Source organism: Salmo salar, chromosome ssa06 (genome assembly GCF_905237065.1).
Source record: "Salmo salar chromosome ssa06, Ssal_v3.1, whole genome shotgun sequence".
Classification (NCBI taxonomy): Eukaryota; Metazoa; Chordata; class Actinopteri; order Salmoniformes; family Salmonidae; genus Salmo; species Salmo salar.
Window position 1 is genome coordinate 12,575,107 of NC_059447.1, and position 144,179 is coordinate 12,719,285.

Consider the following 144,179-nt stretch of genomic DNA (forward strand, 5'->3'; position numbering starts at 1 on the left):
AGTATTTCACCATAGCATGTCACAGACGAATAAGAGAATGAACAACGACTCTTAGACCCCTTTATAAGTGTCTGAGTAGTTTAGATTCAAAACCTGAGTTGTTGACCAATTGTATTACTGTAAATTTAGCCTCCAATAAGATATCAGACCTACATGATGTAACCTCTGCTTCTCAGAGGTGTCACAATAGGGGTTGGCAAGACCAACACAGAGAATGCGGAATTCTTCAGACAACATGGCACATTTTTGCATACAGTTGATAGGAAGAGTCACTTCGGGGGCTGCCTTACAGAACTAAATACAAAACTTTTGACAACTTTAATACACTATAAGTGAATTTGTCCAAAATAAAATCTCCCTTTAAATGGGAGAAGTACATACATAAAGTGATTTAATTTCTAAATGGTAAAACAGATATGTTTAAATACCATCAAATAAAAGGTGACATTCTTAAGTCTCACCTAATATGAAACATTCTACCTGAAATCCAAAATGCTGAAGCATAGTGGCAAATTGCAAACTGTAAGCTTCACTGTCCAAACACATATGGTGTAGACTGTGTGCCTAGTAAACACATGTGGATCTGGTGAACAGTTACCACTTGTTGACCAACTACAGGAATACTGACCTCAGAGTCTCCAGTTTACAGTGGGGATTCCTCAGTCCAGCAGAGAGAAGATCCAGTCCTGAATCCTTCAGGTCATTGTTACTCAGATCCAGCTCTCTCAGGTGTGAGGGGTTTGATTTCAGAGCTGAGACCAGGGAAGCACAGCCTTCCTCTGTGACTCCACAGCCTGACAGCCTGCAAAGAGTAAAATAATTTTAAAATCACTCTGCTACTCTTTGGTGTTGAAAATAGAGTGGAAAATCAAATCAAATTGTGTTTGTCACATGCGCTGAATAGAACAGGTGTAGAGCTTACTGTGAAATGCTTACTTAGAAGCCCTTATTCAACCATGCAGTTTTAAGAAAATTAAGAGTTAAGAAAATAGTAAAACATAAAAGATCAACAACAAAATAACAATGGCGAGGCTATGTACAGGGGGTATCGGTACCGAGTCAATGTGCAGGGCTACAGGTTAGTTGAGGTAATATGTAACTGTAGGTAGGGGTTAAGTGACTATGCATAGACAATAAACAGCAGCAGCGTAAAGAAAAATGTAAATATTCCGGGCGGCCATTTGATTAGCTGTTCAGCGGTCCTATGGCTTTGGGGTAGAAGCTGTTAAGAAGCCTTAAGAAGACTTGACGCTCCAGTACCGCTTGCCATGCAGTAGCAAAGAGAACAGTCTATGAATTTTAAGGGCCATCTTCTGACATCACCTGGTATAGAGGCCCTGGATGGCAGGACGCTTGGCCCTAGTGATGTACTGGGCCGTTTGCACTACCCTCTGTAGCACCTTGCGGTCGGAGGCTGAGCAGTTCACATACCAGTGGTTGATGCAACCAGTCATGATGTTCTTGATGGTGCAGCTGTAGAACTGTTTGAGGATCTGAGGACCCATGCCAAATCTTTTCAGTCTCCTGATGGGGAATAGGCGTTGTTGTGCCCTCTTCACAACTTTCTTGGTGTGTTTGGACCATGACAGTTTGTTGGTGATGTGGACACCAAGGAACTTGAAGCTCTCAGCCTGCTCCACTACAGCCCTGTCGATGAGAATGGGGGTGTGCTCAGTCATCCTTTTCCTGTAGTCCACGATCATCTCCTTTGTCTTGATCATGTTGAGGGAGAGGTTGTTGTCCTAGCACCACACTACCAGGTCTCTGACCTCCTCCCTATAAGCTGTCTTATTGTTGTTGGTGATCAGGCCTGCCCCCGTTGTGTTGTTAGGAAACTTAATGATGGTGTTGGAGTCGTGCTTGGCCACGCAGTCGATTGGTGAACAGGGAGTACAGGAGGGGACTAAGCACGCACCCCTGAGGGGACCCCGTGTTGAGGATCAGCGTGGCAGATGTGTTGTTGCCTAGCCTTACCACCTGGGGCGTCCCGTCAGGAAGTAAAGGATCCAGTTGCAGAGGGAGGTGTTTCATCCCAGGGTTCTTAGCTTAGTGATCAGCTTTGAGGGCAGTATATTTTTTCAAATGTTCAGATACATCCTGAAACATGCCATATACAGTATATTCATGAATCATTATTAGAAATGTCAAATGTAAGGTCAAATATTTGAGTAGACTGACCAGACCAATTTAAAAAGCAGTATCAATCAAAAGACAGACAGTGAGGTATCAAATTTAGATTGTATTAAGTATACAGTCCACACCATATCTATTTTGACAGTGAAGATAACATTTTTAAATTTGGCTCTATACTCCAGCATTTGGGATTTGAGTTCAAATGTTTCATATGAGGTGACAGTTGTCACGGGTGTCGTAGGGTGTGGACCAAAACGCAGCGGGAAAATGTATACTCATCTTCTTTTTATTGAGTGAAGAAGGAAAACACATACAACGTATACAAAAAAAAATACGAACTTGACAGTCTCGTCAGGCATAACGCAAAACAAGAAACAATCTCCCACAAAAACCCATGAAAAACAAACTCCTAATTATAGGACCCTCCATCAGAGGCAACAATAACCAGCTGCCTCCAATTGAAGGTCCAACCCCAATTAACTAAACATAGAAATACAAAAGACTAGATAGAACATAGAAATATACTCACATAGAACAATGACTAACAAACCCCGGACTAATAAATCAAATACCCCTCTACCTAAACACATACACAAAACACACCCTGAACCACATAAAACAAACGCCCCCTGCCACGTCCTGACCAAACTACAATAACAAAATAACCCCTATACTGGTCAGGACGTGACAACAGTACATAATGTCACCTTTTATTAAAGGGTATGTATCACGCTCTGACCTAGGAGAGCTGTGTTTTCTCTGTTTAGTTATGTCAGGGTGTGATAGGTGGGTGGGCATTCTATGTTTTTGTTTTCTATGTTTTGGCCAGGTATGGTCGCCAATCAGAGGCAGCTGTCTATCGTTGTCTCTGATTGGAAGCCATACTTAGGCAGCTTGTTTTTCCTGTGTTGGTGTGGGTAGTTGGTTTCCGTTTTGTTAGTATACCTGACGGAACTGTTGGCTGTCGTTTTGTTTAAGTGTTTTCATTAAAGTAAAGGATGAGTATGTTTCACCGCTTAGAAATGAAAGCACTTTATGTATCTAGTCCCCCCATTTGAAGAAGTCATAAGTATTTAGACAAATTCACTTATAGTGTATTAAAGTAGTTAAAAGTTTAGTATTTGGTCCCATATTTCTTACATGCAATGACTACATCAAGCTTGTGACTCAAACTCATTGGTTACATTTGCAGTTTGTTTGGGTTGTGATGGTGACTGGAGTAATTTTAATTCCTAAGTGGGTAGATAACATGTTTCTAAAAACTACTAAACTAATCCTGATGATGCCATGATTAAGAAAAAGCAGGAAGGATTCATGAATAATATTAATAATAATAATTGAGGAAGTTACAGAGGCTCCAACAAAACATGCTATGCTCTTACCGCTACCAATAACAGGGGAGGATAGCATTTTTTCCTGAGCTTTGCACCTCATAACTTTGTCATTCATCCATGATTATTCATAATCATGGTAGTATCCACATTAATGTAGAAGTGTTCAAAAACATCTTCTATTCTTACTGACAATACAAGTGAAGTGACTCCAAAATGACAGGACAGTACTTATTATTCAGTTTCTATTGGGAAAAACATATTCCAAAACACAACCAAATCAAACGGCAGATGCTTTCAATAAGTGTGTAGAGTCACATGCTTGATGTAATCACTGCAGGGAAGGAATATGAGACCAAAAATGAGACCAAAAACGAAAGTTATGACTTCAATATACTATAAGTGAATTAATCCAAATCATTAGGAATTATTCAAATGGGAGAACTAGATACATAAAGTGCTTTAATTTCTAAACAGTAAAACAGGTATGTATGAACACTGAAATAAAAGGTGACGTTCTCCACTGTCGCATAATAAGAAACATTCTATCTCAAATCCAAAATGCTGGACGATACCGCAACATTTAAAACTGTAAGTTTCACTGTCCAAACACATATGGTGTGGACTATGTGTGCCTAGAAAACACATGTGAATCTGGTGAACAGTTATCACTTGTTGACCAACTACAGGAATACTGACCTCAGAGTCTCCAGTTTACAGTGTGGATTCCCCAGTCCAGCAGAGAGCAGCTTCACTCCTGAATCCTTCAGGTCATTGTTACTCAGATCCAGCTCTCTCAGGTGTGAGGGGTTTGACTTCAGAGCTGAGGCCAGAGAAGCACAGCCTTTCTCTTTGACTCCACAGCCTGACAGCCTAACAAAGGGATTTCACAAACACACAGTTAATTTAACACCAGTAGTGTAGAAGGACAATGGTGGATGCTTTTGGTTTATTCTTTAAAACAAGATATAGATTCATCTTCCATCTCCTACAATTGTATGGTCAAATTGTTATACTAATGTGAACATTGATGTATTGATTCAATATGATTTTCAATAATACATATTGTTCTCTAAACTGAAAAATCTTCCTGATAATTAGTACTTAAATGTCATTTTATGGACTCACAGAGCAGCTCTGGAGGCTTTGACCACTGGCAGCAGCCTCCGAAGACCTTCCTCTGATCTGGAGTATTTCTTCAGGTCAAACACATCCAGCTCCTTTTCTGAAGTTAGCAACACAAAGACCAGAGCTGACTATTGTGCAGGTGACAGTTTTCCTCGAGAAAGACTTCCTGAGCTCAGGTAGCTTTGAATCTCCTCCACTAGAGAATTGTCATTCAGTTCATTCAGACAGTGGAACAGATTGATGCACATCTCTGGAGAGGGATTCTCCCTGATCTTCTCCTTGATATACTTGACTGTTTCTTCATGGCTCTGTGAGCTGCTTCTTGTCTCTGTCAGTAGACCTCGTAAGTGCTTCTGATTGGACTCCAGTGTGAGGCCCAGAAGGAAGCGGAGGAAAAGGTCCAGGTTTCCCCTGTCACTTTGTAAGGCTTTATCCACAGCACTCTTGTAGAAAGCAACTTCAAGCTGGTCTCTGAATAGCGTAGAAAAGTCACTGCTCGTTGATTGCAGTTTGACCATTAGATCCTCATTGTTGTTGATGAATGAGAGGAGCACATATACAGCAGCCAGAAACTCCTGAATGCTCAGATGCACGAAGCAGTACACCTTGTCCTGGTACAGCCCACATTCCTCTTTAAAGAGCTGTGTGCACAATCCTGAGTACACTGAGGCTTCATTGACATCGATGCCAGCCTCTTTCAGGTCTTCTTCATAGAAAATCAGATTGCCCTTGACAAGCTGTTGAAAAGCCAGTTTTCCCAGTGACAGAATGCTCTCTTTATTCAAATGTGGACCTGTCTCTTCTTTCCCAAGATACTTTTCATTCTTCTGTCTGGTATAAAACACCACAAGGTGTGTGTACATCTCAGTCAGAGTCTCTTCTCTCTTATGTTTCAGCATGTGTTCAAGGACTATTGCAGAAATCCAACAGAAGACTGGAATGTGGCACATGATGTGGAGGCTCCTTGATGTCTTTATGTGTGAGATGATTCTACTGGCCAAGTCATCATCACTGAATCTCTTCCTGAAGTACTCCTCCTTCTGTGGGTCATTGAACCCTCGTACATCTGTCACCTGGTCAACACACCCTGAAGGGATCTTATTGGCTGCTGTAGGTCGGGTAGTTATCCAGAGGAGAGCAGAGGGAAGCAGATTTCCCTTGATGAGATTTGTCAGCAGAACATCCACTGAGGTTGACTTTGTGACGTCACAAATTATTTTGTTCTTCTTGAAGTCTAGGGGCAGTCGGCACTCATCCAGACCATCAAAGATGAACAGAACTTTGTACTTGTCGTAGTTGGAGATTCTTGATTCTTTGGTTTCCATTGAGAAGTGATTGAGAAGTTCAATTAAAGTGTGGTTTTCCCCGTTCATCAAATTCAGCTCCCGAAAAGGGAATGAAAATACAAATTGGACATCCTGATTTGCTTTTCCTTCAGCCCAGTCCAGAATGAACTTCTGCACAGAAACTGTTTTTCCAATGCCAGCGACTCCCTTTGTCAGCACAGTTCTGATAGGTTTGTCTTGTCCAGTTAAGGGTTTGAAGATGTCGTTACATTTGATTGCAGTCTCTGGTCTTGCTTGTTTCCTGGTTGTTGTCTCAATCTGTCTCAGCTCATGTTCATTATTGACCTCTCCTTTTCCACCCTCTGTGATGTAGAGCTCTGTGTAGATCTTATTGAGAAGTGTTGGGTTTCCTTGTTTAGCGATCCTCTCAAATACACATTGAAACTTCTTTAGATGAGATTTGAGGTCACGTTGGCAAATCATAGCAAACTCATCTGAAAGAAGAAAAAACACAGAGGAAATTAATATTACGTCTGTTTTAATGCTTACAGTGCTGTAGGAATGTGTTATAAAGTTGTACTTAGTAATAATACATTTTCTTAACTGCCTATATAATGTGTAAATGTTCTCATAATGCATTACACACTGGTGTGACTTTTTATTGTCACGGTTGTTTGAAGGAGTGGACCAAGATGCAGCGTTTGTGTAGTTCCACATATTATTTAATCAGTGAAACTTAATGCAATACAATAATAAACTTGAATTTTACAAAAAAAAGCAACAAACCGTGAGGCAGAGAGAAAATAAACACTACTCATAAATGAATAACCCACAAACCCCAAGTAAGAAACACCCCTACTTAAATATGACCTCTAATTAGAGGCAACGAGGACCAGCTGCCTCCAATTAGAGATCAACCACAAAAAACCCAACATAGAAATAGAAAACCTAGAACTTAAACATAGAAATAGAAAACATAGAAAACACACAAGAAAACTGTCACGCCCTGACCTACTCTACAATAGAAAATGACATCTTACAAGGGTCAGGACGTGACAATTATTATTATTATTATTATTATTATTGATGGTATCATTAATATTTTGTCTCTCTCTCTCCTCTCTGTCTCTCCTCTGTCTCTCCTCTGTCTCTCCTCTTCTCTCTGTCTAAATTCATCAACACAACACATTCCATTGCAACTTGATGAGTCCACTAGGTGTTGTGCTAAGGATGCTACAATATCATTGAGTTACACAGCTACTTTAGCTACAGCTTTTATATCTTTGTTTTAAAACAACCTTCAACATGAGGCAGACAGTTCTTACTTTTCTCCAGTGTGTCAGCAAGCTCCTTCTGGTTCATTTTCCTCAGGACATGCAGTGCGATCTTCAGAGCCCCCTCTCTGGCACTGCTCTCCTGCTTCTCATCCTCAGCATCCACCACTTCCTTATCCTGCTTCTGACTCTCAAAACCTTCTGGGAGTTCTGAACCAAGAATCCTCTTGAACATCTTCAACTCATTCTTCACAAATGTCATAATATTCTCTTCAAGCAACTGAAATAAATAAAGTAAATAAGTTAAGCAAGAGAAGAAATGCTTTCTCATTAACACATTAATGAATGATTGACAGATCAACTTTACTTGATGTAAACAAAAGTAAATGTACAGAACAGGACCACATACACTGAATATGGAGGCCAGGTCTGTTTGATGACTCTGGGAAGACTGACCACTGAGAATCTCTGAGTCTGATCTCTCCTGTTGGTTTCTGTGGACAAAACATGAGATTATCCAGGGAGTGCACACACACACACACACACACACACACACACACACACACACACACACACACACACACACACACACACACACACACACACACACACACACACACACACACACACAGAGAGAGAATGTTGTGTTTGTTTAACAAGTATTAGCCTGAATATTATGAAAATATTCAGGCTAAAAAGAACAAAACTAATTGGAAAATTAGTTAGGAGAAATGACTAGAGACAGTGTTATTTAACTCACTGACCATGACCCAAGAGTTATTCTTACCTTCGTTCAGTAGAAAAGTCTCCCTGTCTAAAATATATAGGAGGTTCCATAGACCGGTCACTCTTCATAGACACACAGCTGGGTACAGGAGAGGCTGGTCCCTCATGTTTGATTGGGCTTCAACACAACAGAGACAAACATTACATCTCTCTGAGCTCAGATGGTGAAACATAAGAGGAGTTTCATTCCAAAACGCTATATATCCAATTTCAGAAATGTTGGTAAATTAGCTTTCATTGTTTAAAGAAATGATAAAAAATGTGTTTTTTCCCTATCTAATCATGGCATGGGGTTTAAAACAAATACATGTCTATCACTTGATGGTTTCATTTTAGAGAGACAAATAATCATGTTTTTTTTGCTAAATATTTGCCTCAATCTCAGAGAAATAAGTAGTACTGCTATGTTTAACACAGTCAAATGTATCAAATAACTAAATGTTTAATAAAGAACTGTACAAATGATTAATTAGTTATATATATATATTAAATATATATATATTATAATTCAATAAAGAAATATAAGATCTCTATGTAAATATTTACAATTTACATTTCAGTCATTTAGCAGATGCTCTTAACCAAGGCCCAGTTTCGCAAAGGTTTTCAGAGTTAATTCCCCAAACCATCAATATTAACGTTGCACTTGAACACGTCTATAATCTAACGCTTGCCTCAGACCAATCAGAACAGCTAAGTGAGTCGTTAGATACTTTTTTTGCCCTCCTGTTCCAATTTATACACAGAAGATCTCTACTAAACATAAAATCACATGGGTTATCTGTCTCTCTGTGACCATTGATAACTTTAGAACAAAGTTGACTACAAATACAAAGTTGCCAATGTCTTTGCCTATGATGCAAACAAGTGACGTAGAAAAATATTATTCAAATTAAAACAGAGATGACCGCATTAATGCATTAAAATATAAACAGTAGGCTAGGCCTATTTCAACCATATTGAAATACATTTCATGTTCTATCAATTGAGTTCTATTTTGCTACTTGTAGACTATGGTCTGTAATTTCTCTCAATATATTTCATGATGTGTAGCCTAACACGTACACAATGATGTGCCAAGTCCGTGATTGAATGCATTTTTATGGGGTACGCATTAAAATAAGCCGCCTCAATGTTTGCAGCCGTAAGTGGTAATATCTCTCTAGGAGTTGATCCGTTGTCAGTTTTGTGTAATAATCATAATGTTAAGGAAAGATTTGAATGTAGAAAGCTGATTTGAGAGCAGCGATCCCTTTCTTTCGATCCAATCAATTTCGACACATACTCCTAGGACGCACATAGCGACCGTTCTCTCTGCGTGGTGCATGTGTACGTAGGAACCACATGTTACATATTACATTTAAATGATCGAAACAGCCATAGAAGGAATTATGGGTTTGCGCTTTGAACATAGTGTGTCAGATTATTGTTATGTTGTGTTTTCATGCTTTTTGCCACCTGAACAGTCCACATGGGGTAGAGATGCATCCCCCTTCTATAGTCATATGTTAAGTCAAGTATACCTATATATAGAACCTGTCACATTCTGACCTGAAAAGGTGTGATTTGTTAGTGTTTAGTTTGGTCAGGACGTGGCAGGGGGTATTTGTTTTATGTGGTTCAAGGGTGGTTGTGTGTATGTGTCCATGTAGAGAGGGGTATTTGATTTATTAGCCCAGGGTTTTGGTTATTGTTCTATGTTAGTTTTATTTATTTTATTTATTTTATTTTATTTATTTTATTTTATTTATTATTGTTCTATGTTCTGTCTAGTCATTTGTATTTCTATGTTTAGTTAATTGGTGTTGAGGCCTTCAGTTGGAGGCAGCTATCTATCGTTGCCTCTGATTGAAGGTCCTATAATTAGGGGTGTGTTTGTATTGTGGTTTGTGGGTAGTTGTATTCTGTTTTGTGCTTGTCACATGACAGAACTGTTAGTGTCATTTCTGTTAATTGTATATGTGTTTATTTTGTTTCTCCTTCTTATATATTAAAAAGAGAAGATGAGTATACACTTCCCTGTTGCGTCTTGGTCCTCCACACACGACAATCGTTACAGAACCAGGTGCTATTTACATATGTGGGGATCTTAACAGTCGAATTGGGAACTTAGATGACTATATAAATAATATTGATGATATTCCATCGCATTTTGATTTGGATGATTGTATTAATCATCATGGGGAAACCCTATTAGAATTCTTTCAGGGATTCTAAAATGTATATTACTAATGGAAGGATATGCCCCTTAAGTGATAACTTTACATCCATATCTGGCAAAGGAAAAGCTGTAGTGGACTATATAGTTACCCTCCACAACTGTCTAGAAACGTGTTTGGAATGTAAGCTGTTACCCCGTAACCAGATGGTTGAAGAATGCCGATGTTTTGACTTAATTGGAGAAAAAAGTAGACTTCCTGATCATTCTCTTTTATGATATTCCCTGTTGGTCACAAACTTTCTCAACCAGGTATTACTGTGCATCATTCGGGGCTAAAGATACCCCGTATAGGCCTAAATGTAAGAACATAAATATTCCAAATGACTTTCTATTTTCTGAAATGGCATGTAGAGCTCTGGTGGAACTCATCGAAACTCTGCAAAGATACAACATTAGATTTTTTTTGTAACTTTTATTTACAGAGGCAAGTCAGTTAAGAACAAATTCTTATTTACAATGACAGCCTACCTACAGGGTCAGACATAGCAGTACGGCGCCCCTAGAGCAAATTAGGGTTAAGTTCCTTGCTCAAGGACGCCTCAACAGGTTTTTTCACCTTGTCGGTTCAGGTATTCGAACTACCAACCTTTACGGTTACTGGCCTAATGCTCTAACAGCTAAGCTACCTGCCGTCTCTAAATGTATATGTGTGATATGAAACATTTTGTGATATCATATATTCTGAAATGGGGAACAACGATGCAAATAAAGAATACACCCCGAAGTCCAGGAAAGTTTACAAGCCGAACACGCCTTATAGGAATGATGAGTTAGGGGGTCTATGGTCAGTAATGATAGGAATACAAGATAACATTTTAGGAAGGAATTTAAGAAACAACAGCATATGTTTGATAAAAGACTGTGCCTATTCAAATGGTGATATCAGAGAGGGCACTTACTACACCTTAAGGAGATACAGACAAGAAATCCTGAACAGTTTTGAAGCCAAATAAACAAGTTAGGACCAAAACGGCATAATAAAATTCCAATGGAAGTCAGGGAAGAGCAGGTGGGCTGAACTCTGATATTACACAGGCTCTTAAGGAGTGGGAGAAGGGGTTTGCTAGTTTGTTCTCACGTAACGAAAATGTGGCATATTTTGAAGAATAACTTTTATAACGATATATGTTTCCTGAGAACTAAACTGGAAAATACAGTATTAGAAGACTCTTATAAAGTTGAAGTCGGAGGTTTACATACACCTTAGCCAAATACATTTAAACTCAGTTTTTCACAATTCCTGACATTTAATCCTCGTAAAAAATCCCTGTCTTAGGTCAGTTAGGATCACCACTTTATTTTAAGAATGTGAAATGTCAGAATAATAGTAGAGAGAATGATTTCTTTCATCACATTCCCAGTGGGTCAGAAGTTTACATACACTCAATTAGTATTTGTTAGCATTGCCTTTAAATTACTTAACTTGGGTCAAACGTTTCGGGTAGCCTTTCACAACAAGCTTCCCACAATAAGTTGGGTGAATTTTTGCCAATTCCTCCCGACAGAGCTGGTGTAACTGAGTCAGGTTTGTAGGCCTCCTAGATCGCACCCGCTTTTTCAGTTCTGCCCACAAACGTTCTATTGGATTGACATCAGGGCTTTGTGATGGCCACTCCAATACCTTGACTTTGCCACTTTGCCACTCCAATACCTTAAGCCATTTTGCCACAACTTTGGAAGTATGCTTGGGGTCATTGTCCATTTGGAAGACCCATTTGCGACCAAGCTTTAACTTCCTGACTGATGTCATGAGATGTTGCTTCAATATATCCAGATCATTTTCCTCCCTCATAATGCCATCTATTTTGTGAAGTGCACCAGTCCCTCCTGCAGCAAAGCACCCCCACAACATGATGCTGCCACCCCCGTGCTTCACGGTTGGGATGGTGTTCTTCAGCTTGCAAGCCTCCCCCTTTTTCCTCCAAACATAACGATGGTCATTATGGCCAAACAGTTCTATTTTTGTTTCATCAGACCAGAGGACATTTCTCCAAAAAGTACAATCTTTGTCCCCATGTGCAGTTGCAAACCGTAGTCTATGGGAGCCGTAGGAAGTGTCACGTTACAGCTAAGATCCTGAGTCTTCAATAAACAGAGACAAGAACAACAACACCTTGTCAGAGAGGCCACTTCCTGGTGAGAATCTTCTCAGGTTTTTGCCTGCCATATGAGTTCTGTTATACTCACAGACACCATTCAAACAGTTTTAGAAACTTTAGGGTGTTTTCTATCCAAAGCCAATAATTATCTGCATATTCTAGTTTCTGGGCAGTAGTAATAACCAGATTAAATCGGGTACGTTTTTTATCCGGCCGTGTAAATACTGCCCCCTACCCCCAACAGGTTAACACAGTATCCAAAGAGGGGCCAGAAGTATAAAGAATGGTATCGACTGCATAGAGGTGGATCAGAGAATCACCAGCAGCAACAGCGACATCATTGATGAATACAGAGAAAAGAGTCGGCCCGAGAATTGAACCCTGTGGCACCTCCATACAGACTGCCAGAGGTCCGGACAACAGGCCTTCCGATTTGAGACACTGAACTCTATCTGAGAAGTAGTTTGTGAACCAGGCGAGGCAGTCATTTGGAAAACCAAGGCTGCTGAGTCTGCCGATAAGAATGTGGTAATTGACAGAGTCCAAAGCCTTGGCCAGGTCGATGAATACAGCTGCACAGTATTGTCACTTATGGATGGAGGTTATGATATCGTTTAGTACCTTGAGCGTGGCTGAGGTGCACCCATGACCAGCTCGGAAACCAGATTGCATAGCGGAGAAGGTACGGTGGGATTCGAAATGGTCGGTGATCTGTTTGTTAACTTGGCTTTCGAAGACCTTAGAAAGGCAGGGTAGGATAGATATAGGGCTGTAGCAGTTTGGGTCTAGAGTGTCTGACCGCGGCAGCTTTCCAATCTTTGGGGATTTCAGACGATACAAAAGAGAGGTTGAAGAGAGGTTGAACACTGCACTGAGGCTAGGAAACACTGTCACCACTGATAAATCCACAACAATTGAGAATTTCAATAAGCATTTTTCTACAGCTGGCCATGCTTTCCACCTGGCCACCCCTACCCTGGTCAACAGCCCTGCACCCCCCACAGCAACTTGCCCAAGCCTCCCCATTTCTCCTTCACCTAAATCCATACAGCTGATGTTCTGAAAGAGCTGCAACATCTAGACCCCTACAAATCAGCAGGACTAGACAATCTGGACCCTCTCTTTGTAAAATTATCGCAACAATTTCAGATGATAATTGTTGCAACAATTTCGGGTGATAATTTTACAAAGACAAATTCTCAATTGTCGTGGATTTAGCAGTAGTCACAGTGTTTCCTAGCCTCAGTGCAGTGGGCAGCTGGGAGGAGGTGTTCTTATTCTCCATGGACTTTACAGTGTCCCAGAACCTTTTGGAGTTTGTGCTGCAGGATGCAAATTTCTGTTTGAAAAAGCTATCCTTTGCTTTCCTAACTGCCTGTGTATACTGGTTCCTAACTTCCCCTGAAAAGTTGCATATTGCGGGGACTATTCGATTCTAATTCAGTACGCCACAGGATGTTTTTGTGCTGGTCAAGGGCAGTCAGGTCTGGAGTGAACCACGGGCTATATCTGTTCCTGGTTCTACATTTTTTGAATGGGGCATGCTTATTTAAGATTGTGAGGAAATCACTTTAAAGAATAACCAGGCATCCGCTACTGACGGGATGAGGTCAATATCATTCCAGGATACCTGGGCCAGGTCGATTAGAAAGGCCTGCTCGCTGAAGTGTTTTAGGGAGCGTTTGACAGTGATGAGGGGTGGTCGTTTGACCACAGACCCACCTTATTTACAGTATTCAGACCCTTTGCTATGAGACTCGAAATTGACATCCTGTTTCCATTGATCATCCTTGAGATGTTTCTTCAACTTGATTGGAGTCCACCGGTGGTAAATTCAATTTATTGGACATGATTTGGAAAGGCACACACCTGTCTATATAAGATTCCACAGTTGACAGTGCAAGTCAGAGCAAAAATCAAGCCATGAGGTCCAGACTACCTCTGTGGAGATGCAGCACTCCCCCAATCAGGCCTTTACGGTAGAGTGGCCAGATGGAAGCCACTCCTCAGTAAAAGGCACATGACAGCCTGCTTGGAGTTTGCCAAAAGGCACCTAAAGGACTCTCAGACCATGAGAAACAAGATGATCTGCTCTGACGAAACCAATATTGAACTCTTTGGCCTGAATGCCAAGCGCACATCTGGAGGAAACCTGGCACCATCCCTACGGTGAAGCAAAAATGTCTAGAAATCAGTTTTTACTATGTCATTATGGGGTATTGTGTGTATATTGATAAGGGGGAAAAAACTATTAAATCAATTTTAGAATAACTTAGCAACATGTGGAAAAAGTTAAGAGGTCTGAATACTTTCCGAATGCACTATATCAAACTAACTCGACTATTAAATATAACAGTTCTATGATAGTTCTATAATAGTTCTATGCCCGTCTTTCCTTCAAATCAATACATTTATCTGACTTGTAATGTTGCATATAAATGTGTGCCACAGTTTCAACCACCATATTCTAACTGCATAGGCTATGAACTTACTTTTAATTTCATATGATGAAATCACATAACTTCTGATGATCACTGGTGCTGCCACCTGTTTTCTTGCAGATGAAGTAGCCTGTCATATGTAATTCATTCAACCAGCCTGAACAACAGTGCATAAAATATGTCAAATGGTTAAACAAGAATGGTCAAAAGAGAATCCTGTCCTTCTGATATAGCCATGTACTTTAAAGGTATTCCTTTCCAGTGCTGTGGCCCTCACCAACAGACCATCTGGTCCATAGAGACTAAAATACTATACACTCTAAGCTGCACACCACATCAAGCCATCTCTGATCTGTACACTAAATAACGGCACTATACTGCATTTGCACTCTGTTCATCTCTCTTAGATATATTTATACTGATACTGTAAATGTGTACATCCTGTGGCGGATGAAACAGAATTAGTTGGGTAATATAGATAATTAAGATGTTTTATTTGCATAATATGCTTATGTGAGATAATTGTCATTAGAATGTATCCCTTTGGACTCTGGTGTTTTTCAGTTGCACTTTTCCCTCAGCTGGGGCTCAGTCACTTGGGGCCCAGAGAGGGGAGAGGTCAGGCTTGTCTTTTACATGTCCCTGGTGCTATGCAGAATATCAGAAAGGGAAGAGGACAGAATGGAACATTGTCTACATATGTGTGTGTGTTTTACTGAGGTGTCACGTCCTGACCAGCAGAAGGAGTAATTGTATTAGTTTTGGTCAGGACGTGGCAGAGGGTTTGTGTTTTGTATGTATTTCTACGTTCTGTCTAGTTTAGTTTTTCCTATGTTTAGGTTTGGGTGTTGGACTCTAGCCTTGAGGTGCGTGTCTCCAGGCTGGCACGTCCAGTACCAGCCCCACGCATCAGGCTTCTAGTGCGTCAGCCCAGCCTCGCAAGTCTGGAGCCGCCAGCCAGTCTGGAGCCACCAGAGCCGCCAGCCAGTCTGGAGCCGCCAGCCAGTCTGGGGTGCGTGTCTCCAGGCTGGCACGTCCAGTACCAGCCCCACACATCAGGCTTCTAGTGCGTCAGCCCAGCCTCGCCAGTCTGGAGCCGCCAGAGCCGCCAGCCAGGCGGGAGCCGCCAGAGCCGCCAGCCAGGCGAGCGCAGCAAGAGTTGCCCGCCAGCCGGGCACAGCAGGAATCGCCCGCCAGCCGGGCGCAGTCAGGGTCGCCCACCAGTCCTCCGATGCGGCCAGGGGCGCCACCTAAGTGGGCGACGCCGAGGGTGGAGCGGGGTCCACGTCCCGCACCTGAGCCGCCTCCGATATAGGTGGGTTGGGGAGGGGGGGTGTAGCACAGTGCCGTCGTTGACGGCAGCCACCCTCCCTTCCCTCCCTTTAGTTTAGGGGGATATTTTTGTTGTTTGGGGGTTTTTGTCTTATCTTTTAGGTGCTTTCGGGGTCTGCACCTTTAGGGGGGGTACTGTCACGTCCTGACCAGCAGAGGGAGTAATTGTATTAGTTTTGGTCAGGACGTGGCAGAGGGTTTGTGTTTTGTATGCATTTCTACGTTCTGTCTAGTTTAGTTTTTCTATGTTTAGGTTTGGGTGTTGGACTCTCAATTGGAGGCAGGTGTTTCTAGTTGCCTCTGATTGAGAGTCCTATATATAGGTGTGTGTTTGGTTTGGGTTTTTGTGGGTAGTTTTATTTGCGCTGCTGTTTGTTTAGCCTGCAAATCTGTTAGCTGTCGTTCTGTTTCTTGTTTTTTCCCGTTACTCACTTTAAATAATAATATTAAAGTAAGAGTATTCAGGTACCCGCTGCGCCTTGGTCTCATCTCTTCGACAGCCGTTACATGAGGATGGGCCTCTATGAGATAGCACTGACAGAGGAGATTTACGATGTCTTTTGATAATAACGCCTAAAGAGCATTCCAGAGGACATGAGCTAATGGTTCTGTTCTATACCGTACCAGGGAGGGACGGTTCCAGTTTGGAGTAGGAGGACCAGACACTAGTCTATACAATGAAAACTGTTGACACAGCAGTTGCTGTCTGCTATGTTTTATAGATATCTTTCATACAAAACGTAACCTTGTGACCCATTCTATGTATCTGTGGTTCGTCATGTACATTGAGAGGGGTGTATCTAGGCTATAAAAGATCTTTGTACTTTTGTGTAATCACTTTTCAATGGTTCATTAGAGATAGCGCATCATTGAAAGTCAAAGTGCTTTTGCAAAAGCTCTTAATGATTAAAGATGTAGTTTAAGTATAACTCTGACTGGTGTGTGAAGTTTGTAACTCTCCCCATTTGGTAATGCAGAGATTAGCCACCACAATCCACTGTATATCAACTGTATACCCACTGTACTGTATATGTGTACATACACTGTATATCAACTCTATACCCACTGTACTGTATATTTGTATATCCACTGTATATCAACTGTATACTGTATATGTGTATATCCACTGCTCATTCTCTTATAGCTCTATGCTCACTCTCCCTAGTTGTGTATAATGTTGTACCTAAACTTTGTGTAAACTCCTCTGTCTGTATTCTGTCTCTAAATGTTTACTGTCACTAGCAGCACCATATCACCATGTAAAGTTATGTGTACAGATGTAGAATCTTAATTTGCCAAATTATTGAGATATGTTCCGTCCTACTGAGAGAGCAACTTCCTGATGACTAGCGCTCTGTATATTCTTATGGATGTGGCCTGAGCTGGAATGTGAAGCTAACTGAAGCTGGCTAGCTTTAGAAAACCAGTACATCTAGCTTGCATCATAGTTTCCATATCAGGCAGAGATCAACAGCCGAGTCGTAGGCTACTACCTGGGTCGTATTCATTAGTTTACACCACAGCCAACAGTTTTAAAATGTTAAATAAACAGTTTACTCCAAACGCTGTACAACGTGACCTAAATAGTCTCCGTTGCCAAACGTTTGCTATGGTGGACACTAATGAACACACACTACCTAATGAACACACACTACCTGAACACACACTACCAAGTTGTTGTTAGTCAACTATATACAGTAAAAAAACATTCCAATATCATCAACTATATGAATACACAACAATATCATCAACTGTATGAATACACATAACAATATCATCAACAATATGAATATACATAACAATATCATCAACTATATGAATACACATTTTATTTATTTATTTTATTTCACCTTTATTTAACCAGGTAGGCAAGTTGAGAACAAGTTCTCATTTACAATTGCGACCTGGCCAAGATAAAGCAAAGCAGTTCGACAACATACAAAAACACAGAGTTACACATGGAGTAAAACAACATACAATCAATGATGCAGTAGAAAAAAAATAATAATAATAAAAAAAAAAAAATACAAAAAAAAAATAAATAAGACTATATACAATGTGAGCAAATGATGTGAGATAAGGGAGGTAATGGCAAAAAAATGCCATGGTGGCAAAGTAAATAAAGTATAGCAAGAAAAACACTGGAATGGTAGATTTGTAGTTTGAAGAAAGTTCAGAGATAAAATATAAATAATATGGTGCAAAGGAGCAAAATAAATAAAATAAATAAATACTGTAGGGGAAGAGGTAGTAGTTTGGGCTAAATATAGATGGGCTATGTACAGGTGCAGTGATCTGTGAGCTGCTCTGACAGCTGGTGCTTAAAGCTAGTGAGGGAGATAAGTGTTTCCAGTTTCAGAGATTTTTGTAGTTCGTTCCAGTCATTGGCAGCAGAGAACTGGAAGGAGAGACGACCAAAGGAGGAGTTGGCTTTAGGGGTGACCAGAGAGATATACCTGCTGGAGCGCGTGCTACAGGTGGGTGCTGCTATGGTGACCAGTGAGCGGAGATAAGGGGGGACTTTACCTAGCAGGGTCTTGTAGATGACCTGGAGCCAATGTGTTTGGCGACGATTATGAAGCGAAGGCCAGCCAACGAGAGCGTACAGGTCGCAGTGGTGGGTAGTATATGGGGCTTTGGTGACAAAACGGATGGCACTGTGATAGACTGCATCCAGCTTGTTGAGTAGGGTATTGGAAGCTATTTTGTAAATGACATCGCCGAAGTCGAGGATTGGTAGGATGGTCAGTTTTACGAGGGTATGTTTGGCAGCATGAGTGAAGGATGCTTTGTTGTGAAATAGGAAGCCAATTCGAGATTTCACTTTGGATTGGAGATGATTGATGTGAGTCTGGAAGGAGAGTTTACAGTCTAACCAGACACCTAGGTATTTGTAGTTGTCCACAAATTCTAAGTTAGAACCGTCCAGAGAAGTGATGCTGGACAGGCGGGCAGGTGCAGGCAGCGATCGGTTGAAGAGCATGCATTTAGTTTTACTTGTGTTTAGGAGCAGTTGGAGACCACGGAAGGAGAGTTGAATGGCATTGAAGCTCGTCTGGAGGGTTGTTAACACAGTGTCCAAAGAAGGGCCAGAAGTGTACAGAATGGTGTCGTCTGCGTAGAGGTGGATCAGAGATTCACCAGCAGCAAGAGCGACATCATTTATGTATACAGAGAAAAGAGTTGGCCCAAGAATTGAACCCTGTGGTACCCCCATAGAGACTGCCAGAGGTCCAGACAGTAGGCCCTCCGATTTGACACACTGAACTCTGTCAGAGAAGTAGTTGGTGAACCAGGCGACGCAATCGTTTGAGAAACCAAGGCTACTGAGTCTGCCGATGAGGATGTGGTGATTAACAGAGTCAAAAGCTTTGGCCAGGTCAATGAATACGGCAGCACAGTATTGTTTCTTATCGATGGCGGTTACGATGTCGTTTAGGACCTTGAGCGTGGCTGAGGTGCACCCATGACCAGCTCTGAAACCAGATTGCATAGCGGAGAGGGTGCGGTGGGATTCGAAATGGTCGGTAATCTGTTTGTTGACTTGGCTTTCGAAGACCTTAGAAAGGCAGGGTAGGATGGATATAGGTCTGTAGCAATTTGGGTCAAGAGTGTCACCTCCTTTGAAGAGGGGGATGACAGCAGCTGCTTTCCAATCTATGGGAATCTCAGACGACACGAAAGAGAGGTTGAACAGGCTAGTAATAGGGGTTGCAATAATTTCGGCAGATAATTTTAGAAAGAAAGGGTCCAGATTGTCAAGCCCAGCTCATTTGTAGGGGTCCAGATTTTGCAGCTCTTTCAGAACATCAGCTGAATGGATTTGGGAGAAGGAGAAATGGGGAGGCTTGGGCGAGTAGCTGTGGGGGGTGCAGTGCTGTTGAATGCAGTAGGGGTAGTTAGGTGGAAAGCATGGCCAGCCGTAGAAAAATGCTTATTGAAATTCTCAATTATAGTGGGCTTATCGGTGGTGACAGAGTTTCCTATCCTCAGTGCAGTGGGCAGTTGGGAGGAGGTGTTCTTATTCTCCATGGACTTTACAATGTCCCAGAACTTTTTAGAGTTGGAGTTGCACGAAGCGAATTTCTATTTGAAAAAGCTAGCCTTGGCGTTTCTAACTGCCTGTGTGTATTGGTTTCTAACTTCCCTAAAAAGTTGCATATCGCGGGGGCAGTTCGATGCTAATGCAGAACGCCACAGGATATTTTTGTGTTGGTTAAGGGCAGTCAGGTCTGGGGAGAACCAAGGGCTATATCTGTTCCTGGTTCTAAATTTCTTGAAAGGGGCATGCTTATTTAAGATGGAGAGGAAGGCATTTAAAAAAAATAACCAGGCATCCTCTACTGACGGATTGAGGTCAATATCCTTCCAGGATACCAGGGCCAGGTCGATTAGAAAGGCTTGCTCGTTGAAATGTTTCAGGGAGCGTTTGACAGTGATGAGTGGAGGTCGTTTGACCGCTGACCCATTACGGGTGCAGGCAATGAGGCAGTGATCGCTGAGATCTTGGTTGAAAACAGCAGAGGTGTATTTAGAGGGCACGTTGGTTAGGATGATATCTATGAGGGTGCCAGTGTTTGCGGCTTTGGGGTTGTACCTGGTGGGTTCATTAATAATTTGTGTGAGATTGAGGGCATCAAGCTTGGATTGGACATAACAATATCATCAACTATATGAATACACAAAACACTATGATCTACTTTATGAATACACATAACAATATCATCAACAATATAAATACGCATAACAACTGTTGTCTTACCTTTTATCTCTCTCAACAGAAGCAATCGTTAAGCTCTTCTCGAGCCAGGTTGCAGTCTCTCCCCAGGGGTTGCAGATCCTCACTCCCCATGGGGGTAGCAACTCCGCCTCTCCCCAGAGGTAGCAGCTCCTCTCTCCTCAGGGCTAGCAGCTCCTCTCTCCCCAGGAGTAGCAGCTCCACTCTCCCCACGGGGGTAGCAGCTCCTCTCTCCCCATGGGGGTAGCAGCTCCTCTCTCCCCATGGGGGTAGCAGCTCCTCTCTCCCCAGAGGTAGCAGCTCCTCTCTCCTCAGGGCTAGCAGCTCCTCTCTCCCCAGGGCTAGCAGCTCCTCTCTCCCCAGGAGTAGCAGCTCCTCTCTCCTCAGGGCTAGCAGCTCCTCTCTCTCCAGGAGTAGCAGCTCCTCTCTCCGCAGGGCTAGCAGCTCCTCTCTCCCCAGGAGTAGCAGCTCCTCTCTCCTCAGGGCTAGCAGCTCCTCTCTCCCCAGGAGTAGCAGCTCCTCTCTCCCCAGGAGTAGCAGCTCCTCTCTCCCCAGGAGTATCAGCTCCTCTCTCCTCAGGGGTAGCAGCTCCTCTCTCCCCAGCAGTTGCAGTAGCAGTAATGGTAGTTGGTGGGGACGGTTGTAGCGGTGGCTGGAGTAAGGCCTGTCCCCGGCATTTCTAGGATTTGAAGACATTGGGGGCTTAGCCCGAAGCCAGTACGGGGGTCTGGGGCATTCCCTCCAACAATTTTAACAGCTAAATGCATACATTTGGTGGACTTTGAGAAGAACATTTAGAGATTAAGAATTTATTCTTAACTGACTTGCCTAGTTAAATACAAAAAAATATAAAAAATGTGAACATTGAGAGATTAGATCTTTTTCATGTAACTTGCACCTTCCCAGCTGCCACAGCAGACACTGCCAGTACTCAATTCTAGTTGCTAATGTGGGTCTCTCTACTCTAGAACACCATTTACTCTGGAACACCCTCTAATCTGGAACAGCCTCTACTCTGGAACACCCTCTACTCTGGAACACTCTCTACTCTGGAACACATACATCTACAATGTATTGCCAAAAACCACTCAACAATTTCAAACATAGACTCTGACCTGTCCAATGAGCCAAACTGATTAAAGAATCCCACAGTACCCAAACACCTCTCTCTCTCACACACACACACACACACACACACACACACACACACACACACACACACACACACACACACACACACACACACACACACACACACACACACACACACACACACACACACACACACAGTGCAGTAATTTGAATTCATAGACCAACTTTAAGTGATACAGTCTACTGTTTGATCTCCCCTCCTCTGCCTCTCTCCATCACTTTCTCTGTGCCGTCTGTTGCTGTCTCTTGTCTGCCCTCTTCTGAAGCTGTCTCTTGTCTGCCCTCTTCTGAAGCTGTCTCGTCTGCCCTCTTCTGAAGCTGTCTCGTCTGCCCTCTTCTGAAGTTGTCTCTCGTCTGCCCTCTTCTGAAGCTGTCTCGTCTGCCCTCTTCTGAAGCTGCCTCTCGTCTGCCCTCTTCTGAAGCTGCCTCTCGTCTGCTCTCTTCTGAAGCTGCCTCTCGTCTGCCCTCTTCTGAAGCTGCCTCTCGTCTGCCCTCTTCTGAAGCTGCCTCTCGTCTGCCCTCTTCTGAAGCTGCCTCTCGTCTGCCCTCTTCTGAAGCTGCCTCTCGTCTGCCCTCTTCTGAAGCTGTCTCTCGTCTGCCCTCTTCTGAAGCTGTCTCTCGTCTGCCCTCTTCTGAAGCTGTCTCTCGTCTGCCCTCTTCTGAAGCTGTCTCTCGTCTGCCCTCTTCTGAAGCTGTCTCTCGTCTGCCCTCTTCTGAAGCTGTCTCTCGTCTGCCCTCTTCTGAAGCTGCCTCTCGTCTGCCCTCTTCTGTCTCTGTGTCTTGTCTGGTGTCTCTCTTTAGTTTTGCAATCACAATTTGGAGCTATTGGAATTTTAACACATTGTCCCGTGTACATTGTGTAATTTACCAATGGTCCCTAACTAGCCCCATAGGGATATCCAAAGTCAACCCAAATTTACCACAGGCATTACAGTTGCGTGCAGCTGCATTCTGAATTGATTATGTATTGTGTGCTGCCAGCTGTGGGCATTTGCACATCCTTCATTTACGTTGTGATGCAGTCACAACCAAAAGTCTCACAAAACTCAAGTTTTTGACGAGACTGACTTTCTGACCAAAATTATCCTATTTACACTTTGGAGTCAATTTTGATGGTAGCATAAATGTTTCTGACTCATATCAATGCCACATAGGCTGTTTTCTAAATGAGAAGGTGCAGTTGCTCTTTAAAGTTATTGTTTACTGACATGACCTGGGCAACTCAACAGTAAATAAAAATGTAAGTGTCCACATAACAGAGCAACACAACTCCAAACTTGACAGATAAAAAGCTACACAGTCCCCAGGGTATATGAATATAAAGATACATGACAGATCAGAAGCTACATAGCCCCCAGGGTATATGAATATGAAGAGACATGACAGATCAGAAGCTACATAGCCACCAGGGTATATGAAATTAAAGAGACATGACAGATAAGAAGCTACATAGCCCTTAGGGTATATGAATATAAAGAGACATGACAGATAAGAAGCTACATAGCCCCCAGGGTATATGAATATAAAGAGACATGACAGATAAGAAGCTACATAGCCACCAGGGTATATGAATATAAAGAGACATGAGACAAAACAATTGACTTTTAGAATGGAATAAGTTATAAGACCTCTATGATTAATTTCATTTTGTCAGTTCTACCAGCTAATGTGAGATTTATAGATTACATTGAGGACACATAATTTAAGGGTCTATGTATTTTCAATGTCTTGTTCACCTACAATCTACTATTTAACTGGACTAACTGAAATGGCATTCTTCTGACATGTTTTAAAATAGTCTCAGACTAGATTGAAAAAGTCTGATTTCCAGAAGGACGATTAGAGTCTAGATCTAAGTGAAGTCTTAAAATTAACCTAGTCAGAAGTAGGTTTAAGTTCATATTAATGGATGTTAGCCCCAAGGTTGACCTTGGCAATGGAGGTAAATGGGTTATCCGACTGTATCAGGATAGTCCACAAAGTCTGCAATGCTATATGTGAACTGAAACACATTTACTTCAAGTTCCCTGATGCTGCTGCTGCCCAAGCCAACTACAAGGTAGAGTTCTATGAATATGGGAACTTCCCTGGAGTCATTGGCTGTATAGATGGATGTCATATTCCCAGTAAGTGTCCCTCTACAGCAGAGTACAGGAATCATAAAAACTGGTTCTCAATAAATGTACCGTAATTTCCGGACTATTGAGCGCACCTGAATATAAGAATATGAACCCACTGAATTTTAAAAATATATATATTTTGAACATAAATAAGCGGCACATGTCTATAAGCCGCAGGTGCCTACCGGTACATTGAAACAAATTAACTTTACACAGGCTTTAACGAAACACAGCTTGTAACAAAAATAAATAGGCTTTAACGAAACACGGCTTGTAACAAAAATAAATAGGCTTTAACGAAACACGGCTTGTAACAAAAAATAAAAAATTAGCAGTAAACAGTAGCCTTCCAAGAAAGTCATTTGTCACTATCTTCCTCCTCCTGTGCAAGGGAACAGTGAATTTGCGGAAGTTTGAAACGTTTTCCTCGTAGTCGGGAGGGAGCTGCTGACACAGACTCGTCTGTACCCTGATAGACAGGCCTTTACGTCTCATAAATCTGAGACACCACGATGGTCCACCTCTACAATCCTCAAACATCATTGCGGTGGCGATTGTTTTGGCTTTCAGTCGGATCTGCACAGTTGAAACACCTCGGCCGTCTGCTCTCTGTGTGTTGACCCAGTCTTCGAGCTCATTTTCTAGTTCAGGCCATCTGCTTTTCTTCCCTCTGAAAGCTTTAGTTGTCTTTTTGCACTGAGTCAATTCCTCACGCTGCTGTTTCCAACGTCTTATCATCGACTCATTAAGACCAAACTCCCGTGCAGCAGCTCTATTTCCTTTTCCAACAGCCAGATCAATCGCCTTCAACTTGAAAGCTGCATCATATGCATTTCTCCGTGTCTTTGCCATGATGAGGGTGACAAAATGACTACCGTAATCAGAATGATGGGAAGTTTGAGAGCGCTCGATTTAATCTAAACAGTAAACAAAAAAGTTGTTTGGCCTTAACCCGTTCGGCAATTTCATTGGTCTAATGAAAGCTTCATGCCGCCAAAAAACTGTTTTTTTGTAGAAAAAAAAATTGAAAGTGGGAAAAATCCATATATTAGCCGCGTCATTGTTTAAGCCGCGAGGTTCAAAGCGTGGGAAAAAAGTTGCGGCTTATAGTCCGGAAATTATGGTACACTCACAATTTGCAGTTCTCCAACATTGTTGCACGTTTGAAAGGTGCAATTCATGACTCAAGGATTTTCCAGTACTCCTCTTTGTATGCGCAGCTTGAACGAGGACAACATAGTGGAATCATACTTGGTGACAGTGGCTATGCACAGACTAACTTCTTGTACACCCCATATCTTCATGCAAAAGGACCTGAGCAACAATGGTACAACCAAGTTCATATCCACACCAGAGGTGTAGTGGAGCGCATGTTTGATGTATGGAAGAGTTGTTTCCAGTGTCTCAGAAACACATTGTGCTTTCAACCAAAAATATGCAGCATTGTCATAATTGTAACAGCAGTGCTTCACAATGACCTCAAACAGCATGGCTGATCCACAATGACCTCAACGAGCATGGCTGATCAACAATGACCTCAAACAGCATGGCTGATCCACAATTACCTCAAACAGCATGGCTGCCCAGATCAATGACCTCAAACAGCATGTCTTCCCAGATCTATGACCTCAAACAGCATGGCTGCCCAGATCTATGACCTCAAACAGCATGGCTGCCCAGATCTATGACCTCAAACAGCATGGCTGCCCAGATCCTCACATTAAAGATGAGGTTGACCCCCATGTTCTCATGGTTGAGGCAGACAATGACAGAAATGGACAAGCCTGCAGAGATGCTTTTGCTATGCAACACTTCTCACAACAAAGATATCTCAAATGATTGAAGCAAACAATAGCCATGGATTGGTAACAAAAAGCTTTTTAATTCCCAAATGGAAATATTGGGACCCAGAACTGGTGCTGGTTTGAGAAGAACATTGGTACTGCTGCTGCTTCATGTTTCCCTCCTCCTCCTTCATAGACAACTCAACATGAAGAACATTGGTACTGCTGCTGCTTCATGTTTCCCTCCTCCTCCTTCATAGACAACTCAACATGAAGAACATTGGTACTGCTGCTGCTTCATGTTTCCCTCCTCCTCCTTCATAGACAACTCAACATGAAGAACATTGGTACTGCTGCTGCTTCATGTTTCCCTCCTCCTCCTTCATAGACAACTCAACATGAAGAACATTGGTACTGCTGCTGCTTCATGTTTCCCTCCTCCTCCTTCATAGACAACTCAACATGAAGAACATTGGTACTGCTGCTGCTTCATGTTTCCCTCCTCCTCCTTCATAGACAACTCAACATGAAGAACATTGGTACTGCTGCTGCTTCATGTTTCCCTCCTCCTCCTTCATAGACAACTCAACATGAAGAACATTGGTACTGCTGCTGCTTCATGTTTCCCTCCTCCTCCTTCATAGACAACTCAACATGAAGAACATTGGTACTGCTGCTGCTTCATGTTTCCCTCCTCCTCCTTCATAGACAACTCAACATGAAGAACATTGGTACTGCTGCTGCTTCATGTTTCCCTCCTCCTCCTTCATAGACAACTCAACATGAAGAACATTGGTACTGCTGCTGCTTCATGTTTCTCCCCTCCTCCTTCATAGACAACTCAACATGAAGGATTCACATCTTCATATCATGCTATTCTTTTAAATACATTAGTTTGTGCTCATGAAATTCCATGGCCAGTTTGTCCTGCATGATCAGCCTCTTTGTCTTTGTCCTCCGGCCGGGTTAGTGACACAATCTTCCCTCCTGGCTGCTGCAGATGTAGCGGGCTGACCTTGATCCTGTCTTGTCCCCTCCAACCTACGGTGATCATCTGCCTCTTGAAAAGGATTACACTGCTGCATTAGAGAACGTTATTTAGTATTATTTCTTCCAGAGTTGTTGCCCATTGATAGCCAGCTACCCCTGGAAGCTATCCCCGACGATGACCATTTGGACAGTTCAGATGGGGGACTGTTCCAATCCTTAATTTGGTAGGACACATTCATTCAACATGTGCCATCCTCGGACTGCAGGGAATGTATAATAATAATGTAATGAACTCAACTGTTGAAGAAATAATGCAGAACTGTCCAAGTGGACATCGTCGGGGGATACCTTCCAGGGGTAGCTAAGCATGGTATGGGGTTGTTCAATGACAGACATTTACTTGTTTAAAATCTATCACTTGATGGTTTCATTTCAGAGAGACATATAATCATGTTTTTGCTAAATGCTATATATCTGCCTCACTCTCAGAGAAATATGTAGTACTGATAAGTTTTACACATTCAAATGTAACACAACTGCATTTTTAATAAAGAACTGTTTAAATAATATATTTGTGACATCAATTAACAATAAATAATAATCTATACAGTAATTTGAGATCTGTGTGAAAAATATTTTCATTTGACATTTTAGATATTTAGTAGATGGTCTTATCCAGGGTCCAGCGTGTCAATAGTATCTTAAGAGAACGTTCATCGTTAGAACCTTCGTAGGAGCATTGTTAAATCTCTAGATGTTTCCCAAAACCATTGTTATTATTGTTACACTTGAAAACACTCGCAATCTAATGCCTGCCTCAGACTATTCCAGTCCCCTTGCTTAGGGTTTCCGGGGTCCTCCTGGGGATACTTTTTGAGAAGCTCAGTTCTGGTGACAAAACAGCCCAAAATAATGATGCTGACCACATCTAAAATACAATTTCCACCTCCCGAAATGAGCCCAATAAGATATTGGTAAAATTACAATAAAATTATTTTAACATATTGTACCATATGACCACTGATCTGACCCATGACCCCTAAAATACCGATACTGTCTTTGTATGCCTTTAAACAACTATAGGGGTAATGCAAAAGCAAGTGCAGTATTTAAAATCTAAATGTGTTGATCAAACTTTCTTGTTGTTTTTCTGTTAGATGGAAATAGTTTGAGTTCTAACTACATTGCAACTGTATATACTGATGTTATGTAGTTTTGTTTTCATGTTTTGAATGTTGTATTGTAGTTACCCTCAAGCTTTATTTATCCATAAGGTAAGAACTAATTCAACACGGAGAATGTTTATACTTCAGATATATTTTGACGTTGTATTCCTATCAACGCTGTCATTTTCTTTATATTAGCTAACTTTTACATATTTTATTTGCTATATTTCTTACCATTATCTGGGTATTTGCATTTCAATGCGATTGAAATCATACTCCTAATACCTCTTCAAGGACTACATTTGAACATTGTTTTCTTTTAGGGGTGTGAACTGGTATGGTATGGTCAGATTACCTAGTGGTTAGAGCATTGGACCAGTAACTGAAAGGTCGCTGGTTTGAATACCTGAGCTGTCAAGGTGAAAATTTGTTGATGTGCCCTTAAGCAAGACACTTAACTCTAATGTGCTCAGGGGTGTCATACTACTATAGCTGACCCTGTAAAACAACACATTTCACTGCACCTATCCGGTGTCTGTGACAATACATTTTATTATTTTCATAATTTTTTATTGCAACGGTTCATTTAGCAATGCTGGTTAAAAATATTGTTGACATTCATCCAAGGACACCTTGACTTGCATTACACTCTCACTGCAAAAAAAATATTCTCATGAAATCATAGAACTTATAGTTAGAGAAAGGATTCCTGTAACCACGGCCTGCTACGAGCAGGAAACAAGTTATGGACAAACCAGAAATTTGATATATCTGTTTGACAGTAACCCTGAAGGATGAATGTGTGAACTATCCTGTCATCTTTTTGGCTAACCACATTGGAACATTCTAGTCTTTAAGGACATGAACTGGCAGAACAGGTTTAAGCAAAGTATGGAGTCATTGTTTTCAGGAAGGTGTACCCATGGCGGAAGGAGGGACAGGAGGCAGACTAAGGGCAAGGTCATCCACCTGAAATATATATATATCTACTGACTCCCTGTTGTATCTGCTGACTCCCTGTTGTATCTGCTGACTCCCTGTTGTATCTGCTGACTCCCTGTTGTATCTGCTGACTCCTGACTCCCTGTTATATCTACTGACTCTCTGTTGTATCTACTGACTCCCTGTTGTATCTACTGACTACCTCTCTCTACCTCTCTCTACTGACTCCCTGTTATATCTGCTGACTACTGACTCCCTGTTGTATCTGCTGACTCCCTGTTGTATCTACTGACTCCCTGTTGTATCTACTGACTCCATGTCATATCTGCTGACTCCCTGTTATATCTGCTGACTACTGACTCCCTGTTGTATCTACTGACTCCCTGTTGTATCTGCTGACTACTGACTCCCTGTTGTATCTACTGACCCCCTGTTGTATCTGCTGACTACTGACTCCCTGTTGTATCTACTGACCCCCTGTTGTATCTGCTGACTCCCTGTTGTATCTGCTGACTCCCTGTTGTATCTACTGACTACCTCTCTCTACCTCTCTCTACTGACTACCTCTCTCTACCTCTCTCTACGGACTCCCTGTTATATCTGCTGACTACTGATTCCCTGTTGTATCTGCTGACTCCCTGTTGTATCTACTAACTCCCTGTAGTATCTACTGACTACTGACTCCCTGTTATATCTACTGACTCCCTGTTGTATCTACTGACTCCCTGTTGTATCTACTGACTCCCTCTCTCTACTGACTCCCTCTCTCTACTGACTACCTCTCTCTACTAACTGCCTGCTGTATCTACTGACTCCCTGTTATATCTGCTGACTACTGACTCCCTGTTGTATCTACTGACTACTGACTCCCTGTTGTATCTACTGACTCCCTGTTGTATCCACTGACTCCCTGTTGTATCTGCTGACTCCCTGTTGTATCCGCTGACTCCCTGTTGTATCCGCTGACTCCCTGTTGTATCTGCTGACTCCCTGTTATATCTGCTGACTACTGACTCCCTGTTGTATCTACTGACTACTGACTCCCTGTTGTATCTACTGACTCCCTGTTGTATCTGCTGACTCCCTGTTGAATCCGCTGACTCCCTGTTGAATCCGCTGACTCCCTGTTGAATCCGCTGACTCCCTGTTGTATCCGCTGACTCCCTGTTGTATCCGCTGACTCCCTGTTGTATCTGCTGACTACTGACTCCCTGTTATATCTGCTGACTACTGACTCCCTGTTATATCTACTGACTACTGACTCCCTGTTGTATCTACTGACTCCCTGTTGTATCTACTGACTACCTCTCTCTACTGACTACCTCTCTCTACTGACTACCTCTCTCTACTGACTGCCTGCTGTATCTACTGACTCCCTGTTATATCTGCTGACTACTGACTCCCTGTTGTATCTACTGACTCCCTGTTGAATCTACTGACTCCCTGTTGAATCTACTGACTCCCTGTTGAATCTACTGACTCCCTGTTGAATCTACTGATTCCCTGTTATATCTGCTGACTACTGACTCCCGGTTATATCTGCTGACTACTGACTCCCTGTTGTATCTACTGACTCCCTGTTGTATCTACTGACTACCTCTACTGACTGTTGTATCCGGCGGCGGCCTGCAGCCCGGAACCTCCGGCGGCGGCCTGCAGCCCGGAACCTCCGGCAATGATCTACAGTCCGGTTCCTCCGATGACGATCCACGGTCTGGTGGCACTGAAGCAGAGGGATCAGCGGACGGTTACGCCGCGAACCGGAGCCGCCTCCTCTTTGGGAGGATCTGTGTACTGCACCAGTGGGGGGGGGGGGTACTGTCACGTCCTGACCATAGAAAGATGTTCTTTTCTATGGTAGAGTAGGTCAGGGCGTGACACGTTTTTTTTTCCTCTCTGTTTTCTATGTTTAGGTTCTAGTTTTGTATTTCTATGTTGGGGTTTTGTTCGGGATGATCTCCAATTAGAGGCAGCTGGTCCTCGTTGTCTCTAATTGGAGATCATACTTAAGTAGGGGTTTTTCCACCTGGGTTTTGTGAGTGATTCTTTTTTTGTTGTGTCTGTGTTCATCTCTGCGTCACGGTTTGTTGTTTTTTCTTTCAGTGTATTTATGTATTGCATAGTTTCACAGTATAAATAAAATGTGGAACGACACACACGCTGCACTTTGGTCCTCTCATTCCTATGACAGCCGTGACAGCTATCTAGAACCTAAAAGGGTTCTTTGGCTGTCCCGATAGGAGAACCCTTTGAAGAAACATTTTGGTTTTCAGACTGAACCCTTTTGAGTTTGACGTTGAACCCTTTGCACAGAGTGTTCTACATGGAACCCAAAAAGGGTTCTACCTGGAACCAAAAAGGGCTCCCATATGGGGACAGCCGAAGAACCATTTTGGAAACCTTTTTTCTAAGAGTGTAGTGACATCCTCGACTTTTATCAGAAGAGAGACGTTACCAAGAAACGTGTGTGTATGCAGGTGTGCATGTTACTGTGTGAGTGTGTGGGGGGGAGTTTATATATGGAGTGTGTGACTATTTGAAAAGTTTATAGTTTATTCGCCGTTAGTCAGCACCTTCACACAAAATATTTTTTCTGGGTGTGCGCCAGCTCATGTTTTATATTCTACTAACATCATATCAAACATAAAACATTTAGAACTGCTCTTTTTTATTATACTGAACTAAAATATAAACGCAACAATTTCTAAGATTTTACTGAGTTACAGTTCGTATGAGGAAATCAGTCAACTGAAGTGACTTCATTAGGCCCTAATCTATGGATTTCACATGACTGGGAATACAGATATCCCTCTGTTGGTCACAGATATCTTAATTAAAAAGTAGGAGCGTGGATCAGAAAACCAGTCAGTATCTGGTGTGACCACCATTTGCCTCATGCAGCACGACACATCTCTTTTTGCATAGTGTTGATCAGGCTGTTGATTGTGGCCTGTGGAATAGTGTCCCCGCCTCTTCAATGGCTGTGCAAAGTTGCTGGATATTGGTGAGAATTGGAACTCGCTGTCGTACACACCTACATAGAGCATCCCAAACATGCTGGTGAGTACTCAGGCCGTGGAATAACTTCCAGGAATTGTGTACAGATCCTTGCGACATGGGGCCGTGCAATATCATGCTGAAACATGAGGTGATGGTGGCGGATGAATGGTATGACAATGGGATCTCATCACAGTATCTCTGTGCATTCAAATTGCCATTGATAAAATGCACTTGTTTTCATTGTGCGTAGCTTATGCCTGCCCATACTATAGCCTCACCACTACCATGGGACACTGTTCACAACGTTGACTTCAGCAAACCCCTCGCCCATATGATGCCGTACATGTGGTCTGCGGTTTTTAGGCCGGTTGGACGTACTGCCAAATTCTCTAAAACAACATTCAAGGTGACTTAGAAAAATTAATATTCAACAGCTCTGTTGGACATTTCTGCAGTCAGCATGCCCATTGCAAGCTCCCTCAACTTTTCTGGCATTGTGTTATGTGACAAAAGGCCACTAAAATGTGCAGTTTTAATGTCCCCAGCACAAGGTGTACCTTTGTAATATCATGCTGTTTAATCAGCTTCTTGAAATGTCACACCTGCCAAGTGGATGGACTATCTTGGCAAAGGAGAAATGCTCACTAACAGGAATATAAAACTTATACATTTTTTTTGTGTGTACAGTATGGAACATTTCTGGGATCTTTTATTTCAGCTCATGAAACATGGGACCAACACTTTACATGTTGTCTTCATATTTTTGATCAGTGTATTTACAGAAATAAACTGGCCCAAACTGGTGGGTGTCCAGTGTGTGTGAGTCAAGTGTGTGTGTGTCCAGTGTGAGTGTGAGTGTCCTGTGTGGACATGTTTAACTATTATTGTGGGGACCAGGATTCCTCATAAGAATAGTAAATAAACAAACAATGTGACCAACTGGGGACATTTTGTTAGTCCCCACGAGGTCAAATGCTATTTCTAGGGGGTTTCGGGTTAAGGTTATAATTACATTAAGGGTTAGGAGCTAAGCTTAGTTTTAGGGTTAGGTTTTTGGGTTAAGGTTAGGGTATGAGTACGGGTTAGGTTTTTGGGTTAAGTTTTTTTCCTTTATTTAAATAGGCAAGTCAGTTAAGAACAAATTCTTATTTTCAATGACGGCCTAGGAACAGTGGGTTAACTGCCTTGTTCAGGGGCAGAACGACAGATTTTGTACCTTGTCAGCTCGGGGATTTGAACCAACACTCTAACCACTAGGCTACGCTGCCGCGTAATATATATAAATAATTGAGTTAATAAAGCAGCAAACAAACATGGTCTCTTTTTAGTTTTCTTGAGTGAGGCAGCTCCAAAATGCAGGTGTTTCAGCCTAGCTCACTGCTTTGGTGGGCAGGCCAGCAGAAAATAGGAGCATTGTGCTTTGATTGGCTCAGTGGTCTGTCACTCTTGGGGTCATTGCGTAATCGCCTATTTTAAGTCTTTAGTAAGGTGGACATCCGACATTTCAGCCCTTTGGGTCCAGCCATAGAGTTATATTACAAGTGCACGTTCAAGAAGGCTCAAGGTAATTGGCCAAAGAAATTATGTCAAATCATGTTATATGTATAGCAGCTTTGATTGGACTGATCATGTCAACATCTTACTTTCACAATCTTAGCTAGCAGTCATCATGAACCAAGTCTACTGGCTAATCCTTGCCATATGAAGAAAAATAATGGAGAAGATATAGATGAAATGTATCGGTGCTCATCGGAAATTGGACAAATATTACACAACAAGTTGGAGATCTCAAATTCAATAATGAGTGGTTTGTAAGGAATCAGTGACAGTGGCTAACTGCAAGCATAGCAACTGGGAAGTCGGGAATAAACAGCTCAAACTGGGAAAATACATTTTCAACGGTCTTTCAACTCGAATTGTAAATCTGGCATCTTTCTCTTTGATGACAAAATTTGCCCACGAAGGACCGCCGCGCCGTTCCAGCACATCACAACAACGTGAGTCAAGAAATGTCTTATGCTGCTGTAACCGGTGAGAAACTGCTAGCTAGTTAGCAGTGCGAGCCGGTAGCATTTCAATCTATGATGTCACTCGCTCTAAGACCTTGACGTAGTTATTTCCCTTGCTCTGCAAGAGCCACGGCTTTTGTAGAGCGACAGTTAACTTCTTTGGGATAGGGGGCAGTATTTTCACGGTCGGATGAAAAAACGTACCCAATTTAACCTCTATGGGCTAGGCGGGACGAATTCGTCCCACCTACGTAACAGCCACTTGAAGCCTGTGGCGCGATTTTCAAAACCTTAAAAATCCTATTACTTCAATTTCTCAAACATATGACTATTTTACAGCTATTTAAAGACAAGACTCTCGTTAATCTAACCACACTGTCCGATTTCAAAAAGGCTTTACAACGAAAGCAAAACATTAGATTATGTCAGCAGAGTACCAAGCCAGAAATAATCAGACACCCATTTTTCAAGCTAGCATATAATGTCACAAAAACCCAGAAGACAGCTAAATGCAGTACTAACCTTTGATGATCTTCATCAGATGACAACCCTAGGACATTATGTTATACAATACATGCATGTTTTGTTCAATCAAGTTCATATATCAAAAACCAGCTTTTTACATTAGCATGTGACGTTCAGAACTAGCATACCCCCCGCAAACTTCCGGAGGAATTCGCTAACATTTTACTAAATTAATCACGATAAACGTTCACAAAAAGCATAACAATTATTTTAAGAATTATAGATACAGACCTCCTCTATGCACTCGATATGTCCGATTTTAAAATAGCTTTTTGGTGAAAGCACATTTTGCAATATTCTAAGTACATAGCCCAGGCATCACGGGCTAGCTATTTAGACACCCGGCAAGTTTAGCACTCACCATAATCATATTTACTATTATAAAAGTTTGATTACCTTTTGTTGTCTTCATCAGAATGCACTCCCAGGACTGCTACTTCAATAACAAATGTTGGTTTGGTCCAAAATAATCCATCGTTATATCCGAATAGCGGCGTTTTGTTCGTGCGTCCCAGACACTATCTGAAATGGTAAATCAGGGTCGCGCGCATGGCGCAATTCGTGACAAAAAAAATCTAAATATTCCATTACCGTACTTCGAAGCATGTCAACCGCTGTTTAAAATCCATTTTTATGCCATTTTTCTCGTAAAAAAGCGATAATATTCCGACCGGGAATGTCCATTTAGCTAAACTGAGGAAAATAAACAAAGCTTTCGGTCGACGCGGGCACGCGCCTGAGTCTCACAGTACTGTAACCAGCCACTACCCAAACGCGCTACTTTGTTTCAGCCAGAGCCTGCAAAGCCACGATTCAGCTTTTTGCCGCCTTCTGAGACCCTATGGCAGCCGTAGGAAGTGTCACGGGACAGCTAAGATCCTCACTCTTCAATAAACAGAGACAAGAAGAACGACACCTTGTCAGACAGGCCACTTCCTGCCTGAAACCTTGTCAGGTTTTTGCCTGCCAAATGAGTTCTGTTATACTCACAGACACCATTCAAACAGTTTTAGAAACTTTAGGGTGTTTTCTATCCATATGTAATAAGTATATGCATATTCTAGTTACTGGGTAGGAGTGGTAACCAGATTAAATCGGGTACGTTTTTTATCCAGCCGTGTCAATACTGCCCCCTATCCTAAACAGGTTAAACTGGTTACTACTCTTGCCCAGAAACGAGAATATGCATATTATTAGTAGAGTTGGATAGAAAACACTCTGAAGTTTCTAAAACTGTTTGAATGGTGTCTGTGAGTACAACATAACTCATATGGCAGGCAAAAACCTGAGAAAATTCCAAGCAGGAAGTGGCCTGTCTGAATTTGTAGTTCTTCTTTTGGTTCTCTATCGAAACTACAGTATCTGTGGGGTTACGTTGCACTTTCTAAGGCTTCCATTGGCTCTCTAAAGCCTTCAGAAAGCGGATTGAGGTGTCTCCTGTCTCTGGGCAGAGTATAGTAGCTCAGTTTCTCAGTTGTCTGCCTTGTGACAAAGAGATTGGATATGCGCTTTCACACGACCACGCTGTTTTTTATTTTCCTCTTTGAATAAACACACTATTGTCCGGTTGGAATATTATCGCTATTTTACGAGAAAAATACCATAAAAATGTATTATAAACAGCGTTTGACATGCTTCTAAGTACGGTAATGGAACATTTTTTTTTTTTGTCTCGAAATGCGCTCGCGCGTTACCCTTTGGATAGTGACCTGAATGCATGAACAAAACAGAGGTATTTGGACATAACTATGGATTATTTGGAACAAAAACAACATTTCTTGTGGAAGTAGCAGTCCTGGGAGTGCATTCTGATGAAGATCAGCAAAGGTAATGCCATTTTTCTAATACTAATTCTGAGTTTAGTGTGTCCCGAATTTGGTGGGTGTCAAAATAGCTAGCCCTGATGGCTGAGCTATATACACTCAGAATATTGCAAAATGTGCTTTCGCCAAAAAGCTATTTTAAAATCTGACATAGCGATTCCATAAAGGAGTACTGCATCTATAATTCTTAAAATAATTGTTATGTATTTTGTCAACGTTTATGATGAGTAATTTAGTAAATTCACCAGAAGTTTGCGGTGGGTATGCTAGTTCTGAACATCACATGCTAATGTAAAAAGCTGGTTTTTGATATAAATATGAACTTGATTGAACAAAACATGCATGTATTGTATAACATAATGTCCTAGGAGTGTCATCTGATGAAGATCAAAGGTTAGTGCTTCATTTAGCTGTGTTTTGGGTTTTTGTGACATATGCTTGCTTGGAAAATGGCTGTGTGATTATTTGTGGCTATGTACTCTCCTAACAATCAAATGTTTTGCTTTCGCTGTAAAGCCTTTTTGAAATTGGACAATGTGGTTAGATTAACAAGAGTCTTATCTTTAAAATGGTGTAAAATAGTCATATGTTTGAAAAATTTAAATTATTGCATTTGAGGTTTTTGTATTTCGCACCACGCTCTTCCATTGGATATTGGCGAGGCGTTCCGCTAGTTAACAATGCTTCGAGGGTGACATGTGCAGAGGGTCCCTGGCTCGAGCCCAGCTATGGGCTAGGAGAGGGACTGAAGCAAAACTGTTACTGCTTCATAAATTATGCAGGATGCTAGAGAGATATGTGTACTGTAGCTAAGAAAGTAATACTAAGTGCATGTTGTGTAGTAAGCTGTTAGTTGCCCATGTGCCTCACCCTAATAATTTGGTCTACATTCAACTCTTAATTTCACCTACTGTTCTAATTTGTTGGTGCACATGTAGCCTATAACCTGTTTTAGAGACACAGGAGTACATTGTAACAGGAGTACATTAGGAGTACATTGTAAGAACGTCCCATGTTCTGAATTCTGTAGCATGTACATTTCAAAAGTGCTGAACAAATAGTTAAATTGACTACGTCTATTGTCACTCGCTCGTTAAGGTCTTAATCAAAATGACTGATTGCCTCTTATCCGCTTGTCGTCCCTTTATGCCACAGTTTGTATATCTCAATTATCATTAGAAACCACATTTGTTTAAGCAAGTCAGCCATGTTTTTTTTAAAGGAGGTAAATGTGGCTGAATGAACTGCTTCGCTGCCAGACAAGGCTCTGCTGAAAGCCAGGTGTAGCAGTGGTAAGATGTTAGAACTGCTGTTGGGACTCTGCTGTTGGGACAGCTTTATATAGGCCCTAACAGTTTGTAGGCACCGTTATAGTGAAATTAATGTATTGTTTAGTGTAGTGTAGTGTTGTGGCTTTGCTGGCATGTATCTAAAACATATTTTTTTGTTTGCCCCACCAAGATTTACATGCTAAAATTGCCATTGCAAGTAAGTCATGATGGTGGTCTAGATTTTGACTTAAAGTAATTCAAGTTAAGACTTATTCTTAGTCATATTCTTCACAGCAGTCAACACTCACATTTTCTAAGCCCAGGTTCCATTGTGTACTCTCCATGTTCAACACTGTACCGGTAAGCAGAAGAACAGAGTCATTAAGTGATACAGGTTCACACACCTTTGTCCAAGTGGTGGTAAGAATGTTTGTTTTAACTAGCCTGATAACTCAAACATGTTTGATATGAACATTGACAAACCTTCTACATACTTGAGTTTCTCCAGTCTGCAGTGTGGATCCTCCAGTCCAGCAGAGAGCAGTCTGACTCCTGAGTCTCCTGGGTGATTGTAGCTCAGTTCCAATTCTGTCAGGTGTGAGAGGTTTGACCTCAGAAATGAGACCAGAGAAGCACAGCCTTCCTCTGTGACTAGACAGCCTAGCAGTGTGATTTAAAAATAATTTTAAAATCACACTGCTATTCTCTGGTGATGAAAATGTCAGCAGTATATTTTTTCAAAATGTTCAAATACAGTGTCATGAAACCTGCCATTTAAATTAATAAATGGATGTATCATTATTAGAAAACTACAAATCAAAGTATTGCTTGTAGAGAGAAAAATATAAAGAACAACCATTTGACCAGACCATTTAAAAAAAAAAAAAAAAGTGAGACAGAAAGCACTTTATGTATCTAGATCCCCCATTTGAAGAAGTCTTAGGTATTCTGACCAATTCACTTATAGTGTATTAAAGTAGTCAGACATTTAGTATATGGTCCTTAGCTTGTTGGTTGCATTTGCAGTTTGTTTTGGGTTATGTTTTGCCCAATAGTAACTGAATGGAGAATGATGACTAGGTTAATCTTCTAAGTGAGCAGATAACATGTTTCTAAAAATTACTAAATTAACCCTGATGATGCTATTGTAGTGGAATTTTACTGTAGCTGTGTTCGAATACTTATACTAACCGCACAAACCGTACTATTTGTGACGAGAATTGAGTATATAGTATGCTTATTGGTCATTGTATGGATATAGTTAGTATGCCAAAAGTTCCCAGATGTCGTACTAAATTCGCCAAAATACGAAGTATACACGCAGTGGACACCATCTGTGCTTTAGGGCCTATAATGCAATTCTTCAGAGAATGGGCGTGGCTTCACAACATTTTCAGATTTGAAGAAAATGGCGGAAAATATGCAGCCGAAGTCCGACGAGAGCACATACCAATTCATTGCTTTAAACTTCTTCGGGAGCGGTGTCCCTTCCACTGGACGGTTGAGCTAACGCGATTAGCATGAGGTTGTAAGTAACAAGAACATTTCCCAGGACATAGACATATCTGATATTGGCAGAAAGCTTAAATTCTTGTTAATCTAACTGCACTGTCCATTTTACAGTAGATATTATAGTGAAAGAATACCATGCTATTGTTTGAAGAGAGTGCACAATTATGAACATGAAGTTATTAATAAACAAATTAGGCACATTTGAGCAGTCTTGATACAACAGTTTGAACAGAAATGCAATGGTTCATTGCATCAGTGTAAAACTTTGCACATACACTGATTCCATCTAGTGGTCAAAATCAAAATTTCACCTGGGCTGGAATAATACATTATGGACTTTCTCTTTTTTTCTTTGTATTATCTTTTACCAGATCTATTGTGTTATATTCTACTATATTCTTTCACATTTCCATAAAATGCAAAGTGCTTCCATTCAAATGATACCAAGAATATGCATATCCTTGCTTCAGGGCCTGAGCTACAGGCAGTTAGAGTTGGGTATGTCATTTTAGGCAAAAATTTAAAAAAGGGGCTAATCCTTTACTAATTATGACAAATGTTAAGAAAATGTTGAAATGAATTAATAGTATACACTCATTAAGCATGTAGTACACAATATGTTAGTGTGGGTATTCGAACATAGTTTGTGTCTCTTTCTGCTTTATAAGTGAATTTGTCCAAATTATTATGAATTTTTCAAATGAGAGAAGTAGATAGATAAAGTCCTTTCATTTCTAAACAGTAAAACAGGTATGTATGAGCACTGAAATAAAAGGTGACATTCTGTACTGTCGCCTAATATGAAACATTCTATCTCAAATCCAAAATTCTGGAGTATAGCGCCAAATCTCAAACTGTAAGCTTCAATGTCCAAACACATACGGTGTGGACTACAGTATGTGTGCCTGGTAAATGTGGATCTGGTCAACAGTTATCACTTGTTGACCAAGTACAGGAATACTGACTTCAGAGTCTCCAGTTTACAGTGGGGATTCCCCAGTCCAGCAGAGAGAAGCTTCACTCCTGAATCCCTCAGGTCATTGTTACTCAGATCCAGCTCTCAGGTGTGAGGGGTTTGACTTCAGAGCTGAGGCCAGAGAAGGACAGCCTTTCTCTGTGACTCCACAGCCTGACAGAGATCACCAGGACTTCACAAACACTCTTAATTTAACACCAGTAGTGTAGAAGGACAATGGTAGATGCATTTGGTTTATTCTCTAAAACAACGTATAGATTACGTCTCCTAGAATTTTATGGTCATATTGTCATACTAATGTGAACATCAATGCATTGATTCATTATGTTTTTCAATAATACATATTTTTGCCATAACTGAATATTTATTCCTGATATTAGTACTTAAATGTAATGTATGTACTCACAGAGCAGCTGTGGGGGCTTTGACTACTGGCAGCAGTCTCAGAAAACCCTCCTCTGAACTGGAGTATTTCTTCAGGTCAAACACATCCAGCTCCTTTTCTGAAGTCAGCAACTCAAAGACCAGAGCTGACCACTGTTCAGGTGACAGTTCGACTTCAGAGAGACTTCCTGAGCTCAGGAAGTTTTGGATCTCCTCCACTAGAGAATGGTCATTCAGTTAATTCAGACAGTGGAACAGATTGATGCATCTCTCTGGAGAGGGATTCTCCCTGATCTTCTCCTTGATGTACTAGACGGGTTCTTTGTGGCTCTGTAAACTGCTTCTTGTCTTTGTCAGTATACCTAAGTGCTTCTGATTGGACTCCAGTGAGAGGCCCAGAAGGAAGGAAAAGGTCCAGGGTTACCGTCTCACTTTGTAAGGCTTTATCCACAGCACTCTTGTAGAAAGTAACTTCAGGCTTGTTTCTGAAAAGAACAAATAAGTTGCTAGCAGCCAGAAACTCCTGAACACTCAGATGAACGAAGCAGTACACCTTGTCCTGGTACAGCACACATTCCTTTTTAAAGATCTGTGTCCACAATCCTGAGTACACAGAGGCTTCATTGACATCAATGCCAGCCTCTTTCAAGTCTTCTTCATAGAAAATCAGATTGCCCTTGACAAGCTGTTGAAAAGCCAATTTCCACAGTGACAGAATGCTCTCTTTATTCCAGTGTGGACCTGTCTCTTCTTTCCCAAGATACTTTTCATTATTCTGTTTGGTATGAAAACCACAAAGTGTGTGTACATCTCAGACAGAGTCTTGGGCATCTCTTCTCTCTTATGTTTCAGCATGTGTTCAAGGACTATTGCAGAAATCCAACAGAAGACTGAAATGTGGCACATGATGTGGAGGCTCCTTGATGTCTTTATGTGTGAGATGATTCTGCTGGCCAGGTCCTGATCACTAAATCTCTTCCTGAAGTACTCCTCCTGTGGGTCATTGAACCCTCGTACCTCTGTCACCTGGTCAACACACACTGAAGGGATCTTATTGGCTGCTGCAGGTTGGGAAGTTATCCAGAGGAGAGCAGAGGGAAGCAGATTTCCCTTGATGAGATTTGTCAGCAGAACATCCACTGAGGTTGACGCTGTGACGTCACAACAGATCTTGTTCTTCTGGAAGTCTAGGGGCAGTCAACACTCATCCAGACCATCAAAGATGAACAGAACGTTGTACTTGTCGTAGTTGGAGATCCTTGATTCTTTGGTTTCCATCGAGAAGTGATTGAGAAGTTCAATCAAAGTGCGTTTTTCCCCTTTCAAATTCAGCTCCCGAAAAGGGAATGAAAATACAAATTGGACATCCTGATTTGCATTTCCTTCAGCCCAGTCCAGAATGAACTTCTGCACAGAGACTGTTTTTCCAATGCCAGCGACTCCCTTTGTCAGCACAGTTCTGATAAGTTTGTCTTGTCCAGTTAAGGGTTTGAAGATGTCGTTACATTTGATTGCAGTCGCTGGTCTTGCTTGTTTCCTGGTTGTTGTCTCAATCTGTCTCAGCTCATGTTCATTATTGACCTCTCCTTTTCCACCCTCTGTGATGTAGAGCTCTGTGTCGATCTTATTGAGAAGTGTTGGGTTTCCTTGTTTAGCGATCCCCTCAAATACATATTGAAACTTCTTTAGATTAGATTTGAGTTCACGTTGGCAAATCACAGCAAGCTCATCTGAATGAAGAAATAACAGAGGTTATTGATATTATGTCTGTTTTAATGCCTACAGCATTGTAGGACTGTTATAAAGTTGTACTGACTGTATAAATGTGTCCATGTTTTCATACATTGGCTTGCGAAAGTATTCACCCCCCTTGGCATTTTTCCTACTTTGTTGCCTTACAACCTGGAATAAAAATTTATTTTTGGGGGGTTTGTATCATTTGATTTACACAACATGCCTACCACTTTGAATATGCGAAAACAAGAAATAAAAACAAAAAAAACTTAAAACTTGAACATGCATAACTATTCAACCCCCCCCAAAAGTCAATACTTTGTAGAGACACCTTTTGCAGCAATTACAGCTCCAAGTCTCTTGGGGTATGTCTCTATTGACTTGGCACATCTAGACAATGGGATTTTTGCCCATTCTTCAAAGCAAAACGGCTACAGCTCCCTCAAGTTGGATGAGTTCTGCTGGCGTACACCAATCTTGAAGTCATACCACAGATTCCCAATTGGATTGAGGTCTGGGTTTTGACTAGGCCATTCCAAGACATTTAACTGTTTCCCCTTAAACCACTCCAGTGTTGCTTTAGCAGTATGCTTAGGGTCATTGTCCTGCTGGAAGGTGAACCTCCATCCCAGTCTCAAATCTCTGGAAGACTGAAACAGGTTTCCCTCAATCATTTCCCTGTATTTACCACCATCCATCATTCCTTGAACTCTGACCAGTTTCCCAGTCCCTGCCGATGAAAAACATCCCCACAGCATGATGCTGCCACCACCATGCTTCACCGTGGGGATGGTGTTCTCAGGGTGATGAGAGGATTGTGGCAGACATAGCTTTTTCCTCAATGGCCAAAAAGCCCAATTTTAGTCTCATCTGACCTGAGTACCTTCCACCATATGTTTGGGGAGTCTCTCACATGCTTTTTGGCGAACACCAAACATGTTTGCCTATTTTCTTCTTCAAGCAATGGCTCTTTTCTGACCACACTTCCGTAAAGCCCAGCTCTGTGGAGTGTACGGCTTAAAGTGGTCCTATAGACAGAGACTCCAATCTCCACTGTGGAGCTTTGCAGCTCCTTCAGGGTTCTTTCGTCTCCTTGTTGCCTCTCTGATTAATGCCCTACTTGCCTGGTCCGTGAGTTTTGGTGGGCAGCCCTATCTTGGCAGGTTTGTTGTGCCATATTCTTTCCATTTTTTAATAATGGATTTAATGGTGCCTCGTGGGATGTTCAAAGTTTCTGATATTTTTTTATAACCCAAACTTGAACGGTACTTCTCCACAGGTTTTTCCCTGACCTGTTTGGAGATCTCCTTGGTCTTCATGGTGCCGCTTGCTTGGTGGATGGAAAGAACAGATGTATATATACTGAGAACTTTAACTAATTATGTGACTTCTGAAGTGAATTGGTTGCACCAGATCTTATTTAGGGGTTTCATAGCAAAGGGGGTGAATACATATGCATGCACCACTTTACCGTTTTTTATTTTTTTGAATTTTTTAAATAAAGTTATTTGTCATTTCACATCACCAATTTGGACTATTTTGAGTATGTCCACTACATGAAATTGTGACGTTCGTTGTTAGGAGGAGACCAAGGCGCAGCGTGAGTTGGGTTCATCATATTTATTGATAAATGAGAACCAGCAAAAACCAATACAACGAATGAAAAGCTAGGCGTGCAAACACATGCAACACAAAGACAGGATCCCAGAACTGAAGGTGGGAAAAAGGTCTGCCTAAGTATGATTCCCAATCAGAGACAATGATAGACAGCTGCCTCTGATTGGAAACCATACTAGGCCAAGCAAAGAAAAAAACAACATAGACATACAACACATAGAATGCCCACCACATGTCACACCCTGACCTAACCAAACAGAGAAAACGGCTCTCAGGTCAGGGCGTGACAGAAATCCAAATAAAAATCCATTTAAATTACAGGTTGTAATGCAACAAAATAGGAAAAACGCCAAGGGGGTGAATACTTTTGCAAGGCACTGTAATGCATTACACACTAGTGTGACAGATTATATTATTATTTGTATTAGTGATGGTATTACTAATGTTGTTTATCCCTTTCTCTCCGTCTAAATTAATCAACACAACACATCCCTTCTGTTACTTGACAAGGTTACTAGGTGTTGTGTTAAGGCTACAATATCATTGAGTTACACAGCTACTTTAGCTGTACTTTAGCTACTGCTTTTAAGTGTTTGTTATAAAACAGCATTCAACATGAGGCAGACAGCTCTTACTTTTATCCAGTGTGTCAGCAAGCTCCTTCTGGTTCATTTTTCTCAGGACGTGCATTGGGATCTTCAGAGCCCCCTCTTTGGCACTCCTCTCCTGCATCCACTTCTTCCTTAACCTGCTTCTGACTCTCAAAGCCTTGTGGGAGTTCTGGACTGAGAGTCTTCTTGAACCTCTTCAGCTCATTCTTCACAAATGTCATGATATTCTCTTCAAGCAACTGAAACAGATAAAGTAAATAAGTTAAGCAAGAGAATAAATGCTTTCTCATTAATGAATGATTGACAGATCAACTTTACTGGAGGTAAACAAAAATACATACACTGAATATGGAGGCCAGGTCTGTTTGATAACTCTGGGAAGACTGACCACTGAGAATTTCTGACTCTGATCTCTCCTGTTGGTTTCTGTGGACAAAACACCCAAGGGGAGCACACACACACACAGGGGAGGGAATGTTTTGTTTATTTAATTGTTATTGAAACATACAATCTACTTGCAGTGAAGCCACTCAACATTTACAATACAGTTATCTAACAGACTCCCATCCAGAGCGACCCACAGAAGCAACCAGGGTCAACGCCCTGCCCAAGGGCACGTCGACAGATCTCCCACAAGGTCAAAATGGGGACCCAAACCAGTGACCAACAAAATGAACAAAAGAACCAAAATAGAAAGACAAATGAAAACAAAAAACATCCAGGACAACAAAAATCACAACAGCAAGGCCAACTGAATACATCTGAGTGCATGTGTGGCACTATTTACATGTGTGCATGTGTGTGAATGTGTACATTTGATTGTGAGTGTGTGTTTATGCATGTGTACACGTGTACAAACAACTGCGCAGCGTCAACCTCAGGGAAAGAGGCATTAGATGTAACAATGTTGCCCCTCAGTGACATTCAAACGTTTATTTAATATTGTTTTAGGACTATGAAAATGGAAAAAAGGATTAGCCTATGGATTATGAAAACAACAAAATGGGAAAATGGGAGGAGAAATAACTAGAGACAGTGTTGTTTAACTCACTGACCATGAGCCATGAGTTCTTCTTACCTTTGTTCAGTAGAAAGGTCTATAGGAGTAAGTTCCATAGACCGGTCACTCTTCATGGACACACAGCTGGGTACAGGGGAGGCTGGTCTCTCCTGCTTGATTGGACTTCAAAACAGAGAAAAACCTTCAATCGCACATCTACTCTGAGTTCAGAAGGGGAAACTTAAGAACAGTTTCATTCCAAAACTCTATATTTCAGTTGTTTATAAATGTAGGTAAATTAGATTTTATTGTTTAAATAAATTATATCACTACAAGGCTTCTAAATGGTGTAATTTCCACTTAAAAATGTCAGACTTGATTTGCCCTAATGAAAATGTATCAACCCCTACAAAAGAATGTCCCTTAATTATAATCCACATTTCCTGTTGCTGCAGGATTATTTCCCTGCTGTGAGAAACTGGGTCAAATTAAGATGGCATCTGTAAATGCAGTCATCTTATGATAGCTAAATGAGACCATATATCACTATCACGGCTGTTCAAGTGATCGGACCAAAATGCAGCGTGTTCGTAGTTCCACATATTTATTTATTCCGTGAAACTAAATGCAATACACTAAATACTTGAAACACAAAAAAACAAACCGTGACGCAGAGAGGAAAACACTATTCAAAAGATTAATCACCCACAAAAACAGGTGGGACAAACATCAACTTAAATATGACCTCCAATTAGAGGTAACGAGGATCAGCTGCCTCCAATTGGAGATCAACCCAAACATAGAAATAGACAAACTAGAACTAAACATAGAAATAGACAACATAGAAAAACCACCCAAAACACCCCCTGTCACACCCTGACCACTCTACTACAGAAAATGACCTTTTACAAGGGTCAGGACGTGACAGTACCCCCCCCAAAGGTGCAGACCCCGACTGCACACAAACAAAACACAAAGGGAGGGTGACAAAAGTCTATGGCGGCTCATGTGCTACACCCAGAACCCTCCTCTTCCTCTGATCCTCCAGCAACGGAGGTGGCTCCGGCTCAGGGCGTAACCCCCATGCTGCCCGCAGATCCCTCTGCTTCTGTAACACCGACCTGTGGATCATTATCAGAGGAATCGGACTGTAGATCATTACCGGAAGCTCTGTGCTGCGGAGCGTCGCTGGAGGCTCCGCACTGAGGAGCGTCGCTGGAGGCTCCGGACTGAGGAGCGTCATTTGAGGCTCCGTACTGGTGAGTGTCACTGGAGGCTCTGGACTGGTGAGTGTCGCTTGAGGTTCCTTACTGAGGAGCGTCGCTGGAGGCTCCGGACTGGGGATGCGCACTGGAGGCCTGATGCGTGGGGCTGGCATAGGAGGCACGAGACTAGTAACACGCACCTCAGGGCGAGTGCGGGGAGCAGGAACATGACACCCCGGACTGGGCAGGCGCACTGGAGGCTGAGTACGTGGGGCAGGCACAGGATATACTGGGCCGTGGAGGCGCACTGGAGATCTCGAGTGTAGAGCTGGCACAACCCGTTCTGGCTGGATGCTCAACCTAGCTCGACTAATGCAGGGCACGGGCACAGATCGCACCGGCCTGTGAGTGCGCCCTGACGACAGTGCGCATCACCGCATAACACGGTGCTTGACCCGTCACTCGCTCCCCACGGTAAGCACGGGGAGTTGGCTCAGGTCTCTACCCTGACTCTGCCAAACTTCCTGTGTGCACCCCCAAACATTTTTTGGGGGGGATGCCTCTCGTGCTTCCTTCGTTGGGCTAGCTCCTTGTAATGTCGCCGTTCCTCCCTCGCTGTCTCCACCTGCTTCCATGGCAGGGTCTTGTCCCCTGCCATTACCTCCACCCATGTCCAGGACGTCCTCCATTCTCTCCTTTCCCTGGCCAAGGATCCCTGCTCCTCCTGGGCATGCTGCTTGGTCCTTTTTTGGTGGGTGATTCTGTCATGGCTGTTCAAAGGATCGGACCAAAATGCAGCGTGTTCGTAGTTCCACATATTGATTTATTCTGTGAAACTAAATGCAATACACTAAATACTTGAAACACAAAAAAACAACAAAGCGTGACGCAGAGAGGAAAACACACTACTCAAAAGATTAATCACCGACAAAAACAGGTGGGACAAACATCAACTTAAATATGTCCTCCAATTAGAGGTAACGAGGATCAGCTGCCTCCAATTGGAGATCAACCCAAACAACCCCAACAGAAATAGACAAACTAGAACTAAACATAGAAATAGACAACATAGAAAAACCTCCCAAAACACCCCCTGACCACTCTACTATAGAAAATTACCTCTTACAAGGGTCAGGACGTGACAATCACAGTCAAATATAGAGGATAGAACATTCCATTACAGCTAAACAATGCATATATAGCGTTTTGCAGGGGGAAAAAAACACATTTTCATACACATCTAAAATCTAGGACAGTTATATCAAATGTAATAAACAATCATTTCTGATGAAAAAACAGAAACATGAAACTTGTTTTATATATTGTTTTGGAATATAAATTTTTAATATAAATGATTAATTAAACAATATTGAAATCATACCTCTCAGCTTTGGTTTCATGTCCCACAGAGATACTCATTTCAGAAGCAGGCCCCCTCTGTAACGGTTGTCGTCGGGAATAGAGGACCAAAACGCAGCAGGAATGTGGATGCTCACCTTGTTATTTATTTTAACTAAAGCGAACACCAAAATAACAAAACCGTCTTGTCAGGCTCACACATGCAAAACAAGAAACAATCTCGCACAAACACTTAACCAAACACATACCCATATATAGGACTCTCAATCAGAGACAACGAGAAACACCTGCCTCCAATTGAGAGTCCAACCCCAATAAACTAGACAAAGAAATACAAAAGACTAGAGACCACATAGAAATACAAACCTAGAACATAACCCCAAAAACCCGGAAATAATAAATCAAACACCCTACTACATAAAACACCACCCCGAACCACATAAACAGAATACCCTCTGCCACGTCCTGACCAAACTACAATAACAAATAACCCTTATACTGGTCAGGACGTGCCACCCTCTCCTCTCTCTCTCCAGAGAGACTCATTTTTCGAGCACTGACCTCGAAACAGATATCCAGCATGTTGGCTGTGGTTAACACAGTGACAACTAACTCTTGAATGTCACTTGTTCTCATTTATTTATTATCTCTTAGAAATAAAACATTTACTAACAGACACATCCAAACAGTGAGGTGATTTAATGCAATTACTTTTTCTAGCCCAAAGACTCAAACCCACAAGGTATGAAAACTAGCCCAAAAAACTAGCCTGATAGGCCTACATCTTATCAGGCCAGATGTAAACTGAACAATTTAGCAGCTTGCTTAGTTCAAATTGACAGATGAATTTATTTAACATGAAAAGCAAGACAATTTTCAGGTAAGAAGTGCTTCTGTTTCCCAGTAGCCTGCTGGAATAGGCTACTGAGAAGGGGGTCGTAATTTCAATAACTAAATCAAATATTAATAATATAGATATGAACTGAATAGGCCTATGCTTGTCAACAACAGCCAGGGTTTTATTACCTGTAGCCTAATATGACTGACTGTTACCTTCAATCTAATGCATTCTTATATCTGATCAGCTTTTGCGATAGAACTGTGACCATGGTCACACTTCATAACTTCCAATTGAATTAACTAAACATTAATAATTGTATAATAACACAAGCCTACAAGAACAATAAATTGAAGTTATAGGCTATTTATTACATCCATTTGCCAGCTCCAGGTAGGCTAGACAAGTGGCACAAAATGATTTTCAATGACTCCATCATTTCAACATGTTTAACATGTTTATAATATAAAGTGGTTGGCTACAGTAGCCTACGTAGGCATAGAAATTAATAGGCTATTTAATGGCCAACAGACGTATCACTCTCCACATTTAATGTCAGTTTCAGAGTGTAGTTTTTCTCATAACAGCAGCACATGTGGGAGTTTCATAACTTTAATTTCAAATTTCCACTCCCGACACCCAAGAACTGAGCATGCATTAAAACCTTCACATGATATGGTTTTTCCATATGGAAAGTCATAACGCCAGCGTCCCACCTAGCCCATAGAGGTTTTAAACCACCTATGAGCGAATTTATCTAATACGCTCTAGAGCGCCTAAAGTAGTTTTCCTGTGCTTGGTGGCCTTATTTCTTGATGCGCATCACTTCTAAAGCGTTAATGTTTAATGGAAAAAGGGTTGTAAAATAGGTGTCTCCTTAATGACAATCTAAATAGCCTACCTTGTAACATGTAATGCTAGGCCTACTGATTAGTTTCCACTTTGAAAACTGCTGTCTGTCAGCATCTCAGCTCAAGTAGCAGTTCTACTAACCAGTAATTACTCATATCTCAGTCCTTTAGAATATATTACTGTTCAGAAATACTTAGAACTACTCATTTTATTTTTTAATTCTCTCCATATAGTGTTTTCTCCTCTGTCATCTCAAAATGGATCCTGTACAAAAGAACAACTTTACTTTCTGTTTCACTCAGCCTTCTCTCCACCATGATAATAAAGTGGTTTAATAGTGTCTTCCACTAGATGGCAGAAACACCTGCTGTAATTAGACTTCACGGCAGTAAGTGTTAGGATTCTTGGTCCTGGTGACTCCTGGGAAGTGTCTCAGAGGAGGAGTGCCCCACCTATTGTCCCTGTATGAATATTAGTTGGCATCTAATTGAACAGCGTACTGCTTTATAGATCCCAGCCTGACAAACAATTGTTTGGGCCTTACTTTGAGCACTTGCACTGGGCCTCCATTGAGACTCCATTTGTCAAGCAGTACAGAGAAACGCCCTCTAGATGACAGAGGGCTGCTCTTGGATCTATCCTATCAGTTTAGTGACCTTGTTCCATCAATTTGTCCATACTACTTCACAAATGATTTGAGGTCTAGACCAGCAATGTCTCATTGGGCTCAACAAAGCCGAGAGTGAGGTTCTAAAAAGAGGACTGACTTTCATACAAACTCCTAAACAGGATGACTGAGGGGAGCTCCAGACGGGATCTACACGTCTATCATAGAAGATTGAAGTTATAAGATAATTTAGAATATGAAACAGATTTTCCTCATATACTATTTTCAAACCCCTCACATTGGGAACCTCAGTTGGCATCAGTGTCAGAAACTATACAGACTATTTGTAGGGATGTGGCTTCCTTTTCACAATTCAGAACCAGACCTGTTGTCACGATCCTCTTCGTCAGAAGATATGTTGAAATCGCTGTCGGAAAAAGTGGACCAATATGCAGCGGATTGCGTGCTCATCATAATTTATTATAGTATGAACACCACGAACAAAACAAGAAAACAATGATCGACAGGAACAGTATAGCAGGCTACACACGTATAGCAGTGCTAAAACAACTACCCACAAACAACAAGACCAAAACACACCCTAATATATATAGGACTCCCAATCAAAGGCAACTAGAAAACACCTGCCTTTAATTGAGAGTCCATACCCCAATTAACTAACATAGAAACAGAACAGATAGAAACCCCATAGAAACACAAACATAGAAAAGAAACCCAAAACCCCGGAATACATAAACTAACTACCCTCTGCCACGTCCTGACCAAACTACAATAACAAATAATCCTCTATACTGGTCAGGACGTGACACCTGTACATCACTTCTACCTTACAAATCAACTAAATCAAGCTCTAAAAACACTGAACAGCAATCAGAATATAGTGATTAAACCAGAATATTGTTGTAATGGATAAAGTGCAATATATTCTTGAAGCAAATAAAACGTAGGATAATGTTAAACACTATGTTCCATTGCCCCATCTATATCGATATCTACATATTTTTGGGACAGATTCTCCAAGGCAGTTTTACTTACTGTCTAAAATACATATCTCCTGAGACATGGGGGGTTCCCTCCAAGAGTTCCTTTCGGCTGATCAATAGTATAGTGGTTGTGTCTCAGAATCTTACTGTGTTGGTAAATATACTGCTCAAAAAAATAAAGGGAACACTTAAACAACACATCCTAGATCTGAATGAAAGAAATAATCTTATTAAATACTTTTTTCTTTACATAGTTGAATGTGCTGACAACAAAATCACACAAAAATAATCAATGGAAATCCAATTTATCAACCCATGGAGGTCTGGATTTGGAGTCACTCAAAATTAAAGTGGAAAATTAAAGTGGAAAACCACACTACAGGCTGATCCAACTTTGATGTAATGTCCTTATTAAAACAAGTCAAAATAAGGCTCAGTAGTGTGTGGCCTACACGTGCCTGTATGACCTCCCTACAATGCCTGGGCATGCTCCTGATGAGGTGGTGGATGGTCTCCTGAGGGATGTCCTCCCAGACCTGGACTAAAGCATCCGCCAACTCCTGGACAGTCTGTGGTGCAACGTGGCGTTGGTGGATGGAGCGAGACATGATGTTCCAGATGTGCTCAATTGGATTCAGGTCTGGGGAACGGGCGGGCCAGTCCATAGCATCAATGCCTTCCTCTTGCAGGAACTGCTGACACACTCCAGCCACATGAGGTCTAGCATTGTCTTGCATTAGGAGGAACCCAGGGCCAACCGCACCAGCATATGGTCTCACAAGGGGTCTGAGGATCTCATCTCGGTACCTAATGGTAGTCAGGCTACCTCTGGCGAGCACATGGAGGGCTGTGTGGCCCCCCAAAGAAATGCCACCCCACACCATGACTGACCCACCGCCAAACCGGTCATGCTGGAGGATGTTGCAGGCAGCAGAACGTTCTCCACGGCGTCTCCAGACTCTGTCACGTCTGTCACGTGCTTAGTGTGAACCTGCTTTCATCTGTGAAGAGCACAGGGCGCCAGTGGCGAATTTGCCAATCTTGGTGTTGTCTGGCAAATGCCAACGTCCTGCACGGTGTTGGGCTGTAAGCACAACCTCCACCTGTGGACGTCGTGCCCTCATACCACCCTCATGGAGTCTGTTTCTGACCGTTTGAGCAGACACATGCACATTTGTGGCCTGCTGTCAAATAGGTTAGTATTGTGGCCTAACAACAATGTTGTTGATCCATCCTCTGTTTTCTCCTATCACAGCCGTTAAACTCTGTAACTGTTTTAAAGATGCAACTGAAATCCCTGAGCAGTTTCCTTCCTCTCCGGCAACTGAGTTAGGAAGGACGCCTGTATCTTTGTATTGACTGGGTGTATTGATACACCATCCAAAGTGTAATTAGTAACTTCACCATGCTCAAAGGGATATTCTACAGTATGTCTGTTTTTTACAAATATTTTTACCCATCTGCCAATAGGTGCCCTTTGTGAAGCATTGGAAAACTTACCTGGTCTTTATGGTTGAATCTGTTTAAAATTCACTGCTCGACTGAGGGACCTTACAGATAATTGTATGTGTGGGGTACAGAGATGAGGTAGTCATTCAAAAATCATTAATTCATCCATGTTAAACACTTGCACACAGAGTCCATGCAACTTATGTGACTTGTTAAGCAATTTATTTGTTTTACTCCTGTGCTTATTTAGGCTTGCCATAACAAAGGGGTTGAATACTAATTGACTCAAGACATTTCTGATGTTCGTTTTTAATCATTTCACTTTAACATTATTATTGGAAGACTCGCGAGGTTGCGTCTCTGGGTTCAGAAAGTCTGTGGGTATATGATTTCCTGATATGAAATTGAAAGTCAATTCGTAGCCTAACGCAGTTACAAAATGGCTGTTGAAACTGTGGCGCACCTTTCTCGGCAACATTAGATGTCTGATAAATGTATTGAAAGACAAGCAGACTCTGGTAAGTATAGAGGCTACCTAAAAACTAGTATAAAGTTAGTTCGTCGTCAGACATTCAATAGTCAAGAGTAGGTTTGAGCTATGATCACTTATCATCACGTGTGTAGTGCTGGTGGAGCGCGAGGGAGCTATTTTCTTCAAATTTGAGAATACACGAAAAAGAAAATCGTATCAATTCGAATTGAATGATATTTAATTACCACAAAATTCCATGAAAAACGATAGAATGACAAACCAAATAAATATGTTGCAGCATAGATGGTTGTTTCTTCCTTGTCTTCTCTCTGGCGTTGGCGAGAATGATAAAGAACTGTAGGCTACGTGTGTGCACTGCAGAGGCCCAGGCCCTTTTGGAGGCTTGACAACTTTGGCCAATTGCAGTAAAAAAAAAAAAAAAAAATCACTGTGTCTGCCTTGATGTTTATAAAACTCCACCGTCCCCCTCTTGTGCAGTGGAACCCAGACCGATATGTGACCACTTGGTTATAGTGACGCTGTTGGGCCGAGGACACCCATACCAGGGTGGCCATCGCAAAGCCCAAGAGCCTGACCCTCTAGAAGATGTAGTAGCCCTTCTTGGGATATTTAGCCTAAATTGGCTATTGTATGTCAGCGTGGGAAATTGGAAATGTGAATTAGGCCAAGTTGGAGGTAATAATGCATTTAGGTTATAGTTTATTGAAATGCGTGAATGCACCACAAGAAAAGCTTGATTGTTATGGCTGTTTTAAAATGAATTTCCTGCAATTCTACGTAATGACTTATGTTCACTACTTGGTCAATTGATTTAATGATTTAAATCTATGCAAATAAATTATATGAATAGATAGTTAACTTATGTGTTTTATTTTATTTTGCAATAAGGAATATTGTAAACATGTGTTCAAGCTAATCAAATCAAAGTTTATTTAGCGCAGTCCTTTTAGATCCACGGATGGCGCTCCAATCGTTTAAAATAACACTCATCAAGATCTATTGCCTATGCCTAATAGTCCTACTCATGACTTATTATTATTAATATTACAAATAGAAGATCATCACTACTCACAATGGTGCTCGTTATTCAAGTTAGATCAAAGCTGAATCAATGTCTTGCAAGATCACATAGCGATTCATTTGTATTTTACGTAACATAACCGACTATAATAATATCATTGTAGGTCTATAACGTGGCGGATACAACTCGGATACCTAATTTCTAATAAGATTGTAGGGTGGTTAGCTGAAGCTGAATAATACTCTCATGCGCCAAAACTCAACAGAGCCACTAGCCAGGATATATGCTTTGATTGAAACAAAATACAAAGACTTATACTTTGTAAACACAATCTGCTTTAATTATTTCACGAAACAGTCATTCAAGAAGATCTAAATGGGTAGGCTATTCTGTTGTAACTGAGATCAATCAAATAATTGTCATGCAGATGCAATTTCACCAGTAAAATGTGAAGAATTATCATTCATGATTGACAGTGATGATGGCCTGTTTTGAAATGAGTCATGCCTAACTTGGTGTTTGAGGGTATTACAAATATTAAACTTTTTTTTACATTCTCTTGCGGGCATAGGCAGACGTTGCAATTGTAGGATGCATTTTATGCATATTCTGTAACAGCACTCTCCAATCCTTTTCCTGGAGCGCTACGCAACTGTAGGTTTTCATTACAACTCAAAACTAGCGCACCTGATTTAAATGATTCGTTTATAAGATTAATCAGGTTAGTTACATTTGGGGTTGGAGCAGTGGCGGTTTTAGCTTGTATGGCTCCCTGGGCGAACCCGCCCCCCGCCAACAAACAAAAAAAAGAACAATTCTGCACTAACTGTAATTTTTCTTCAGACATTTGGAACAACACAAATAAATAATCATAACATTTGAAGCTATTTAAATATAAAAATATATACAAAAATGAGTCTCATAAATATCAAAAGAAGTAACAAAGACAAATAAAACTAAATTGCACAAATCCTATATCACACAAATAGAATAACACACTTAGAAAAAAGAGAACCTGATTATTACACTATTGCACTTCAAACAAGACACACACAAACTAAATTGCACAACTAATTGCATTAGTACTGTACAAAGTTAGAGTTGTGCTATTTGATAGATTCCCCCGCTCCCCCTACCTCGGGCTTCCATTGGGGAGACCTGAGGTCAACATACCCCCACCCCCCTTCCCCATCTCGCACTTCTGAGTGGGAGACCTTCCCAGGCAGTAGCCTGCCTAGCTCACAAACTAGAATCAGGGAGCCCACTCCGACAAGGTTAATTGACCCACAGTCCCACACGGTGACATGATATAATTGATGTGATGTGCAAGTGAGCGAAAGAAAACCGATCGCGCAAATGTCACCATTCCGAATATTTATTATTATTTTATATATATATATATATATATTTGGTGCGAGGGCCCTGTGCCGCCCCCATCAAGATACCGCCCTGGGCGGGTGCCCATGTCGCCTGCACCTAAATCCGCCACTGGGTTGGAGTGAAACCCTACAGCGTAGCGCTCCAGGAACAGGTTTGGAGAGCCCTGTAATGATACGCTATTCAATAGGCTACATCTGTCCTGACAAACTTTGATTGAGGAAATGATAACGTCATTTACATATTTGTTGCGCTCCCTCACCTAAAAATAAATACTGCTTATCATACATACCGACCTGATGGCCTCCGTTGGAAATGTTTTGAAAAATATCAGGCCTAGGCGACATTCTCTGTCCTACTACTGTTATGCCTATAACATTATGTGAACTGATCTGAACAGGTTGGTCATCGATGATATGTAGCTATAACCAGGGTATAGACCTCCATCTGCATTTAACTAACAAACCGCTATTATACATTATAACCTAGCCTACTTTACATGATATAAAATCTCTTACTTGTTACAAAAAACTTTCTGAATGTATCAATGATTTCCCCTCAGATCAATCATGCCCATTTTAGCCCTTCTGTCTACATTCTCAGATACTTTTAGAAAAGAACCAATTGAAAGACAATAAATAAGCCTACTTTTAATTAATTAAAATAAGTGTGAGACATGGCCTTGTGTTTCAGCACTGTCTATAACTACCTTAACAAACAGTGACTTGTTATTATTATTATTGTTATTGACAGTTACCATGGAGAAGAGATGTCACAACTTCATGTGATTGCATTAAATCACCAGACTGTTTGGATGTGTCTGTTAGTAAATGTTTTATTTCTCAAAGATATAATTAATGAAAGAGAACAATTGAAATTCAAGAATTGTTGTCACTGTGTTAACCACAACGAACATGTTGGATCTCTGTTTAGGGGTCAGTGCTCTAAAATGAGTCTCTCTGGGGAGAGAGAGGAGGTGGGCCCTGCCTCTAAAATGAGTCTCTCTGGGGGACATGACACCAAAGCTAAGAGGTGAGATGACAATGTATTCATTATTAATTGTTTATTTCCAAAACGCTATATCCACATTTTTTCACATTTGTTTTTCCATCAGAAATGATTGCTTATATATAACTTTAATATTACTGTTTTCAGATTTTTTGTTAATAGATTTGAAATATGTATATATATATATATGTATTTGTTTTCTAAATGCTATATATCCATGTATATTTGACTGTGATAGTGCATTCGGAAAATATTCAGACCCCTTGACTTTTTTCAAATTTTGTTACGTTACAGCCTTATTCTAAAATTGATTAAATATTTTTTGTTCCTCATAAATCCACACACAATACCCCACAATGACAAAGAAAAACAGGTTTTTAGAAATTTTAGCAAATGTAAATTATATATAAAAAAGAAATATAATTTACTTAAGTATTCAGACCCTTTACTCAGTACTTTCTTGAAGCACCTTTGGCAGCGATTACAGCCTCGAGTCTACTTGGGTATGATGCTAAAAGCTTGGCACACCTGTATTTGGGGAGTTTCTCCAATATTTCTCTGCAGATCCTTTCAAGCTCTGTCAGGTTGGAGGGGGAGTGTCGCTGCACAGCTATTTTCAGGTCTCTACAGAGATATTCGATCTGGTTCAAGTCCGGGCTCTGGCTGGGCCTCTCAAGGACATTCAGAGACTTGTCCCGAAGCCACTCCTGCGTTGTCTTGGCTGTGACCTTAGGGTTGTTGTCCTGTTGGAAGGTGAACCTTCGCCCCAGTTTAAGGTCCTGAGCGCTCTGGAGCAGGTTTTTGTCAAGGATTTCTCTGTACTTTGCTCCGTTCATCTTTCCCTTGATCCTGACTAGTCTCCCAGTCCCTGCTGCTGAAAAACATGCTGTCACCACCATGCTTCCCCGTAGGGATGGTGCCAGGTTTTCTCCAAATATACGCTTGGCATTCAGGCCAAAGAGTTCAATCTTGGTTTCTCAGGGTCTGACAGTCCTTTAGGTGCATTTTGGAAAACTCCATGTGGTCTGTCGTGTGCCTTTTACTGAGGAGTGACTTCCGTCTGGCCACTACCATACAGGCCCGATTGGTGGAGTGCTGCAGAGATGGTTGTCCTGCTGGAAGGTTCTCCCATTTAAGAGTGATGGAGGCCACTGTGTTCTTGGTGACCTTGAGTGCTGCAGACATTTTTTGGTACCCTTCCCCAGATCTGTGCCTCGGCACAATCCTGTCTGAGCTCTATGGACAATTCCTTCGACCTCATGGCTTGGTTTTTGCTCTGAAATGCACTGTCAGCTGTGGGACCTTATATAGACAGGTGTGTGCCTTTCCAAATCATGTCCAATCCATTGAATCTACCACAGGTGGTCTCCAATCAAGCTGTAGAAACAGTTAATAAGAAGGGGCTAGAAGCATCTTATATGGTGAACTACCAAGTGGCTAGAACAGGCAAGCCCATACTATTGTGGAGGACTTAATTCTTCCTGCTGCTATGGCTATGGCTGGGACAATGCTGGGGAAAAAGGCCAAAAAAACTATACAGACAATGCCTTCATCAAACAACACCTTTCCACAACGCACCAGTGACATGGCAGGAGATGTTTTGAAACAATTACTGCTTCGCATATAAGCCAGTATATTCTATGCGTTACAGCTGGATGAGTCAACAGACGTGGCACAGCTCCTGGTATTTGTCCGTTACGTTTAAAGGGGCTCAAATAAGGAAGACATCCTCTCTGCAACCCACTGGAAACCAGGACAACATGAGAGGATATTTTTTAAGTACTGGACAGCTTTGTGACATCAAATGGACTTTGGTGGTCAAGATGTGTTGGTATCTGTACTAATGGCGCAAAAGCCATGACAGGGAGACATAGTGGAGTGGTAACGCGCGTGCAAGCAGTTGCTCCCGACGCCACTTTGGTACACTGCAGCATCCACCGAGAGGCTCTTGCTGCCAATGGAATGTTTGACAGCTTCAAAGACATTTTGGAAACTACAGTAAAAATGGTTAACTTTGTTAAAGCAAGGCCCCTGAACTCTCGTGTGTTTTCTGCATTATGCAATAATATAGGCTGCGACCATGTAATGCTTTTACAACATACAGAAGTGCACTGGTTATCAAGGGGCAAAGTATTGACACGTTTTTTTTAATTGAGAGACGAGCTTAAAGTTTTCTTTACTGACCATACTTTTCACTTGTCTGACCACTTGCATGATGACGAGTTTCTCACACGACTGGCCTATCTGGGTGATGTTTTTTCTCACCTGAATGATCTGAATCTAGGAGTACAGGGACTCTCCACAACTATATTCAATGTGTGGGACCAAATTGAGGCTATGATTAAGAAGTTGGAGCTCTTTTCTGTCTGCATTAACAAGGACAACAAACAGGTCTTTCCATCATTGAATGATTTTTTGTGTGTGCAAATGAACTCAAGCTTACGGACAATGTCAAATGTGATATAGCGAAGCACCTGAGTGAGTTGGGTGCGCAATTGCACAGGACTTTCCCGAAACATACAACACAAACAACTGGATTCCTTATCCCTTTCATGCCCTGCCTCCAGTCCACTTACCGATATCTGAACAAGAGAGCCTCATCGAAATTGCAACAAGCGGTTTTGTGAAAATGTCATTTAAACAGAAGCCACTGCCATATTTCTGGATTGGGCTGAGCTCAGAGTATCCTGCCTTGGCAAATCAAGCTGTTAAGACACTGATGACCTTTGCAACCACGTACCTATGTGAGAGTGGATTCTCGGCCCTCACTAACATGAAAACTAAATACAGGCACAGACTGTGTGGGAAAAGGTTTTGAGACTGAGACTCTCTCCAATACAACCCAACATTGTGGAGTTATGTGCATCCTTTCAAGCACACCCTTCTTATTAACCTGTAGGGAGTTATTCACAATTTCTGATGAACAAATAAGGTTTTATATGTAAGATGGCTAAATAAAGAGCAAAATGATTGATTATTATTATTTGTGCCCTGGTCCTATAAGAGCTCTTTGTCACTTCCCACGAGCCAGGTTATGACAAAAACTCACACTCATTCTTATGTTTAATAAATGTATTTTATAGTGTGTGTGTCGCATGATGGCTTACAATGATGGCAAAAAACAACATTTGAGAGTGTGCTGACCCTGGTGCTAGAGGGGGAACGCAGCTGGAGGTTGAATGTTTGAAGGGGTACGGGACAATAAAAAGTTTGGGACCACAGCTCTAGGGCAACGGTGTCTAGATGGAATTTGTATTTGTGGTATTGGATTTCCCCCAAGGGCATAAGAGGGTAAGTGGAGGAGGGTGTGTCTTTAATGAGTTTGAAAATCAGCCAGTTCCCAGTTGTTCTGTTTGTATTGTGATTGTGACGTCATGTTGTAAAAACGTTCACAGCGTGAAAATATTCACAGTCAATAATTGCACGCACGTCTGTGTGGTGGCTGAGCTCATGGAGATGTTTCTCTCACACCCCATCGCCCTTGATTTAGCTAGCTAACTAGCATAATTAGAAGTAAACTGGTCGAGATGGCTTGTTTGTACAGCTAACTAACCAACATATATATATATATATATATATATATATATATATATATATATATATATATATGCACTGTCAATCGAAAACATAGCGCCCATGTCTTTGCAGTAGCAAAAAATAAATAAAAACATTACAAATAAAAATAATTAAAATGAAAAGAATAATAATGTATAATAATAAAAAAAGAAAATCTCTCATATCAACTCTCAACACTTTGAACCGCAAGTCCAACTATTTATATACTTATCTCACGCCTCAACAAGCTTTTGATTGGTCAGAGTCAATACTCCTAGCCACCATTAATTGGCAGCTGTGTGAAAGAAATGCGCGTGCCCACAAAACACTTTCGAGGTCGAGGGAGGGTGTAAGAGAAACATCCGCATGAGCTCAGCCATCCACATAAAGAGATACGCATGAAATGATTGAACTGGGAACAATTTCAGCTGGGAGAGATTTTACTGCATTACATCTCAATCAGAAGAATTGGGAACTATTTCACGCTGGGATGATTTTTACATGACACCCTGCACAAATGGGACAGTTCGTTTTGCACGGCCCACCAATGGAATTCAGTGGTGGAAACAGTACCATACTTGAGTAAAAGTAAAGATACCTTAATAGAAAATTACTCAAGTAAATGTGAAAGTCATCCAGTAAAATACTACTTGAGTAAAGGTATTTGGTTTGAAATATATTTAAGTATCAAAAGAAAAGTAAAAGTATAAATCATTTGAAATTCCTTATATTAAGTAAACCAGACAGCACCATTTTTTTTTCAATGTACTGATAGCCAGGGGCACACTCCAACACTCAGACTTAATTTACAAACGAAGCATTTGTGTTTAGTGAGTCTGTCAGATCAAAGGCAGTAGGGATGACCAGGGAGGTTCTCTTGATAAGTGTGTGAATTGGACCATTTTCCTGTCAAAATGTAACGAGTACTTTTGGGTGTCAGGGAAAATGTATGGAGTAAAAACGACATTATTTTCTTCAGGAATGTAGTGAACTAGAAAGACATGCAGATTCTGGTAGGTAGGCTACAAACTATAATAAAATTAGGTTGTCGTCAGATATTCAATATTCACAGTAGGCCTGAGATACAGTATGATCACTTATCATGCTGACCGACCTGATGGTCTGCATTGGAAATATTGTGAAAAATATCTGGCCTAGGCTATAGATTAGGATATATACACTACATGACCAAAGGTATATGGACACCTTCTTGTCGAACATCTCAAATCAAATGTATTTATAAAGCCCTCTTTACATCAGTAGATGTCACAAAGTGCTAAACAGAAACCCAGCCTAAAACCCAAAACAGCAAGCAATGCAGATGTAGAAGCATGGTGGCTAGGAAAAACTCCCTAGAAAGGCAGGAACCTAGGAACAAACCTAGAGAGGGACCAGGCTCTGAGGGGTGGCCAGTCCTCTTCTGGCTGTGCCGTGTAGAGTTTATAAGAGATCATTGCCATTAAGGCCAGATTGTTCTTTAAGATGTTCAAAGGTTCATAGATGACCAGCAGGGTCAAATAATAATCACATCTCATTCCAAAAACATGGGCATTAATATGGAGTTGGTCCCCCCTTTGCTGCCTCAACTCTTTTGGGAAGCCTTTCCACTAGATGTTGGAACATTGCTGCATGGACTTGTTTCCATTCAGTCATGAGCATTAGGGAGGTGGGGCACTGATGTTGGGCTATTAAGCCTGTGTCGCAGTCGGTGTTCCAATTCATCCCTAAGGTGTTCGATGGGGTCAGGGCTCTGTGCAGGCCAGTCAAGTTCTTCCACACCGATCTCAACAAGCCATTTCTGTATGGACCTTGCTTTGTGAATGGGACATTGCCATGCTGAAACAAGAAACGTCCTTCCGCAAACTGTTGTCACAAAGTTGGAAGCACAGAATCGTCTACAATGTCATTGTATGCTGTAGCGTTAAGATGTCCCTTCACTGGAACTAAGGAGCCTAGCCCGAACCATGAAAACCCCCCCCAGACCCTTATACCTCCTCCACCAAACTTTATAGTTCGCACTATGCATTTGGGCAGGTAGCGTTCTCCTGGCATCTGCCAAACCCAGATTTGTCGGACTGCCAGATGGTGAAGCGTGATTCATCACTCCAGAGAACGCGTTTCCACTGCTCCAGAGTCCAATGGCGGCGAGCTTTACACCACTCCAGCCGACGCTTGGCATTGCGCACGGCAATCTTAGGCTTGTGTGCGGCTGCTCGGCCATGGAAACCAATTTCATGAAGCTCCCATTTCATGACGAACAGTTCTTGTGCTGATGTTGCTTCCAGACACAGTTTGGAACTGGGTAGTGAGTGTTGCAACCGAGGACAGGCAATTATTACGTGCTTCAGCACTCGGCATTCCCATTCTGTGAGCTTGTGTGGCCTACCACTTTACGGCTGAGCCGTTGTGGTGCCTAGACGTTTCCACTTCACAATAACAGCACTTACAGCTGACCGGGGCAGCTCTAGCAGGGCAGAAATTTGACGAACTGACTTGTTGGAAAGGTGCTATCCAATGACGGTGTCACGTTGAAAGTCACTGAGATCTTCAGTAAGGCCATTCTACTGCCAATGTTTGTCTATGGAGATTGCATGGCTGTGTGCTGGATTTTATACACCTGTCAGCAACGGGTATGGCTGAAATAGCCAAATTCACTAATTTGAAGGGGTGTCTACATCCTTTTGTAAATATACTGTACATTCTCTGTTCTGCTACTGGTAGGCCTATAACATTATGTGAACTGATCTGAACAGGTTTAGGCTGGTCATCTAGGATATGTAGGCTATAGCCGAGGTACAGACCTTGATCTGCATATCACTAACAAACTGCTATTATGCATTATATTACTTTACATAATATAACATATCTTACTTATTGCAAAAAAAACATTCTAAATGGATCGATGCCCGTTTTAGCCCTTCTGTCTACATTCTAAGATACGTTTAGAAAAGAAGAGATTGAAAGACAATAAATAGCCTACTTTTAATGAATATAAATAAGTGTGAGACATGGCCTTGTGTTGCTGCACTGTCTATAACTACCTTAACAAACAGTGACTTATTATTATTGTTATTGACTGTTACCATGGAGAAGTGATGTCACAACTACATGTTCATGTGCTTGCATTAAATCGCCTGATTGTTTCGATGTCTGTTTGTAAATGTTTTATTTCAAAGAGAGAATGACTAAAATAGAACAATTGTCATTCAATAATTAATTGTCACTGTGTTAACCACAACCAACATGCTGGATCTCTGTTTAGGGCTCAGTGCTCTAAATTGAGTCTCTCTGGGGAGAGAGCGAGGGGAGGGCCTGACTCTAAAATGAGTCTCTCTGGGGGACATGACACCAAAACTAAGATGTGAGCTGACAATGTTGTTTAATAATTTATATACCAAAATACAGGAATCAGAAATGTTGGTACCTTCAATATAACTGTTCTAGATTTGAGATGTTTATGAAAATAAGTTCTTTGCAAAATGCTATGTATCCATTGTTTAGCTGGAATGGAATGGAATGGAATGTTTGTAACCTGTATATTTGACTGTGACATGTGGTTGTCTCACCTAGCTATCTTACACTTTTTTTTACAATCGCTATTTCTCAATACTTAGGTCACTTTTTCAGAACTCTTCTCACAGTGAACACAACAGCTGTGGATCATTTTTCATTGCTTTGGCACAAAATGCATTCAATGACTACATCTTTCAAATGTCATGACTTCTTTTCTCACTCAGACACAACCACCACCAAAACTCTATGTACCTACAGGCCAATTTGCACGTTTACATACTCTTTTCAAAACTGTTAAACAATTAGACCAACCACAGCTGATTACCATTGTAGCTGAACACCTATCTAGGTGTTAGTCTTTCAATTTCATTACCCTCTATACAAAAGGGGACATCTTAGGAATAATGCTGTACTGTAATGTAAACATGGACCCAGCCAGAGATAGAGAAGTGGCTGACAGAGGAAGAAAAAAATGAAAAAATGTAAGAAGAGTGGCTGGGAGAGGGAGAGGAGTACGTCTGCATGGTGGAAGAAGACTGAGAGGAAGATCAAGAGCTGCAGTCTCAGATGAGATTAGGGCTACTATAATTGATCATGTAATAAATCATGGTCTATCAATAACAGAGGCTGGTCTGAGAGTGCAGCCAAATCTGCAACGCTCAACAGTGGCATCTAGTGTGAGACATTTCCGGCAAAACATCAGGTAATATGTGCATTCTGCAAGGGCATCTGACTGAACTGCACATTACAGAAGTAAATTGAGCAAAGCCTCCAAACCCACTTGTGTGTAATTGTTTTTCTATTTCTGCTTAAGAGTAATTGATAATATTCAGAAGTCATCTTATATTCGACGTTGAGTGACGTCCTTTAATGAACCCAGTTTGATCTGGATTGATTCATTTTGTAACTACCTCCTCAATTCTTTTTGTTAAAATCTCAGTAAGGATTTTAGAGTCACAATTTAGTAAACTTACTGGTTTATGTGAACCACAGTCTAGTGGGTCTTTACCTTGATTCTTTAACACGGCGAAGATTGCTTCACACCAAGTATCTGGATATTTATTGCGCTCTATAACTTCATGAAGAACTCCTCTGATCAGCAGTATTAGTTCTTTCCTGAATGTTTTATAGAACTCACAGGGGAACCAATCGGGATGCATGCTTCTGATGGCTGCTTCTATCTCTGAGTCAGTAATGGGGGCGTCTATCATTTCCTTATCTTCACACGATAGCTCTGGCAGCTTCTAATGTGTGAGAAAGTCCTCTGGAGAAGAAATATCTTTAGGTTTCTTATATAGGGTCTCATAGTACTCAGCAAATGTCTTATTTATTTCTTTGGGGCAAGAAGTAACTTTTCCCTGCACAGTTCTGATATTGGGAATACATCGTTCAGATGCATCCTTTTTAAGTTGCAGTGCAAGAAGCTTCCCTGGTTTGTCTCCCTGAGTATAGTATTTATTTCAGGCAAATTTCATAGAACCCTCCGCTTTATAAGTAAGAAGCATATTAAGCTCCCCTTTCGCTGCATTCAACTGAATTAGTGTCCCGATCCCCTTGTTTCTTATGTCTTTCTTCTAATTGGGAGATTTTTCTTTGAATCTTCTCTTGTTTTTGTATACATACTTTTTTTTGCAGCGATGAATAGGCTATGATTTGACCACTAAGATAAGCTTTAGCGCTCTCCCATAAAAGGGTTGGGCTGATCCATTTTTGGAATTTAACTCAACAAAAGGTAAGTTCAGCTTGAATAACCTTTTGAAAAGAAGTTTCTCCAAGAAGAGAAGCATTTAGCCTCCACCTGTATGTTTCATGTTGTTGATCTTTTAACTTTAGTTTTAAGGATACCGGACTATGATCTGAGATGGTGATGTTATTAATAATACAGTTTTCTACCTGATGAGCTAAGGTCTGAGTGATAAGAAAAAAGTATATTCTAGAGTAAGTGCCATGAGGATTTGAAAAGAAAGTATAATATTTTGTTGTTGGGTTTAACGTTCTCCTAATATCAATAAGCCCTTGTTCTTCACAGTGAAATTGAACTGCTCTAGACATTTTTAATGTGGGACCACATGGTTGTGACTTGTACAAATGTGGAGATACTGTGCAATTAGTCACTTTCAACTACATAATGTGTATTTGAATGCTTAGCAATCTCTAAGAAACATCTATTAATAAATTGTGGGGAACCATCATTTGGTGCATACAAATTAGCAAAAGTAAAATTTACGCCAAATAATAGGCCTTGAACAATAACAAACCGACCCTCTGAATCAGTTACCTGATGTTTCAATGTAAAAGACAGCCTCTTATTAACCAGTATACAAACACCATTTATTGTGAGGAGGAGTGAGAGGAGAAAAGGTCTGACCTAGCCATTCATTTTTAAGCTTTTTGTGCCCCTCGTCTGATAACTGGGTCTCCTGGAGGAGGGAAATGTCACAATCCATTTGTTTTAGCTGTGTCAATATTTTTTTCCATTTAATCACATGGTTTTAGCCCTTCACGTTATACATTAAAATGTTAAGTAACTTCATTGTCAGCGTAAAGTGTCAATATAAAACACTACAGACCTTGATTTGAACTGGCCTTTTCCTTGTACCCAGAACTGCAGACAGAAATGCTCCTTTGTTTTTCATTTCAGTACAAAACACACAGAGGAACAACAAGAACATCAACACAAAAACAAGTGTCTCCACTGGAACAAAGGGAGCACGAACAGTGAAATTAAAAGTAGAACACTTAAGACTGCCACATTCCTGGGTGGCAGATCTAGGTGGTGTGGTGTTCTTTAAACAAGGGGGGGGGGCAAGACCCAGTAGCGGGGCAATTGTGGAAACTAAGTGATAGTTCGGCCTATATTATAGTATATCTGACCTAATATTTATCACTAGACAATTTTTCTTCAGCGACCTATCATTTAAAGAGTAACCTAGATGCAAAAATAAATAACAAACAAGTCGAGGAGCCCATAAACAGACACGCATGAATAGACATTCCCTGCACTCCATTATAAACTATGAAATATAGCTCCATAGCCTATTAAATGTTTTCCCAACTCAAATAATATTAGGCTATAAGAAAACAGAATGCAAAAATAAAATAAATAATATAAGCATATGTGGGCAGGCTAACTGTCTCTCCCTCTAAACAGGTTGTCTTAAACAGTAAGGGTTAAATGCTGGAAATTCAACGTAATCCAAAAGCCTTGTATAAATAAATAAAGAATCAGCACATATTATGCTAATATTTTGACAAACCTACACTTGGGTAGCCTATATGTAATTGCCATAAAAAGCATTGTGTCATATGTGTCGTAATGATGGGACCAAACTGCAGCAGGGATGTGAATCATCTTCTTGATTTATTAAAGAAATTAACACTGAACAAAAGACCGACGATAAACAGTCCTGTAAGGTACATAGACTATACATGGAACAATCACCCACAAACACAAGAGAACATAAACCCACTTAAATATGGCCTCCAATTAGAAGCAATGACAACCAGCTGCTTCTAATTGGAGGTCGTTCCCTAAAACTAACATAGAAATAGACAAACTAGAAAACCCACATAGAAATAGAAAACATAGAAACCAAAAACCCCAAAACACACTAAACAAACACACCCCTGCCATGTCCTGACCAAACTACAATAACAAATAACCCCTTTTACTGGTCAGGATGTGACACATTGATAATCTTTACTCTATACCCTACTAAAAGAGAATGTGGGAATGAGGAAAACAGGCTATTCTGTTTTTCCCCAGATTAAATAATTACCTTATCATCCCAATAAACTGTAGGTCAAAGATTGATGAATTAGTCCAGCAATAAGATCCCAATTATGAGCATAAATCGTGGTAGTTTCCAGTCCTTAAGAAGAAGGGATCGCTTCAGTAGTCAATGTGGACTGGACAGTGTTCCACGGTAGATTTGGCCAACTTCTTAGGCCTTGTGTCCTTCTGTCTCTCACTGCTTCTGTGCCCAACAATTTGCCACATAGTCAGCATATTTTTCTGGACCCTGTCCTCAGATCCGAAAGGTGGTGTAATCCCAATGGAGCACAGGAAGGACTTGGCATCAGGTACAGAATCCAAGCTGTGGGTCTTGCTCTCATGGGTGACGCGCAGCTTCGCAGGGAACATCAGAGAGTATGTGATGCTTTTGGCTGCCAGTTCTCTTGATCCTGTCGTAATCTTTTCTATTCCGCAATAGCTCTGCTGAATAGTCATTGAAGATAGATATGCATTTGTCTTTGTAGAACAGTTCTCCCTTGGTTCTCGACAGCTGTATTATATCCTGTTTCGTTGGCGCATGATGATAGCGCTGGGCCTCTGTGTGTCCTTCGCTCCGGGCCTGCTCTGGGCTGCAGGTGCGGTTCTATGAGTCCTCTCTATGACCAAAGGTGTAGCAGTATCGATTTCTAAGATCTCCCTCAGCATTTTGTCAACAAATGTAGACATTTTCTGCATTGATTTCGACCCCAAAAATGTGAACTTTATTACGACGTGAAAGGTTATCCAACAAGTCTCCCTTCTTTTGCAATTCCTCTACCTGGCCCATCAGGTAGCTAATAGCCTGGTCTTGTATTAACTTTTCGACATGTTCCTCATTCTTCCTTTCAATGTGGGTCATCTGTTTATCATTTTTCTCTAGAGTAGCCTTCATGCCATCGATAGAGATTTGCATTTTGCCGAGTGAGGTGGCTGTGTCTCGTCTAAATAACTTCAACTCTGCCATGAGAGATGAACCTCTGATTTAAACACGGTGAACATAGCGGATTATCTTCTCTTTGATGCCGTCTTTTTCACTTCAATATTTATCTTTACTCATTGTCAGTCCGATTTAGAAGGTCAAATATGTATTTTTAACTTGTGAAGTTTAATTTAGGCCAAAATTGTGAAGGAGCTTGATCAGCACACAGCCTTTCCCCAGAATTCCATTCAGGAAGTCCGAACACACACATTTCTAATTTTACACGAACACGCCACACACATACATTGTCAAAGTAGACAGACCAGACCATTTTATAAAGCAGAATCAGTCCAAAGACAGTGAGGTATCAGATTTAGATTGTATTGAGTATACTGTCCACAACATATCTAATTTGACATTGAAGCTAACATTTCAAATGTTTTATATCCGGTGACAGTATATAATGTAATCTTTTATTTGAGGGTATTTTCAAACATATATTTGAAGTCGGAAGTTTACATACACCTTAGCCAAATACATTCAAACTCAGTTTTTCACAATTCCTGACATTTAATCCAAGTAAAAAGTCCATGTCTTAGGTCAGTTAGGATAACCACTTTATTTTAAGAATGTGAAATGTCAGAATAATAGTAGAGAGAATGAATTATTTCAGCTTTTGTTTATTTCATCACATTCCCAGTGGGTCAGAAGTTTACATACACTCAATTAGTATTTGGTAGCATTGCCTTTAAATTGTTTAACATTGGTCAAACATTTCGGGTAGCCTTCCACAAGCTTCCCAAAATAAGTTGGGTGAATGGGTGAATTTTGGCCCACATGCTTTTTCAGTTCTGCCCACAAATGTTCTATAGGATTGAGGTCAGGGGCTTTGTGATGGCCACGCCAATACTTTGACTTTGTCGTCCTTAAGCCATTTTGCCACAACTTTGGAAGTATGCTTGGGGTCATTGTCCATTTGGAAGACCCATTTGCGACCAAGCTTCAACTTCCTGACTGATGTCTTGAGATATTGCTTCAATATATCCACATCATTTTCCATCCTCATGATGCCATCTATTTTGTGAAGTGCACTGGTCCCTACTGCAGCAAAGCACCCCCACAACATGACGCTACCACCCCCGTGCTTCAAGGTTGGGATGGTGTTCTTCGGCTTGCAAGCCTCCCCCGTTTTCCTCCAAACATAACGATGGTCATTATGGCCAAACAGTTCTATTTTTGTTTCATCAGAACAGAGGACATTTCTCCAGAAAGTATGATATTTGTCACCATGTGCATTTACAAACCGTAGTCTGGCTTTTTTTAATGGAGCTTTTGGAGCAGTGGCTTCTTCCTTGCTGAGCGGCCTTTCAGGTTATGTTGACATAGGACTCGTTTTACTATGGATATAGATACTTTTGTACCTGTTTTCTCCAGCATCTTCACAAGGTCCTTTGCTGTTGTTCTGGGATTGATTTGCACTTTTCGCACCAAAGTACGTTCATCTCTAGGAGACAGAACGCGTCTCCTTCCTGAGCGGTATGACGGCTGCGTGGTCCCATGGTGTTTATACTTGCATACTATTGTTTGTACAGATGAACGTGGTACCTTCAGGCGTTTGGAAATTGCTCCCAAGGATGAACCAGACTTGTGGAGGTCTACAAAAAATGTTCTGAGGTCTTGGCTGATTTCTTTTGAAGGTAGGAGTTTGAAGGTAGGCCTTGAAATACATCCACAGGTACACCTCCAATTGACTCAAATTATGTCTATTAGCCTATCAGAAGCTTCTAAAGCAATGACATAATTTTATGGAAATTTCCAAGCTGTTTAAAGGCACAGTCAACTTAGTGTACATGTATGTAAACTTATGACCCACTGGAATTGTGATACAGTGAATTATAAGTGAAATAATCTGTCTGTAAACAATTCTTGGAAAAAATGACTTGGGTCATGCACAAAGTAGATGTCCTAACCAACTTGCCAAAACGATAGTTTGTTGACAAGAAATGTGTGGAGTGGTTGAAAAACGAGTTTTAATGACTCCAACCTAAGTGTATGTAAACTTCCGACTTCAACTGTATCTTCTTCACATTTCAGAATGAAAGCACTTCATGTATCTAGTCCCCCCATTTGAAGAAGTCATAGGTATTCTGACCAATTCACTTATAGTGTATTAAAGTAGTCAAAAGTTTAGTATTTGGTCCTAAACTCATTGGTAGCTTTTGCAGTTTGTTTTGGGTTATGTTTTGCCCAATAGTAACTGAACAGTGGATGACGACTGGATTAATCTTCTAAGTGAGTAGGTAACATATTTCAAAACAATACTAATCCTGATGATGGCATGATTAAGAAAGATCATGAATGAATCATGAACAATTATGAGTGAGAAAGTTAGAGGCTACCATGGTGTCCCTGATTTCTGCTTCTGCAGAACTACAGCTTATATTTAATATGACCAAGTCAGTAATGATGGTGGTTTTTGACTTTGACTTAACTTGAATTAAGATGTCACAACGTCCACAGAAGGTGGCGCCCCTCCCCGGTCTGGCGGTGTTCGGCGGTCGTCGTCGCCGTCCTACTAGCTGCCACCGATCTATGTTTCAGTGTCTGTTAGTCATGTCTGTTTTTTGGTTGCACTTGTCTTGTTTGTCATTAGTGGGGGGGTATTTAGTTTGTCTGTGTTTAGTTAGGATTCGTGCGGGATTGTTCTATGTTGCGTGTGGTAGGGGTTGAATTGATTTAACGTAGTTGCTTTTGCTACGCATTCATTTAGGCATTAGGGTTGCCGGGCTGCGCCCCGTCTCACTTTTAGAGTGGAGCTGCCACTCGTCATTTGACTTTTGTGCAACCTGCCTTATATGTGGATTTTGCCCCTTGGCAGCATTAAATACGTTTTGCTCAAACGGAACTCAGTCTCCTGCGCCTGACTCATCCTCCAGTGATTTATCTGCCCGTGACATAAGACTTATTCTTAGTCATATTCTTCACAGCAGTCAACACTTACATTTTTTAAGTCCAGGATTCATTGTGTGCTCTCCACTATGTTCAACACTGTAGAAGTAAGCAGAAGAACAGACAGTCATTGATTGATACACATGAACTCACACACAGAGGTAAGAATGTTTGTCTTAACTAGCCTCATAACTCACACGTCTGATATGAACATTGACATAAACCCTCTACATACTTGAGTTTCTCCAGTCTGCAGTGTGGATCCTCCAGTCCAGCAGAGAGCAGTCTGACTCCTGAGTCTCCTGGGTGATTGCAGCTCAGGTCCAGCTCTCTCAGGTGTGAGGGGTTTGACCTCAGAGCTGAGACCAGAGAAGCACAGCCTTCATGTGTGACTAGACAGCCTGACAGCCTGCAAAGAGTAAAATAATTTAAAAGTCACACTGCTATTCTTTGGTGGTGAAAATAGTGGCAGTATATTTTTTTAACATATTCATATGTCCTGAAATCTGTCATATATTTTTCTAAATGAATGTATCATTAGAAATGACAAATGTTCAAAGTGCTGCTTGTAGATATATAGCATAAATATTGGAGTAGACTGACCAGACCATTATACAAAGCAGAATCAGTCAAAAGACAGACAGTGAGGTATCAGATTTGGATTGTATTGAATATACAGTCGACAGCATATCTATTTTGACATTGAAGCTAACATAGTAACTGTTTCCTATGAGGTGACAGTATATAATGTCATCTTTTATTTGAGGGTATTTTCATATACACTGCTCAAAAAAATAAAGGGAACACTTAAACAACACAATGCAACTCCAAGTCAATCACACTTCTGTGAAATCAAACTGTCCACTTAGGAAGCAACACTGATTGACAATACATTTCACATGCTGTTGTGCAAATGGAATAGACAACAGGTGGAAATTATAGGCAATTAGCAAGACACCCCCAATAAAGGAGTGGTTCTGCAGGTGGGGACCACAGACCACTTCTCAGTTCCTATGCTTCCTGGCTGATGTTTTGGTCACTTTTGAATGCTGGCGGTGCTTTCACTCTAGTGGTAGCATGAGACGGCGTCTACAACCCACACAAGTGGCTCAGGTAGTGCAGCTCATCCAGGATGGCACATCAATGTGAGCTGTGGCAAGAAGGTTTGCTGTGTCTGTCAGCGTAGTGTCCAGAGCATGGAGGCGCTACCAGGAGACAGGCCAGTACGTCAGGAGATGTGGAGGAGGCCGTAGGAGGGCAACAACCCAGCAGCAGGACCGCTACCTCCACCTTTGTGCAAGGAGGAGCAGGAGAAGCACTGCCAGAGCCCTGCAAAATGACCTCCAGCAGGCCACAAATGTGCATGTGTCTGCTCAAACGGTCAGAAACAGACTCCATGAGGGTGGTATGAGGGCCCGACGTCCACAGTTGGGGGTTGTGCCAACAGCCCAACACCGTGCAGGATGTTTGGCATTTGCCAGAGAACACCAAGATTGGCAAATTCGTCACTGGAGCCCTGTGCTCTTCACAGATGAAAGCAGGTTCACACTGAGCACATGTGACAGACATGACAGAGTCTGGAGACGCCGTGGAGAACGTTCTGCTGCCTGCAATATCCCCCAGCATGACCGGTTTGGCGGTGGGTCAGTCATGGTGTGGGGTGGCATTTCTTTGGGGGGCCGCTCAGCCCTCCATGTGCTCGCCACAGGTAGCCTGACTGCCATTAGGTACCGAGATGAGATCCTCAGACCCCTTGTGAGACCATATGCTGGTGCGGTTGGCCCTGGGTTCCTCCTAATGCAAGACAATGCTAGACCTCATGTGGCTGGAGTGTGTCAGCAGTTCGTGCAAGAGGAAGGCATTGATGCTATGGACTGGCCCGCCCGTTCCCCAGACCTGAATCCAATTGAGCACATCTGGGACATCATGTCTCGCTCCATCCACCAACGCCACGTTGCACCACAGACTGTCCAGGAGTTGGCGGATGCTTTAGTCCAGGTCTGGGAGGAGATCCCTCAGGAGACCATCCGCCACCTCATCAGGAGCATGCCCAGGCGTTGTAGGGAGGTCATACAGGCACGTGGAGGCCACATACACTACTGAGCCTCATTTTGACTTGTTTTAAGGACATCAGCCTGTAGTGTGGTTTTCCACTTTAATTTTGAGTGTGACTCCAAATCCAGACCTCCATGGGTTGATAAATTGGATTTCCATTGATTATTTGTGTGATTTTGTTGTCAGCACATTCAACTATGTAAAGAAAAAAGTATTTAATAAGATTATTTCTTTCATTCAGATCTAAGATGTGTTGTTTAAGTGTTCCCTTTATTTTTTTGAGCAGTATATATCTGTTTCACGTTTCAAAATGAAAGCACCTTATGTATCTAGCCCACCCATTTGAAGAAGTCATAAGTATTCTGACCAATTCACTTATAGTGTATTAAAGTAGTCAAAAGTTTAGTATTTGGTCCCAAACTCATTGGTGGCATTTGCAGTTTGTTTTGGGTTATGTTTTGCCAAATAGTAACTGAATAGTGGATGACGACAGGATTAATCTTCTGTCTAAGTGAGTAGATAACATGTTTCTAAACATTACTAAATTAATCCTAATGATGCCATGGTTAAGAAGAATTATGAATAATAATGAGTGAGAAAGTTACATAGGTTACAACAAAACAGAACCTCTCAAGACAGAACCTCTCAACATTACCAATTACAGAGAGGGGTATGATATTTGTGCCTCTGTAACCTTCTCATTCATCATCATTCACATTTCATTCATGATTATTCATAATCATGGTAGGATCCACATGAATGTAGAAGTGTTCAGAAACATCTTCTATTCTTACTTACAATACAAGTGACTGCAAAATGACACAGGACATTATTCACCATTCAATTACTATTGGGAAAAACGTAATCCAAAACAAACTGTAAATACATTCAACAAGTTTGTAGAGTCACAAGCTTAATGTAATCACTGCGTTTAAGGAATATGGGACCAAATACTAAACTTATGACTACTTTAATACAATATAAGTGCATTTGTCCAAATAATTACAACTTCTTCAAATAAGAGCACTAGAGATATGAAGTGCTTTAATTTCTAAACGGTAAAACATATGTATGTACTGTTGCCTAATATGAAACATTCTATCTCAAATCCAAAATGGTGGAGCATAGTGCCAAATTTAAAACTGTAAGCTTCACTCTCCAAACACATATGGTGTGGACAATGTGTGCCTGGTAAACACATGTGGATCTGGGAACAGTTATCACTTGTTGACCAACTACAGGAATATTGACCTCAGATTCTCCAGTCCAGCAGAGAGCAGCTTCACTCCTGAATCCTTCAGGTCATTGCTACACAGATTCAGCTCACTCAGATGTGAGGGGTTTGAGCTGAGGTCAACACTTCACAGGATGTGTCTGTGAGTTTACAGCCAGCACGTACGCCAACACAGAAGAACTAGCATAACAGACTGGTTGTATTAAAATGGTACGCTTAGCTTTCCCTGCTTACACTGTTACCCGTGCACAAATAATGTGTACGTCGTGCATACATGGCTCAATGCTATAACTTTTAATGATCAGTTTGAGTTATAGTTTGTTAAGACTTTTCAGCTGATAGAAAGTGTAGTCAGCCGATGAAAATACTGTTGTTCCTACATACAGTAAAGTTTGGTCTGAGGGATAGTCACATGAGTACTTACAGATCCACTCAGACAATGAAAACACTGCTATAACTACAATGTATTTTGGTGTGCAATATTTACATGAATACTTACAGAGCTTTCCTGCAGCCTCTCACAGCTGGGACCAGTCTCCTACGACCCTCCTCTGATGTCTTGTAATCCTTCAGGTCAAACATATCCAGAACCTCCTCTGATATCTGCAGCATGTAGGCCAGTGCTGAGCAGTGGGCAAGGGAGAGGTTTTTGGATCTCTTCACTGACCTCAAGTACGCTTGGATTTCCTCCTGTAATGAATGGTCTTTCATCTCTCTCAGACAGTGGAAGAGATTGATGCACCTCTCAGGGGAGATGTTCTTCCTCTGCATCACCTTAAGGGATCTGGACATGCCAGCCTGGAGACACGCACCTCAGGGCTAGTGCGGGGAGCTGGCCTGGGGCTCCATTGTTGCCCCGCAAAACTGCCCTTGTGCCCCCCCCAAAAAATTATTGGGGCTGCCTCTCGAGTTTACTAAACTCTTCCATAGCCCTGGAAACGCTCATCCTTATCTCTGCCCACGTCCATCCTTCCTCCTCGTTCCTCTGCTGCTTGGTCCAAGTTTGGTGGGTAATTCTGTCACAGCTGTCTTCAGAAAAGGACCAAAATGCAGCAGAGTTAGTATTCATCCTTCAATTTAATTAGAACGAACACTATACAAAAACAAAAACAAGGAAACTGACAGCCAACAGTCCTGTCAGGTGCAACCACACTAAACAAGAAACAATTACCCACAACCCCAAAGAAAAACACACACTACTATATAGGACTCCCAATCAAAGGCAACTCAACACACCTGCCTTCAATTGGGAGTCCAATCACCAACACAACGCTTAACACAAAAAACCCTGCCACATCCTGACCAAAACTAATCCAATTGCTCCCTCTGCTGGTCAGGATGTGACATTATAGTAGTGACTAATGTGTTATATGGAATGATTAATGTGCAAATGTACACATGAGGCCTGTGTTTGAGACAGAATATTATGTGGGATGGAATGTGATCGGGGTGATAGAGTGGTATCATCCCCAGAGACCATGTATATTGTTACAGGAAATAGCTTGTAGGAAAGGGACGACAGCTAACTGTGCACCCTATAGAGACTAATATGAAGTTAAATTGAACGTTACACATACCCAGATAATGGTGAGAGTAGCAGAGATAGTGATGTCATTTCAGACACTATTGTCAACTTTCAAGAAATCTGTGACTGACTAAGAGTTTGTTAGGTTGGATATTCTTCCAACGTCACCAATCTCTTCCTCATTTCTAACAGACAGCAAACACCTGACATAACTCCCAGAAGATTGGGACCAATCTACCCTGAGCACAAGAGAGTATTATCCACAGGTAGGTCAAGGTGATTAGTGATGTTGGTGGCTAGGGGACCGGGTACGAGTTGCGAGATAGGTAGCGAGTATCTGAAAGGTTCAGTCCTAGATCTATCAGTGAACCACGGACCATAGAAGAGCAGGAGACAGATTACAGGCAGTAGTTATTCAGCAGTCGCTGTAGGGACAGTAACTGAAGGATGCTATAGTAACAGCATGGAATTGGACTATGCCGCAAATGAGGTGTTTTGAGGGCAGTGTTAGTAGTAGCAGGGGTTACTTTAGTAGCATTGTTGGGATATCATTTTATGAGGCCATTGATGTTGAAACGTACATACAGTGCTGAGTTACCTCAAGATGAGGTAAAGTTGATTAAGGCCACCGTACTTGTATATCTGGTGGCTATGGAGGAGGAAGGAGATGGGGAGCAAAGTGAAAATGACATGGCTTGGGAACACCTCTTGGAGCCTGTGGTCTAAGGTGGAAGACTGGGTGAAAGCATGAGGTTTTTTAGGGCCTTCATTTTTGTGGAACCCAGCAGGAAAGTATCCTGTAGGTATAGAGTCAGGTGAAAAGAGAGTGGGAATTGTCATGTCATCAAACTTTGGTTGTTCTTTGCATATATAATTATTATAATTATGCGTAGCTTAACACAGTACTAATATTTTCTATGCTTTGTGTTTCTCTTTGCTTTTCAAGCCTTGTGATATCACTCTCTTAGGAACCAGAAACTGTAATGGAGAAAGTCAAAAAACTCCAGCTGAAATGTCATTCTGTTGTTTGACGAGAAATGGAAATAAGAGCGTGCATAGTGTGATTAAAAAAAGTTGTGAACCTAATAATTAACTGTGAATGTTTATAATGTTTTAATCTTTGTTCATGTTTTATTATCATTGTTTGTTCTTTTAATTAATTAATTAATTAATTTCCAAGTGTCACGACTTCCGCCGAAGTCGGTTCCTCTCCTTGTTCGTTCGGCGGACGATGTCACCGGTCTTCTAGCCATCGCCGCTCCACCTTTCATTTTCCATTTGTTTTGTCTTGTTTTCCCGCACACCTGGTTTACATCCCCTCATTGCTCTACGTGTATTTAACCCTCTGTTCCCCCCATGTCTGTGTGTGGAATTGTTTCATGTTAAGGGTGTTACGGTTCAGGCTGGTTTGCGCTGGGTTTGTTTAACCCAGGTTTTGTTTTGTTTATTCCAGTGCATTGTACCATTGTTATGCTTTGTGTTGCCTCGCCTATTCTTTGGGCCAGTTATTATTAAAGTGCTTCGCTTATCACCTATCTCTGATCTCCTGCGCCTGACTTCCCGGCAACCAGTCACGCACCTTTTGACACCAAGTTTATCTAATGTTGGAACAGCATGGAGTTAAATGTTAAATACGGGGGACTGGTGGATTCTGTGCTCTGACTCCTACACTTGGAATACTGTTAATTATCAGGTATCCTATTAATGGTTATCTGTAGGAGGAATGCATATGGTAGAGGCAATTAAGCTTGGAATGTTCTGGCCAAAGAGCCCTTATTTGGCACTACATAGAACCACTTGTTTTAGTGTGTAACTTACTAAATGCATTTGGAGTTACAAACAGACTGCAAATACCAAAGCTGTTATGATAAAATGTTACACATTTTTTTAGATATCGCAAATCTCGAAACATTATATTATGTTAAAATCTAAAGCCCTTTTGCAAAAACTCCTGCATTAAGTGTTGTAGTGATTTCACTTGCTGTAGTAGCTGACGTGTATAGTGTTGAGTCATCCGCATAAATAGACACACTGGCTTTACTCACAGCCAGTGACATGTCGTTAGTAAAGATTGAAAAAAGTAAGGGGCCTAGACAGCTGCCCTGGGTAATTCTTGATTCTACCTGGATTATGTTGGATAGGCTGCCATTAAAGAACACCCTCTGTGTTCTGTTAAACTGGTAACTCTTTATCCACATTATAGCAGGGGGAGTAAAACCATAAAACAAGTTTTAACAGCAGCAGACTATGATCGATAATGTCAAAAGCTGCACTTGAAGTCTGACAAAAGATCCTCCACAATTGTTTTATCATCAATTTCTCTCAGGCAATCATCAGTCATTTCTGTAAGTGCTGTTCTTGTTGAATGTCCTTCCCTATGATGAAAGTATGTTGTCAATTTGTTTACTGTAAAATAGCAATGTATCTGGTCAAACACAACTTTTTCCAAAAGTTTACTAAGGGTTGGTAACAGGCTGATTGATCGGCTATTTGAGCCAATAAAGAGGGCTTTACTATTCTTGGGTAGCGGAATTACTTTTGCTTCCCTCCAGGCCCGAGGGCACAATCTTTCTAGTAGGCTTAGATTGAAGATATGACAAATAGGAGTGGCAATATCAGCCGCTATTATCCTCAGTAATTTTCCATACAAGTTGTCAATTGATTTTGCAGGGGCCAGAAGGTTGCAGTATTGTGTATGTTGAGGACTAGTGACTTACCTAGGATCATAGTGTGTTGAGCCACTTTTAAAATTGGCAGGATGGTCCATAGAGAAGTCACTCTTCATAGACAGATGACTGGGTACTGGAGAGACTGATCTCTGGATCTGGTTGGAGCTTCTGGGGGGGAAATATATAAACCACCATGAAACAACATTTAAAAATATATTACATAAAAAAGTATTAGCAGCTTTATAGTGAATACTCAGATACATCAAATACATCTTGTTTCAGATTTAGAACGTTCTCCTCTTCTATAGGAATATAATCAATTCTGACCAGTAACTTACCTAGGGTCAAAGGTCCCTGATCCACCACTAAAATTGGCAGGATGATCCATAGAGAAGTCACTCTTCATGGACAGACAACTGGGTACTGGAGACACTGATCTCTGAGTTTGGTTGGAGCTTCTAGAAAACATAATAAATCACCATGAAACTACATTTTCAAATATAGCAAAACTATATTTCAATAGATAAAATACATTACATAAAGCATTCAAATATATTAGCAGGTACTGTATATACTCAGTTATAGAAAACAAAAATATATTATTTCAGGTTTTTAGGTACTCCCCTTCACTAGTAATATCATAATTATGACCTTGGATCAAAGGTCCCTGATCCACCACTGAAATGAACAGGACAATCCATGGAGAAATTACTCCTCTGTCACACCCTGATCTGTTTCACCTGTCTTTGTGCTTGTCTCCACCCCCCTCCAGGTGTTGCCCATCTCCTCATTCTCCCCAGTGTATTTATACATGTGTTCTCTGTTTGTCTGTTGCCAGTTCGTCTTGTCTTGTTAGGTCTTACCAGCGTGTTTCCAGTCTCCCTGCTTTCTCAAGTTCTGTTTCCCCGGTTCTGACCCCGAGCCTGCCTGCCGTTCTGTACTTGCCTGACTCTGACCCGTTTACGAACATCTGCCTGTCCTGACCCCGAGCCTGCCTGCTCTTCTGTACCTTATTGACTCTGCCCTGGATTACGGACCTCTGCCTGCCTTTGACATGTCTTTTGCCTGCCCCCTGTTTGGGTCAATAAACATCTGGGACTCTAGCTGTCTGCATCTGGGTCTTATCCTGAGTTCTGATATCTTCATAGACAGACAGCTGGGTACTGAAGAGACCGATCTGAGTTTTTTTGGAGCCTCTGGACTAGTTAATAAATGTCCACAGAGCAATTACAATCACTAAACAATATAACTATATAAAGTTGTCTTAATCTTCAAAGTCATAGTACGAAAATGTATGCACTCACTACTTTAGCTCGCTCTGGATAAGAGCATCTGCTAAATTACTGAAATATAAATGTAAATACTTGTTTCAGATTTGGAAGATTCTTCTCTTCACTAGTAGTATCATACAGCTGACTCGTGACTTACCTGGGGTCAAAGGTCCCTGATCCACCATTCAAATTGACAGGACGATTCATTGAGAAGTCACTCTTCATAAACAGACAGCTGGGTACTGGAGATTGCTCTCTGGGCCTCGTGGCTTGGTCTATTGCCGCCCCACACACTTTATCCAGACAGAATTCAGTGTAGGTAGAGATAGATTTATTTCCTCCTCCTCACCAAGCAGACTGATTGTTGAGACATCTAGTATAGAGTACAGATCAGCAGATCTAAAACCCACAACATAGTCACATCACATTCATCACCGTATTTAATAAAACATTTAAGATAAAAAACATAGTGTGTCACTTTCTGGATAAACTCTAAAAGTCAAACAGAGAGACACACAATGTATCTGACACATAGGCTACAATAAATAATGAAACATAATATCACAAACGCACAAATAACATGATACATTGACAGAAAAAAAGATATTCCAACTTCTTATCATTTTACTTGTAGCATCTTCACATAAGCCTACTGTTTCACTTCCTCATCTCAGTTCCATGTACTGGGCTAAAGTAGCAGTACTTGGACACTAGTTCTGTTAATTCCAAGTTTTGTTCCCTCTGCTTTATTCTAGATTATTAACCTGAAATCCTCACTTTACTTTGAAACTCCGTTTCAGTTCAGTTTCATCTCAAAATGGCCCAATACAGATACTGTACTTTGTTCAGTTCCAACTGGTTTCAATGCGTCACCCCTTTATATATCAACAGTAACCAGAGGGTGGCGCTAATAGTCAGTTGCATGCGACAACAGTAACTCATGACATTTTGTTCTGAATCTTGCTTCAGTTTTTTTTATTATAGTCCTTCAAGACATCGCTCTTACATTATTTTAGCTAAACCTATAATTTACAAGGAACCAGGTTTAGTTGTGTTTTTCCCCCTAATAAATATAAATACAAATTACTGTAGGTGCATAATAATTGTAAACAGGTCTACTTGTAAACAGGCCTACAAACCCAAAAGCTTTTCATTTGAGGATGTTCATTTGTGTGCCTCAAATATTAAACTGTCTTAAAATATTTGATGATTAGTTGAATCAGGTGTGTACTGTAAGTGCTGGGTAAGAACAAAACCCTAACATTTAAAAGCTCCTCCACCATCATTACCAGACATTTGACTGATAACATGTAGGTCTACTGATTAGTTTCCACTTAGAAACTGCTGTCTGTCAGCAATAAGCTCAAGTAACAGTTCTACTAACTCGTAATATATAATTCCAGGTATTCATTATCTTACTCTGTCCTTTAGAATAGATTACTGTTCAGTAATACTTACTTTATTTTTTACTCTCTATATAGTGTTTTCTGCTCTGTCGTCTCAAAATGGATCCTGAACAAAATAACGCATTTACTTTCTGTTTCAGCTCAGCCGTCTCCCCACCCTGATAATAAAGTGTTTTATTGGTATCTTCCACTAGATGGCAGTAAACACCTGCTGTAACTAGACTTTACAACAGTATGTGTTCAGTTTCTTGGTCCTGGTGACTCCTGGTCCGTTATTCATAAAGGAAGTGTCTCAGAGGAGGAGAGCTAATCTAGGATCAGGTCCCACTGTCCATGTAATCTGATTCATTATGATCTAAAAGGCTATTCATACTCTTTTTTTATACTGTCACAGGTGACTCCTCAAGATGAAGCTCATAGTTATATACTTTAAGAATCAATTCATATAATTAATTGACCTGCTTTGCCATGAACATATCTGTGAGATCTTAACGTAAAGGTACTATATAAACCTTATGGTAATTTTAATGGGGTTGAACATCCATCCCATCAGATTGTGTAAAGGATTTTATGAGTTCAGAAAAATACAGACTTGGAAGCATCTCACTGACCTCACTCTGCTGAAACACACTCAAGTAAAGACCACATAACTCTTTGGTCCTATCACAGTTTACTTACTAATGGCACTACCTACTCCAGATTACTCGTTTTTTAAAATAATATGAGCAACAAATATTTCATTTTATTTGGAATGCTAAGCCAGACAAAATTAAATGTGCATATTTATATAATGAATATGATTTTGGGGGACTAAAATGATTAAATATTAAAGCTTTAAACCTCTCACTAAAAGCTTCACTCATACATAAGTTATTCTTAAACCCGAAATGGTTCTCCAGTAGATTATTAAGAAAGGCTCATCCTTTGTTCAAAAATTGCCTTTTTGCCTTTATACAGATTGCAACTTCTCATTTCCGACTAATTGAAAATGAAATTTTGTTTAAAGTATTGCCCTTTCTTAAAACCTGTTTGGGATAGGGGGCAGTGTTTTCACGGCCGGATGAAAAAAATGTACCCGATTTAAACTGGTTACTACTCTTGCCCAGAAACGAGATTTGGATAGAAAACACTCTGAAGTTTCTAAACCTGTTTGAATGGTGTCTGTGAGTATAACAGAACTCATATGGCAGGCAAAAACCTGAGAAGATTCCAAGCATGAAGTGGCCTGTCTGCGAATTTGTAGTCCTTCTTTTGCTTCTCTAATGAAACTACAGTATCTGAGCGGTTATGTGGCACTTTCTAAGGCTTCCATTGGCTCTCTAAAGCGTTCAGAAAGCGGATTGAGGCGTCTCCTGTCTCTGGGCCGAGTATACTAGCACAGTTTGTCAGTGGACAGCCTGGTGACTAAGAGATTGGAGATGCGCATTCACGAGACCATGCTGTTTTTTCTTTTCGTCTTTGAATGAATACACTATTGTCCGGTTGGAATATTATCGCTATTTTACGAGAAAAATACCATAAAAATTGATTTTAAACAGCATTTGACATGCTTCTAAGTACAGTAAAGGAACGTTTAGATTTTCTTTGTCTCGATATTATCGCGCATTACCCTTTGGATAGTGACTTGAACGCACAAACAAAACGGAGGTATTTGGACATAAATATGGATTATTTGGAACAAAAACAACATTTCTTGTGGAAGTAGCAGTCCTGGGAGTGCATTCTGACGAAGATCAGCAAAGGTAATACCATTTTTCTAATAGTAATTCTGAGTTTAGTGAGCCCTGAAGTTGGCGGGTGTCTGAATAGCTAGCCGTGATGGCCGGGCTATCTACTCAGAATATTGCAAAATGTGCTTTCGCCGAAAAGCTATTTTAAAATCTGACATAGCGATTGCATAAAGGAGTTCTGTATCTATAATTCTTAAAATAATTGTTATGTATTTTGTCAACGTTTATGATGAGTAATTTAGTAAATTCACCGAAGGTTTTGGGTGGGAATGCATGTTCTGAACATCACATGCCAATGTAAAAAGCTGTTTTTGGATATAAATATGAACTTCATTGAACAAAACATGCGTGTATTGTATAACATAATGTCCTAGGAGTGTCATCTGATGAAGATCATCAAAGGTTAGTGCTTCTTTTAGCTGTGTTTTGGGTTTATGTGACATATACGCTTGCTTGGAAAATGGCTGTGTGATTGTTTTTGGCTATGTACTCTCCTAACATAATATAATGTTTTGCTTTCGCTGTAAAGCCTTTTTGAAATCGGACAATGTGGTTAGATTAACGAGAAGTGTATCTTTAAAATGGGATATAATATTTGTACGTTTGAGAAATTTGAATTAGGAGATTTTGTTGTTTTGAATTTGCCGCCCTGCTATTTCACTGGCTGTTGAATAGTGTGTCCCGCGGGTAACGCTAGCATCCCACATTTCCCAGAGAGGTTAACTTCTTGGTGACAGGGGGCAGTATTTGGAAATTCAGATGAATAACGTGCCCAAATTAAACTGCCTGCTACTCGGGCCCAGAAGGTAGGATATGCATATTATGAGTAGATTTGGATAGAAAACACTCTGAAGTTTCTATAACTGTTTGAATGATGTCTGTGAGTATAACAGAACTCATATGGCAGGCAAAAACTTGAGAAAAAAATCCAACCAGGAAGTGGTTTGAAGTTTTTCAAGTGATTCCCTATCCAGTATACAGTGTCTGTGGGGTCATTTTGCACTTCCTAAGGCTTCCACTAGATGTCAACGTTCTTTAGAATGTTGTTTCATGCTTCTACTGTGACTGGGGAGAGAATAAGAGGTCCTGGAGTCAGATGACTGAGAGAATGACATGAGTTCAGTGGCGCGTGCTCACATGAGAGTTAGCTGTGTTCCTTTTCTTTTCTGAAGACATTGGAATTGTCCGGTTGGAATATTACTGAAGATTTATGATAAAAAAAACATCCTAAAGATTGATGCTATACATCGTTTGACATGTTTCTACGAACATAAATATAACTTTTTTTCACTTTTTGTCGTGACATTTTGCGTGCGCTTCCTGCATTTGGAGTAGTGGACTAAACGCACGAACAAAAAGGAGGTATTTGGACATAAATTATGGACTTTATCGAACAAAACAAACATTTATTGTGGAACTGGGATGTCTGGGAGTGCATTCTGATTAAGATCATCAAAGGTAAGTGAATATTTATAATGCTATTTCTGATTTTAGTTGACTCCAAAATGGCGGGTATCTGTATTGCTTGTTGTTGTTGTCTGAGTGCTGTACTCAGATTATTGCAAAGTGTGCTTTCGCTGTAAAGTTTTTTTGAAATCTGACACAGCGGTTGCATTAAATATTTTTTTTATTTAAAACAGAATGATAGTGTGGTGTCCCACAGGGCAAGGATGTCAATTCAACATCAATGTGTGGGGGGTTTGAACACAACCCCTATTACTGTACTACATTTACTGTTGTAACGGTTGTCGTCGGGAACGGAGGACCAAAACGCAGCAGGAATGTGGATGCTCATATTTTATTTTAAATCAAGAAAACACCAAAATAACAAAATGAAGACCGAACGAACAACAAAACAGTCTTGTCATGCTCACACAGGCAAAACAAGAAACAATCTCCCACAACACTACACCAAACAATTACCCATATATAGGACTCTCAATCAGAGGCAACGAGAAACACCTGCCTCCAATTGAGAGTCCAGCACCCAAACCTAAACATAGAAAACCTAAACTAGACAGAATGCAGAAATACAACCTAGAACATACTAACCTAGAACATACACCCTAAACCCAGGAACACATAAATCAAACACCCCTCTACAACACACACAAAACCCCCACCATACAAAACAAACATCCCTCTGCCACGTCCTGACCAAAATATAAAACAACTACTCCCTCTGCTGGTCAGGACGTGACAACTGTACTGTCATATTCATATTCATATTAAATATTAAAACATTTACACCTCTCTTCTTTCATCTGTTTGATTAACCTTTATTAGTCAAATCTGTTACATGTACATTTCATTCAGTGGAATTGAGTTTATACAGAAACAAGATTATTGTGTCAAGAATTTTACAAAGAAACATTCTACAGACAACAATGTGTACAAACACCAAGATGCCCAATAACAACAAGATTTCTAAAGGAAAAACGTTTTTACAACACAGTGTGGTGATTCATTCTATTAATAAATGACTCTAGTTGACAATGTCTGACAACTTCAATGGTGTTTACTCATGAATATTTACAATCATATGTTTACACACTAGAGAGATATTCTACATTGTTGCTCCAGTGTGTCTTACTGAAAATGACTAGAGAGATATCCTACACTGTTGCCCCAGTCTGTCTTACTGAACATGACCATGATTAGAGTGAAACATCATGTTGTGTTTGACACAGCGACCACCTGGCACAGGGACACTGAGGAGTTATTCCAAACATAAAACCCTGGATAGAGGGGCTCAGTGAATGTGGTGTGGAATGTGTACAGGTGGGTCAGTGTGTCAGAGGAGACTCTGTAGAAGGACAGAGTGCCGGCTAGACAGTCCAGATACACTCCTACTCTGCGGGAGCCGGAGGAGGGGACGTCTATGGTAGTGGGATTATTATTGTGCCAGGCTCTGTAACTGCTGACAGAGCAGAACAGACTCCAGGACTTTTCATTATATCCAATCAGACAGTCCTTAACTCTTCCCTTTCTGCTTATTCCTTTATATGTCACTCCTATATCAGCCCCTCTCCCACTCCACTCTACCTCCCAGTAACAGTGCCCAGTCAGACCCTCTCTACACAGCACCTGTCCATGGTCTGTAAATCTCTCTGGGTGATCAGGATATGTTTTCTCCTCTCTCCTCCATGTCACCTTTCTGTTCTCCTCAGACAGAGAGAGGTGTCTGTTTACGGTGTTTGGGTCCAGTTTGAGATCACAGGCATCTGATGGATGAAACCAGACCCAATAATATTATTAGAAATCATCATCAATCACATTAGAATGTTCACTCACTTGTCTCCTATTAATTTATGTACAGTGCCTTGCATAAGTATTCACCCCCATTAGACTTTTCCACATTTTCTTGTGTTATAACCTGGAATTAACCTGTTTGGGATAGGGGGCTGTATTTTCACAGCCGGATAAAAAAACGTACCCGATTTAATCTGGTTACTACTCCTGCCCAGAAACTAGAATATGCATATAATTAGTAGATTTGGATAGAAAACACTCTAAAGTTTCTAAAACTGTTTGAATGGTGTCTGTGAGTATAACAGAACTCATATGGCAGGCCAAAACCTGAGAAGATTCTATACAGGAAGTGCCCTGTCTGACAATTTGTTCTCCTTCTAGGGCATCTCTAGCAAAAATACAGCATCTCTGCTGTAACATGACATTTTCGAAGGCTTTCATTGGCTCTCAGAAGGCGCCAGAAAGTGGAATGAGAGCTCTCCAGTCTCTGGGCGAAAAACAGCAGGAGTTTTTGTGAGTGGTCCTTCTGAGAACAATGACACTGGAGCGCGCATGCACGAGACGACTCCATTTTTTTCTTTCAGTGTTTGAACGAATACAACGTCGCCTGGTTGGAATATTATCGCTATTAAAAATGTATTTTAACCTGTTAGGGCTAGGGGGCAGTATTGACACGGCCGGATAAAAAACGTACCCGATTTAATCTGGTCACTACTCCTGCCCAGTAACTAGAATATGCATATAATTATTGGCTTTGGATAGAAAACACCCTAAAGTTTCTAAAACTGTTTGAATGGTGTCTGTGAGTATAACAGAACTCATATGGCAGGCCAAAACCCGAGAAGATTCCATGCAGGAAGTGGCCTGTCTGACAAGTTGTGTTTCATCTTGGCTCTTTTTATTGAAGACTGAGGATCTTTGCTATAACGTGACACTTTCTACGGCTCCCATAGGCTCTCAGAGCCCGGGAAAAAGCTGAACGCTATCGAGGCAGCCTCTGGCTGAAACACTTTATCGCGTTTGGCAAGTGGCTGATCAGAGTACTATGGGCTTAGGCGCGTGCCCGAGTCGACCCCATGCTTTATTTTCTTTCGTCTGTTTACCTAAACGCAGATTCCCGGTCGGAATATTATCGCTTTTTTTATGAGAAAAATGGCATAAAAATGGATTTTAAACAGCGGTTGACATGCTTCGAAGTACGGTAATGGAATATTTAGAATGTTTTTGTCACGAAATGCGCCATGCTCGTCACCCTTATTTACCCTTTCGGATAGTGTCTTGAACGCACGAACAAAACGCCGCTATTTGGATATAACTATGGATTATTTTGGACCAAACCAACATTTGTTATTGAAGTAGAAGTCCTGGGAGTGCATTCTGACGAAGAATACCAAAGGTAATAACATTTTTCTTATAGTAAATCTGACTTTGGTGAGTGCTAAACTTAGTGGGTGTCTAAATAGCTAGCCCTGTGATGCCGGGCTATCTAATCGGACAGTGTGGTTAGAAGACGTTCCGCTAGCGGAACACCTGCTCCAATATCCAATGATGGGCGTGGCGCGAAATACAAACTCCTCTAAAATACAAAAACTTCAATTTTTCAAACATATGACTATTTCACAGCATTTTAAAGATAAGACTCTCCTTTATCTAACCACACTGTCCGATTTCAAAAAGGCTTTACAACGAAAGCAAAACATTAGATTATGTCAGCAGAGTACCAAGCCAGAAATAATCAGACACCCATTTTTCAAGCTAGCATATAATGTCACAAAAACCCAGAAGACAGCTAAATGCAGCACTAACCTTTGATGATCTTCATCAGATGACAACCCTAGGACATTATGTTATACAATACATGCATGTTTTGTTCAATCAAGTTCATATTTATATCAAAAACCAGCTTTTTACATTAGCATGTGATGTTCAGAACTAGCATACCCCCGCAAACTTCCGGGGAATTCGCTAACATTTTAGTAAATTACTCACGATAAACGTTCCCAAAAAGCATAACAATTATTTTAAGAATTATAGATACAGACCTCCTCTATGCACTCGATATGTCCGATTTTAAAATAGCTTTTTGGTGAAAGCACATTTTGCAATATTCTAAGTACATAGCCCAGGCATCACGGGCTAGCTATTTAGACACCCGGCAAGTTTAGCACTCACCAATATCAGCTTTACTATTATAATAGTTTCATTACCTTTTGTTGTCTTCGTCAGAATGCACTCCCAGGACTGCTACTTCAATAACAAATGTTGGTTTGGTCCAAAATAATCCATCGTTATATCCGAATAGCGGCGTTTTGTTCGTGCGTTCCAGACACTATCCGAAATGGTAAAGAAGGGTCGTGCGCATGGCGCAATTCGTGACAAAAAAATTCTAAATATTCCATTACCGTACTTCGAAGCATGTCAACCGCTGTTTAAAATCAATTTTTACGCCATTTTTCTCGTAGAAAAGCGATAATATTCCGACAGGGAATCTCCTTTTCGGCAAACAGAGGAAAAAAATCACAAAGGCGGGGGCGGTCGGGTCACGCGCCTAAGCCCAGAGTCCCTTGATCGGCCACTTGAGAAAGGCGATAATGTGTTTCAGCCTGGGGCTGGTATGACGACATTCTGTTATTTCCCGGGCTCTGAGCGCCTATGGACGACGTAGGAAGTGTCACGTTAGAGCAGAGATCCTTAGTAAAAGATAGAGATGGAAAAGAAGTTCAAGAAATGGTCAGACAGGCCACTTCCTGTAAAGGAATCTCTCAGGTTTTGACCTGCCATTTGAGTTCTGTTATACTCACAGACACCATTCAAACAGTTTTAGAAACTTTAGGGTGTTTTCTATCCATATGTAATAAGTATATGCATATTCTAGTTACTGGGTAGGAGTGCTAACCAGATTAAATCGGTATGTTTTTTATCCAGCCGTGAAAATACTGCCCCCTAGCCATAACAGGTTAACGAGAGTCTTGTCTTTAAAATGGTGTAAAATAGTCATATTTTTGAGAAATTGAAGTAATAGCATTTCTAAGGTATTTGAATAACGCGCCACAGGATTCCACTGGCTGTTACGTAGGTGGGACGATTTCGTCCCACCGGCCCTAGAGAGGTTAAACAGCGTTTGACATGCTTCGAAGTACGGTAATGGAATATTTTGAAATTTTTTGTCACGAAATGCACCGGCGGTCACCCTTCGGATAGTGACTTGAACGCACGAACAAAACGGAGCTATTTGGATATAACTATGGATTATTTCGAACCAAAACAACATTTGTTGTTGAAGTAGAAGTCCTGGGAGTGCATTCTGATGAAGAACAGCAAAGGTAATCCAATTTTTCTTATAGTATATCTGAGTTTGGTGAGGGCCAAACTTGGTGGGTGTCAAATTAGCTAGCCGTGATGGCCGGGCTATCTACTCAGAATATTGCAAAATGTGCTTTCACCGAAAAGCTATTTTAAAATCTGACACTGCGATTGCATAAAGGAGTTCTGTATCTATAATTCTTAAAATAATTGTTATGTTTTTTGTCAACGTTTAATCGTGAGTAATTTAGTAAATTCACTGGAAGTTTGCGGTTCTGAACATCACATGCTAATGTAAAAAGCTGGTTTTTGATATAAATATGAACTTGATTGAACAAAACATGCATGTATTGTATAACATAATGTCCTAGGAGTGTCATCTGATGAAGATCATCAAAGGTTAGTGCTGCATTTAGCTGTGGTTTTGGTTTTTGTGACATATATGCATGCTTTGAAAATGGCTCACATTAAAATAATAATCAAAATAATCACATTATTTTTGGGAGGGTACTCTCCTGACATAATCTAACGCTTTGCTTTCGTTGTAAAGCCTTTTTGAAATCGGACAATGTGGTTAGATAAAGGAGAGTCTTGTCTTTAAAATGGTGTAAAATAGTCATATGTTTGGAAAATTTAAGTTTTTGCATTTTTTAGGTATTTGTAATTCGCGCCACGCTATACCATTGGATATTGGTGAGGCGTTCCGCTACGTCTGTCCCTAACAGGTTTAAATGTTACATTTTTTTTATCAACAATCTACTCAAAATACTCTGTAATTTCAAAGTGGAAGAACAATTCATATTTTATTTTAAAGATTAATAAAAAATATTGTCTAGTAGTTGCATATAGTATTCACCACCATTAGTTCAGGAGTAAAATGTGGCTTAACAAATCATATAATAAATTATATGGACTCACTCTGTGTGAAAAAGTAGGGGTAGACATAATTTTTCAATGACTAACCCTTCCTCTGTCCCACATACATACAGCATATGTCCCTCAGTTAACTATTGCATTTCAAGCACAGATTAAACTTCAAAGAGCAGGGAGCTTTTCGAAAGCCTCATAAAGAAGGGCAGTGATTGGTAGACGGGTAACAATAAAAAATCTGACTTCTCTTTAAGCATAGTCAAGTTAATAATTATGCTGTGGATTATGTATTAAACCACCCAGACACATCAAAGATACAGTCATCCTTCTGAACAGAGCTGCAGGATAGGAATGAAACTGCTCAGAGATGTAACCACTGTGATTTTAAAACAGTTACGGAGTTCAATGGCAAATATACAGAGTATGCATATTGTATGCAACACGGCACTAAAAATTAATATTGAAAACACAAGGCAAAGGAATACACCTTTTGGCCTAAATGCAAAGCCTAATGTTTGGGGCAAATCCAACAACACATCACTGAGTAAATGCTTCCTTATTTGGTGGTGGCTGCATCATGTTATGGGTATGCTTGACATCAGGAAAATACTGGTCAGTTTTTCAGGATGAAAAGAAATGGGATGGAGCTCAGCACATGCAAAATCCTAGAAGAAAACCTGCTTCAGTCTGCTTTACACCAGTCACTGGGGGAGGAAATAACATTTCAGTATGACAATAACCTACAACACAAAGACAAATCTATACTGGAGTTGCTTATCAAGAAGACAGTGAATGTTCCTGAATGGCCAAGTTACAGTTTTGACTTAAATCTACTTAAACATCTATGGCAAGACTTGAACATACCCGTTTAGCCATGATTCACAACAACTTGACAGAGATTGAAGAATTTTGAAAAGAAAAATGGGGAAATATTGCACAATACACGTGTGGAAAGCTCTTAGAGACAGAATATTTCTTCCACTTTGACATTACAGAGTATTTTGAGTAGATTGTTGATAAAAAATGACAATTAAATCCATTTTAATTCCAGGTTGTAACACAATAAAATGTGGAAAAGTCTAAAGGGGGTGAATACTTATGCAAAGCACTGTAGATGTTTCTAGGTATCAAAAGGCGAGGTTACGGTAACTTGAGACTTGTTGAATACTCTATGTTCTTGTCACCCCAATCAGAACCCTATTAGAACTTTTTTTCTTAATTGAACCTCTTAAATTATAGTTTGTTGTCATAAGTTCCAGTACAATTTCCAACCCCCTCCTGTACTCCCTGTTCACCTATGACTGCGTGGCCACGCACGTCTCCAACTCAATCATCAAGTTTTCAGATGACACAACAGTGGTAGGCCTGATTACCAACAATGACGAGACAGCCTACAGGAAGGAGCTGAGGGCCCTGCTGGAGTGGTGCCAGAAAAACAACTTCCCCCTCAATGTTAACAAAACAAAGGAGCTTATCGGGTACTTCAGGAGACAGCAGAGGGAGCACACCCACATACACATCGACAGGCAGACAGTTGTCGCAGTGACATCATGAACATGGTTTCCGACATCAAACTTGTCGTTGATATGGTCATTATTTGATTTGGATAGCCAGATAGCTAGCTAACAAGCTAGAAACTAACCAAAAACATTGTTTAGAAAGTTGCTTTTAGTTGCCTGGTTTGGAAGATTGACATATAGTACAGTCCAGGTAAAGCTGATTGAGAGAATGCCAAGAGTGTCCAAAGCTGTCAACAAGGGTGGCTACTTTGAAGAATCTCAAATCTCAAATATATTGCAGAAAATAGTAAAAATGAATAAAAAAACCCTTGAATGAGTAGGTGTGTCCAAATTTTTGACTGGTACTGTACAGTCATGGCTAAAAATGTTGAGAATGACACAAATATTAATTTCCAAAGTTTGCTGCTTCAGTGTCTTTAGATATTTTTTGCCAGATGTTATTATGCAATACTGAAGTATAATTACAAGCATTTCATAAGTGTCAAAGGCTTTTATTGACAATTACATGAAGTTAATGCAAAGAGTCTATATTTGCAGTGTTGACCCTTCTTTTTCAAGACCTCTGCAATCCGCCTTGGTATGCTGTCAATTAACTTCTGGGCCACATCCTGACTGATGGCAGCCCACTCTTGCATGATCAAAGCTTGGAGTTTGTCAGAATTTCCACCCGCCTCTTGAGGATTGACCACAAGTTGTCAATGGGATTATGGTCTAGGGAGTTTCCTGGCCATGGACCCAAAATATCAATGTTTTATTCCCTGAGCCACTTAGTTATCACTTTTGCCTTATGGCAAGGTGTTCCATCATGCTGGAAAAGGCATTGTTCGTCACCAAACTGTTCCTGGATGGTTGGGAGAAGTTGCTCTCGGAGGATGTGTTGGTACCATTCTTTATTCATGGATGTGTTCTTAGGCAAAATTGTGAGTGAGCCCACTCCCTTGGCTGAGAAGCAACCCCACACATGAATGGTCTCAGGATGCTTTACTGTTGGCATGACACAGGACTGATGGTAGCACTCACCTTGTCTTCTCCGGACAAGCTTTTTTCCGGATGCCCCAAACAATCAGAAAGGGGATTCACCAGAGAAAATGACTTTACCCCAGTCCTCAGCAGTCCAATCCCTGTACCTTTTGCAGAATATCAGTCTGTCCCTGATGTTTTTCCTGGAGAGAAGTGGCTTCTTTGCTGCCCTTCTTGACACCAGGCCATCCTCCAAAAGTCTTTGCCTCACTGTGCATGCAGATGCACTCACACCTGCCTGCTGCCAATCCTGAGCAAGCTCTGTACTGGTGGTGCCCCAATCCCGCAGCTGAATCAACTTTAGGAGACGGTTCTGGCGCTTGATGGACTTTCTTGGGCGCCCTGAAGCCGCCTTCACAACAATTGAACCACTCTCCTTGAAGTTCTTGATGAGACGATAAATGGTTGATTTAGGTGCAATCTTACCGTTAGCAATATCCTTGCCTGTGAAGCCCTTTTTGTGCAAAGCAATGATGACGGCAAGTGTTTCCTTGCAGGTAACCATGGTTGACAGAGGAAGAACAATGATGCCAAGCACCACCCTCCGTTTGAAGCTTCCAGTCTGTTATTCGAACTCAATCAGCATGGCAGAGTGATCTCCAGCCTTGTCCTCGTCAACACTCACACCTGTGTTAACAAGAGAATCACTGACATGGTGTCAGCTGGTCCTTTTGTGGCAGGGCTAAAATGCAGTGGAAATGTTTTTGGGGGATTCAGTTCATTTGCATGGCTTTGCACTTTGCAATTAATTGCAATTCATCTGATCACTCTTCATAACGTTCTGGAGTATATGCAAATTGCCGTCATACAATCTGGGGCAGCAGACTTTGTGAAAATTAATATTTGTGTCATTCTCAAAACTTTTGGCCATGACTGAATGTGAACCTTATATGCATGTTCTTAAGATTATTTTAGGAATTATGTAAAATGTTTAGATTTTGAATTTGTAAATACATGTTTCTGAGTATCATCAAGGCATATATAGACATTTAGACATGACAATGATGATTACATATAATTAAAACTTCCAAATAGTAAAAAAAAAATATATATATTTTTTGTGAAATGTTATATAAAATACCTTAGGCACAATTTCTCTAATTTCCTTTTCAACTAAAATAGCACATTTTATGACGTGGTGGTAATGACATTTATGGTCTCAGCCACTATTATATCTTGTTTCCAGACAGAGTGAAGAAAATATTCAGATAGATAAAAAGCAGTTTCTGGAGGAGTCATTTTCAAAAACATTAAAACATGCCCGTATTTGCAAAATCAACCTTTTCTTGTTTGTTATTGGTGTATGTGCCTTATTATAGACAAGTCAAACCCGTTTTCATGATTTATGGTAGATCAAAATAAATAAATCATATCATGTTTTTGGACTCAATCAGCAGTTTTTACCTAATTAAGAAGAATACTTTTGGAAATAATTTTGAAATTTCCAATAATATTCCTAAAACATAAGTCAAAAATTACATGAAGTTGCTTCCTGCTGACAATAACTTTTGATAAATAGCCCAATGTCAAAAAATGTATTTGAATAATCAATAAAGAGTTTGTGACATATTGAAAACCTAAACATAAAAATGTATTACTTACACATACATGTACCATAATAGTAAAAATATGACTTGTATCTTTTTATCAAGCACCTTATTGTCACGCCCTGATCTGTTTTCACCTGTCCTTGTGCTTGTCTCCACCCCCTCCAGGTGTTGCCCATCTTCCCCATTATCCCCTGGGTACTTATACCTGTGTTTTCTGTCTGTCTGTGCGAGTTCATTTTGTTACTCAAACCTACCAGCGGTTTTCAGCCTTTTTTTTCTCTTTTTTTTCACCTAAAATGACATACCCAAATCTAACTGCCTGTAGCTCAGGACCTGAAGCAAGGATATGCATATTCTTGATACCATTTGAAAGGAAACACTTTGAAGTGTGTGGAAATGTGAAATTAATGTAGGAGAATATAACACATTAAATCTGGTAAAAGATAATACAAAGAAAACAATTTATAAAATTTTTTTTTTTTCGTCATCTTTGAAATGCAAGAGAAAGGCCATTATCTGACTTAGGCCTCTAGGCACAATTTAGATTTTGGTCACATGATGGCAGCAGTGTTTTAACTGATCCACTGAACCATTGCATTTCTGTTCAAAATGTTGTATCAAGTCTGCCCAAATGTGCCTAATTGGTCAATATATACACTGCTCAAAAAAATAAAGGGAACACTAAAATAACACATCCTAGATCTGAATGAATGAAATAATCTTATTAAATACTTTTTTTTACATAGTTGAATGTGCTGACAACAAAATCACACAAAAATAATCAATGGAAATCCAATTTATCAACCCATGGAGGTCTGGATTTGGAGTCACACTCAAAATTAAAGTGGAACACCACACTACAGGCTGATCCAACTTTGATGTAATGTCCTTAAAACAAGTCAAAATGAGGCTCAGTAGTGTGTGTGGCCTCCATGTGCCTGTATGACCTCCCTACAACGCCTGGGCATGCTCCTGATGAGGTGGCGGATGGTCTCCTGAGGGATCTCCTCCCAGACCTGGACTAAAGCATCCGCCAACTCCTGGACAGTCTATGGTGCAACGTGGCGTTGGTGGATGGAGCGAGACATGATGTCCCAGATGTGCTCAATTGGATTCAGGTCTGGGGAACGGGCGGGCCAGTCCATAGCATCAATGCCTTCCTCTTGCAGGAACGGCTGACACACTCCAGCCACATGAGGTCTTGCATTAGGAGGAACCCAGGGCCAACCGCACCAGCATATGGTCTCACAAGGGGTCTGAGGATCTCATCTCGGTACCTAATGGCAGTCAGGCTAACTCTGGCGAGCACATGGAGGGCTGTGCGGCCCCCCCAAAGAAATGCCACCCCACACCATGACTGACCCACCGCCAAACCGGTCATGCTGGAGGATGTTGCAGGCAGCAGAACGTTCTCCACGGCGTCTCCAGACTCTGTCACGTCTGTCACGTGCTCAGTGTGAACCTGCTTTCATCTGTGAAGAGCACAGGGCGCCAGTAGGCGAATTTGCCAATCTTGGTGTTCTCTGGCAAGTGCCAAACGTCCTGCACGGTGTTGGGCTGTAAGCACAACCCCCACCTGTGGACGTCGGGCCCTCATACCACCCTCATGGAGTCTGTTTCTGACCGTTTGAGCAGACACATGCACATTTGTGGCCTGCTGGAGGTCATTTTGCAGGGCTCTGGCAGTGCTCCTCCTGCTCCTCCTTGCACAAAGGCGGAGGTAGCGGTCCTGCTGCTGTGTTGTTGCCCTCCTACGGCCTCCTCCACGTCTCCTGATGTACTGGCCTGTCTCCTGGTAGCGCCTCCATGCTCTGGACACTACGCTGACAGACACAGCAAACCTTCTTGCCACAGCTCGCATTGATGTGCCATCCTGGATGAGCTGCACTACCTGAGCCACTTGTGTGGGTTGTAGACTCCGTCTCATGCTACCATTAGAGTGAAAGCACCACCAGCATTCAAAAGTGACCAAAACATCAGCCAGGAAGCATAGGAACTGAGAAGTGGTCTGTGGTCACCACCTGCAGAACCACTCCTTTATTGGGGGTGTCTTGCTAATTGCCTATAATTTCCACCTGTTGTCTATTCCATTTGCACAACAGCATGTGAAATGTATTGTCAATCAGTGTTGCTTCCTAAGTGGACAGTTTGATTATTATTATTTTTTTTTTTGAGCAGTGTACATTTAAGTACATAACTGTGCACTCTCCTCAAACAATTTCATTGTATGTTTTCACTGTAATAGCTACAGTAAATTGGACAGTGCAGTTAGATTATAAGAAAAGTCTATGTCCTGGGAAATTGTCTTGTTACTTACAACGTCATGCTAATCACATTAGCACACATTAGCTCAAGTGTCCCGAGGGTAGGACACCGATCTGTAGAGATCCATAAGACGATAAGACTTAGTAATATTCTTCACAGCAGTCAACACTTACATTTTATAAGCCCAGGTTTCATTGTGTACTCTCCACCATGTTCCACCCTGTAGCGGTAAGCAGAAGAATAGACAGTCATTGAGTGATACACGTGAACTCACACACACACACACACACACACACACAGTCAGCATATAACTTTGTCCAAGGGGTGGTAAGAATGTTAATCTTACATACTTGAGTTTCGCCCGTCTGCAGTGTGGCTCCTCCAGTCCAGCAGAGAACAGTCGGACTCCTGAGTCTCCAGGGTGATTGTTACTCTGGTCCAGCTCTCTCATGTTAGAGGGGTTTGACCTCAGAGTTGAGGCGAGAGAAGCACAGCCTTCCTCTGTGACTCCACAGCTTGACAGCCTGACAAAGAGATAATCATAATTTCACAAACACACTGTTAATTTAACACCAGTTGTGTAGAAGGACAATTGCAGATGCATTTGGTTTATTCTCTCAAACAACAAAACAACATATAGATTCATCTTCCATCTCCTAGAATTGTATGGTCATACAAAATGCTATATATCTGCCCCCTCTCAGAGAAATTAATAATACCGCTAGGTTTTACAGAGTCAAATGTAACAAATAACTACATGTTTCATAAAGAACTGTACAAATGACACATTTGTCACATCAATATTACAAATATATATAATTTAACAAAAAATGTAATACAGTAATATGAGATCTGTATGTAACATTTTTACATTTTAGTAATTTAGCACACATGAATAAAACATCTGAGAACAGTAATATTGAAGACACCCAGAAGCAATCATTTCTGATGTAAGAACACAATTGTGTGTTTTGGAAATAAACTTGTCATCTCACCTCTTAGCTTTGGTGTCATGTTCCCCAGAGAGACTCATTTTAGAGGCAGGGCCCCTCTCCTCTCTCTCCACAGAGAGACTCATTTTAGAGCACTGAACCCTATATTAACATATGCAGCCTGAGAAACAAGGTACATGAAGTCAATAACTTGCTTGTAAGAGATGACATTCATATTCTGACTATCTCTGAAACTCACTTAGATTATATCTTTAATGATACAGTGGTAGCAATACATGGTTATAACATTTACCGAAAAGACAGAAAGGCCTATATAAAGGACCACATTCTGGTAAAACTTTGAGACGATCTAATGTTAAGTACTGTTGAAGTAATATGGCTACAGGTTCATCTGCCTCACCTAAAGCCCATTCTTGTGGGAAGCTGCTATAGACCACCAAGTGCTAACAGTCAGTATCTGGATAATATGTGTGAAATGCTTGATAACGTATGTGATATCAATGGAGAAGTATATTTCCTGGGTGATTTAAATATTGACTGGCTCTCATCAAGCTGCTAACTCAAGAACAAACTTCAAACTGTAACCAGTGCCTGCAACCTGGTTCAGGTTGTCAGTCAACCTACCAGGGTAGTTACAAACAACACAGGAATGAAATCATCAACATGTATTGATCACATCTTTACTAATGCTGCGGAATTGTGCTTTATTAAAGCAGTATCCAAATCCATAGGATGTAGTGATCACAATATAATATCCATATCTAGGAAAACCAAAGATCCAAAGGCTGGGCCTAATATAGTGTATAAGAGGTCATACAATAAGTTTTGCAGTGATTCATATGCTGATGATGTAAAGAATATGTGCTGGTCTGTGGTGTGTAATGAGGAGCAACCAGATGCTACACTTGACACATTTATGAAATTGATTATTCCAGTTACTAATAAGCACACACCCACTAAATTACTGTAAAACTGTTAAATCCCCTTGGATTGATGAGGAATTGAAAAATTGTATGGTTGAGAGGGATGAGGAAAAAGGTATGGCAAATAAGTCTGGCAAACTTACTACAAATTAAGAAATCATGTGACTAAGCTAAACAAAAATAAAAATAAACAATACTATGAAACAAAGATAAGTGATATAAAGAATGATAGTAAAAAGCTTTGGAGCACCTTAAAACCTCTTCGGGATAGGGGGCAGTATTTTCACGGCCGGATGAAAAACGTACCCAAATTAAATTGCCTGCAACTCGGGCCCAGGAGGTAGGATATGCATATTGTTAGTAGATTTGGATAGAAAACACTCTGAAGTTTCTAAAACTGTTTCAATGATGTCTGTGAGTATACCAGAACTCATACGGCAGGCAAATACCTGACAAAAATCCAACCAGGAAGTGGGAAATCTGAGGTTGTAGTTTTTTCAAGTGATTGCCTTTACAGTATACAGTGACTATGGGTTCATTTTGCACTTCCTAAAGCTTCCACTAGATGTCAACAGTCTTTAGAACCTTGTTTGAGGATTCTATGGTGAATTTGAAGGGAATAACAGCCCAAGGAAGTAAGTGTCCCATTATAAGGCATGGGTACAGTCAAGCGCAAGGACTTGGGAGCGAGCTGAGTTCATATTCACTCCTAAAGAGAACGGATAGATCCGGTTGGAATTTTATTGAAGATATATGTTAAAAACAACTTAAAGATTGATTCTATACATCGTTTGACATGTTTCTACAAACTGTAGTATAACTTTTTTGACTTTTCATCTGGACTAAGTAAGCATGCGCGTTTTGGATTTGGATAGTGAACCTAACGCGCAAACAAAATGGATGTATTTGGACATAAATATGAACTTTATCGAACACATTACAATATCATCAACTATGTGAATACACATAACAATATCATCAACTATATGAATACACATAACAATATCATCAACTATATGAATACACATTACAATATAATCATCTATATGAATACGCATAACAATATCATCAACTATATGAATACACATAACAATATCATCAACTATATGAATACACATAACAATATCATCAACTATATGAATACACATAACAATATCATCAACTATATGAATACAAATAACAATATCATCATCTATATGAATATACATAACAATATCATCAACTATATGAATACACATAACAATATCATCAACTATATGAATACACATAACAATATCATCAACTATATGAATACAAATAACAATATCATCATCTATATGAATATACATAACAATATCATCAACTATATGAATACACACAACAATCGTCGTCTTACCTTTTATCTCTATCTCAACAGAAACAGAGTCGAAAGTTACTTTCATTTGTTCAACTCATCTAGCGAGGAGGTTCTGCCTCCTCGGTAGATGGGATCCTTGGGACGACCCTACCCTAAACCTAACCCTAACGCATAGCCTTACCCTGACCATGACCCTTACTGGTTGGATACAAGATATTAGGCCTACATTGGCTGCATCCCTTATTCCCAGTATAGTGCACTGTACTCTATACTAACTCCCTGTTGTACCTACTCTCTACTGACTCCCTGTTGTACCTACTCTCTACTGACTCCCTGTTGTATCTACTCTCTACTGACTCCCTGTTGTATCTACTCTCTACTGACTCCCTGTTGTATCTACTGACTCCCTGTTATATCTACTGACTCCCTGTTATATCTACTGACTCCCTGTTATATCTACTGACTCCCTGTTTTATCTGCTCTCTACTGACTCCCTGCTGTACCTACTGACTCCCTGTTGTATCTACTATCTACTGACTCCCTGTTATATCTACTGACTCCCATGTTGTATCTGCTCTCTACTGACTCCCTGCTGTACCTACTGACTCCCTGTTGTATCTACTATCTACTGACTCCCTGTTGTATCTACTATCTACTGACTCCCTGTTGTATCTACTGCCTCCCTGTTGTATCTACTGACTCCCGGTTGTATCTACTGACTCCCTGTTATATCTACTGACTCCCTGTTGTATCTACTATCTACTGACTCCCTGTTGTATCTACTATCTACTGACTCCCTGTTATATCTACTGACTCCCTGTTGTATCTACTGACTCCCTGTTGTGTCTACTCTCTACTGACTCCCTGCTGTACCTACTGACTCCCTGTTGTATCTACTGACTCCCTGTTGTATCTACTGACTCCCTGTTGTATCTACTCTCTACTGACTCCCTCTTGTATCTACTGACTCCCTGTTATATCTACTGACTCCCTGCTGTATCTACTCTCTACTGACTCCCTGCTGTACCTACTGACTCCCTGTTGTATCTACTGACTCCCTGTTATATCTACTGACTCCCTGTTATATCTACTGACTCCCTGTTATATCTACTGACTCCCTGCTGTATCTACTCTCTACTGACTCCCTGCTGTACCTACTGACTCCCTGTTGTATCTACTGACTCCCTGTTGTATCTACTGCCTCCCTGTTGTATTTACTGACTCCCTGTTGTATCTACTGACTCCCTGTTGTATCTACTGACTCCCTGTTGTATCTACTGACTCCCTGTTGTATCTACTGACTTCCTGTTGTATCTACTGACTCCCTATTGTATCTACTCTCTACTGACTCCCTCTTGTATCTACTCTCTACTGATTCCCTGTTGTATCTACTGACTTCCTGTTGTATCTACTGACTCCCTCTTGTATCTACTCTCTACTGACTCCCTCGGTCCGGACCGATGTCTGACAACTGTGCACCTCTGTTATAAACCATTAGGCTATATCTCACACACACACACACACACACACACACACACACACACACACACACACACACACACACACACACACACACACACACACACACACACACACACACACACACGGGTTATGTGACATCTAAGTGGTAGTCTGTCAGTGAGGGTCAGAGATCCAGAGACAGCTAATGGGAAGGCAGAGAGATACTAGTGAATACTGCATTAATTTACTGTTGAATATTCTCAGTTAACCGCACAAAGGCAAACTGGAAAAGTCATTCACTTTGAGCTCCCTCTCAAAAGTATCACAAAGCCAAACAGGAAGTTAAATAAGTCACAAGGTTGTGCTAACCACAGTTGCGTTGCAAAAGTCTCTACAACCCACCCCACTCCTCCCCATCGGTCTAGAAAACTAAACCTGTGGTTTCATGCAGAGACATGTAGATACAACATACGCCTACTAAGCATTTAACAAACTGTCTAGAATGTTGGCAAGCAAAAAGATCAGAAACAAGATGTGGTACTTTCAAGTTCTCTTTTACCAGAGCAGAGACGTTTCCGAGAAATGTGTGGGTGTGTAGCAGAAGAGGCTGGTGGGAAGAGCTATAGGAGGACGGGCTCATTGTAATGTCTAGAATGGAATAGATAAATTATGTGTTTGATACCATTCCATTTATTCCATTAGTCTTTACTATAGCACCACCACAAGCCTCCTCTGGTGTGTACGTGCAAGTATGCAGGGGTCCATGTTGGAGGTAAATTGTGTAAAAAAACTAACTTTTAAAGGTCCAATGCAGCCATTTTTACCTCAATATCAAATAATTTCTGCTGAACAAGTAAGTACTTTACTGTGATTTCTGTTAAATTAAATAGTAAAAAAAAAAATTGCTTCTCTTAGCAAAGAGCAATTTCTCAAGTAATTATTTTGCTAGGACTGTCTGGGAGTGGTCTGAGATGGAAGGGGAAAACTGAAAACAAGTTGTTATTGGCAGAGAGGTTTGGAACTCTCTTATTGGTATATTGAGTGTACCCTCAACAGGAGCATTTATGTTTTTATTAAAAAAAGAAAATCTTATCTTTTCATCATTAAATGATAGATTGTCCAAGCTCACCTCTCTCAAGAGGGCGGGAGTATGGGAGTGTGATCCATGGGCCGCTCCTCTGTGTCATACATCTGGGACAGTGCGTCTGCCTTTGCGTTCTGGGAACCTGGTCTGTACGATAGGGTGAAAACAAAACGGGTAAAAACATGGCCCACCTTGCCTGGCGAGGATTCAGTCTCCTCGCCGCCCGGATGTAATCCAGATTGTGGTGGTCAGTCCAGATGAGAAAAGGGTGTTTAGCCCCCTCAAGCCAATGTCTCCACGCCTTCAAGGCCTTGACGACAGTCAACAACTCCCGTTCCCTCACGTCATAGTTTGGCTGAGCTTCTTCGAAAAGAAGGCACAGGGGCGGAGCTTTGGTGGCGTACCCGAACGCTGAGAGAGCACGACTCCTATCCCAGCCTCAGACGGGTCCACCTCCACTATGAATGCCAAAGAGGGATCCGGGTGGTCCAGCACAGGAGCCGAGGTAAACAGAGCCCTCAGCTGACCAAAAGCCCTGTCCGCCTCAGCTGACCACTGCAAATGCACCGGTCCCCCCTTCAGCAGAGAGGTAATGGGTGCTCGCTACCTGACCATAGCCCCGGATAAACCTCCGGTAGTAGTTGGCAAACCCTAGAAACCGCTCCACTTCCTTTACCGTGGTGGTAGTTGGCCAATTACGCACGGCTGAAATGCGGTCACTCTCCATCTCCACCCCTGAAGTGGAAATGTGGTACCCTAGGAAGGAGACGGACTGTTGGAAAAACAGACATTTCTCAGCCTTGATGTACAGGTCATGCTCCAACAGTCAACCAAGCACCCTGCGCACCCGGGACACATGCTCGGCGCATGTAGCGGAGTATATCAGGATGTCATCAATATACACCACTACACCCTGCCCATGCAGGTCCCTGAAAATCTCGTCTACAAAGGCCTGGAAGACTGATGGAGCATTCATCAACCCGTACGGAATGACGAGGTACTCATAGTGCCCTGAGGTGATACTGAAAGCTGTCTTCCACTCGTCTCCCTCCCGGATACGCACCAGGTTGTAAGCGCTCCTGAGATCCAATTTGGTGAAGAAGCATTGACTCAATCGCACTGGCTATGAGAGGTAGCGGGTAACTGTACCTAACAGTGATCTGGTTGAGACCTCGATAGTCAATACACGGGCGCAGACCTCCATCCTTCTTCTTCACAAAAAATAAACTCGAGGAGACAGGTGAAGTGGAGGGCCGAATGTACACCTGCCCCAGGGATTCGGAGACATATGTTTCCATAGCCGCCGACTCCTCCTGGGACAGGGGATACACGTGACTCCTGGAAAGTGCTGCGTCTACCAGGAGATTTATCGCACAATCCTCCCGTCGATGGGGTGGTAATTGAGTTCCTTCTGTAAGAAGAAAGCGAGAGCCAAAACGGCAAATTCAGAGGGGATGCGCACGGTGGAGACCTGGTCTGGACTTTCCACCGTAGTCGCACCAACGGGAACCCCTAAACACCTCCCCGAGTACTCTCGTGACCACCCCGTGAGAGCCATCTCTTGCCACGAAATAGTGGGGTCATGACAGGCCAACCAGGGTATGCCCAGCACCACGGGAAACGCAGGAGAATCAATAATGAAAAAACAGATTTTCTCCTTGTGATCCTCCCACGTCACCATGCCCAGTGGAGCGGTGGCCTCCCTAATTAGCCCTGACCCTAATGGTCAACTATCTAGGGCGTGAACTAGGAAGGGCATATCCACTGGAACAATAGGGATCCCTAAACTATGGGCAAATGATCTGTCAATAAAGTTCCCAGCTGCGCCTGAATCTACGAGTGCCTTATGCTGGGAATGCGGGGAAAACTCCGAAAAATGAATATACACAAACATGTGTGCAACAGAGGGCTCTGGGTGAGCCTGGTGCTGACTCACCTGGGGTGACACAAGAGTGCCCTGCCTGCTGCCTCGACTCCCAGAGGAACCTACTATACTACTATACTGTGAACCATCAGATCCTCCTCTCCACCCTCTCCGAGTTGGGCATCTTCGGCGTGGCCCACGCTTGGATTGTGTCCTACCTGACAGGTCGCTCCTACCAGGTGGCGTGGCGAGAATCTGTCTCCACACCATGCGCTCTCACCACTGGTGTCCCGCAGGGCTCTGTTCTAGGCCCTCTCCTATTCTCGCTATACACCAAGTCACTTGGCTCTGTCATATCCTCACATGGTCTCTCCTATCATTGCTATGCAGACGACACACAATTAATCTTCTCCTTTCCCCCTTCTGATAACCAGGCGGCGAATCACATCTCTGCATGTCTGTCAGACATATCAGTGTGGATGACGGATCACCACCTCAAGCTGAACCTCGGCAAGACGGAGCTGCTCTTCCTCCCGGGGAAGGACTGCCCGTTCCATGATCTCGCCATCACGGTTGACAACTCCCTTGTGTCCTCCTCCCAGAGTGCTAAGAACCTTGGCGTGATCCTGGACAACACCCTGTCGTTCTCCACTAACATCAAGGCGGTGACCCGATCCTGTAGGTTCATGCTCTACAACATTCGCAGAGTACGACCCTGCCTCACACAGGAAGCGGCACAGGTCCTAATCCAGGCACTTGTCATCTCCCGTCTGGATTACTGCAACTCGCTGTTAGCTGGGCTCCCTGCCTGTGCCATTAAACCCCTACAACTCATCCAGAACGCCGCAGCCCGTCTGGTGTTCAACCTTCCCAAGTTCTCTCACGTCACCCCGCTCCTCCGCTCTCTCCACTGGCTTCCAGTTGAAGCTCGCATCCGCTACAAGACCATGGTGATTGCCTACGGAGCTGTGAAGGGAACGGCACCTCCGTACCTTCAGGCTCTGATCAGGCCCTACACCCAAACAAGGGCACTGCGTTCATCCACCTCTGGCCTGCTGGCCCCCCTACCTCTGAGGAAGCACAGTTCCCGCTCAGCCCAGTCAAAACTGTTCGCTGCTCTGACACCCCAATGGTGGAACAAGCTCCCTCACGACGCCAGGACAGCGGAGTCAATCACCACCTTCCGGAGACACCTGAAACCCCACCTCTTTAAGGAATACCTAGGATAGGATAAAGTAATCCTTCTAACCCCCCCCTTAAAAGATTTAGATGCACTATTGTAAAGTGGTTGTTCCACTGGATATCATAAGGTGAATGCACCAATTTGTAAGTCGCTCTGGATAAGAGCGTCTGCTAAATGACTTAAATGTAAATGTAAAGGTAACCTCTCCAGCACCGACCGGCAGTGTGCCCTCTGCGGCCACAGTGCATAGACCGACCCCTCCTCCGGTCGCCCTAAGTGCAGCACCTCCCAGCTCCATGGGCGTAGGAGCTGTGGTGCTGGGGAATGGAATCGACAGACCCCAATCTGGACGTCCGCGGGTAGCCAGCAGGTTATCCAACCGAATGGACAGGTCCACCAAGTTGTCAAAGGTGAGAGTGGTGTCCCTGCAGGCCAACTCCCAACGGACGTCCTCGCTCAAACTACAACGATAGTGATCGATCAGGTTCCTGGCGTTCCATCCCGCGCTGGCAGCCAGGGTCCGAAAGTCCAGAGAGAACTCCTGTGCACTCCTCGTCCCCTGCCTAAGTTGGACGAGACGTTCACCCGCCGCTCTAACCTCAGGCGGGTGATCAAAAGCTGCCCAGAAGCGGCGGGTGAAATCATCGAATTGGTCCAACACCGCTTCTCCTTCCTCACATACGGCGTTGGCCCACTCCAGGGCTTTCCCTGAGAGACAGGAGACGAGGGCGGACACACTCTCACGGCCCGAAGGAGCCGGGTGGACGGTTGCTAGGTAGAGCTCCAGCTGGAGTAGGAACCCCTGACATCCCGCAGCTGTCCAATCATACTCCTTTGGAAGATCGAGCTGAATCCCACTGGGACCGGGTGAAGGAGGGGGGAGTAGTGGTGCCCTTGGTGGTGCTGGTGGAGGCGCTGGAGGAACTCCTCTTCTCTCCCAGTGGTCCATATTCTGCAGGACGCGATCCATGGCGATGCCGAGATGTTGTATCATGGCCGCGTGCTGCTGAACGCGCTCCTCGACCCCTAATCTGGGGGTGTCTGCTTCTGCTGACTCCATATGGTATGGTGCGTGATTCTGTCAGTTGGTGCATGAAGTCAGGCGCAGGAGAGAAAAATGAGTGAGCAACGTACTTTACTCAAAAAGAAAGGCACAAGGTAAAACAAATACACTTGACCAATAACAAACGGTAAATATTACGCACGGGTGAAAACAGCACCCGTCGAAAAACCAGCATCATGTACCGAAATGAACATAGAAGCAATCGCGCACAAAAACATGGGGGAAACAGAGGGTTAAATACATGAACATTTAATTGGGGAATGAAAACCAGGTGTGTAGAAAACAAAGACAAAACCAATGGAAAATGAAAGGTGGATCAGCGATGGCTAGAAGACCGGCGACGTCGACCGCCGAACGTCGCCTGAACAAGGAGAGGGACCGACTTCGGCTGAAGTCGTGACAATCATAGGTGGGTCCAGCTGCTCAAAAATGAGTGTGGTATTCATGGGATCCCAATTTCTGATCCGCTGTGCATAGTTTACCCAGATCTTCAGGAGGGCTCAACAGGTGAAGTTGCAGATCCCTATTCCCATCGCCAAAATTGTAGTGGAAATTCTAATCAATAATGAGGAGAGACAAGGTCAATCATCAATCAGGATATTACTTTATTCAAAACGTGTTAATAACATTGATTAATTATTGCAATAATGAAGCTTGTCGACAAAATGACATGAATCATAGAGGTCTTATAACTTAGTCCACTCTAAAGGGAATTGTTATTACAGTGGCAAGAAAAAGTATGTGAACCCTTTGGAATTACCTGGATTTCTGGATAAATTGGTCATAAAATTTGATCTGATCTTCATCAAGTCACAACAATAGACAAACACGGTGTGCTAAACTAATAACACACAAATTATTGTATTTTTCTTGTCTATATTGAGTACAATAATTTAAAGATTCACAGTGTAGGATGGAAAAAGTATGTGAACACCTAGGCTAATGACTTCTCCAAAAGCTAATTGGAGTGAGGAGTCAGCTAACCTGGAGTCCAATCAATGAGATGAGATTGGCAGCTGGCAGCTGCCCTGCCCAAAAAAAGACTCACTAAATTTGAGTTTGCTATTCACAAGAAGCATTGCCTGATGTGAACCATGCCTCGAACAAAAGAGATCTCAGAAGACCTAAGATTAAGAATTGTTGACTTCCATAAAGCTGGAAAGGGTTACAAAAGTATCTCTAAAAGTCTTGATGTTCATCAGTCCATGGTAAGACAAATTGTCTAGAAATGGAGAAAGTTCAGCACTGTTGCTACTCTCCCTAGGAGTGGCCGTCCTGCAAAGATGACTGCAAGAGCACAGTGCAGAATGCTCAATGAGGTTAAGAAGAATCCATAAAGTGTCAGCCAAAGACTTTCAGTAATCTCTGGAACATGCTAACATCTCTGTTGATGAGTCTACGATACGTAAAACACTAAACAAGAATGGTGTTCATGGGAGGACACCACAGAAGAAGCCACTGCTGTCCAAAAAACATTGCTGCACGTCTGAAGTTCGCAAAAGAGCACCTGGATGTTCCACAGCGCTACTGGCAAATATTCTGTGGATAGATGAAACTAAAGTTGAGTTGTGTGGAAGGGACACACAACACTATGTGTGGAGAAAAAAAGGCACAGCACACCAACATCAAAACCTTATCCCAACTGTGAAGTATGGTGGAGGGAGCATCATGGTTTGGGGCTGCTTTGCTGCCTCAGTGCTAGGACAGCTTGCTATCATCGACAGGAAGATGAATTCACAAGTTTAGCTGTGTTGTCCTGGTCATGTCATTATACATCAACTTTAAAGAGCATCTGCACCTAAAAAACAACTTCCCATTAGCAAACAGCCTATGTGGCATTGATATGAGTCAGAAACAGTTATTCTACTGTCAAAATTGACTAATGTCAGTCTCGTCCAAAACGTAGTTTTATGAGACTTGTGGTTGTATCACAGCATAAATGAAGGTTGTGAACATGCCCACAGCTGGCAGAACACAAGCAATCATCAATTCGCAGTGCAGCTGCACGTGACCCAATCATAATGCCTATGGTAAATTTGTGTTGACTTTGGAAATCCCTATGAGGCTAGTTAGGGACAATCTGTAAATTACACAATGTACATGGGATAATATGTAAAAATTCCAATAGCTCCAAATTTCAAATACTTAAGTGGTACAGTCTACTGTGTGCTCTCCCCTCCTCTGCCTCTCTCCATCACTTTCTTTGTGTGGTCTGTTGCTGTCTCTTGTCTGCCCTCTTCTGATGCTGTCTCTTGTCTACCATCCTCTCACGTACTGTCCTGGTTGCGATCCACCCACCTCTGTGCTCTCTCCATCTGCCCTCTTCTGTCACTTTCTCTGTGTCTTGTCTGTTGCTGTCTGTTTCTTGTCTGTTGCTGTCTCACATTCTAGTTTGTTACTGTCTGCTTTGTCTATTCTCTTCTGTTATGGCCTGTTTTGTTCTGCTGGTGTCTCCCTTCCTCCATCATATCATATTATTCTGTTGCTGTCTCTGTTTCTTGTCTGGTGTCTCTCTCCATCATATCCTATTCTTCTGTAGCTTTCTCTGTGTCTTTTCTCGTGTCTCTCTTTTAGTTTTGCAGTCCAAATTTGGAGTTATTGGAATTTTTACATATTGTCCCATGAACATTGTGTAATTCATCGATGGTCCCTAAATAGCCACATAGGAATATCCAAAGTCAACCCAAATTTACCACAGGCATTACAGCTGAACCCTGAACTGATGATTACTTGTGTGCTGCCAGCTGTGGATATATGGGCAACCTTCATTTACGTTGTGATTCGGTCACAACCACAAGTCTCACAAAACTCTGTTTTGGATGAGACTGACTTGATGACCAAAATTATCCTTATTTACATTTTGTAGTCAAATTTGACAGTATAATAAATGTTTCTGGCTGTTTGCTAAATGAGAAGTTGATTTTTAGGTGAAGTTGCTCTTTAAAGTTACTGTATACTGACACAACCAGGGCTACTCAACTGTAAAGACAAATTCACATAACAGCGCAACACAACTCCAAACATGATAGATAAGAAGCTGCATAGCCCTTAGTGTATATGAATATAAAGAGAAATGAGCCAAAACAATGGATCTGTAGAATGGAATAAGACATTTATGATTCATTTGATTTAGTCAGTTCTATCAGCTAATGTGAGATATTTTAGATTACATTTGAGGACACATCATTTAGCTGGCCATCTTTTCCCCTCCTTTTCTAGCAGCCCTCTGTAATGAGGGTCGTAGAAAGGGGACCAAGGCGCGGCATGTAAAGTGCTCATATTTTATTAATGATAACACTTAAACAGAAAATAACAAAAACGACAGCCAACAGTTCCGTCAGGTAACTAACATACAAAACGCAAAACAACTACCCACAAAACCCAAAGGAAAAACAGGCTGCCTAAGTATGGTTCCTAATCAGAGACAACGATAGACAGCTGCCTCTGGTTAGGAACCATACTCGGCCCAACACAAAGAAATACAACACGTAGAATGCCCACCCCACACCCTGACCTAACCACATAGAGAAACAAACCCTCTCTCTCAGGTCAGGGCGTGACATCCTCCCCCTTCCCTTCTAAATTCAAGTGTGTTTATTTGTAATATACAGTACCAGTCAAAAGTTTGGACTTTTTCTACATTGTAGAATAATAGTGAAGACATCAAAACTATGAAGTAACACATATGGAAATATGAAGTAACAAATCCAAATATATTTTAGATTTTAGATTCTTCAAAGTAGCCACCCTTTCTTTGCCTTGATGACAGCTTTGCACACTCTTGACGTGGAATTGCCCAAGAACGGGTCCGCTGAAATTAACACCAGTTGCGTAAACGTTCAAATTAGCCCCGCTCTCACTCAAAACCCTATCCAGGGCCCTCTCGATCTAGAAACAAGCCCTCTAGTTTTGTCTATAGACTCTGATACAAATGTTGCGACACACAAGGCAAGCAACTGCAATAGCTGATTCCACTCAAATTCCGATAAAGGACCTACTTGGTCACGAAGTAAGGCAGTCTTGACAATTGACACAAACAACACATCACTCTGTTCTTCCAACACACTCCACTTTGTTGGTGATATGACGAGTAAAACCAACTCAAACAGGCCATACCTCAAATCAGTCTTAGAGGACTGCTTGACCTGTGATGCGCTGATAGATTCGGGTTCGACAATTTCCCTCATATTTCAAACATTGTTGGATGAACTCAAAAGGGCAGTGGACCCAACAAAACATTGGTTAAAAACGGAACGATGCGACACTAAACTCCAAGGTCTTACTCAGGCTACCTCGCCTCTCACAAGGCATCTCCTACTAAAACTGAACTTCCAAAGCGTGTCACTTATCCACCCTGTGTGTGACTAGCATTGACACTGAGGAGATGCTGACTGGAGTAGATTTAATAGACCGATTGGTACCACTAATGGAAAAACAACCAAGTACGGTCACAAATAACTATGCCAACTCTGCTGTCACCATCACCTTCATCGAAGGTTACCTTCAATACATTATGCAACGACGAAGGAATGGCAACATCAACAGACAAACCCCTGGTGAACTTGGTCATAAGTCCACCATTAGTGGCAGGTGACAGGGTGACAAGCTCAACTCGTAAGTAACCGAACATTAGGTTTTCCTGTGTGGCTTGGGTGAATCCCCAACCCGAAACATACCGCCCTCCTCTGATAGGTGGCATGTGACATTTCAAAAGCAGCTTACTGCCACCCCATTTTTCCAAAAATGTTCAGATTCCCACTGGGAATCACAGACAACACTCACCGCTTTAGGGTGACTGGAAGTCTGGAAGTCGACTCAGACCACAAACTGTTGATATACTCCATCATCACGGAGGAAGATACTGCTTCTCCTTCTGAATTTGAGGTAACAGCAAATGATTCCCCCACCACTGACCAGCCATCACCAACTGATGACGACCTGTACGATATCACTGAACCATATCCTGGTTCCCATTCACAGGTACAGCAGCTAATGACGGTGGCAGACGCACTTGTCAATGACACTGAACAACATCAGTTGTGGGACTTGTTTAACAGACACAGGGATATCTGGTCGACAGACTCACTGGATTGCGGGGTTATGGGTATTCATATGGTGCATATTCCTATGCCACCCGGAGCAGCTCCTACGTTTGTGAGACAATACAAATTCCTGCTTGCATCATACTCGGTGGTACGGGAGATTATCATCCCCTATTAGCTAAACAATTAATCAGGGAACGTAAGAGTACGTACAGCGCTCCCGTATGGCCTGTTTTGAAACCAACGGGTAAATAGCATCTCACCATTGACTATAGGCAACTCAACAAGCTGGTTCCGTTTTCTCATTGGCCAATGACACAGCTCGACCAAGAATTGCCAAAAGTAGCAAATGCAAAGAACTTCTCCACCGTCGATGTGGCGAATAATTTCTGGACCATGAAAGTCGACCCTTGTGAACAATACAAGTTGGCCTTCTCTTTCTCGAACAAGCTCTTCACATTCAATCACTGCCCGTTCTGGTATGCAAACTCTCCCGCAGAATTCAACATCTTCTTGCACAAGGCAATGCCGGATAAAACCACCAGGGGGACGATTGTCTATGATGACAATGTTCTCATGAGGAGTGAGACTTGGTCACACCACCTCAACGAGATGGACCACATTCTTACCCAACTAGGGGCAGCCAGGGCAAAGTTGGCTATCATGAAAGGACAATGGTGGACCAAGGTAAACTATGTTGGACTTCTGGTGGGTGCTGAGGGCATCCTGCCACAATCTAGCAGAATCCAAGCAGTCCGCAACATCAAAATGCCTACGAACCTTCATAAGGTGAGCAGCTTCTTGGGAGTATGTAATTACTCCCGTCAGTTCATCAAACATTATGTCGACTTATCAAAGCCTTTGATTCATCTTCTTCAGAAAGATATCGTTTGTTTGGGAAGCCACTCAAGACGAAGCTGTGACTTCATTTAAAAACCTGCTTTGTGAGGCACCCTGCCTGGTATACCCCAACAAAGACGTTATTTTTGGAAGTCGGTTTCTCAGAGCACTGTCTTAGTGCTGGGTTGTACCAAAAATACAACCAAGACAGACTGCGAAAAAGCACTGCTGTCGACAGTCTGGGCGGTCAAGCACTTCACCAGTTACGTCGGCAGACACAAAGTGATCAAAGAAAATGTTCACCATCCTGTGACTTTTCTGACGAGCCAACGACTCCATGAGGGAGTTGTACACAACAGCAGGATAGCAGATTGGCTAATGACACTGCAGAGCCATAATGTGGTAGTAAACTACACAAAAGCAAAAAACCTGCCATTGCGTGGGGCTTTGACGGTGTGTCAACACTTTGGTGATGATGACACCGACTTCAAACCGCCCCCGTGTGACGTAGCTCCGCCATTGCCTTCAAACCATCACTACTTCGAAGATAACATAGATGGCTGTTCGTGGATGGCTGTTCTTACCGTAATCTAGACCACTTGCAAGCTGATGTACGATTGGTATGGCACAATGAAAATCCATGCACACCACTTCCCTTTCAGCTAGGCAACCAGACCAGCCAGTACTGAGTTTTGAGTTTATTGAGTTTATTTTATTTTTACAGGGACAGTGCACATGAATCAACATTTCAGTAAAAGTGCCGGTTTTAGCCAGCCGGCTAATTTTCAACCGCAGTCCCTGGGCAGGTTATTAAAAACAATTACAATATAGACAATCATTGAACAGTGAGCACACGCAGAGTAACATAGGACAAGCAAGACATAGCATACAGACAGAGCAACATAGGACAAGCAAGATGTAGCATACAGACAGAGCAACATAGAACAAAAAGCAACAAGACAAAATCCATAAAAACAATAAAGTGTTTCCACACCTCACAAGCTACAGACAACAGACAACATGGAAAGCGGCAATACACAGCTAGGGATTATGTTCACAAGTCTGATTGACCTTTAGCCATGTCTTCATGTATTTTGTGAAAGTGTGATATGTGGTGCAGTTATGTGTGTCTGATGGCAGTGTATTCCAGACATGGGAAGCTCTCACAGAGAAAGCAGATTTACTAAAGGTGCTTTTCCTTAAGGGAACTATACAGTCACCTCTCATGGCAGACCTTGTGGATCTGCTGCCATATGTTTGGGTTTTCTGTTTTACAAAAATACTGAGTGGAGGGGGAGCCAGACCATTTAGGATCTTGAATACAAGACATGCGTCGGTGTATTGCACAAGATTTTCCCAACTCAGGAGCTCATGCTTTCTGAGGATGTAACAGTGATGATGGCTATTGGGCTTTCTATCGAGCACTTTGAGAGCCTGTTTGTAGACAGACTGAATAGGTTTTAATGTTGTATAGCAAGCTTGGGTCCAACTAGTCAAGCAGTATGTTAAGTGGGGGAGTATCATCGATTTGAAATACAGTTTTGCTACCTCTGTGGTCAAACAATTTCGTATAAATCAGAAATTAGCTAGGTTGAATTTGGTTATTTGAATTACCTTTTTCACATGCTTTTTAAAAGAGAGGTTGGAATCAAGTATGATTCCAAGGTACTTAAAATCAGATACCACCTGGAGCTTCTCCCCTGACACATAGACATCTGGCTCAGTAGCATCTGTTGCCCTCTTTGTGAAGAACATGCAAACTGTTTTTTTCACATTGAGATGCAAACACGAGTCACTGAGCCACTTTGTAACCTGGACCATTACAGTAGTGAGTTCTTGTGCAGCTTGTTGTTTGCTCTTTGCATGCACATATATCACTGTATCATCTGCATACATTTGAACTTCAGACCCAGTGCAGACGGAAGGCAGATCATTAATGTACAAGCTGAACAGGAGGGGCCCCAGTACTGACCCTTGGGGCACGCCCACATCATAGCTAAGAGTGGGCGACAGCTCATTGCTCACTCTGACACACTGAGTTCTGCCTTCAAGGTATGATTTCATCCATCTCAAGGCATCGGGGGAAAAGTTGAACTTGGACAATTTTGTGATGAGAATCTCATGGTTAACAGTATCGAAAGCCTTCCTTAGGTCCAGAAACACAGCCCCAACAACGCCCCCTTTGTCCATCTTGGACTTCATATTTTCCAGAAGAAAGCAGTTGGCCGTTTCTGTGGAGTGTTTCGCTCTGAAGCCAAACTGCATGGAGTGTAATGTGAAGGGGCTGTTGTTGAGGTGGGAAATCAGTTGTTCTGCTACACACTTTTCAACAACCTTCGACACTACAGGTAGTATACTAATGGGCCTGTAGTTACTCACATCAGCAGGGTCGCCCGATTTAAAGATGGCCGTTATTATGGCTGACTTCCATACCCTTGGAAACACCCCCAGACCAATAGATGTGTTGGTGACCTTAGAAATGGGGCCAATGAGTGACTCTTTGTAGTTTTTAAGAAAGGTAGAGTCCAGCCCAAACACATCTTTGGATTTAGAGTTCTTTAGTGAGCTAATCACCTTGTTCACCTTTGACTCAGAAACCTCCCTTATGATGAAGACAGGTTGAGCGTCATTCACTAGCACTGAGCCCAATAAACCAGTGGAGGGGTTCTTTGTCAGTACCTTGACAGAGTCAATAAAGTAGGAATTGAAGGCTATTGCTATTTCAACTGCATCCTGTGTTAGATTGTTATTCACCATGATTTCTAGTCTTTTTGCGGTGTTACTATGGTCTTTCCCTGTTAACTTTTTTAGATTCTCCCAGATCAATTTAGAATTTCCCTTTGCCTCACCAATTATGTTAATAAAAAAGTTTGCCTTGGCCTGTCTGATTTCTTTCATCACCTTATTTCTCAACATGGTAAACCTACGCAGAAGTTGCTGGGGTACTTATCACCCTGCAAAATGCAGTGAAACACGACTTGTCTGAACTTGAGCTGGCAATCTGCACCGACTCGAACTGTGCCAGACTCACCTTCTTATGCCACTTGCCATTTTGGAAACAAAAACACATGACTACTTCAAGTGGCAAAGAAGTGAAGAACAAATAGCTCATTCTAGCTTGTGACAACCTAATAACCAAACACAACATACAGGTGTATTGGATGAAAGTCAAGGGACACTCCAAATCAGCTGGTCATGACAACTTGGCAACGACCATGCAGACAGCATGAAGAAATCGGGTACAATTCACCGCACCCCTTGGGTGTTCAATTCACCGCACCCCTATGGTTCCTGATGTCTCGCATTCGTCGCCGCATGCACGGTATGTACTCAGAACAACACTCCTCACAGGCATCTGAGGGATGAAAACCAGACACAATATTGGAAATTATCATCATTCACATTAGAATGTTAACTCACTTTTCACTAACTAATTTAATGTAGATGTTTCTAGGTATCAAAAGGAGAAGTTAAGGTAACTTGAGACTTGTTGAATGATCATATATTATACTGTATGGTAATGTAAAACACACTTATTCCCATTAATTACACACACACTCACTCACACACACACTCACAACCTTATGCATGCATGAACACAAACACAGATATTTCTAATGTAACACGAACACACCACACACATACACAGACACACACATTGTCATAGCAACTGTTTCTAAAATGTGGTGTCCCTGAATTCTGCTCCTGTAGAACTACAGCTTATATATAATATGACCAAGTAAGTAATGATGGTGGTCTTTGACTTTGACTTAACTTCTTAGTCATATTCTTCACAGCATTCAACACTCACATTTTCTAAACCCAGGTTTCATTGTGTACTCTCCACCATGTTCCACACTGTAGCGGGAAGCAGAAGAACAGAAAGACATTGAGTGATACATGTACACACACACACACACACACACACACACACACACACACACACACACACACACACACACACACACACAGCATTTAACTTTGTCCAAGGGGTGGTAAAAAGCAGCCTGATAACTCAAACAAGTCTGGTATAAACATTGATATAAACCCTCTACATACTTGAGTATCTCAAGTCTCCAGTGTGGATCCTCCAGTCCAGCAGAGAGCAGACTGACTCTTGCGTCTCCTGGGTGATTGTTGCTCAGGTCCAGCTCTCTCGAGTGTGAGGGGTTTGACCTCAGAGCTGAGACCAGAGAAGCATAGCCTTCCTCTGTGACTAGACAGCCTGACAGCCTGAAAAATAGTAAAATCATATTAAAACACACACTGCTATTATTGGGTGGTGAAAATAGTAGCAGTATATTTTTTCAACATATTCAGGTACAGTATATCAGTGTCCTGAAACCTTTCATATCTATTCCTAAATAAATTAATGTATCATTATTAGAAATGAGAAATTATCGAAGTATTGCTTGTAGAGAGAAAAATATAAAGTACAAATATTTGAGCAGACTGACCAGACCAGTTTAAAAATCAGTATCAGTCGAAAGACAGACAAGACAGTAAGGTATCAAATGTAGATTGTATTGAGTATACAGTCCACACCACATCAATTTTGACATTGAAGCTAACATTTTATTGTCTCTACACAGTTTTCAGATTTCAGATCAAATGTTTCATGTGAGGTACAGTATACAGTATATATTGTCACCTATTATTTGAGGGTATTTTCATACGTATCTGTTTCACTGTTTAGAAATGAAAGCACTTCATGTATATAATCCCCCCATTTGAAGAAGTCATAAGTATTCTTACCAATTCACTTATAGTGTATTAAAGTAGTCAACATTTTTGAATTTGGTCCCAAACTTGTTGGTTACATTTGCAGTTTGATTTGGCTGTGTTTTGGGTTATGTTTTGCCCAATATTAAAATGGTGGATGATGACTGGAATAATCTTCTGTCTAAGTGAGTAGATAACATGTTTCTAAACACTACTAAATTAATCCTGACGATGCCATCATTAAGAAAAATCAAGAATGAATCATGAAAAATGACAAGTGAGCAAGTTACAGAGGCTAAAACAAAACAGTGAACCTCTCACCATTACCAATCACAGAGGGGGATGATATTTGTGCCTCTGTAACTTTCTCATTCGTCATCATTCATGAGTCATTCATGATTATTTATAATCGTGGTAGGATCCACATGAATGTAGCAGTGTTCAGAAACATCTTCTATTCTTATTTACAATACAAGTGACTCCAAAATGACACAGGACATTTTTCACCATTCAGTTACCATTGGTAAAAACATAATCCAAAACAAACAGAAAATGCATTCAACAAGTTTGTAGAATCACAAGCTTGATGTAATCACTGCAGGCAATGAATATGGGACCAAATACTACACTATGTGTGCTTGGTAAACATATGTGGATCTGGTGAACAGTTACCACTTGTTGACCAAACAAAGGAATACTGACCTCAGAATCTCCAGTTTACAGTGGGGATTCTCCAGTCCAGCAGAGATTAGCTTCACTCCTGAATCCTTCAGGTCATTGTTACTCAGATCCAGCTCTCTCAGGTGTGAGGGGTTTGACTTAAGAGCTGAGACCAGAGAAAAACAGCCTTCCTCTGTCACTAGACAGCCTGACAGCCTGCAAAGAGTAAAATCATTTTAAAATCACACTGCTATTCTTTAGTATTGAACATGGAGTAGCAGTATATCTTTTCAACATATTCATATATATCAGTGTTCTGAAATCTGCAATATCTGTTCATGAATTAATGTATCATTATTAACAATGACAAATCATCGAAGTACTGCTTGCAGATAGAAACATGTATAGTACAAATATTTGAGTAGACTGACCAGACCATTTAAAAAAAGCAGTATCAGTCAAACGACATACAGTGAGGTATCAGATTTAGATTGTACTGAGTATACAGTCCACACCATATCTATTTTGACAGTGAAGCTAATATTTAAAATGTGTCTCTATACTCCAGCATTTTGGATTTGAGCTCAAATGTTTAATATGAGGTAACAGCTGTTGTGACGTGACTTGCATTAATGTGATGACTGTTATTTATCAAATCAATGAACTATGTTTAACTAGTACATGTTTAAATTAATCATGTAACAATTAACTCATTAGGAATTTGGGGCACCACGGGAAAAGTTGTTTAACCTGTTAGGGCTAGGGGGCAGTATTGACACGGCTGGATAAAAAACGTACCCGATTTAATCTGGTTACTACTCCTGCCCAGTAACTAGAATATGCATATAATTATTGGCTTTGGATAGAAAACACCCTAAAGTTTCTAAAACTGTTTGAATGGTGTCTGTGAGTATAACAGAACTCATATGGCAGGCAAAAACCTGAGAAGATTTCATGCAGGGTGGCCTGTCTGACAAGGTGTCGTTCTTCTTGTCTCTGTTTATTGAAGAGTGAGGATCTTAGCTGTCCCGTGACACTTCCTACGGCTGCCATAGGTTCTCAGAAGGCGGCAAAACGCTGAATCGTGGCTTTGCAGGCTCTGGCTGAAAAAAAGTAGCGCGTTTGGGTAGTGGCTGGTTACAGTACTGTGAGACTCAGGCTCGTGCCCGCGTCGACCGAAAGCTTTGTTTTCTTTCCTCTGTTTAGCTAAATGGACATTCCCGGTCGGAATATTATCGCTTTTTTACGAGAAAAATGGCATAAAAATGGATTTTTAAACAGCGGTTGACATGCTTCGAAGTACGGTAATGGAATATTTAGATTTTTTTTGTCACGAATTGCGCCATTCGCGCGACCCTGATTTACCATTTCAGATAGTGTCTGGGACGCACGAACAAAATGCCGCTATTCGGATATAACGATGGATTATTTTGGACCAAACCAACATTTGTTATTGAAGTAGCAGTCCTGGGAGTGCATTCTGACGAAGACAACAAAAGGTAATCAAACTTTTATAATAGTAAATCTGATATTGGTGAGTGCTAAACTTGCCGGGTGTCTAAATAGCTAGCCCGTGATGGCTGGGCTATGTACTTAGAATATTGCAAAATGTGCTTTCACCAAAAAGCAATTTTAAAATCGGACATATCGAGTGCATAGAGGAGTTCTGTATCTATAATTGTTAAAATAATTGTTATGCTTTTTGTGAACGTTTATCGTGAGTAATTTAGTAAATTGTTAGCAAATTCCCCGGAAGTTTGCGGGGGGTATGCTAGTTCTGAACGTCACATGCTAATGTAAAAAGCTGGTTTTTGATATAAATATGAACTTGATTGAACAAAACATGCATGTATTGTATAACATAATGTCCTAGGGTTGTCATCTGATGAAGATCATCAAAGGTTAGTGCTGCATTTAGCTGTCTTCTGGGTTTTTGTGACATTATATGCTAGCTTGAAAAATGGGTGTCTGATTATTTCTGGCTTGGTACTCTGCTGACATAATCTAATGTTTTGCTTTTGTTGTAAAGCCTTTTTGAAATCGGACAGTGTGGTTAGATTAACGAGAGTCTTGTCTTTAAATAGCTGTAAAATAGTGATATGTTTGAGAAATTGAAGTAATAGCATTTCAAAGGTTTTGAAAATCGCGCCACAGGATTCAACTGGCTGTTACGTAGGTGGGACGAATTCGTCCCGCCTGCCCCAGAGAGGTTAACCTGTTGGCGTTCCCCTAGGATAGGGTGCGCTAAAGCGATTTTTGAAAAAAATTCGTGCCCATTTTAAACGGCCTCCTACTCAAACTCAGAAGCTAGGATATGCATATAATTAATACTTGTGGATAGAAAACACCCTAAAGTTTCTAAAACTGTTTGAATGGTGTCTGTGAGTATAACAGAACTCATATGGCAGTCAAAACCCCGAGACAGATGGAAACAGGAAGTGGAATTCTGAATTGCGAACTCAACTTCATCACGTTGCCTATTAATCATACCGTGAGCTATGGTTCATTGAGCACTTCCTATTGCTTCCACTTGATGTCCCCAGTCTTCACAAATTGGTTTGAGCCTTCTACTGTTAAAATTGAATGAATGAGACGCTGTGGAACGTGGTCACACGGAGAGGGCCATCACCATTATGACGCCGGCGCCCCTGGTTACCCTCCCCTTTCGAAACACAATGCAATCGTCCCCCTCGAATCTTATTGGCTCTCTTGTTGAAAAACGCCCTGGAGATTTATGTTATACAACGTTTGACATGTTTGAACGAACCTAAATGGGGAAAAAATGCATTTCCTCGAAATGGCTGTCCCGTGGCCGACGAAGCATTTGGATCAGCCTTCAGACGCGCTAACAAGAACAAGCTCTTGGAACATAAAGGAGTAATTTTTTCGAACGAAAATACATTTGTTGTGGACCTGGGATTCCTGGAAGTGCTTTCTGATGAAGACAACCAAAGGTAAGGGATTATTGACAATAGTATACAAGACTAGATGTGATATGCGATTGTTCAGAACAGGGCTCCGGGCAGCCGAGCGGAAATGGAGGAAAACTCGCCTCCCTGCGGACCTGGCATCCTTTCACTCCCTCCTCTCTACATTTTCCTCTTCTGTCTCTGCTGCTAAAGCCACTTTCTACCACTCTAAATTCCAAGCATCTGCCTCTAACCCTAGGAAGCTCTTTGCTACCTTCTCCTCCCTCCTGAATCCTCCTCCCCCTCCCCCCCCCCTCCTCCCTCTCTGCGGATGACTTCGTCAACCATTTTGAACAGAAGGTCGACGACATCCGATCCTCGTTTGCTAAGTCAAACGACACCGCTGGTCCTGCTCACATTGCCCTACCCTGTGCTTTGACCTCTTTCTCCCCTCTCTCTCCAGATGAAATCTCGCGTCTTGTGACGGCCGGCCGGCCAACAACCTGCCCACTTGACCCTATCCCCTCCTCTCTTCTCCAGACCATTTCCGGAGACCTTCTCCCCTACCTCACCTCGCTCATCAACTCATCCTTGACCGCTGGCTACGTCCCTTCCGTCTTCAAGAGAGCGAGAGTTGCACCCCTTCTGAAAAAACCTACACTCGATCCCTCCGATGTCAACAACTACAGACCAGTATCCCTTCTTTCTTTTCTCTCCAAAACTCTTGAACGTGCCGTCCTTGGCCAGCTCTCTTGCTATCTCTCTCAGAATGACCTTCTTGATCCTAATCAGTCAGGTTTCAAGACTGGGCATTCAACTGAGACTGCTCTTCTCTGTGTCACGGAGGCTCTCTGCACTGCTAAAGCTAACTCTCTCTCCTCTGCTCTCATCCTTCCAGACCTATCTGCTGCCTTTGATACTGTGAACCATCAGATCCTCCTCTCCACCCTCTCCGAGCTGGGCATCTCCGGCGCGGCCCACGCTTGGATTGCGTCCTACCTGACAGGTCGCTCCTACCAGGTGGCGTGGCGAGAATCTGTCTCCGCACCACATGCTCTCACTACTGGTGTCCCCCAGGGCTCTGTTCTAGGCCCTCTCCTATTCTCGCTATACACCAAGTCTCTTGGCTCTGTCATATCCTCACATGGTCTCTCCTGTCATTGCTATGCAGACGACACACAATTAATCTTCTCCTTTCTCCCTTCTGACAACCAGGTGGCGAATAGCATCTCTGCATGTCTGGCAGACATATCAGTGTGGATGACGGATCACCACCTCAAGCTGAACCTCGGCAAGACGGAGCTGCTCTTCCTCCCGGGGAAGGACTGCCCGTTCCATGATCTCGCCATCACGGTTGACAACTCCCTTGTGTCCTCCTCCCAGAGTGCTAAGAACCTTGGAGTGACCTGGACAACACCCTGTCGTTCTCCACTAACATCAAGGCGGTGACCCGATCCTGTAGGTTCATGCTCTACAACATTCGCAGAGTACGACCCTGCCTCACACAGGAAGCGGCGCAGGTCCTAATCCAGGCACTTGTCATCTCCCGTCTGGATTACTGCAACTCGCTGTTGGCTGGGCTCCCTGCCTGTGCCATTAAACCCCTACAACTCATCCAGAACGCCGCAGCCTGTCTGGTGTTCAACCTTCCCAAGTTCTCTCACGTCACCCCGCTCCTCCGCTCTCTCCACTGGCTTCCAGTTGAAGCTCGCATCCGCTACAAGACCATGGTGCTTGCCTACGGAGCTGTGAGGGGAACGGCACCTCCGTACCTTCAGGCTCTGATCAGGCCCTACACCCAAACAAGGGCACTGCGTTCATCCACCTCTGGCCTGCTCGCCTCCCTACCTCTGAGGAAGCACAGTTCCCGCTCAGCCCAGTCAAAACTGTTCGCTGCTCTGGCACCCCAATGGTGGAACAAGCTCCCTCACGACGCCAGGACAGCGGAGTCAATCACCACCTTCCGGAGACACCTGAAACCCCACCTCTTCAAGGAATACCTGGGATAGGATAAAGTTATCCTTCTAACCCCCCCCTTAAAAGATTTAGATGCACTATTGTAAGTGGTTGTTCCACTGGATATTATAAGGTGAATGCACCAATTTGTAAGTCGCTCTGGATAAGAGCGTCTGCTAAATTACTTAAATGTAAATGTAAATGTTCCAAGATGGCTAGCCTATTGCTATTGCTAGCCTATTGTTCTGAGTATCGCATCTCCTTTTATCGCAAAGTGTGATTACCCAGTAAAGTTATTTTTAAATCTGGCATTACAGGTGCTTTCAAGAGATATTCATCTATAAAATGTTAGAATGACAATATTACATTTTAAAAATGTTTTCGAATAGTAATTTAGTAAATTGTAGCTCTGTTTCATCGGATGCATTTGAGGGAAAATAGTTAGTCAACGTTCTGCACCGATGTAAAATGCTGTTTTTATATATAAATATGAACTTTATCGAACAAAAGAATGCATGTATTGTGTAACATGATGTCCTAGGTGTGTCATCAGATGAAGATTGGTAAAGGTTAGTGCTGCATTTAGCTGTTTTTTGGTTATTTGTGATGCATGTGGTTGGTCGGAAAATGGCTATGTGGCTACTTTTACGATATACTCCTCTAACATAATGTAATGTTTTGCTTTTGCTGTAAAGCCTTTTTGAAATCGGACAACGTGGTTCGATTCAGGAGAGGTGTATCTATAAAACGATATAATTGTAATTTATTTTATTTTTTTTTAATTAAATTTTGTTATGCTAATGGCGATATGATTTTTCGTTGGATGTCGGGACGGAGGCCGCACAGGGGTTTAATTCAATTTGCTTTTGTAAATTCATTCATGTCCAACATGTTCATCAACGTCTATAAATAGATTAAAATTGTCTTTGCAGCTCCCAACATATTCCAAAACCAAACTTTGGAAAATTAGGAAAAACATTTTTCCTTTCAAATGTTCTAATAATGTGCAAAGCTATCAGAGGGGGTAGTCCCCACTCGCCCGCTAATTAGTGAACCTCCACCCATAAATGGATTGATCTCTGACCTCAGCAGTGATACCAACCCTAATTATGCCATTAGCAGAAAAACAGCAGACAACAACGTTTTCAAAATCAACCATCGGGCGCAGGCCTCAAAGGTTCTCTCCAGTCTAGCCCTGATGTCTTGCCACCCGAGATTGACATCGGTCCAATACCGCAGTGCACAGCTGAAGCACGAGCAGGTAACGGTAGACATAAAGGGACAGGTGGAGAGAACCGGGAAACAAATGACAAATGCAGAAAAGGGAAAAATTCTGCTAGCTTTGGAACTGTGCTTGAAAACTGAACAATGTAATTGCAAAAACGTATGACGATGAACAAGCACAAGTTCTTCAACAAAATCGTCTTCTGGAGGAACAAAATTATATGCTAAAGGAACAACTCGATTTAGCCAAAACTAAATACAATGATGTCCACGCCAAACTAGATAAATCTGAAGAGTTATCTACAAACAGGAGCACTCAACTTGATAACATGCATGCAGTTTTGTTGAATGTTACTCAAAGTAACACGGTTCTACTCTAAAAGCTGCAGACCATAGACGATCAGTTAAATTGCATTCTAATGTTGACTTTGCTTATGCAAATCATAACATGATAACGTTTTTGTGCATGCTCAGTTCTTTGAAATGAAAGTTATGGAACTCCCTCATGTGCTTCTGTTATGAGAAAAACTCCACAATGAAACTGACATTAAATGTGGGGAATGATACATATGTTGACCATTAAGTAGCCTATTAATTTATATGCCTATGTTGGCTACTGTAGCCTACCATTTTATACTATAAATATGTTGAAATGACTGGAGTCATTGCAAATCGTTTTGTACCACTTGTGTAGCCTACCTGGAGCTGGCAAACATATTTAATAAATAGCCTATAACTTCAGTTTATTGTTGTTGTAGCCTTGTGTTATTCTGAAATTATTAATGGCCATGTTTAGTTAATTCAATTGGAAGTTATCAAGTGTGACCATGATCACAGTTCTATCTCAATTGTTGATCTGACGTCAGATACAGGTAAAAACAAAAACCTGTCTGTTGTTGACAAGCATCGGCCTATTCAGTTCATATCCATATTATTAGTATTTGATTCAGTGATTGAAATTACGACCCCATCCTCAATAACCTATTCCAGCAGGCTAATGGGCAACATAAGCACTTCCTCCCTTAAAATTGCCTTGCTATTCATGTTGAATAAATTAATCTGTCAATTTGAACTGAGCAAACTGCTAAATCGTTCAGCTTACATCTTACCTACATCTTGTCTAGGCTACATTAGCCTATCTGAAATAAGATGTAGGCCAATCAGGGGCTATTTTTTTGGGGCTATTTTTCAGGCCTTGTGGGAGGGTTTTGAGTAGTCATTGGGCCAGAAAAAGTAATGGCATTGAATCACCTGACTATTTGGATGTGCCTGTTAGTAAATGTTTATTTCTAAGAGATAATGAATAAAGAGAACAATTGACATTCAAGAATTAGTTGTCACTGTGTTAACCACAACCAACATGCTGGATCTCTGTTTAGGTCAGTGCTTAAATTAGTCTCTCTGGGAAGAGTGAGGAGGGGGGCCCTGCCTCTAAAATTAGTCTCTCTGGGGGACATGACACCAAAACTAAGAGGTGAGCTGACAATTTTGTTTGAGAATTGATATTCCAAAATGCTATCTACAAAAAAAAATGCATTTGTGTTGTTTCATCAGAAATTATTGCTTATCGGTACCTTCTATATAACTGTTCTAGATTTCCAAGCATTTTGCTACACTCGCAATAACATCTGCTAACCATGTGTATGTGACCAATACAATTTGATACAAAAAAATATACAAAATGCTAAATATCCATAGTTTAGCTGGAATAGAATGTTTGTATTCTGAATATTTCACTGTGACATGTGGTTGTCTCACCTAGCTACCTTGAAATGAATGCATTGACGGATGACTTTTTAATTTGACTCAGTTACTCACAGCAGGAAAGTAATCCTGCATCAACAGCAAATGTGCATTATTATGTGGGTTATAATTAACGGAAATGTTTTGTAGGGGTTGGTACATTTTTAATTAGGTCATATCAAGTCTGACGTTCTAAAGTGTAATTTCCCACTTTAGAAGCCTTTATAATGCCTTGTAGTGGTTTAATAATTCATTTAAACAATAAAAGATAATTTACCAACATTTCTGAAAATGGATTTATAGTGTTTTGGAATTAAACGCTTCTTATGTTTCCGCATCTGAGCTCAGAGTAGATGAGAGATGTAATGTTTGTCTCTGTTGTGTTGTGAGACCATCCTCCCCTGTACCCAGCTGTGTGTCGATGAAGAGTGACAAGTCTATGGGTCATCCTATAGTGTTCAGAGAGGGAGACTTTTCTACTGAACAAAGGTAAGAAGAACTCATGGGTCATGGTCAGTGAGTTAAACAACACTGTCTCTAGTAATTTCTCCTCTCCCATTTCCTTTTGTTGATTTCATAATACATAGGCTAATCCTTTTTTCCATTTTCATAGTCCTAAAACAATATTAAACAAACACAACATGCCCTCCCTGTGTGTGTGTGTGTGTGTTTGTGTGTCTGTGTGTGTGTGCTGGATGAGGAGATGCAATCTCTATCCTGATTGCCTAGTCACTTTTACCCCTACCTACATGTACATATTACGTCAATTACCTCAACTACCTGGTACCTCTGCACATTGACTCAGCACTGGTACTCCTTATAGTCTCATTGTTGTTATTTTATTGGGTTACTATTTCCTTTTTTTATTTATCTAATTTTTTAACTGCATTGTTGGGAAAGAGCTCGTAAGTAAGCATTTCATGGTAAAGTGTACACCTGTTGTATTCGGTGCATGTGAGAAATACAATTTGATTTGATTTGAAGCTCATTGGCAGAAACACGTCATTGGGTCAAACGGTCATCTCGTGCCTAACAGTGCATGTGCAGGCCATCAAATCAAAGGCACTCCTTTGATATAAAGTTGTTTTTGACGAACATGAAAACGTGTGAGATTGTTCCTTTCAAGAGGTTGGAGTAATAACATGTTCAACTACTTAAGCCAGAACATTTAGATAATTAACAACTAAGGAAGTCATTTTTACATCTCTCTTTGACTTCTCAAACCCCAAACCCTGGCCTGGTCGGCTTCATATGTGTTCCCAGAAGACATTTTTTTACATCAGCAGTTGTCACAAAGTGCTTATATAGAAACCCAGTGTAAAACACCAAAGAACAAGCAATGCAGATGTAGAAGCATAGTGGCTAGGAAAAACTCCCTAGAAAGGCAGGAACCTAGGGAGAAACCTATAGGGGAACCAGGCTCTGAGGGGTGGCCAGTCCTCTTCTGACTGTACCGGCTGGAGATTATAAGAGTAAAGGCCATAAAGGCCAGATCACTCTTCAAGGTGTTCAAACGTTCATAGATGACCAGAAGGGTCAAATAATAATCACAGTGGTTATAGAGGGCGCAACAGGTCAGCACCTCAGTTGGCATTTCATAGCCGAGCATTCAGAGGTTGAGACAGCAGCTGTGGTATAGAGGGAGAGAGACAGAGGGTCGAAACAGCAGGTGTCATGTCTGGTGAAAAAGTCAGGGTTCCAGTAGTGGATTAAACAACACTGTCTCCAGTTAAATAATTAAAATGTATTTTTGTTGTTTTCATAATTCATAGGCTAATCCTTTTTTCCATTTTCATAGTCCTGAAACAATTTTTAACAAATACAACATTCCCTCCGTGTGTGTGTGTGTGTGTGTGTGTGTGTGTGTGTGTGTGTGTGTGTGTGTGTGTGTGTGTGTGTGTGTGCGCACTCCCTGGATGAGGAGATGTAATGTCATGCTTTGTACACAGAAACCAACAGGAGAGATCAGAGTCAGAGATTCTCAGTGGTCAGTCTTCCCAGGGTCATCAAACTGACCTGGCTTCCATATTTAGGGTATGTGGTCCTCTTATGTACATTTGTTTTGGTTTACCTCAAGTAAAGTTGATCTGTCAATCATTCATTAATGTGTTAATGAGAAAGCATTTCTTCTCTTGCTTAACTTATTTGCTTTGTTTATTTTAGTTGCTAGAAGAGAATATTATGACATTTGTGAAGATTCTTAGTCCAGAACTCCCACAAGGCTTTGAGAGTCAGAAGCAGGATAAGGATGTGGTGGATGTTGAAGATGAGAAGCAGGAGAACAGTGCCAGAGAGGGGGCTCTGAAGATCACACTGCACGTCCTGAGGAAAATGAACCAGAAGGAGCTTGCTGACACACTGGAGAAAAGTAAGAGCTGTCTGCGTCATGTTGAATGCTGTTTTATAACAAACATTTCACAGCTCTAGGTGAAAGACAGCTAAAGTAGATGTGTAACTCAACAATATTGTAGCAGCCTTAACACAACACCTAGTGATCTCATCAAGTAGCAGCAGAGATGTGTTGTGGTGATTAATTTAGACAGAGAGAAGAGGAGAGACAGAGAGAGATAGAGATAATGATACTATCAGTAATACAAATAAGAAAAATATATTCCGTCACTCCAGTGTGCAATGATTATGAAAACTTTTACACATTTATACAGGCAGTTAAGAGAATAAATGATTATAATGTAGAACTTCATAACAAAGTCCAAAACTACTTGTAGGCATTAAAACAGACGTAATATTAATATCTTCTGTGATATTTCTAGATTCAGATGAGATTGCTGTGATTTGCCAACGTGATCTCAAATCTAATCTAAAGAATACGTTTCAATGTGTATTTGAGGGGATGGCTAAACAAGGAAACCCAACATTTCTCAATAAGATCTACACAGAGCTCTACATAACAGAGGGTGGAAAAGGAGAGGTCAATAATGAACATGAGCTGAGACAGATTGAGACAAAAACCAGGAAACAAACAAGGCCAGAGACTGCAATCAAATGTAACGACATCTTCAAACCCTGAACTGGGCAAGACAAACTTCTTCTATAATTTTAATGGTAGGTTTATTTGAACAGTGAGAGACAGAATAACAACAAAAAAAATCACAAAAACTCATGTCAAAAATGTTAGAAATTGATTTGCATTTTAATGAGGGAAATAAGTATTTGACCCCGCTCTCAATCAGAAAGATTTCTGGCTCCCAGGTGTCTTTTATACAGGTAACGAGCTGAGATTAGAGCACACTCTTAAAGGGAGTGCTCCTAATCTCAGCTTGTTACCTGTATAAAAGACACCTGTCCACAGAAGCAATCAATCAATCAGATTCCAAACTCTCCACCATGGCCAAGACCAAAGAGCTCTCCAAGGATGTCAGGGACAAGATTGTAGACCTACACAAGGCTGGAATGGGCTACAAGACCATCGACAAGCAGCTTGGTGAGAAGGTGACAACAGTTGGTGCGATTATTCGCAAATGGAAGAAACACAAAAGAACTGTCAATCTCCCTCGGCCTGGGGCTTCATGCAAGATCTCACCTCGTGGAGTTGCAATGATCATGAGAACGGTGAGGAATCAGCCCAGAACTACACGGGAGGATCTTGTCAATGATCTCAAGGCAGCTGGGACCATAGTCACCAAGAAAACAACTGGTAACACACTACGCCGTGAAGGACTGAAATCCTGCAGCGCCCACAAGGTCCCCCTGCTCAAGAAAGCACATATACATATGTATAGGAGGAGGAATGCTGCCTATGACCCCAAGAACACCATCCCCACTGTCAAACATGGAGGTGGAAACATTATGCTTTGGGGGTGTTTTTCTGCTAAGGGGACAGGACAACTTCACGGCATCAAAGGGACGATGGACGGGGCCATGTACCGTCAAATCTTGGGTTGGTGAGAACCTCCTTCCCTCAACCAGGGCATTGAAAATTGGTCGTGGATGGGTATTCCAGCATGACAATGACCCAAAACATACGGCCAAGGCAAGAAAGGAGTGGCTCAAGAAGAAGCACATTAAGGTCCTGGAATGGCCTAGCCAGTCTCCAGACCTTAATCCCATAGAAAATCTGTGGAAGGAGTTGAAGGTTCGAGTTGCCAAACGTCAGCCTTGAAACCTTAATGACTTGGAGAAGATCTGCAAAGAAGAATGGGACAAAATCCCCCCTGAGATGTGTGCAAACCTGGTGGCCAACTACAAGAAACGTCTGACCTCTGTGATTGCCAACAAGGGTTTTGCCACCAAGTACTAAGTCATGTTTTGCAGAGGAGTCAAATACTTATTTCCCTCATTAAAATGCAAATCAATTTGTAACATTTTTGACATGCGTTTTTCTGGATTTTTTGTTGTTGTTATTCTGTCTCTCACTGTTCAAATAAACCTACTATTAAAATTATAGACTGATCATTTCTTTGTCAGTGGGCAAACATACAAAATCAGCAGGGGATCAAATACTTTTTTCCTCACTGTACATCAAGGAGAAGATCAGGGAGAATCCCTCTCCTGAGAGGTGTATCAATCTGTTCTACTGTCTGAATGAACTGAATGACCATTCTCTAGAAGAGAAGATCCAAATATACCTGAGATCAGGAAACCTCTCAGAAGCCAAACCTTCACCTGCACAGTGGTCAGCTCTGGTCTATGTTTTGCTGACTTCAGAAATGGAGCTGGATGTGTTTGACCTGAAGAAATACTCCAGATCAGAGGAAGGTCTTCCAAGGCTGCTGCCAGTGTTCAAAGCCTCCAGAGCTGCTCTGTGAGTGTATAAAATGACATTTAAGTACTAATCATCAGGAATTAATACGAATTTTAGAGAAAAATATCTATTATAATATATATATATATATAATATTATATATACATTATAATATTTTATACATAATCCAGGTAGAATCAGGAATTCTCCAGGGTAGCTGTTTAGGCCCCTTGCTTACATTTTTTTACGAACGACATGCCACTGACTTTGAGTAAAGCCAGAGCATCTATGTAGGTGGATGACTAAACACTATGCTCGTCAGCTACTACAGTGACTGAAATGACTAAAACACTTAACAAAGAGCTGCAGTTAGTGTCAGAGTGAGTGGCAAGGAATAAGTTAGCCATAAATATTTCTAAAACTAAAAGCATTGTATTTGGAACAAAACATCCTCTAAACCTTAAACCTCAACTAAATCTTGTAAAAAAGAATGTGGAAATTGAGCAAGTTGAGATCACTAAACTGATTGGAGTAAATCTAGATTGTAAACTGTCATGGTCAAACCATATTGATACATAGTAGGTAAGATGGGGAGAAGTCTGTCCATAATAAAGCGATGCTCTGCCTTCTTAACAACGCTGTCAACAAGGCAGGTCCTACAGGCCCTAATTTTGTTGCACCTTGACTACTGTCCAGTCGTGTGGTCAGGTGCCACAAAAAAGGACGTAGCTTTGCAATTGGCTCAGAACAGGGCGGCACGGCTGGCCCTTGGATATACACAGAGAGCTAAAATAATAATATGCATGTCAATCTCTCCTAGCGCAAAGTGGAGGAGAGATTGACTTCATCACTACTTTTATTTATGAGAGGTATTGACATGTTGAATGCACCGAGCTGTCTATATAAACTACTGGCCCCCAGCTCAAACACCCATGCATACCCCACAAGACATGCCACAAGAGGTCTGTTCACAGTCCCCAAGTCCAGAATAGACTATGTGAAGCACACAGTCCTACATAGAGCCATGACCACATGGAACTCTATTCCAAATCAAGTTTTTTATTTATTTCACCTTTATTTAACCAGGTAGGCAAGTTGAGAACAAGTTCTCATTTACAGTTGCGACCTGGCCAAGATAAAGCAAAGCAGTTCAACACATACAACAACACAGAGTTACACATGGAGTAAAACAAACATACAGTCAATAATACAGTAGAAAAATAAGTCTATATATAATGTGAGCAAATGAGGTGAGATAAGGGAGGTAAAGGCAAAAAAGGCCATGGTGTCAAAGTAAATACAATATAGCAAGTAAAACACTGGAATGGTAGATTTGTAGTGGAAGAAAGTGCAAAGTAGAACAGAAATACTGGGGTGCAAAGGAGCAAAATAAATAAATAAATAAATACAGGAGGGGAAGAGGTAGTTGTTTGGGCTATTTATAGATGGGCTATGTACAGGTGAAGTGATCTGTGAGCTGCTCTGACAGCTGGTGCTTAAAGCTAGTGAGGGAGAGAAGCGTTTCCAGTTTCAGAGATTTTTGTAGTTCGTTACAGTCATTGGCAGCAGAGAACTGGAAGGAAAGACGGCCAAAGGAGGAATTGGCTTTGGGGTTGACCAAGTAACTGATGCAAGCAGTAAAATTCGATTTAAAAAACAGATTAAAAAAACACCTTATGGAACAGAGGGGACTGTGAAGCAACACAAACATTGGCACAGACTCATGCATACACACACACACACACACACACACACACACACACACACACACACACACACACACACACACACACACACACACACACACACACACACACACACACACACACACACACACACACACACACACACACAATAATAAATGCACTATACATACACATGGATTTAGTACTGTAGATATGTGGTAGTGGTGGAGTAGGGGCCTGAGGGCACACAGTGTGTTGTGAAATCTGTGAATGTATTGTAATGTTTTTAAAATTGTATAAACCGTTTTTGAGGAAAGGGGGGCAGTATTGAGTAGCTTGAATTAAAAACATGCCCAAAGTAAAATGCCTGCTACTCAGACACAAAAGCTAGAATATGCATACAATTAGTAGATTTGGATAGAAAACATTCTGAAGTTTCTAAAACTGTTTGAATGATGTCTGTGAGTATAACAGAACTCATATGGCAGGCAAAAACCTGAGAAAACCCCAACCAGGAAGTAGGAAATCTGAGGTTTGTAGTTTTTCAAGTGATTGCCAATCTAATACACAGTGTCTGTGGGGTCATTTTGCACTTCCTACGGCTTCCACTAGATGTCAACAGTCTTTAGAACCTTGTTGCAGGCTTCTACTGTGAATGGGAAGAGAATAAGAGCTGATTCAGTCGTGTGTCTGGAAAATTGGCATGAGCTCAAACATGCACGCGGCTGTGAGAGCGAGCTGCCTTTCCTTTCAATTCTAAAGACAATGGAATTGTCCGGTTGGAATATTATTGCAGATTTATGATAAAAACATCCTAAAGATTGATTCTATACATCGTTTGACATGTTTCTACGAACTGTAATGGAACTATTTTGACTTTTAGTCTGGACTAAACTCACGAGCTTAGTGAATTTGGAGTGCTGGACTAAATACGCAAACAAAATGGAGGTATTTGGACATAAATATGAACTTTATCAAACAAAACAAACATTTATAGTGGAACTGGGATTCCTGGGAGTGCATTCTGATGAAGATCATCAAAGGTAAGTGAATATTTATAATGTTATTTGTGACTTCTGTTGACTCAAATGGCGGGTATCTGTATGGCGTGTTTTGATATCAGAGCGCTGTACTCAGATTATTGTCAAGTTTGCTTTCGCCGTAAAGCTTTTTGGAAATCTGACACAGCGGTTGCATTTAACCTCTTACATCTAGACGTTCCGCTAGCGGAACACCTGCTCCAATATCCAATGATAGGCGTGGCGCGATTTACAAATTCCTCAAAAATACAAAAACTTCAATTTTTCAAACATATGACTATTTCACAGCATTTTAAAGACAAGACTCTCCTTTATCTAACCACACTGGCTTTACAGCGAAAGCAAAACATTAGATTATGTCAGCAGAGTACCCAGCCAGAAATAATCAGACACCCATTTTTCAAGCTAGCATATAATGTCACAAAAACCCAGAAGACAGCTAAATGCAGCACTAACCTTTGATGATCTTCATCAGATGACACACCTAGGACATTATGTTATACAATACATGCATGGTTTGTTCAATCAAGTTCATATTTATATCAAAAAACAGCTTTTTACATTAGCATGTGACGTTCAGAACTAGCATACCCCCCGCAAACTTCCGGGGAATTTACTAACAATTTACTAAATTACTCACGATAAACGTTCACAAAAAGCATAACAATTATTTTAGGAATTATAGATACAGAACTCTTCTATGCACTCTATGTCCGATTTTAAAATAGCATTTTGGTGAAAGCACATTTTGCAATATTCTAAGTACATAGCCCAGCCATCACGGGCTAGCTATTTAGACACCCGGCAAGTTTAGCCTTCACCAAAATCAGATTTACTATAACAAAAATGTTATTACCTTTGTTGTCTTCGTCAGAATGCACTCCCAGGACTGCTACTTCAATAACAAATGTTGGTTTGGTCCCAAATAATCCATCGTTATATCCGAATAGCGGCGTTTTGTTCGTGCGTTCCAGAAACTATCCGAAATGGTAAATCAGGGTCGTGCGCATGGCGCAATTCGTGACAAAAAAATTCTAAATATTCCATTACCGTACTTCGAAGCATGTCAACCGCTGTTTAAAATCAATTTTTCTGCAATTTATCTCGTAAAAAAGCGATAATATTCCGACCGGGAATCTCCTTTTCGGCAAACAGAGGAAAAATCACAAAGACGGGGGCGGGCAGGGCACGCGCCTAAGCCCACAGTCCCTTGATCGGCCACTTGAGAAAGGCGATAATGTGTTTCAGCCTGGGGCTGGGATGACGACATTCAGGTTTTTCCCAGGCTCTGAGCGCCCATGGAAGATGTAGGAAGTGTCACGTTAGAGCAGAGATCCTTTGTAAAAGATAGAGATGGCAAAGAAGTTCAAGAAATGGTCAGACAGGCCACTTCCTGTAAAGGAATCTCTCAGGTTTTGACCTGCCATTTGAGTTCTGTTATACTCACAGACACCATTCAAACAGTTTTAGAAACTTTGGAGTGTTTTCTATCCAAAGCCAATAATTATATGCATATTCTAGTTACTGGGCAGGAGTAGTAACCAGATTAAATCGGGTACGTTTTTATCCAGCCGTGAAAATACTGCCCCCTAGCCATAACAGGTTAAGGAGAAGTTTAGCTATAATTCTGTGCATAACACTTGTATCTTTTATCAAAGTTTAAGATGAGTATTTCTGTAAATTGATGTGCTCATTCACAGGAAGTTTTGGAGGCAAAACATTTCTGAATATTACACGCCAATGTAAAATGGGGTTTTTGGATATAAATATGAACTTTATCGAGCAAAACATACATGTATTGTGTAACATGAAGTCCTATGAGTGCCATCTGATGAAGATCATCAAAGGTTAGTGATTAATTTTAGCTGTATTTCTGGTTTTTGTGACGCCTGTCCTTGCTTGGAAAATGGCTGTGTGGTTTTTCTTGTCTAGGTGCTGTCCTAACATAATCTAATGCTATGCTTTCGCCGTAAAGCCTTTTTGAAAGCGGACAACGTGGTTGGATTAACAAGAAGATCATCTTTAAAATGGTGTATAATACTTGTATGTGTGAGAAATTTGAATTATGAGATTTTTGTTGTTTTGAATTTGGTGCTCTGCTATTTCACTGGCTGTTGGCGAGGTGGGACGCTCCCGTCCCATGTGTCCCAGTTTTGCTGGACCCCAGGAAGAGTAGCTGCTGCTTTGGCAGCAATTCTAGGAGACAGAAGATGAATCTATATGTTGTTTGAGAGAATACACCAAATGCATCTGCCTTTGTCCTTCTACACCACTGGTGTTAAATTAACAGTGTGTTTGTGAAATCATGATGGTCTCTCTGTCACGTTGTCAGGATGTGGAGTCACAGAGAAAGGCTGTGCTTCTTTGGTCTCAGCTCTGAAGTCAAACCCTTCACACCTGAAACAGCTGGATCTGAGTGACAATGACCTGAAGGATTCAGGAGTGAAGCTGCTGTCTGCTGGACTGGGGAATCCACACTGTAAACTGGAGACTCTGAGGTCAGTGTTACTGTAGTTGGTTAACAAGTTCACCAGATCCACATGTGTTTACCAGGCACACATAGTCCACACCATATGTGTTTGGACAGTGAAGCTTACAGTTTCAAATTTGGCGCTATGCTCCAGCATTTTGGATTTGATATAGAATGTTTCATATTAGCCAACATTACAGAATGTCACCTTTTATTTGAAGCTTCATACATATATATTTTACAGTTTAGAAATGAAAGCACTTTATGTATCTAGTTCTCCCGTTTGAAGAAGTCCTAATTATTTGGAGAAATCTGTTTAGTCAATAGTTTAGTATTCAGTTTCATATTCTTTGCCTGCAGTTATTACATCAAGTTTGTGACTCTACAAACTTGTTGAATGCATTTGCAGTTTGTCTTGGTTGTGTTTGGATCATGTTTTTCCCAATAGTAACTGAATGGTGAGTAATGTCCAATCATTTTGGAGTCACTTCACTTGTATTGTAAGTAAGAATAGAATATGTTTCTGAACACTTCTACATTCATGTGGATGCTACCATGATTATGAATAATCATGAATGAATCGTGAATAATGACGAATGACAAAGTGATAGAGGCACAATTATCAGAAAAAATGCTAATCTCCCCTGTTATTGGTAATGGTGAGAGGTTAGCATGTTTTGTTGTAGCCTCTGTAATGTTCTTACTTGTTTTTATTCATGATTCATTCATGATTTTTCTTAACCATGGCATCATCAGGATTAATTTAGTAGCGTTTAGAAACATGTTATCTACTCACTTAGACAGAAGATTAATCTTACATCTAGACGTTCCGCTAGCGGAACACCTGCTCCAATATCCAATGATACGCGTGGCGCGAATTACAAATTCCTCAAAAATCCAAAAACTTACATTTTTCAAACATATGACTATTTTACACCATTTTAAAGACAAGACTCTCCTTTATCTAACCACACTGTCCGATTTCAAAAAGGCTTTACAGCGAAAGCAAAACATTAGATTATGTCAGCAGAGTGCCCAGACAGAAATAATCAGACCCATTTTTCAAGCTAGCATATAATGTCACAAAAAACAAAACCACAGCTAAATGCAGCACTAACCTTTGATGATCTTCATCAGATGACACGCCTAGGACATTATGTTATACAATACATGCATGTTTTGTTCAATCAAGTTCATATTTATATCAAAAACCAGCTTTTTACATTAGCATGTGACGTTCAGAACTAGCATTCCCACCGAACACTTCCGGTGAATTGACTAAATTACTCACGATAAACGTTCACAAAAAACATAACAATTATTTTAAGAATTATAGATACAGAACTCCTTTATGCACTCGCTATGTCCGATTTTAAAATAGCTTTTCGGTGAAAGCACATTTTGCAATATTCTGAGTAGATAGCCCAGCCATCACGGCTAGCTATTTTGACACCCACCAAGTTTGACCCTCACCAAACTCCGATTTACTATTAGAAAAGTTTGATTACCTTTGCTGTTCTTCGTCAGAATGCACTCCCAGGACTTCTACTTCAATAACAAATGTTGGTTTGGTTCAAAATAATCCATAGTTATATCCAAATAGCGGTGTTTTGTTCGTGCGTTCAAGACACTATCCAAGGGTGACGAAGGGTTACGCGCCCGACACGTTTCGTGACAAAGATTTCTAAATATTCCATTACCGTACTTCGAAGCATGTCAACCGCTGTTTAAAATCAATTTTTATGCTATTTTTCTCGTAAAAAAGCGATAATATTCCGACCGGGAGTCGTTGTTTACGTTCAAAGACGAAAGAATAAAAACATGGGTTCTCTGATCGACCACTATCAAAATGCGCTAATGTTTTTCAGCCAGGGCCTGCAAAGCCACCATTCAGCTTTTTGCCGCCTTCTGAGAGCCCATGGGAGCCGTAGGAAGTGTCACGTTACAGCAGAGATCCCCTGTTTTAGTTAAAGATGATCAAGAAGGCCAAGAAATGGTCAGAGAGGGCGCTTCCTGTTTGGAATCTTCTCATGTTTTGGCCTGCCAAATGAGTTCTGTTAACCTCTCTAGGCTAGGCGGGACGAATTCGTCCCACCTACGTAACAGCCACGGCTATCCTGTGGCGCGATTTTCAAAACCTTAAAAATCCTATTACTTCAATTTCTCAAACATATGACTATTTTACAGCCATTTAAAGATAAGACTCTCGTTAATCTAACCACACTGTCCGATTTCAAAAAGGCTTTACAACGAAAGCAAAACATTAGATTATGTCAGCAGAGTACCAAGCCAGAAATAATCAGACACCCATTTTTCAAGCCAGCATATAATGTCACCAAAACCCAGAAGACAGCTAAATGCAGCACTCACCTTTGATGATCTTCATCAGATGACAACCCTAGGACATTATGTTATACAATACATGCATGTTTTGTTCAATCAAGTTCATATTTATATCAAAAACCAGCTTTTTACATTAGCATGTGACGTTCAGAACTAGCATACCCCCGCAAACTTCCGGGGAATTCGCTAACATTTTACTAAATTACTCACGATAAACGTTCACAAAAAGCATAACAATTATTTTAAGAATTATAGATACAGACCTCCTCTATGCACTCGATATGTCCGATTTTAAAATAGCTTTTTGGTGAAAGCACATTTTGCAATATTCTAAGTACATAGCCCAGGCATCACGGGCTCGCTATTTAGACACCCGGCAAGTTTAGCACTCACCATAATCATATTTACTATTATAAAAATGTCATTACCTTTTGTTGTCTTCGTCAGAATACACACCCAGGACAGCTACTTCAATAACAAATGTTGGTTTGGTCCAAAATAATCCATCGTTTTTTTGGTTCTAGTCAGGATTCTAGCAGCCGTATTTAGCACTAACTGAAGTTTGTTTAGTGCTTTATCCGGGTAGCCGGAAAGTAGAGAATTGCAGTAGTCCAGCCTAGAAGTAACAAAAGCATGGATGAATTTTTCTGCGTCATTTTTGGACAGAAAGTTTCTGATTTTTGCAATGTTACGTAGATGGAAAAAATCTGTCCTTGAAACAGTCTTGATATGTTCTTCAAAAGAGAGATCAGGGTCCAGAGTAACGCCGAGGTCCTTCACAGTTTTATTTGAGACGACTGTACAACCATCCAGATTAATTGTCAGATTCAACAGAAGATCTCTTTGTTTCTTGGGACCTAGAACAAGCATCTCTGTTTTGTCCGAGTTTAAAAGTAGAACGTTTGCAGCCATCCACTTCTTTATGTCTGAAACACAGGCTTCTAGCGAGGGCAATTTTGGGGCTTCACCATGTTTCATTGAAATGTACAGCTGTGTGTCGTCCGCATAGCAGTGAAATTTAACATTATGTTTTCAAATGACATCCTCAAGAGGTAAAATATATAGTGAAAACAATAGTGGTCCTAAAACGGAACCTTGAGGAACACCGAAATGTACAATTGATTTGTCAGAGGACAAACCATTCACAGAGACAAACTGATATCTTTCCGACAGATAAGATTTAAACCAGGCCAGAACTTGTCCATGTAGACCAACGTTTTTCAAGACACTGGAATTGTCCGGTTGGAATATTATTGAAGTTCTAAGTGAAAAAGGCCCTAAAGATTGATGCTTTACAACGTTTGACATGTTTGAACGAACGTAAATAGAACTTTTTTTACTTTTCGTCGTGACATTTTCCGCGCGCTTTCTACATTTGGAGTAGCTAACTGAACGCATTAACAACAAGGAGCTATTTGAACATAAATTATGGACTTTATCGAACAAAACATTTATTGTGGACCTGGGATTCCTGGAAGTGCCTTCTGATGAAGATCATCAAAGGTAAGTGAATATTTCTAATGCTATTTATGATTTTAGATGACTCCAAAATGGCGGGTATCTGTATTGCCTAGTGTATTGTTCTGAGCGCAGTACTCGTGAAGCTTTTTTGAAATCTGTCACAGCGGCTGCGTAAAGGAGATGTTCATCTATAATTCTTTGAGTAACAGTTTAATATTTTATCGATGTTTATGAGTATTTTTGTAAATTGTTGTGCTGATTCACCGGCAGTATTGGAGGCAAAATATTTTCTGAACGTCACGCGCCAATGTAAAATGTTGTTTTTGGATATAAATATGAACTTTATCGATCAAAAAATGCATATATTGTGAAACATAATGTCCTAGGAGTGTCATCTGATGAAGATCGTCAAAGGTTAGTGCTTCATTTAGCTGTGTTTTGGGTATTTGTGATGCATCTAGTTGCTTGGAAAATGGCTGTGTGGTTATTTTTATCTATGTACTCTCCTAACATAATCTAATGTTTTGCTTTCGCTGTAAAGCCTTTTTGAAATCGGACAACGTGGTTCGATTCAGGAGAAGTGTATCTTTAAAATGGTGTAAAATAGTCGTATGTTTGAGAAATTTTAATTATTAGATTTGTGGTTTTGAAAATGGCGCTCTGATTTTTCACTGGCTATTGTCAAACTCAATCCCACTAACGGGATTGGTGTCGTATGAAGTTTTTAACCAGGTAGGCCAGTTGAGAACAAGGTCTCATTTACAACTGCGACCTGGCCAAGATAAAGCAAAGCAGTGCGACACAAACAACAACACAGAGTTACACATGGAATAAACGAACATACAGTCAATAACACAATATAAAAGTATATATACAGTGTGTGCAAATGATGTAAGATAAGGGAGGTAAGGCAATAAATAGGCCATAGTGGTGAAATAATTACAATTGAGCAATTAAATACAGAAGTGATAGATGTTGTCATGACATTGCCCTCTTTGAGTACAGGGAGGACAGTTGACCCCCTCCCCCTTGCACCATCCCCCAACCTACCTCCCCCCACCCAGGCCCTGTGTGAAGGGGTCGTAAAATTCTAAATGAGAATGTCCTGCCGCATGGCCCAGTTGAGACACAGAAGGGTTTCATAGAGAGACAAAGGAAATTCTTCCAACTCACAGAATTGGGGAACCGAACGACATTTATGTTCTGGAGAAGGTATAAAAGATCGGTGAAGAATCCAGCTACAAACTGGTCCGCTTGGTACAATTTTGTGATACTCAGAATAGACAATATATTACCATAATACTGTTTATATAATAGCCTCAGCTATGGGACTTGCATCTAAATGGTTGAATAAAATGTATTAATAAGGATAAAGCTATTTGGAATACGTTGAGATGCTATGTACTGATGTTAATGTGATAGAATGTATTTCTGTTCAAAGCTTAAATCAGTCATCGGCACGCCCCCAGGGACACAGACCAGACCTGGCGTCATGACACAGCCTTCTTCAGTCATTCCGAATAAAACCCCCACCCTGATTTTCTTTCACTAGACCAGGCCTCCACTCCATTACGAGTTGGCCAATAGGTTTGACCCTGCATCCCTCTACTTAACTTTAACCATACCACGTGGTTAAACTTTTAGACTATTGATACCGACAGAATAATAACAAGTCTTTGATAGAATTTCTAGCTGCAGACTATTAACCTGTTATGGCTAGGGGGCAGTATTGACACTGCCGGATAAAAAACGTACCCGATTTAATCTGGTTACTACTCCTGCCCAGTAACTAGAATATGCATATAATTATTGGCTTTGGATAGAAAACACCCTAAAGTTTCTAAAACTGTTTTTATGGTGTCTGTGAGTATAACAGTACTCATATGGCAGGCAAAAACCTGAGAAGATTCTGAACAGGAAGTGGCCTGTCTGACAAGTTGTTGTTCATCTTGGCTCTTTTTATTGAAGACTGAGGATCTTTGCTGTAACGTGACACTTCCTACGGCTCCCATAGGCTCTCAGAGCCCGGGAAAAAGCTGAATGATATCGAGGCAGCCCCAGGCTGAAACACATTATCACGTTTTGATAGTGGCTGGTCAGAGTACTCTGAGACTCACGCTTGTGCACGAGGGCACGAGATGTTTTTATTTTCTCTCTCTTTGTACGTACACACGCTTTCCCGGTCGGAATATTATCGCTTTTTTACGAGAAAAATGGCATAAAAATTGATTTTAAACAGCGGATGACATGCTTCGAAGTACGGTAATGGAATATTTCGATTTTTTTTGTCACGAAATGCGCCACGCTCGTCACCCTTATTTACCCTTTCGGATAGTGTCTTGAACACACGAACAAAACGCGGCTATTTGGATATAACAATGGATTATTTGGGACCAAACTAACATTTGTTATTGAAGTAGAAGTCCTGGGAGTGCATTCTGATGAAGAACAGCAAAGGTAATAACATTTTTCTTATAGTAAATCTGACTTTGGTGAGTGCTAAACTTGCTGGGTGTCTAAATAGCTAGCCCTGTGATGCCGGGCTATCTACTTAGAATATTGCAAAATGTGCTTTCACCGAAAAGCTATTTTAACCTGTTATGGCTAGGGGGCAGTATTTTCACGGCCGGATAAAAAACGTACTCGATTTAATCTGATTATTACTCCTGCCCAGAAACTAGAATATGCATATAATTATTAACTTTGGATAGAAAACACTCCAACGTTTCTAAAACTGTTAGAATGGTGTCTGTGAGTTTAAGTATAGTCTGGCCCAGGAGTGTGAAGGTGAACAGAAAGGCTGGAGCAACGAACCGCCCTTGCTGTCTCTTTCCACTGGGATTCTCTGCCTCTAACCCTTTTACAGGGGCTGAGTCACTGGCTTACTGGTGTTCTTCCATGCCGTCCATGGGAGGGGTGCGTCACTTGAGTGGGTTGAGTCACTGACGTGGTCTTCCTGTCTGGGTTGGCGCCCCCCCTTGGGTTGTGCCATGGCGGAGATCGTTGTGGGCTATACTCGGCCTTGTCTTAGGACGGTAAGTTGGTGGTTGGAGACATCCCTCTAGTGGTGTAGGGGCTGTGCTTTGGCAAAGTGGGTGGGGTTATATCCTGCCTGTTTGGCCCTGTCCGGGGGTATCATCAGATGGGGCCACAGTGTCTTCTGATCCCTCCTGTCTCAGCCTCCAGTATTTATGCTGCAGTAGTTTATGTGTCGGGGGGCTAGGGTCAGTCTGTTACATCTGGAGTAGTTCTCTTGTCTTATCCGGTGTCCTGTGTGAATTTAAATATGCTCTCTCTAATTCTCTCTTTCTCTCTTTCTGTCTTTCTCTCGGAGGACCTGAGCCCTAGGACCATGCCTCAGGACTACCTGGTATGATGACTCCTTGCTGTCCCCAGTCCACCTGGACGTGCTGCTGCTCCAGTTTCAACTGTTCTGCCTGCGGCTATGGAACCCTGACCTGTTCACCGGACGTGCTTGTTGCACCCTCGACAACTACTATGATTATTATTATTTGACCATGCTGGTCATTTATGAACATTTTAACATCTTGACCATGTTCTGTTATAATATCCACCCTGCACAGCCAGAAGAGGACTGGCCACCCCTCATAGCCTGGTTCCTCTCTAGGTTTCTTCCTAGGTTTTTGGCCTTTCCAGGGAGTTTTTCCTAGGGAGTTTTCCCTAGCCACCGTGCTTCTTTCACATGCATTGCTTGCTGTTTGGGGTTTTAGGCTGGGTTTCTGTACAACACTTTGAGATATCAGCTGATGTACGAAGGGCTATATAAATAAATTTGATTTGATTTGAACACAGCTACCTCCTCACGTTAATGCGCGCCAATGAACTGATGTCCTTCCCTGAGTCAACAACTTCCCAGCCTTCTTGTTCGCTCTCTGTTCACTGCAAAAGGCTGAAACAAGGCTCAAAAGACTGTTGACATCTAGTGGAAGCCTTAGGAAGTGCTAAATGAATCCTTAGTCACTGTGTGTTAAATAGGTAATGACTTGGAAAGATTCCACGCATCAGATTTCCACTTCCTGGTAGGATTTTTCTCAGGTATTTGCCTGCCATATGAGTTCTGTTATACTCACAGACATCATTCAAACAGTTTTAGAGACTTCAGAGTGTTTTCTATCCAAATCTACTAATAATATGCATATACCAGCTTCTGAGTTGGAGTAGGAGGCAGTTTAATATGGGCACGTATTTCATCCGAAAGTGACAATACTGCCCCCTATACGATTGGTGTCGTAAGAGGTTAAATAAAGGTCAAATAACATTTAATTTCACCACCATAGCCACCATAGCATTGTGATTTTAAAATGATTTTACTCTTTTCAGGCTGTCAGGCTGTCTAGTCACAAAGGAAGGCTGTGATTCTCTGGTCACAGCTCTGAGGTCAAACCCCTCAAACCTGAGAGAGCTGGACCTGAGCTACAATCACCCAGGAGACTCAGGAGTCAGACTGCTCTCTGCTGGACTGGAGGATCCACACTGCAGACTGGAGAAACTCAAGTATGTAGAGGGTTTATGTCA

At 41.4% G+C, this 144,179-nt stretch overlaps 1 protein-coding gene, 1 long non-coding RNA gene and 1 pseudogene across 3 annotated transcripts; all 3 read right to left on the reverse strand.

The window, feature by feature from the left end:
• Window positions 1-573: 573 nt before the first annotated feature.
• LOC123743385 (ribonuclease inhibitor-like) lies at window positions 574-81,622 on the reverse strand (annotated as a pseudogene).
• LOC123743390 (uncharacterized) lies at window positions 42,048-46,153 on the reverse strand. Its single transcript, XR_006770155.1, has 4 exons — window positions 45,464-46,153; window positions 44,727-44,811; window positions 44,410-44,624; window positions 42,048-42,153 (listed from the first exon to the last, which is right to left on the reverse strand). It is a non-coding gene; the product is annotated as an uncharacterized lncRNA (long non-coding RNA).
• A 3,840-nt stretch (window positions 81,623-85,462) lies between the features above and the next one.
• Window positions 85,463-101,636, reverse strand: LOC123743386 (stonustoxin subunit beta). Of its 2 annotated transcripts, XM_045719794.1 has the most exons (6): window positions 100,790-101,636; window positions 100,231-100,721; window positions 97,975-98,092; window positions 97,330-97,503; window positions 97,153-97,199; window positions 85,463-86,423 (listed from the first exon to the last, which is right to left on the reverse strand). In XM_045719794.1, exons 3-6 carry the CDS (start codon window positions 98,055-98,057, stop codon window positions 85,870-85,872), a joined length of 858 nt encoding a protein of 285 aa, XP_045575750.1. In that variant the 5' UTR covers window positions 98,058-98,092; window positions 100,231-100,721; window positions 100,790-101,636; the 3' UTR covers window positions 85,463-85,869. The 2 variants fall into 2 exon arrangements, with proteins under 2 accessions (XP_045575750.1, XP_045575749.1); XM_045719793.1 differs by having other exon boundaries at window positions 100,231-101,636.
• Between the last annotated feature and the right edge of the window lie 42,543 nt (window positions 101,637-144,179).

Bases quoted from the DNA above. Each gene is read 5' to 3' on its own strand.
- LOC123743386 (XM_045719794.1), bottom strand. From the start codon at position 98,057: ATGAGTCTCTCTGTGGAGAGAGAGGAGAGGGGCCCTGCCTCTAAAATG. The intron at 97,504-97,974 runs GTGAGATGACAA...TCTCTTTGTCAG, and splicing joins CATGACACCAAAGCTAAGAG to GCTGTCAAGCTGTGGAGTCA. The intron at 86,424-97,152 runs GTAAGTGTTGAC...TTCATCCATCAG, and splicing joins GAAACCTGGGCTTATAAAAT to ATGCCTGTGATCTCAAACTG.